General features: G+C 41.0%; 1 protein-coding gene across 1 annotated transcript; it reads right to left on the bottom strand.

The window, feature by feature from the left end:
- Window positions 1-26,867: 26,867 nt before the first annotated feature.
- On the bottom strand, window positions 26,868-99,815 carry LOC110535809 (GDNF family receptor alpha-2). Its single transcript, XM_021621109.3, has 8 exons — window positions 99,113-99,815; window positions 96,748-97,056; window positions 80,886-80,972; window positions 66,475-66,838; window positions 49,240-49,352; window positions 48,034-48,174; window positions 44,167-44,330; window positions 26,868-28,476 (listed from the first exon to the last, which is right to left on the bottom strand). Exons 1-8 carry the CDS (start codon window positions 99,150-99,152, stop codon window positions 28,336-28,338), a joined length of 1,359 nt encoding a protein of 452 aa, XP_021476784.2. The 5' UTR covers window positions 99,153-99,815; the 3' UTR covers window positions 26,868-28,335.
- Window positions 99,816-109,448: the final 9,633 nt, after the last annotated feature.

The raw sequence follows: 109,448 nt of genomic DNA, 5'->3' as shown, positions 1-109,448 counted from the left end.
TCTATAGGCTGGGAGCAACAAAATGGAGTCGTGGTCAGCTTTTCCGAAAGGAGGGCGGGGGAGGGCCTTGTATGCGTCACGGAAGTTAGAATAACAATGATCCAGGGTTTTGCCAGCCCGGGTTGCGCAATTGATATTCTGATAGAATTTAGGGAGCCTTGTTTTAAGATTAGCCTTGTTAAAATCCCCAGCTACAATAAATGCAGCCTCAGGATATGTGGATTCCAGTTTACATAGAGTCAAATAAAAAATGTTCAGGGCCGTCGATATGTCTGCTTGGGGGGAATATACACGACTGTGATTAGGATCGAAGAGAATTCTCTTGGTAGATAATGTGGTCGGCATTTGATTGTGAGGAATTCTAAGTCAGGTGAACAAAAGGACTTGAGTTCCTGTATGTTGTTATGATCGCACCACGACTCGTTAATCGTAAGGCATACACCCCCGCCTTTAATCTTACTAAAGAGATGCTTGTCTCTGCCTGCGCGATGCGTGAAGAAACCAGGCGGCTGTACCGACTCCGATAGCGTGTCTCGAGTGAGCCATGTTTCCGTGAAACAAAGAACGTTACAGTCTTTGATGTCTCTCTGGAAGGCAACCCTTGCTCGGATTTCGTCTACCTTGTTGTCAAGAGACTGGACGTTGGCGAGTAGTATGCTCGGGAGCGGTGCGCGATGTGCCCGTCTACGGAGCCTGACCAGAAGACCGCTCCATCTGCCCCTTCTACGGGATCCGATCCATTGTCCTGGGTGGTGGGACAAACAGAGGATCCGCTTCGGGAAAGTCACATTCCTGGTCGTTATGTTGGTGAGTTGACGTTGCTCTTTTATCCAATAGTTCCTCCCGACTGTATGTAATAAAACCTAAGATTTCCTGGGGTAACATTTTAAGAAATAATACATAAAAAAACAAAATACTGCATAGTTTCCTAGGAACGCGAAGCGAGGCGGCCATCTCTGTCGGCGCCGGAAGTACATAGTACATAGTAGAAAAGTAGTGAAGACATCACATCTCTTAAATAACACATATGGAATCATGTCATAACCAAAAAAGTGTTAAACAAATCAAAATATTTGAGATTCTCTAAAGTAGCCACCCTTTGCCTTGATGACAGCTTTGCACACTCTTGGCATTCTCTCAACCAGCTTCACCTGGAATGCTTTTCCAACACTCTTGAAGAATTTCCCACATCTGCGGAGCGCTAGTTGGCTGCTTTTCATTCACCCTGCGGTCCGACTCATCCCTAACCATCTTAATTGGGTTGAGGTTCGGTGATTGTGGAGGCCAGGTAATCTGATGCAGCACTCCATCACTCTTCTTCTTGGTCAAATAGCCCTTACACAGCCTGGAGGTGTGTTGCGTCTTTGTCCTGTTGAAAACAAATGATAGCCCCACTAAGCGCAAACCAGATAGGATGGCGTATCGCTGCAGAATGCTGTGGTAGCCATGCTGGTTAAAAGTGTGCCTTGAATTCTAAATGAATCACAGACAGTGTCACCAGCAAAGCACCCCCACACCATCACACCTCCTCCTCCATGCTTCAGGGTGGGAACTACACATGCAGAGACCATCCGTTCACCTACAGTACTCTGCGTCTCACAAAGACGCTGCGGTCGGAACCAAGTATTGCACATTTAGATTCATCAGACCAAAAGACAGATTTCCACTGGTCTAATGTTCATTGCTCGTGTTTCTTGACCCAAGCAAGTCTCTTCTTATTATGGGTGTCCTTTAGTAGTGGTTTCTGTGCAGCAATTCGACCACAAAGGCTTGATTCACCCAGCCTCCTCTGAACAGTTGATGTTGAGATGTGTCTATGTGTCTATGTGTCTAGATGTGTCTATTACTTGAACTTATCTTGGTTGCTATTTATGAGGCTGGTAACTCTAATGTCCTCTGCAACAGAAGTAACTCTGGGTCTTCCTTTCCTGTGACGGTCCTCATGAGAGCCAGTTTCAACATAGAGCTTGATGGTTTTTGCAACCCCACTTGAAGAAACTTTCAAAGTTCTTGAAATGTTCCAGATTGACTGACTTTCATGTCTTAAAGTAATGATGGACTCCCTTTTCTCTTTGCTTATTTGAGCAGTTTTTTCCCATAATATGGACTTGGTCTTTTACCAAATAGGGTTGTCTTCTGTATGCCACCCCTACCTTGTCGAAGCACAATTCATTGGCTCAAACATATTAAGAAGGAAAGATATTCCGCCATTAAACTTTTAACAAGGCACACCTGTTCATTGAAATGCATTCCAGGTGACTACCTCATGAAGCTGGTTGAGAGAATGCCAAGAGTGTGCAAAGCTGTCATCAAGGCAAAGGGTGGCTACTTTGAAGAATCTCAAATATAAAACATTTTTTTGGTTACTACATGATTCCATGTGTTATTTCATAGTTTTGATGTCTTCACTATTATTCTACAATGTAGTAAATTGTACAAATAAAGAAAAACCCTTGAATGAGTAGGTGCTCTAAAACTTTTGACCGGTATTGTACATAAAAACAATATTTTTGGGGGTGGGCGGGTTGATGAAATATTACTATTTGTCCATAGAAACACGTTATTAACAGATCGTCAAAACATTTATCAAAACAAAGTTTGTTTTAAAGTGTCTGTCCTATATCTGAGCGATAAGAAAGATCAGGAAAATCATTTATATAAATTTTTACACAAATAAAACAAGAAAATTGGCACTAAACTACATTCATATACTTCCATAATTGATTTAAACTGGACCCGGGGTACCTTCAGATGAGGCTTATGTGTGTCCCCGAGCAAAACATGTATATTAGCATGTAGCCAAAACTGTTCGGACGCTACAGACATAAAGTGGCAGATCGGCGGTACCGACTTCAGAAGTGTTCCGTGACACGGGGGTCCCAGAGAGAAACTGAGAATACCATCTTGTTCGTGGGAGTCTCATCTTTCCACAGAGCAGTCATATTAGCTAGTACGCCTTTCGTGACGCTACAGACGTTTTCGGGATAAGACCGACTTTCGGGATGTCTTATGGTCTGACAAACACCTCTATCTCAGCCACCTTCCACTGCAGATGCGGAAGGCCGCCATTGGTGGAGGCGGTGGATTGAGACGCAGTGAATGCAAAAAAAAACCCTGATATCTACCGTTTAAACAGATGGTTTTGATGGGGAATTGTTGTATTATCCTACCTAGAATTCCGCGGGGTGCAGACATCAACTGTAGAATATTTTTAGCAAAAAAAATAAATAACATTTTGACTGTCTGAGCAAGTTCGGAAATTACTGTTCCAGAGTCCAACACACCTAGTGTGCTAATTTGTCTTCAAATTATATTCTGTGTTTTCTTCTAGATGATTATCTGTAATCAAAATCCAGGAAAAAAGCCAATAACAGCCAATAACAGCATGTGCTCAGTGGTGTAAAAGTAAATATTGTTTCCTGTCTGTGCCAGATGTAGGGCAGCTCTCAATTCTCTCTGGTGAGACCAACATGAAGTGGTGATCTCATTATATGATACGCTGTGGAGGGATTGTGATAGGGATGGGGGAATAGCTTTTTGTTTCCTCAATGTCACTGTAGTTAGTAGTGTCATGTGGACTGTGTTGTCTGTGATCACACCGTGCCACCTGGCTCTGAGGTCTCAGGAAGCATTAAATCAGAACATATGCTCAGTGTAAGGTGACACGGGTGTGTGTGTCTGTGCGCGATTGTTCTCTCAGACAAAGTCAGGCTTTGATATTCCCCCACCAATTGTATTATTCTGCTCTCTGTGGTTATAAAAGTGTGTTTAGAAGTGTCAGTTTTTGAACTTTAGCTCAAAGACGTCCTTTAAGGGTCCCTGAGTGTTAAAGAAATTGAAGACTTTGTTATTCCTGACATGTTCCAGTTTGCTCCTGTAGTAGGATTGATGTTGTTGGAGGGGGGGGGGGGGGGGGGGGGGGTGTATCTAAAGGAGATATACTAGCATTGAATGTGTAAAAGTCACTGACATATTAGCAAAGCAGTTGTAGCCTGGTGTCTTTTGTTGCCCCATTGTTCAATATTACTTTCCCTGATGTTTATGACCACATTAAACACACACCCGCACATACACACACACACGCCCACCCGCACGCACACACACACACACACACACACACACACACACACACACACACACACACACACACCCCAACACACACACACACACAGAGAGAGAGAGATCAATACTCTTTGTGATTTGCAGAGAAAGCCCCGGCATATTGTGCTTAACCCTGCTGGCAGACACCCTGACCCCAGGGAGGAGCCTTATGGTGGGGTTTTTGTGAGGGTTGTGGTCCAGGCCTGGCCAGTCACAGCTGACCAGTCAACCAGAGAGGCCGGAGCTCAGATCTTACATCTGGACGCCTGTAGAGTCCCGCAATCCAATTTCATATATAGGACTGCTATCTGTCTGTCTGCACATATGCCCTTTGGCAGACTGCAGGAAAGCAGCTTTAGATGCTTCTATCTGCAAATCCAAGACAAAGAAATTCCCTCCATCAGTATAGTATGAAGTGTTTGCTCATAATAATTCCCTTAATCAAGTAGTGATTGAATAAGTGTTTACATAATATTAACACGTTATGGGATAACTTCACATTGATATAATCTTGACTTCAAATGTGCAATTACATTATTGAAATGAATGCAGTACTCTGTGCTCCACAGGAAATTGCTCTGTTGGAAGGTAAACAGGTATGATGACATTGAAACCCCAGTTTAAAGTGAACTGCTCCCTGGTGTTCCCTCTTATCTTTACCATAGTCATTTACATGGAGACTAAAGGGGTTTGTGTGTAGTGCCCAAAGGCTCTATATCATGTAAACAGTCTCTTTGGAAAACAGCCTCTCCTAGTGCTAGACTAGAATATCCAGACATCTGATGTAGATGCTGTGTCTCCTGACCCCTCCTGTCTCAGCCTCCAGTATTTATGCTGCAGTAGTTTTATGTGTCGGGGGTCTAGGGTCAGTTTGTTATATCTGGAGTACTTCTCCTGTCTTATCTGGTGTCCTGTGTGAATTTAAGTATGCTCTCTCTAATTCTCTCTTCTTCTCTTTCTTTCTCTCTCTCGGAGGACCTGAGCCCTAGGACCATGTCTCAGGACTACCTGGCATGATGACTCCTTGCTGTCCCCAGTCCAGCTGGCCGTGCTGCTGCTCCAGTTTCAACTGTTCTGCCTGTGATTATTATTATTTGACCATGCTGGTCATTTATGAACATTTGAACATCTTGGCCATGTTCTGTTATAATCTCCACCCGGCACAGCCAGAAGAGGACTGGCCACCCCACATAGCCTGGTTCCTCTCTATGTTTCTTCCTAGGTTTTGGCCTTTCTAGGGAGCTTTTCCTAGCCACCGTGCTTCTACACCTGCATTGCTTGCTGTTTGGGGTTTTATGCTGGGTTTCTGTATAGCACTTTGAGATATCAGCTGATGTACGAAGTGCTATATAAATAACTTTGATTTGATTTGATGATGTGTGACAGCAAATGGGCCTTCAATAGCCAGCCGACCTGGGTATTAATTAACTATTCTCTTCTCTGCAACCAAGGCTGAATCCTCCTCTGTGTAACAGCTTGTACACCTGGGGCAGCAGGAAGGGTTAGAGGAGATAATATTGACAGAAGTTGTCTTTAGACAAAGACACAGCCTGAGGAAGAGAGCAATAGAAGAAAAAGTGGGGACAAGAAAATCTCAGAGGTTAGTAATGTGTGTAGAAGTAGGACTTGGGCCCGGGCTTTATTGATTCACACGACTTTGTCTCTCTAAGCCCGGAGTACACAGCTGTAGGATGATGTATGGCCACTCCCTTTTCAACCGCTACAGGAAGGGACAATAGTCAGGTTTAGAGACTACAGGGACCTTGTGACTCACCCCACTACTACACCATGACCCAAGAGAAGAGAACAGGGACATGCCATGATTTGTTTTCAAGTTTTAAAATTAGCTCTGAAACACGGCAAAGAAAGACAGCTACACTCTGGTTTTTCATTTGTCTTGGCTGTTGACCTACATGTGAACAGCTCTCAGTGGTGACAAATTGACAAATCCCCTAACACTTACTTCCAGACAAGGACGACATAAAAAAAAATATAGAGTGTGTCACCTGGATTGAGTCAAGTTGTGCTAGATGCCAAGACTGAGTGCATGCAGTATACTGACACATCAAAGCAGTGTGACTGACGCCCCTCTCTATGCGAAGGGATTTTGCTCTCCTTCCTCTGGCAGCAGAGAAATAAGGCTAGCATCAGCAATCCCAGGCAGAGAGAAACTGCCTGGGTTGGCTGAGGACAATTTAATCGTTTCCCTTCTTCTATACAACTGAGATGGAGTGATGGGGAGACAGTCACAGTCAACCCAATAAACTGCACCATGGGAGGTAGCACCATGTACTCTGTTAATCTCAATGCCTGATCTCATGCAGAGGGCCAGGAGTTTTTCCTGGTCAGGTTGCATGGTGGTCAGGAAAAAGCTCTATGCACTATAAATCACTCATGCCAATGTAAGTCTTACCCCCGTATCCCAAAAAATGTCTGAGACAGGTTGATATTTGATAGGATATAATAACTGTTGCACATCCCATCGACCATTATGCTTTATTCTGATGATGATTCACTCCTAGAGTGAATAGAACCATAGAATCCTAGTTGACCTACCCCAATCAACCCCAATAAGATATCTTTATTAGTTTGGCACACCTCTACTGGAGGAACACCTCTGTTCTCTCTGTTCTCTCTGTGTCCATGTCAGAGGCGGGCTCTACGACACATAAATGCAAACATCAGCATTTATGTAGTTACAGAGACTATGGGGTGGTTTCCTGGACACAGAATAAGCCTAGTCCTGGACTAAAAAGCATGCTCAAAGGAAATATCCAGGACTAGGGTTATCCTGTGTCCGGGAAACCGACCCATAAAGTCTCTATAACTGCAAAGGCTCATGCTTGTGCTGGATTGTAGTATAGCCCTCCTCAGATAATGCACGGCATGGCTCTGGGTATTTGTATGACACCGCCCCCCGCTGGTGATGACTGGTTCTGTATATTTGTTTTGAACCCTGCTGTGCCATATCGACATGGGTGCTCTGAGAAATACAGCTCTTGAAAGAGCCACTTTGGCTCCTCTGACTATCACAACTAAAGCCATCTTTCATTTCTCGTTGTTAATACTTAAATAGTTAATGACAGTTAATTACATGGAGGAGACTTAAGCAGCTGTTAATGGCTATGGATATAAATATAGAGTGAAATGGAGCTATGAATGCATGGTCTGCATGTTAATTTAGCGTGAAAGAAATACAACCATGGCATTCATTACGACTGGCTTCAGTATTTAGCTGTAAACTAGCTAACAATGGGTCGTTTGCGAATGAACAGCTTTTTTTGAATGTCTCTTTTGGGTGAACGTCGTGAACGGAATCAAATCTTTGAAAAAGACGTTCATTTGGCCTCCTGATTTGCTGACTGTTACTACTGCTTTTTAGTTCCAGAAAATGATTATCTGCAGATAAATATTCTCTGAAGATTGTAATTCCTTACAACAGGAACAATAGAGAGTGAGGAGAGAGCCTTTTCTGGTCCTCACACATTTTTGCTAATAATAATGCTCTAATAATTTGGTCCAACCTGTTCTCCGAGCATTTCATATTTTTCTGTTTGTAAATCTGTGAAACTCCATTCAGTATGATATGTGATGTTTCGTATGGTACAGTATGCATTAATCTGTGTTCCGAATTACAATTTGTATTATATGTTTTGCAAAATGTACAGTACGTTACAATTTTGCAAAAGTTATATATGTTACATCTTTGCTAAATGTATGGTATGTTATGACTTCTAGCTAGGTGGCTAACATTAGCTAGCTGGTTAATACTAGCTAGACTAGGGGTTAGGGTTAAGGTTTGGGTTCAGTTTAGGTGTTAGGTTAAAGGGTTAAGGTTAGGGTTAGGGGAAGGGTTAGCTAACATGCTAAGTACTTGTGAAGTAGCAAGTAGTTGAAAAGTTGCTAATTAGCTCAAATGCTAAAGTTGTCCGTGATGACATTCAAACTTGCAACCTTTGGGTTGCTAGATGTTCGTGTTATACGCCACCCTTCCACCCCGGCCAACCACCCCCAGATTTACAATTTTTATGGTTTTAGGTACATTTTTAAGCGCTACTGAATGAAGAGCAGTTTGGGAGCCAAGTGAACGGCTTTTTGAGCTGAACGGAGCCAAAAGAGCCAGCTCACTGAAAAGATGAATCACTCTGTTAACTGGTTGAGGAGACGCTTTAGTCCACACGGGGGCACTGTTGTCCTTTGCTCCTCAAGCTGACATCTTTTGCTACATTTTCATTATTCTCTTCCCCAGATAATAATGGACACCAAATGACAATATGTTATTTATGTAGGGAGAACATTTGCTAAAGCAATTCTTTGTCTTCCTTGGTTGAATTTAGCACCATGGTATGGGTGGTAGTTTCTCTGTTGTCGTTGTGTGTGTTTTAGCACATAAGGGTCTATGCTAATTTCATAGCTTGGTGGTAAGGCATTCATTATCTGAGAATGTGCATCGACAATGGATAATTATCCAGGGAAGGATTTCAAATAGAGGAGAAAATACCCCTGTTGGCAGGGGCAAAATGCACAAAAACACAAAACAGCAGTTGGTCGTTGCTATTACATGTTCTGTCATCTTTCCAAAACAGAAGTGGTGATTTTGTTTTAACTCACAAACAGTTCAAAATCATCTTGATCGTTTTTTGGGGTTTGCCATCCTGGTTTAAAACATTGCTGCGAATAAAATAGAAAATCCTTTATGATGCAATGAGAATGTCTGACTGCAGTCAGAGTGAGATGGCTGGTACTCACAATGAATTATTGTCAGTAATTACTACTTTGGTTTCAAAGCAGCATATGGCAAAGTAGCCTGTATTGTCTCATTATAGTGTGAAGATAGTCATCTGCAACATCAAAGGAAGACAGTAAGGGAATTTATCAGTGCAGGAAATGTGACATTCTAGTGATGAGGAATATTAGGTTACTGAACCCCATGGTGATTAAGATCGTCATCCACTGCCAATCATTGACTCATAGAAGCACAGAGAAACTGTGACTGAAATATTGTATGTCAACGTCTCTCTGTGATGTTCAGAAGGCTCATATCCCATCTGCCCTTCACTCAAAACCATCCCTCTACTCCAGTATGACCCAGGTCTAAGGCAGCGACCTGACGGCATGGTGCTGTAGAGAGCTAGACCATTGGAGGATGAACTGGTGGCAATGCGGCGTTGCTGTAGCCATATAATTGGCTATACTGTCTGGAAATACAGATGATTTAAAGATAAGTAGATCTGCCTGGTGCCTGGTCCACGCTAATGCTTATGAACTCACGTCAGCAATTGGCCTCCCCTTTGCATGAACTCATTAAACCTGAGTGGAGAAGGTGCAGCAGTACCACACATCAGTCTCTCAAAGCTGCTCCTCAGGAACTGCTGATTATGCTAAACCCCCTCTAGCTGTGCATTTATGTAGTAACTAATTCACCATAACAATCTCTTTAATATAATTTTGTCATTTAGATTAGTAAAAAAATGGAGTTGTGGTTCAGAATGTAAATGGTACTTAGACATTCATCTGTCTATCAGAGTAGAAAATATACACTGAGTGTACAAAACAGTACAGGCATTACAAAACAAAACAAGCTCTTTCCATGTCATAGACTGACCAGGTGAATCCAGGTGAAAGCTATGATCCCTTATTGATGCCACGGGTTAAATCCACTTCAGTCAGTGTAGATGAAGGGAAGGAGACGGGTTACAGAAAGATTTTAAGCCTTGAGACAATTGAGACATGGATTGTGAATGTGTGCCATTCGAAGGGTGAATGGGCAAGACAAAATATTTAAGTGCCTTTGAACAAGGTATGGTAGTAGGTATCCAGGTGCATCGGTTTGAGTGTGTCAAGAACTGCAAAGCTGCTGGGTTTTTCATGCTCAACAATTTCTCGTTTGTGTCAAGAATGGTCCACCGCACAAAGGACATCCAGTCATCCATCCACACAACTGTGGGAAGCATTGGAGTCAACCAGTGGCGTGTATTCATGAATGCCAAGAGAAGCCAAGCTTCCCCCAAAAATAAAAATAAAAAATAAATAAATAATAATAATTGATCTTTAGTCTCTGTGTTTCATCATTTTTCTTCAATTCGCTAGAGGCTGAACGTATCTCACAGGAGAAAGCATTAGAGCGAGCGAAACAGCGCCCCTCTGTGTCTCTACGTGTAGGCTATTTATTTGATGCTGTCTTGTCCAAACGAGTATGACATTGCTGCCACCCGTAGCATTGAAGGCAAGAGAAGCAAGCGAACATTTGAAAAAATATACCAATAACCAAAACTGAGTGAGCTCAAAGGTGAATTGTCCTGCGCACCTAAAAAAAACTGTAAAGGGAAGCCAGCTTGAGTCTTGGCGTCACTCATCATTACATCATTACATCATTGACAGACAAACTTGAATTGTTGCATATCGTTGTGTTGTTGTCCTCCATTGGCTAGCTAGCTAGCCCAAATTGTCCCTTTCCTAAATTAGCGATGGATGGAGATAGGGATTTGGACGTGTGGCTTTACTTAATTCTCCGTACTGGCCAGTGATTGTAACAACGATTCTGATCCAACCATTGATGAACACATTGTTGTGACCCTGGCCTGAGAGGATGGAAGTTCAATATGTAGCTAGATGTAGGAGGCTAATGTTAACTAGCTTAACGTTGAATGGAAGTATTTGGATTCATTATGGATCCCCAAGACAGCAGCTACTCTACCTGGGGTGCAGCAAAATTAAGGCAGTTATACCTTTACAAAAATGACAATACATTCCATTGTATGAAGGTAGATTTGTTCCATAAGGTGTATTTGTATCTGTTTTTTTTAAATCTAGTTACTTGATGTGGAATAGAGTTCCATGTCATCGAAGTTAGGCTAGCGAGCAAGTATTTAAGCCAGGTAGCCTGGGACAACAACAAATAAAAACGTGTACTGTATGAAAGAGCCATAGACTATTTCAACAACATGAAAGAGAGGAGGATGTCATTGGCCGTTTCTCTACAAGTAGGGTCAGTCAACATGTTTTTCTACTTGCACGCACACACACACACACACACACACACACATAAATAAGAACCATGGACAGCAACATACTATTTAGCTAATGTGTTGACTAAATTGTTTTTGGTATATTTTTTTGTCACTGTATTAGACCAAGCAGAGGTGATTTGATGATGTTTAAGTTGAAGTGGTGCTGGAATAGTGGAGGCAGCACCTGTTTTCTGTGCGACTTACGGTAACTCTCTGTGGTTCTAAATCAATAGTTGTTTAGCGGCCCGAAAATGCTTTAGAAACCTAGTAGAGTCCATGCCCTGATGAACTGAGGGCAAAGGGGGGTGCAACTCAATATTAGGAAGGTGTTCCTAATGTTTTGTATAGTCAGTATATTTTCAAACAGGAAAAACTGCCAGGAAACAGTTGGAGGAGGCAATTCAATAAATACAAATGCCTTCTACAAGCTTTTTGTTTGACCATTATTGCCTCTGACATTTACTAAAGGCATAATTTCTCTCAGTGATGCACACTTGACTGTGTCAATCCATTTTCTCTCCTTCTCTCTCCTGGTACAGTAGTACATTATCCACCTACATCTCTCTCCTCATTGTTTCTAGCATCATCTCAAAAGTACGGCGCTATCATAAGTATGTGGGAAAAAGCTTTTGACTGACATTAGTATTCATTATGATAACTCATGCAAATGGGTGTGGTACACGGTGAATCAATCCATCTTGTTATGAATAGCTTCCCTGCAGCCTCATCTTGGGTTACCAATGTGAAGTCATACAGTTAAATAATGTCATGACATTTGCAATTTGAGTACTGAGTACTGTACGTGAACAGCGCTTTTCATAAAATGGGACATTGATTGGTTAAACTTGATCTCAATCCAATCAGCAATGATCTACAGCAAAAGAGAGGCAGGAGAAAATGAATTATTGAGACATATCCCCAGGATCCTATTTTGCTAATAGTGTCCATACACAGTCATAATGTAGGCTATAGGTATGGGTATCAGTATTCAATCTGATGCCACTGAACAGAAAGAGGAGAAAACGCAGTTGGTAAAAAACATCTTCAGGGTCTATTTCCAACTCATTCTAACAAACCCTTGGCTGAGTTAGAAAAGGGGGGAGTTGGTTTGACCTGACATTTTGTTTGTCGGGCACGTCCACATCTGTGCTGGAGACCTCCTCTGGGGTTGGAGTAGTTGTTAGTGGAGCTGTGCTCTCCTGACAATACTCTGCCTTTGAATACAAACCTGAAGTTCACCTTTAAAAGGGCCTGCCCCCAGTCTGCCGCTCCGCTCTCCCTCTGTATGCCTGAGTGCATATATGGGCTAAGGGGACAGCGAGTGCCCAGGGTAAGACCTAAAAATACAAGCTACTCGCTCACGGCAACATCACACAGAGATTCTCTGAGATGCCGCTTCCTAGTACTGTCCAACACTCATCTCATGAGACTGGGCTTCTTCTGCACTTTAGATTTTTAAAAATGGCGTGTACTCCAATATTGGCATAAAGCAATTGTTTAAAAATCAAGGCAGTTGTATATATGGCTTGTCACTTTGAGTGGTTAGCACAGTATATCACCTGCTGTATCAATAAAAATAATTTTCATAATGATAATAAAGTGTTATCGATATCATGTCTCATAACAGCCTCCCTCACCTGCTCATATGAGTCAGTCAGTGGTCACGTCAGTTCTGGATGGCATTTACATTTTTTGCCCGGTTTTGGGTTTTGCTGACCACTTCAATTTGATATTTTCACATAATTAATAAGTATTATTTGCAGCCATGGTTATGATCTGACTGTTTACAGCGGGACATAAATAACAACTCCTGCCAGCGCAGGTTTGCTGGAGCAGCAAAATACTTCATTTTACAGTAATTGATGAAGCACACCAGTGAACAGTATTTCATATCCTGGGTCATTTTCTAATTGGTCGAGAGGTATTCAAGTTATGGCCCCGCAGCATGTTCAGAAGGAAAAACGTACTTGTCACTGCATTTGTCTTAATTTAATTTAAAAACAGAACAAATATTTAATATACTGTTTAAATCTCTTTCATTCAAAGGTTACTTTATCTTTGAATTTATTATGAAAAGGTTTTTGATCGCTTTAAAAAATATATTTGCCAGACTCCTTGCTTGCATGAATGAGTGATGCAGTTTATTGAGGTTGGCCTTCAAAGTCTTATCAGTCATTACTCCAATGCTGGAGTCCTCCTGGGATATGTACAGGCATGCAAATATGATTTGATATTTCTGAAGCGTCTCTGATGCAGGAGGTTATGTACATTATGTACACATCCACAGAGAGAATATAGGATTACTCTTTAACTGTACACCCCCCCCCCCCCCCCCCCAGTTAAACCCATAGGCCTATTCATCCAAAACAAATGCTTGCAGCATTGCTGAAGGGTATAGATTTAAGAAACATCTAAGTATACTTTTATTTATTTCTTATTCCAAAGCATAACCATACTGCAGCATACTGCACATTTGTGATAAGAAAGATTGGCAAGATATTATCACAGGCAAATAGGTGATGGCAATTATAACATTATCATTGATAAAGAAACTATAATTAATCTAGCGATTGTTTAGAATTTGTTTTTTGTTGATCTGTTTCATTATATGTAGAAGGCCTAGGTTTATACATTCATACATGATATTTTTCACGTATCCTTATAACCCAAATCCCACTGTCGATACCACACTGACAATTGACATAATGAATGTTTAACTATGGTTGCATCATGAGCAGCACTAGATCTGGGAAAGAGCTTCGAAATGAGTGTCCACACATTCTGTCATCATCTAAACGATAAGAGTGGATCTTTGTCTGGTCTCTCAAAGTATGTTGGGAGCATTATAGCATGTGATCCTTAAATTATCAATAAAGAGCAAATGTGTCATTTTTGAAAACACATGGCAAGCATTTGCATTCAAGATAACTAGGCCTGTCGTTTAGATGATCTCCACTGTCTCCTTGTGTTCACCTTCCTGCTCTCTCTTTCTCTCTCCAATAACCGAGATGAAAGCTATTTTCATGGCTATGGCACATTGAATTCCAATCGGTATTGTTCATACATATTGACTTCCAATTTCTTGAACTGAATTTTTCACCTAGAGTATTTACTATTTTACGCACGTTATAAAAAAACAGTTTAGGACCCATAACGGCCTCCGACGGCCTTTCTTTAAATTACTGTAGCGGCTTCAAACGGTCTTGTTTTTCTAACAATAATATCGGTGTCAATATCGCAAAATTGACCTGCTAACAAGGTGTTGTCGTATTCGTGTGGCTGTTGTCATCAAACAGAAACAGGGTATGCTGTCAAAAGATACAGTACCTGTCAAACGTTTGGACACACCTACTAATTCAAGGTTTTTTATTTATTTTATACTATTTTCTACAATGTAGAATAATAGTGAAGACATGGAATCATGTAGTAACCCAAAAAATTGTTAAACAAATCTAAATATATTTTAGATTCTTCAAAGTAGCCACCCCTTGCCTTGATGACAGCTTTGCACGCTTCTTCTCTCAACCAGCTGGATCTGGAATGCTTGTCCAACAGAGATCATCCGTTCACCTACTCTGCGTCTCGCAAAGACACGGCGGCTGGAAACAAAAATCTCAAATTTGGACTCATCAGACCAAAGGACAGATTTCCACCGGTCTGATGTCCATTGCTCGTGTTTCTTGGCCCAAGCAAGTCTCTTCTTCTTATTGTCCTTTAGTAGTGGGTTCTCTGCAGCAATTCGACCATGAAGGCCTGACTCACGCAGTCTCCTCTGAACAGTTGATGTTGAGATGTGGCTGTTACTTGAACTCTGTGAAGCATTTATTTGGGCTGCTATTTCTGAGGCTAGTAACTCTAATGAACTTATCCTCTGGGTCTTCCTTTCCTATGGCAGTCCAGTTTCATTCTTAGTGCTTGATGGTTTGCAACTGCACTCGAAGAAACTTTCAAAGTTCTTGAAATGTTCTGCATTGACTGACCTTCATCTCTTAAAGTAATGATGGACTGTCATTTCTCTTTGCTTATTTGAGTTGTTCTTGCCATAATATGGACTTGGTCTTTTACCAAATAGGGCTATATTCTGCATACCACCCCTACCTTGTCACAACACAACTGATTGGCTCAAACGTATTAAAAAGGAAATAAATTCCAAAATTAACCTTTAACCAGGCATACCTGTTAATTGAAATGCATTCCAGGTGACTTCCTCATGAAGCTGGTTGAGAGCATTTGCCAAGCATGTTCAAAGCTGTCATCAAGGCAAAGGGTGGCTACTTTGAAGAATCTCAAATATAAAATATATTTTGATTTAACCATTTCTTGGTTACTACATGATTCCGTATGTGTTATTTCATAGTTCTATTTCATAGTTTTCAAAATAATTTTTAAAAAATAAAGAAAAACCCTGGAATGAGTAGGTGTGTCCAAACTTTTGACTGGTACTGTATATACTGTACTTCATTACTCAAAATGACGGTGTCGAATCGGACACGACTTTTCACCTTGAAAGAGGCTGTATCTACAATATGTTGGTTGGTGATACGGATTCGGAGACGTCCTTGTACTTTGAAAAGCGATGATGTTGTGAGTGAAATAAGTAAAACATCAGATGTTTGGTGTAGTCGATGCTTGATGCTCTGAAACTTGGGGAATAGCTCTCAGATTAGCAAATCATGTTATGATAACTTGGTTAGTACAAGCGAGAACATCAGCGGTGGAGCTTGATTGATTGCTTTTTTTCTCATGGAAACCGTTGCAGTGTTTGGCTGTATAGTCAGTTAACTAGTTGGTTGTTTTATCTTGTTTCTACGAACGTAATTAGTATGGAAGCGGCTCAAGCTGCTTGCTGTAGCTAGCTAGCTAACTAGTTAGTCTGTCAGGCAAGAACAGTTGTGTGCAGTGGTAAATTAGGGCTGCGCTCACGAAGCGACAACCCGAGTTGCCACTTTCACAGCCTATTCACACAGACAACCAGCTAACTAGCCACCAAAATGAGAGTAATTTAGAGTAATTTACTGTTGTCATCTTTTGGGTTTAGTTTATGGTTTGTCATGTTTGATAGGTGCAGAAATTCATAGGCTATACATTGCCTCATTTTCCTATTATTTGACAGCTTAGCTGTTATGTTAGGGTAGTAGATTCCCGCACATTGGAACTCATATGTCATTTGTCACTACTTCACAGGAAAGGCAATTGAGAGTAAAAAAAAAATGTGTTGCCATAAATGCCTTCTGGAACATGTGAACTCTCATGTGCGTTAATAACAAACTGGTATGCCGTCTGTAAATACGAATACAATTGTTCAATTACAAGCCTTGTTGGTTTAGCCACAGGAATAAGACAGGAACTTTCCCGTTTAGCCATGATTGGCTGAGATAACGGATGGGTTGAACATAACATGCTTCTGTCTATAACATGAGCTGCTCAGTATGTGTCCTTTCTAACACTGCTTTTTAAAAATAGATTTTAATGGCTTGTAAGTAAGTAAGTAAGTAAGCAAGCATTAAAAACAGAAATTCAAATGTTGCTACATAAGCCCGAATCCAGGTGGTGAGTCACATGTTGTGTCATGCCTGATCTGTGCTAAATCTTATTGAGTGAGGTTACCTACATTTTGGAATAGTCTCTGAATAGTTGTTTGCATTTTTACATTGCTACAGACGTAAAACGCGTTGTCAGTCAAACAGCTTACTTTGAGTGGGTTTTGAAATGTTTTCTGAATATTTTGTCCTCTGGTCACATTTTGGATAATTGTAGTTCTGTGTAAATATATGTGTCATATATTATACTTTTTGAATCAGTAATTTTCATCAAATTTACTACAATTTAAATATTCTAGTTTTTTTTGTTCTGTTGAGTATTAATTATGTTTCGATAGTGAGTGTTTTTACACAATGGAAGACAAAATGTGTGTTATTGTAACAAGTGCGCTGAGAGTCGGGAAGCAAGTACAGGGAGTGAGTGTTTTAATAAATAAACGGAATATAATACAAAACAAGAAACACGAACAACGCACAGACATGAAACAGAAACAATGACGCCTGGGGAAGGAACCAAAGGGAGTGACATACATAGAGCAGGTAATCAAGGAGGTGATAGAGTCCAGGTGAGTGTCATAATGCGCTGATGCGCATAACGATGTTGACAGGTGTGCGCCATAATGAGCAGCCTGGTGACCTAGAAGCCGGAGAGGGAACACACATGACAGTACACCCTCCCCGACGCACGGCTCCAGCAGCAGGACACCGACCAAGATGACGATCCCGGGGTTCAGGAGCGGACCGGTCCACTCTGCTAAGGCGCAGGAACCTGTCAATCCAGCTGAGGTGCGGGAGCATGGTGACCTAGAGCGCCGGAGAGAGAGCATAGGTGACAGTACCCCCTCCCCAGCGTGTTCGGCTCCAGCCGCAGGACACCAACCACAGGGACGATCCCGGGGATCAGGAGCGGACCGGTTGCCTCAGCTGATGTGCTTAAACCTAACGAACCAGCTGAGGCATGAGAGCCTGATGAGCCAGCTGAGACCTCCCCAGTTGCCTTGGTCGAGAGGGAGCACTGGTGACCTAAAGGCCGGAGATGGAACACACATGGCAGTTATTACTATTGACATGTGGTGTCATATTAAAGAAGAGGTTGTGCTCTTTAAAAGGAAGTTAACTTGTAATTGTCATTTGAATTGTTTCTTATTTGTTTTAAACTATATGTTTGTTTAAAATGTGAGAAAATTTGCTTTATCTTGAAAACTCTCAGTCATCTACAGCAGCATTCTAGAATTCTATTTGAGTCTAAAGGGTTAAATGAGAGTCTACTGTCTTAAATTCTCTTCCCTTTAGTCATTACTAAATACTAAATCAAATCTGTGCTCTCAATGTATTCTATCTCAATGCTATTGAGTAAAGGTCATACGCTGCCTGCCTTCTCGAAGCGTCCTGCCCTAACTAACATCTACTCTGCCCTGTGCCCGGTCCGTGCCTCTGTCGTCCTGGTTTGGCTTTTGGGAAGTTGATACACAGATTGTGTATCAACTTCAAATTTATTTTGTAAAGAGCACCATTTAGTTTGATGTGATTAATTGGGAATGTTCTCTGGAAAAGAATAATCTAATAAGGCTGCAAGCAGCAATAATTGGGGTTCACAGGATGACAGAAAGTACACAAGATCAGTTGGATAACAAATCAAGCACTCATCATGTAGGAACTATCTTTCTTTATGTGCAATCAGTGAAAGCATTACCATATTTATCTCTCAATACCACAATGATGACTTAAGTTGAGTTTAGTCTAGTGCTGTAGGTTGGTTATCTTTGAATTCAGCAGGTAATCATTCTCAAATTAATTAGAGGCTAATTCATGGATTCTACAGTGAATTAGGTATTCAGACCCCTTTACTTTGTCTACATTTTGTTACATTACAGCCTTATTCTAAAATGGATTCAATAGTTTTTTTCCCTCAAGGAAAGGGGTCTGAATACTTTCTAGATGCACCTTACATGCCAACTCTGGATTCAATCTGACTTATGGATCACACAATCGCGCCAACAGAGAGGGCTGCCTCGCTTCTAGTCCTTAGGAAACTTTGCAGTATTTTGTATTTTTATGTATTATTTCTTACATTGTTAGCCAATAAAAGGTTATGTCTTATTACATACAGCCAGGAAGAACTAGTCGCAATTCAACGGCATACACGAGACATATGTGGCAACGAATACAGACAATCACGGACTACAAAAGGAAAACCAGCCACGTCACGGACACTAACGTCTTGCTTCTGGACAAGCTAAACATGTTATTTTCCCACTTTGAGGAAAACACAGTGTCACCGACGTGGCCAGCTACCAGTGGCCGACATGAGTTAAGATATTTAAACGTGTTAACCCTCACAAGGCTGCCGGCCCAGACGGCATCCCTATTCACGTCCTCAGAGCATGGGCAGACCAGCTGGCTGGTGTGTTTACGGACATATTCAATATCTCCCTATCTCAGTCTACTGTCCATTGTTCCTGTACCCAATAATACAAATGTAACTGAAATAAATGACTATCGCCCCATAGCACTCACTTCTGTCATCATGAAGATCTTTGAGAGACTAGTCAAGGATCATATCACCTCCACCTTACCTGTCACCCTAGACCCACTTCAATTTGCTTACCGCCCCAATAGGTCCACAGACGATGCAATCGCCACCACTGCACACTGCCCTATCCCATCTGGACAAGAGGATTACCAATGTAAGAATGCTGTTCATTGACTAAAGCTCAGCATTCAACACCATAGTCCCCTAAAGCTCAATATTAAGCTTGAGGCCCTAGGTCTAAATCCTGCCCTGTACAATTGGGTCCTGGACTTCCTGTCGGGCCGCCCCCAGGTGGTGAAGGTAGGAAACAACCCCTCTACTTCACTGATTCTCAACACTGGGAGCCCACATGGGTGCGTGCTCAGCCCCGTCCTGTAGTCCCTGTTCACCCATGACTGCGTGGCCATGCACGCTTCCAACTCAATCATCAAGTTTGCAGATGACACAACAGTAGCAAGCTTTTTTGCCAACAACGATGAGACACCCTACAGGGAGGAGGTGAGCGTTCTAGGAGGGTGGTGTCAGGAAAATAACCTCTTACTCAACATCAACAAAACAATGGAGATGATCGTGGACTTCAAGAAACAGCAGAGGGAGCACCCCCCTATCCACATCGACGGGACAGCAGTGGAAAAGGTGGAAAGTTTTAAATTCCTCATGTGCGTATGTGACTCACCACCTGGATACGGTTTTATGTAGCAACATTTGAACTTCTGTTTTTTAAAATTGGATAAAAGAAGAGACCCAGAGCTACAAAATGGTATATCATAAAGTGCATTTGAGGAAGCAATGGCAAAGTAATTCTGCTATGAAATTTGATCAACTTGTAAACTCACTTTTGAGGAAATCGTCTTTCAATATTTTGGTGTTACTATTGAAGAGCCCCTCTTTGTCTACACCCATTCAGCATTGTTCACACCCTCTTAAGTCTTAGCCCCATCCATCTCTTTAAGGGTTGATCCGTGCGTTCTGTACTAACTTGCCAGCTACTTCCAGACATCTAATAGAGAGAGAACAGCTCACTGAACATTACTTGCCCTATAGCTGTGGTTTTGTGTTCAGAGCGCACACTGGATGCTCTGACCAGTAAGTAATGTTGTTCCATAAGCTCTGACCTTACAACTACAGTCAAGCACCCAAGCTAACTGGCAAATATTGGCCAGCTACTTCCAGACACATAATGAGAGAACATCCTACTCTAACCATTTTACTTGCCCTAGCAGAGCTGGTTAAGCTTATTTCACGTTATCCAGAGCGTTGGTGACTGTACCTGTGCTACTGGCAACAAATTAATTACGCTTTGTTGCCAAAGTTTACTGACAACGGACATATTCAATGGGTATTGAGGATTAAAAAATGCATCAGTTATTATGCGCTCTGGTTCACTAAGACGAGAGTCTTTTGTTAAGAAATGTAGCTAGATAGCTAGCTAGGTAAACAATGAATCCCAACGCATGACGTAACGTTAGTTTAGCGATCCAGCCAGCTAAAGTTAGCTAGCTAGCTAACAGTACACTTTAACTTGAAATTAAAACACTTTGTCAAAATTAGAGTGGAGTCTTTTGTTAAGACATGTAGCTAGCTAGATAGCTAGTTAAACAATGGACCATCATCACAACTCATGATGTTACTACCCTGCATGAATCTGCAGGTAGCTAACCACCAGGTTCTACGGCTAAAACTAGTCAAGCAAATGTGTCTGAGATACGAAGAATACGATCATACACATAACGTTAGCTAGTAACACAGCCAGCTAACGTTAGCTAGCTAACCGTACACTTGAAATGAAACCATTTTCTGTCCAAATTAGAAACGTGTAATATCTGAAAATCTTACCAGTATACTTCATGGTTGGACACGTCTCCTGTCTGATGCCATACATGGTTGCCTTAGTTTGACAATGTTTTCCAGACTGGTGTTTTCTACATCTCCTTAGCTATCATACTGAATTCCACTGATTTCAAAACTCGGTCCTTCAGAAAGTGAAGAGCATGCACATAACATTAGCTAGCTAGCGAGCCAGCTAATATTAGCTACCTAAGAGTACACTTTAACTTGACATTAGGTTTATGCAATTTTACTACGCACTACATTTAAAGAAAAAAGCCGCGTTCGACACGATTACCTAAACATACTGACCAGCTCCAATAGACAGACGCGTGCTATTTGGTAGAAAAGTATAGCGCACGTCAGCCCACTCATTATCGCAGCCAAACATAGATAAGTGGAAGGTTGCTCCCTTTTTCTGTGGCTAAACCAACTAGGCTTGTAATTTAACATTTTATTCGTATTTACAGATGTTATACGAGTTTGATATTAAGGCACATGAAAGTTCACATGCTCGAGAAGGAATTTCTGCCAAAAAACACATTTTGATTTAAAAAAAAACATTTTTTTTACGTTCAAACAGCTCACCTGTGAAGTCGTGACTTGCGACATACTCCTATATTCCTAAAACGGTTCCATATCCCTGACAAACTGAAATGGTCCACCCACACAGACAGTGTGGTGAAGAAGGCGCCACAGAGACTCTTCAAACTCAGGAGGGTGAAGAAATTTGGCTTGTTACCTAAAACCCTCACAAACCTTTACAGATGCACAATTGAGAGCATCCTATCGGGCTGTATCACCGCCTGGTACGGCAACTGCACTGCCCACAACCGCAGGACTCTCCAGAGGGTGGTGCAGTCTGCACAACGCATCACCGGGGGCAAACTATCTGCCCTCCAGGACAGCTACAGCACCCAACGTCACAGGAGGGCCAAAAAGATCATCAAGGACAACCACCCGAGCCACTGCCTGTTCACCCCGTTATCATCCAGAAGGCGTGGTCAGGACAGGTGCATTAAAGCTGGGACTAAGCGACTGAAAAACAGCTTCTCTCTCAAGGCCATCAGACTGTTAAATAGCCATCACTAGCATAGAGAGGCTGCTGCCAACATACACATACTTGAAATCATTGGCCACTTGAATAAATGGAACACTATTCACTTTTTATAATGTCACTTTAATAATGTTTATACATCTTGCATTACTCATCTCATATGTATATACTGTATTCTATACTACCTGCTGTATCTTAATCTATGCCACTGACATTGCTCGTCCATATATTTATATATTCCTAATTCCATTCCTTTACATTGAATTTTGTGTATTAGGTATTTGTAGTGAACTTGTTAGATATTACTTGTTATATATTGCTGCACTGTCAGAACTAGAAGTACAAGCTGTCCACTACACCCGCCATAACCTTTGCTAAACACGTGTATGTGCAGAATAAAATTTGATTTGATGAGAAGATTTTTAAAGTATTTCTAGCATTAGCATATGTACTAACCTGCATCTATAGGTACAGTGCAGCCATATTTGAATGTAGCAACAATTTATTCTCAAAACAATTATGTAATGTAATGTAATGTAACGAGTCTAAATAAAAAATCTGGAGTGAATCTGGGGAAAACGATAGCAGGTGATTTTGATCGTTAACATTACATATGTTATACCAAATTCAGTGTGTAGCGATGGCAAGTTTCAAGTTGATAAACCACTGTGGAGTGGATTTACCGTGGATTAAATGGACATGTCAGATCTGATTGACCGATCACTTTGGACCAAACTATGTAATGACGTGTACCATGGGCAAACGTTACACATTTGGTGTCATTTGTTCTTATGGTTCATGAGAAGATTTTTTTAGGATTTTTTAACTAATTTCATAATTTAAGCATAAGTGCTAATATTCTAATATGGCCATTTTTGAATGCATCAACATTCTTTTCTCACTTTTTAGGGTCCAAAGACCAAATTTGGAGTGAACCTGACTAAAGATTTTTTATGATTATTTTAAGCCTTACGTAGACATATATTATTATATCAATAACAAACTTAACATGATTTATCATGGTAAATTCATTGATGACCCTAAAAGTTGATAGACCATAGTGATGAATAACTTATCCATCTTTTAACCAATCCCTTTGCTTTTCTCAAACTAAGTTTAGAGATGTACCATGTGCCTACAAACCATAAAACTTGATGCTATTTGGACTTGTGGTTCATGAGAATATGTTATTCCAAAATGTCCAAGAGGAAAACCTTCAATGAGTGAAATTTGTTCAGCATGAAGAAACACATACAATACGAGTCAAAAGTTTGGACACACCTACTCATTCAATGGTTTTTCTTTATTTTTACTATTTTCTACATTGTAGAATAATAGTGAGGACATACAAATTATGAAATAACACATATGGAATCATGTAGTAACCAGAAAATTGTTAAGCAAATCAAAATATATTTTATATTTGAGATTCTTCAAAGTAACCACCCTTTGCCTTGATGACAGCTTTGCACACTCTTGGCATTCTCTCAACCAGCTTCATAAGGAATTCACCTGGAATGAATTTCAATTAACAGGTGTGCCTTGTTAAAAGTTCATTTGTGGAATTTATTTCCTTCTTACTGCGTTTGAGACAGAATATAGCCCTTTTTGATAAAAAAAAACCAAGGCCATATTATGTCAAGAACAGCTCAAATAAGCAAAGAGAAACAACAGGCCAACAATACTTTAAGAGATGAAGGTCAGTCAATACAGAACATTTCAAGAACTTTGAATGTTTCTTCAAGTGCAGTCGCAAAAACCATCAAGCACTATAATGAAATTGGCTCTCATGAGGACCGCCACAGGAAAGGAACACCCAGAGATACCTCTGCTGCAGAGGATAAGTTAATTAGAGTTACCAGCCTCAGAAATTGCAGCACAAATATATGCGTCATAGAGTTCAAGTAACAGCCACATCTCAACATCAACTGTTCAGAGGAGACTGAGTGAATTAAGCCTTCATGGTCAAATTGCTGCAAAGAAACAAATACTAAAGGACACCAATAAGAAGAAGAGACTTGCTTGGGCCAAGAAATATGAGCAATGGACATTAGACTGGTGGAAATCTGTCCTTTTGTCTGATGAGTCTAAATTTGAGATTTCTGTTTCCAACTGCTGTGTCTTTGTGAGATGGTGAACGTAGTAGGTGAACGGATGGTCTCTGCATGTGTGGTTCCCACCATGAAGCATGGAGGAGGATATGTGATGGTTTGGGAGTGCTTTGTTGGTGACACTGTCAGTGATTTATTTAGAATTCAAGGCAGACTTAACCAGCATGGCTACCACAGCATTCTGCAGCGATACGCAATCCCATCTGGTTTGTGCTTAGTGGGACTATCATTGTTTTCAACAGGACAATGACTCAACACAACTCCAGGCATTGTAAGAGCTATTTGACCAAGAAGGAGAGTGATGGAGTGCTGCATCAGATGACCTGGCCTCCACAATCACCCGACCTCAAACCAATTGAGATGGTTTGGGATGAGTTGGACCGCAGAGTGAAGGAAAAGCAGCCAACAAGTGCTCAGCATATGTGGAAACTCCATCAAGACTGTTTTGAAAAGCATTCCAGGTGAAGCTGGTTGAGAGAATACCAAGAGTGTGCAAAGCTGCCATCAAGGCAAAGGGTGGCTACTTTGAGGAATCTAAAATCAATAATATATTTACATTTGTTGATAATTTTTTTGATTACTACATGATTCCATGTCTTCACTATTATTCTACATTGTAGAAAATAGTAAAAAGAAAGAAAAGCCCTTGAATTAGTAGGTGTGTCCAAACTTTTGACTGGTACTGTACATTTAACATTTCAAGTCTCTAGGTCAAACGGGGTAGCGGATATGAGAGTTTAAGTGAGACTGCTTATAACAGAGCCACCGAAAGGCCAAGCGGTTTCAATCTTTTTGAGCAAGTTACTCATATGCTTTAGTTTCTTTGTGCCAAATTAGAAGAAAAAAATACATTTGCAATCTATTTTTGAGTTATTTGACCATGTCAAGATATTTTTATTTCTAACAATAACAATAGGCTTCACCGTGAACCCCTAAATATTAGGAAGCACTGTGTTTACAGATGAGATGTCATGAGGATCCCTAGCAGTCAGCACTATAGTGGAAGCCTCCCACTGGTGACAGAGACTGTGTAATAAAGCCACAACAGCTGTTAGAGACCAAGATCCCATCACCAAACCCAATAAAAAGAGTAACATTTCATTACAGATGTTCAGCTTTGGAAATGATGGCTCAATCAATAATCATCCCACATCTGAAAGACGGGGAGTGGGGATGACGCAGTCAAACTCACATTGGCATAGCAGAAACTATGTGATTGTTTTAGAGGTTCTCCTCTTTCCAATAGAAGTGTCCAGACTTTCTTCAACGGAGCAGGGAATTACATCTCGAGTGGCGTGGTTCAATAGCTCTGTCCACTCCCTTGACAACACAGTTGCTTGCTTAAGAAAAGGCTCAGAGGGTTTTTGATTTTCTATTACCTTTTTTTTCTTACCCAACCATGCTCATTTTACATCCAACCCGTTGAAAAAAAAAGCCAGACAGTTCTTGACTTATGAGGCAGGCAGTTAAAAATGAAATTAAAGAAAGATCAAGGGGAAAATTATGAAAATGAAATGAAAACTTTTAATGAATGTGCATGCAGCCGAGGATCTCAATGTGTGCAATATACAGTACAGTGTCAACAGTGCCTTTGGGAAAACGTACTTCATTTCCTCCTTTCCAATAACTTGCCTTGCATTTCCACTACAGCTAGGCTCTCCTATTCTTGCAAGGAGACTGTGGACTCCTCATATGTATCCAAATTGTGAGCGCAGCAATCGAATGTGCCTATTATAAAAGCTGTTATTCTACACTGTAGCACAGACTGAGATTCCAGCTCGTGAACAAATGTGTAAACATAAACGCTCCAGTTACTCTAGCTTATCAAGTGTATCATGAACTGAAAACCCCTGCTCTATGCTAGGCTACACTTTAATTTGCTAACTGAACCCTGAAGTATGATGTTCAGTGTTTCACAAAATGACCCCCTCATGGTGTATAACATATTACACCAACCAAGCCAAAGAGAAAAGAGCCACACAGGCAGGTGTGACTGAAAAAGTGGAATGATGGGAAGGAAGTGGGCGCTGTCTCTGATTGGAGGATCCCAGTCTTGTAAACCTTAGCCCTCTCTCCAACATGTGCAGAGCATTGATAAGAAACATCATCCCACTGGCTCATTAATCAAGCGAGCGCACAGTAACCCGACGCTTTCATATTACGGTGCCCCTAGACCCCACCACAAAACTAACCCCCACCCCCAATTTTTATATGGAAAGGAAACAAACTGGACTCCAGCAGCATCTTTAAAACTGCACCTCCAGAACACAGGCACATGAACACATGTGTGCACACACACACACACATACACACACACACACACACACACACACACACACACACACACACACACACACACACACACACACACACACACACACACACACACACACACACACACACACACACACTCTTCTCACTTTTTCAATCACTTATACACTTATGAAATCCCATCTTTGAGTACTCTCTGCCCCTCACCTTATATAAGCTGCGACATGTCATTTATTTATTGTCAGGATTTATTTGTGTGCAATCTTTGTTTTCAGTGCTGTCTTGACTTCCATTGAGTCATGTCTGCAGTAATATTTTTCCTAATGGCTCACTTTTGTATGAAACAATCAACATGAATTAACTTAACTGTGTAAGAAATGCTGAAACCCCATTTTCCTCATATACCTGGACCAATTCTTTGTGAGGGGGAATATTTATCAGTTTATTTATTTACATTACTACATGTCAAAACTCTTAATTTACCTCATGCATTTGATTGGCTTATAGGAGGCCAGAGCCAGTATTGTAATCATTCATCGGCAGTACGTCATGATGTCATCTGCAAGACTCAGCTACAACCTGACCAATCAAAAATAATATTAATCGGGGGGGAAACTCAACACAACAGAATGTGCAGCAGCTATAAACTGTGAGTATTTCTTTGCTCTAGACACCTCTGTTGGAACAGTCCAATGGAAACAGAAGGGTTCAATCCCAGGCATTTATGTAGTCAAATGTTGATCTGATGGCTTGTGGTGTTTTGACATGAACCCATGTGAATGATTCATTTTGTAAAGCGTTACTACGAGTTGCGATGTCCCATGAGCAGGATAATGTGGTACGAGCAATAGGTAAGGCCACGTGTATTTGTACTGTACAAAGAACGACTATAATACACACAGGTAATTACTTTCCAAGCAAATGTAGCTAATTCAATTTCATCCCTATATACATTCTTATTTGACTTTTTCGTCATAGACATTGCCAACTTTGCCTTCTAAATTTGTTCTTCACACTTAACAATACAGTGCCATCAGATCACCTTGACCATTTAAGGTAGGTTATATTGGTAAATTGAAAGAAAACAGTTGGTTTATATTGGCTCATTGAAAGAAAACAGTTTGTTATATACACTGACAAAGTATGCACATGTGTGGGTGGATATTTATTCTCACCCACTATCAATGACAACAACATCTCAAATGAGAACAAGTTAACATTATATTTGAGTATTTTTTTTTGTCTGCTGAAAAAATATAGCACTGAAATAAAAGAGCTGTACTGAACATACTGTTCACTGTTACTATACCAACACGGATACACTGAGTTAAGATTTACACTTTTGAGAAGACACAAAAGTGATAAGTCTTCTGTCTGCAAGTAATGGAAACACAAAGCTTGAGGTCTGTCCAGAAAATCAAGTCGAGCACTGTTTCTAGACGAAAACGTGTGACGTGTTCAGCAGTTCTCTCTCCTCTCTTTCTCCATTTCTCTCTCACACACGTTCTCTCTCTCTCTTTCTCTCTCTCTCTCTATCTTTCTCTTCTCTTTGTCATGGCAGGAGTGCAGAAGTCTTTGACATGATACTTTGGGTTCTTTGTCAGTGTTACTGATGGAAAGACAGTCACAGCCAATGGCCACTGAGGCTTCACCACATGAGGGGTCCATGTAAAGCCATTTTCTTGATCATAGTGGTCCTCAAAAGCCAAAATGTTACATCAAATAAATAATATTTAGATTATCTCCGATTGTGTGCTCTCCGCCTCTCCTTTTTGAAATTGCATGATGCCTGGGCTTGAAAAATAAAACATCCTCAAACAAGCCCCTTGACAACACCTCTGCGTTTAGGATCAGCTTGATGGTCGGAGACAGCCCACAGGGAGTTTTATAGGGTGTGGTTGGCCATGGCGGAGGTCAGGCTGAGCAGCAGAACCCAGACACTGGTACAGACACAGGGTGCCCCATCACCAGGAGGGCTCTTGGGTCTAGTCAGGCCATCGTAACCACTGCTGGGCTCCAGTATAGGCTGAGAGGAGGACAACAATGGAAAAGGTTAGGAATGACTCAGTGAGTCTGAGTGTTGCGTTTTACAGAGAAATGGTTAAACACGGATCCACAGCCATTCCACTGGAATAAAAACATGAATATATTTGAGGCACATATGAAGTATGTTGAAAGCGACTGCTAGTGCAGTCTTTTGGGTGTACTCTCTGCTTTGAAACGTTTTGGCACAGTTCAGAGCTAGCTAAGACATTTCTTAGCTGTCCTCTTAAACATTTTAAGCATTACTTCCAAGGAAAGCACAAATTATAGAACATGCAGAGCACATATAGGGTTATCATAAAACTACAATTAAACGCTGAGTCTCAAATAGCTTTTTCTTGGACAAATATTTTTGTTGGCACAAAACTACCTCAATATTTCCATTTGTTTGTATGGGTTACCATCAGACGAGTCCCGTGACACTTGTGGGGGTCATAGAGCAGAACGGAGCAAAAGCAGTGTGCATCAAGGAAATAGACCCCTGGCTCAAATAGAATCCTGTCTTTAATAAGTGCCTGGTGTTTAGTGATTTAAGCAAATAAACACCCAGGCTATTAATTGAAGTTTTACAGCACTAATCGGCTTCCTAGACATTTGGATACATTTTTATTTCTGTACAATATCAGTCAAAACATTGTACTTGTACACATATAGATATAGAACATATAGAACATTTTACCATAGACAAAATCAGTCAATTTGAAAGGCAACTATGTTGTACAGTACATTAGGAGAAAGAGTAGAAGGGACATACAGATGAAGGATCCCACAGCAGGAAAATAATCTTGCAGCAATAGGAAATGGGAATTAGTGTGTGGATTATATAAAACATTTGTAGCTTTTGAAACATGGAAATTATGAACTTTAGAAGCCTTTTTACACATATAATATAATACAAATGTACATTTCCTGCTACAACATGGTGATCAAATTCAGACACTACATCTACATCTCTATTGTTCTAGATATGGTACATCCCAGAGTTGCTCTGTTATGCCCACTCTAGTATGGTCTTATTATGTGCTTTTCCATAACATTGTAAGCATTTTGAACATTTTCAATTTGCTCTGATTCCTGTAACACCTAGCAAACAATTTGCCTCCAAGTAACTGCAGCTTTCTCAATTTGTGGAGGCACCATTTCCCCCGCAAAGCAATACAGCATATCAACAGAAACATGAAGCATTCCCTCCTCCACTCCTTTCCTCATCTCCACAAATGTAGCCTTTTGAGAGATTGCACTTTGGTCCATTTCCCTGTACAGAGAGAAAACATAGAGTCAGATATGATCTTCTAATAGCAGTGTCTCCAGCACAACATATGGCCAATTTTTTTTGTAGAAAAATACACATTGAAAAAAATAGTAAATGGTAGTTATATAAGCACTGGGATTTGTTTTTGTTTGGGTTTTAGGTGAAAGGAAAGGCTGCATTGATTATGGAAGAGCTTGGTTTCCAATGTGTGATTGTACAGAGAAATGGTTAAATGACAGTTGCCAAAAAAAGCAATCGGTTGCTTGACAATGCAGCAAACACATCCGCAACTAAAAGCCAATTAATTAGCAGGTGCAGTGATGTGTGACAGCAGCCTGTTGACATTGGTCCAGATCTCTGTCTGCAGCCAATATGTATACCGGTACACACACACGCACACACACACATATGAACAGGTAGCCTAGTGGTTAAGAGTGTTGGGCCAATAACCGAAAGGTGACAAATCTGTCGATGTGCCCTTGAGCACGGCACTTAACCCTAATTGCTCGTGGAGGTCGCTTTGGATAAGTGCGTCTGCTAAATGACAACAACAAAGAAACACACAGAGAGACATGCACACACACATTCAGAAACGCGCCCACACACAAAAATTGTTTGGGATTACAGGATATCATTAGTTTAGTTTTGTGAAGGTAGCTTAACATGTAGATAGATGGTGAGTACTTTTTAGAAGTGATCAGAGCTTCGTTGAACAGTAATGTTCAGATGCTTTTCCCAGGGCTGGTTATTGAGTAACCCAGGGTTTGTCCACAATCAATTACATTTAATTGAGCTGAGAATCAACACAGTGTACTGTAAAGTCAGGGGCCCTCAAGCAAACATTGACTTCTGAAGAGGTGGTTCATTCTCTCTTATACAATGGTGCCATTAAATAATGCATGACTCTCCAAAAAGACTATGAAATGAAGGAATTATTTCCCTGATTAAAAGCTTGTTAAGATGGGCCATTTTGGGATTTTGGCAATGAGGCCCTTTATCTACTTACCCAGAGTCAGATGAACTTGTGGATACCATTTTTATGTCTATGTGTCCAGTGCGAAGGAATTTACAGGTAGTTCCGCGAGCCAATGCTAACTAGCGTTAGTTAGCAACTTCCTTCAAACTGCACGCAGAGACATACATGTGGTAAGCAGCTGAACTTTACTGTTTGACGAAGCTCTGATCAATTCTGAAAAGTACTCACCATCTATCAAATGTACATGTCAAGCTACCTTCAAAAAACACAATGAAGAATATTGTCTTATCCCAAAAAATATCCAGGAACATAAATACTGAAAACAATATGTTGAACTCCCATACTGGGACTGCTATAAAGACATCATAGTGAGTTTGTAATTTTCTTAGTCACTTGTAGATACCATACCAGTAGGCATTTATTTTTTCAATGTACAGTGAGGAAAAAAGTATTTGATCCACTGCTGATTTTGTACATTTGCCCACTGACAAAGAAATGATCAGTCTATAATTTTAATGGTAGGGTTATTTGAACAGTGAGAGACATAATAACAACAAATAAATCCAGAGAAACGCATGTCAAAAATGTTATAAATTGATTTGCATTTTAAAGAGGGAAATAAGTATTTGACCCCCTCTCAATCAGAAAGATTTCTGGCTCCCAGGTGTCTTTTATACAGGAAACGAGCTGAGATTAGGAGCACACTCTTACAGGGAGTGCGCCTAATCTCAGTTTGTTACCTGTATAAAAGACACCTGTCCACAGAAGCAGTCAATCAATCAGATTCCACACTCCAATCCACCATGGCCAAGACCAAAGAGCTCTCCAAGGATGTCAGGGACAAGATTGTAGACCTACACAAGGCTGGAATGGGCTACAAGACCATCGCCAAGCAGCTTGGTGAGAAGGTGACAACAGGTGACAAAACTATTATTTTTTGTTGTATTATGATTTTACATAAAACAATCTGATATTGACAAGATCAGAGATGTACTGTATGTAAAACATCACACTGCTTTACTAAAACTGCACTGGCCAGTACAGTACTGTGATACCGTAATATATGCCATTTACGTAACAGACACTTTTATCCAAAGTGACAACAGTCCACACATTTTGGTACGTGACCTCAGTGGGAATTAAGTTAAGATGGCACCGACTGACATGGCAGCTCTACTTCTAGCTCCTAAGCAACTTTGCAGTGTTTTTGTGTTATTTCTTACATTATTAGCCTAGAACATTTTTTGTGTTATTACATACAGCCGGAAAGAACTTTTGGATATCAGAGCGGCTGTAACTCACCAGTATTACGACCAGGACATTCCCGAATTGGATCCTTTGTTCGTACCCCCAGGGCAATTGAACTTATCTCAGAGGCTGCTCCAAGACGCCGCCGGCAGAGAAGATGGATTCGGAGTGGACATCTAGTCCGACTCAGGAGGCGTGCACACCATCCACCACTTCCGAGTATATTACTCGCAGTCTCTGGACAATAAAGTAGACGAGCTCAGAGCGAGGATCTCCTTCCAGAGAGAAATCAGGGACTGTAACATACTCTGTTTCATGGAATCATGGCTCTCTCGGGATATACTGTCCCCGTACATACAGCCAGCCGGGTTCTCAGTTCATCGCGCAGACAGGAATAAAGAACTCTCGGGAAGAAGAAAGGCGGTGGTGTATGTTTCATGGTATGATTGTGATAACATACAGAAACTCAAGTCCTTTAGTTCACCCGACCTAGAATACCTCACAATTAAATGCCAATTATATTACCTCCTAAGATAATTATCTTTGGTTGTAGTCAAAGCCGTGTATATTCCCCTCAAGCCAATACCACGACGGCCCTCAAGGAACTACACTGGACTATGCCTACAAGGCCCTCCCCCGCCCTCCCTTCAGAAAATCAGATCACGACTCCATTGTTTTCCTCCCTTCCTATAGGCAGAAACTCAAACAGGAAGTACCCTTGCTAAGGTCTATTCAATGCTGGTCTGACCATTCGGAATAAATACTTCAAGATTGTTTTGATCACACTGACTGGGATATGTTCCGGGTAGCCTCTGAGAATAACATTTAAGTATACACGGACGCAGTGACTGAGTTCATCAGGAAGTGTATACGGGATGCTGTTATCACGGTGACTCCTAAAATTTACTCAAACCAGAAACCGTGGATAGATGGCAGCATTTGAGCAAAACTGAAAGCACAAATCACCCCATTTAACCATGCCAAGGTGACTGGGAATATTGTCAAATACAAACAGTGTAGTTATTCCCTCCTTAAGGCAATCAAACAGGCAAAACGCCATTACAGAAACAAAGTGGAGTTGCAATTCAATGGCTCAGATATGAGACCTATGTGGCAGAGTCTACAGACAATCACGGATTACAAAGGGAATACCGACCACGTTGCGGACCCTGACGTATTGCTACCAGATAAGTTAAACAGCTTCTTTGCCCGCTTTGAGGATAACACAGTGCCACCGACGCAGCCCGCTCCCAAGGACTGTGAGCGCTCATTCTCCGTGGCCGGCGTGACTAAGACATTTAAGCGTGTTAACCCTCGCAAGGCTGCCGGCCCAGACAGCATCCCTAGCCGCGTCCTCAGAGCATGTGCAGACCAGCTGGCTGGAGATTATGGACATATTCAATCTCTCCCTATCCTAGCCTGCTTGTTTCAAGATGTCCACCATTGTTCCTGTATCCAAGAAAGCAAAGGTAACTGAACTAAATTACTATCACCCCGTAGCACTCACTTCTGTCATCACAAAGTGGTTTGAGCGGCTAGTTAAGGATCATATAACCTCTACCATACCCACCTCAATTTGCTTACCGCCCCAATAGGTCCACAGACGATACAATCGTCATCGCACAGCACACTGCCCTATCCCATCTGGACAAGAGGAATAGCTACATCATAATGCTATTCATTGATTATAGCTCAGCCTTCAACACCATAGTACCCTCCAAGCTCATCATTAAGCTCGGGGCCCTGGATCTGAACCCCACCCTGTGCAATTGGGTCCTGGACTTCCTGTCGGGCCACCCCCAGGTGGTGAAGGTAGGAAACAACACCTCCACTTAGCTGATCCTCAACACTGGGGCCCCACAAGGGTGCGTGCTCAGCCCCCTCCTGTACTCCCTGTTCACCCATGACTGCATGGCCATGCATGCCTCCAACTCAATCATCAAGAGTAGTAGGTCTGATTATCAAAAATTACATGACAGCCTACAGGGAGGAAGTGAGGGCCCTGGGGGAGTGGTGGCTGGGAAAAAAACGAAGAAGCTGATAGAGGATTCAGGAAACAGCAGAGGTAGCACACCCCTATCCACATCGATGGGACCGCAGTGGAGAAGGTGGAAAGCTTCAAGTTCCTCGGCGTACACAACACTGACAATCTGGAATGGCCCACCCACACAGACAGTGTGGTGAAGAAGGCGCAACACCTCAAGAAAAGTGGCTTGGCCACTGTAAACTTTTACAGATGCACAAATGAGAGCATTCTGTCGGGCTGTATCACCGCCTGGTTTTGCAACTGCACTGCCCGCAACCCCAGGGCTCTACAGTGGGTGGAGCGGTACAAGTCTCTGCTAGGTAAAGCCCCGCCCTATCTCAGCTCGCTGGTCACAATAGCAGCACCCACTCGTAGCACACGCTCCAGCAGGTATATCTCACTGATCACCCCCAAAGCCAATTCCTCCTTTGGTTGCCTTTCCTTCCAGTTCTCTGCTGCCACTGACTGGAATGAACTGCAAAAGTTACTGAAGCTGGAGATTCCCATCTCCCTCACTAGCTTTAATAACCAGCTGTCAGAGCAGCTCACAGATCACTGCACCTGTTCATAGCCCATCTGTATACAGCCCATATATCTACCTCATTCCCATACTGTATTTATTTATTTTGCCCCTTTTGCACCACAGTATCTCTACTTACACATCCATCTTTTGCACATCTACCATTCCAGTGTTTAATTGCCATATTGTAATTACTTCCTTACCTTACATATTGTAGTTACTAGCTTACCTGGTTAAATAAAGGTGAAATAAAAAAATAGATAAAAATGCCCAACACATCACCAGGGTCACACTGCCTGCCCCACAGGACACCTACAGCACTAAATGTCACAGGAAGGCCAAAAAGATAATCAAGGACATCAACCACTCGAGCCATGGCCTGTTCACCCCGCTATCATCCAGAAGGCGAGGTCAATACAGGTGCATCAAAGCTGGGAAAGAGAGACTGAAAAACAGCTTATATCTCAAGGCCATCAGACTGTTAAATAGCCATCACTAGCCGGCTACCACCCAGTTACTCAACCCTGCACCTTAGAGGCTGCTGCCCTATATACATCATGGAATACATGGTATGTATTGTTGTTTTTATTTTATTTTTTATTTCACCTTTATTTAACCAGGTAGGCTAAATAATTGCGACCTGGCCAAGAGGAAGCAAAGCAGTTCGACACATACAACAACACAGAGTTACACATGGAGTAAAACAAACATACAGTCAATAATACAGTAGAAAAATAAGTCTATATACGATGTGAGCAAATGAGTTGAGATAACGGCTGAGACGGCTTGGACATCCGGGTTGGCAGAGTGTGCTAAAGCAGTGAATAAAACAAACTTAGGGAGGCTTCTAATGCATGAAACCAAGGCTATTACGGTTACAGAAGTCATCAAAAGAGAGCGCCTGGGGAATAGGAGGGGAGCTAGGCACTGCAGGGCCTGGATTCACCTCTACATCACCAGAGGAACAGATGAGGAGTAGGATAAGGGTACGGCTAAAAGCTATGAGAATTGGTCGTCTAGGACGTCCGGAACAGAGAGCAAAAGGATGTTTCTGGGGGCGATAAAATAGCTTCAAGGTATAATGTACAGACAACAGTATGGTAGGATGTGAATACAGTGGAGGTAAACCTAGGCATTGAGTGATGATGAACGAGATATTGTCTCTAGAAACATGAAACCAGGTGATGTCATCGCATGTGTGGGTGGTGGTAATGAAGGGTTGGATAAGGTATAATGAGCATGGCTAGAGGCTCTACAGTGAAATAAGACAATAAACACTAACCAGAACAGCAGTGGACAAGACATATTGACATTAAGGAGAGGCATGCTTAGCCGAGTGATCATAAGGGTCCAGAGAGTAGTGAGGTTGGTTGGAGTCACGGCGATTCAGACAGCTAGCCGGGCCTTTGGTAGCAAGCTGGCAGAGGATGGAGGTCTGTTTTGAGCCATCTTGTGTGTTTTCGTTGGTAGATTAGTGGGGTTCCGTGTGGTAGAGGGGACCAATCCAATTGGCAAAATAGATAGTTATAGTGACCCAAGAGTATTGTCCGATAAACCTATTCAGATAGCAGCCGATAAGACAGCTAACGATAAGTGGGCCACAGATGGGCGTTCAGGTAACGTCGCGACGGAGGGGCCAGTTGGATAATTCCCTCGGGCAAATAAAGTCAGTAGTCCAGTCAGTAGTTCTATTGTGGATTTCAGATTTGAGGTGAATAATAATATTTTTTTTAAATTGGTGAGGTGGGTTGCAGGAGAGTGTTTTGAAGTTGAGATTTTTAGAAAAAAAAAATATATATAAAAAGATATGCGAAGAAAAGATGACTGCTATGCCATCTTGGGGAAGAAAAAAAAGAAAAAAAAAGAAAAAAAAGAAAAAAAAGAAGAAAAAAATGTGAATTGTTAGATATTACTGCACTGTTGGAACTAGTAACACAAGCATTTTGCTACACCCGCAATAACATCTGCTAAATATGTGTACATGACCAATACAATTTGACTTGATTTGATTCAAATTGAACCTACAACTCTGATGTTGCTCGTGCCATGCTCTTATGAACTGAGCCATGTACAGGATCACTACAGTACATAAGTACAATACAATACACAATTACAATACAGGTGGAAGATGTTTGATTGTCATTAACTTGAGCATACCTCCCTCCTTCAGGCCAGGGATATTTTTTAAATACATTTTTTATTTAACCTTTATTTAACTAGGCAAGTCAGTTAAAAACAAATTCTTATTTACAATGACAGCCTATTCGGATGAGGCATGCTATGAGGCATGCAATGATTTCAATCCAGATTTCAATCAGGCTTGGATTCGCCATGCAAAAAACGTTTTCACCCAGGTGCATGAACAAGGGGGATATTTACTGCGATGCTGATAAGAACCTATGGCTAAATGCTCAAGACAGGCTTGATGCAAATTAGTGCCGGCTAAACATTGTTTCTTTCATTTCTTTTGATTGCATTTTGAAAGATCTCTTCAATGATCACACCTTTGATCACACATGGGATAGAAATGATGGAAATGTGATGTTCAGTCAATTTTAATGAGTAGTGCATTGTGCTATGTGAAAACATTGTAATGTACTGACATTTACAGTCCTGTAGCATACTACATTCAAAGGGCACTTTTTTTCCGAGCAGAGAACGATACTGTTTCATTTGACATGTCTCATAGAAAAGGTGATCTTGTAACTTGCTGCATGGGGCAGAAATGGCATCCAACAACGTGCTACGTTTTTACAGTAGCCAACTGCTTTCCAATGACTTATTTCTGATGATTTGTCCTACGTATGTACTGTATAAGGACAATACAACTGTCAGCATGACATATTTCTCAGCATACTCACAACCTGCCATTGTGTACAACTTATACAAAGATTTTGTCAAATAGTGCATGGAAAATTATATTGACCAGGTACTATTCTTTCTAAACAGCACTTACCATTTTTTTGTATTGGATTAGAAGTCAGTTAAAATGTTAATTAACATGACTAAATGGTGAGCCTAACCTGATGTTTTGGTGACTAAACAAAATGTTCTCATGGTATTTCACAGAAAATGTTGATTTTGAATCACTCAGGCATAAAAGATGCGTGAAACCTCAAATGATTGCACAATCAAAGGTTCTGAACATAAGATAGGGGGGCATTACAAGTTTTATCAGTTTAGAGTTTTGTACCTAGAGTTTTGAAAATATACCACATACATCTGAAAAATTTGCCGAAGTGATTGAAAAAAATGGTAAAACCCTTTTTAATCTCCATTTCCAAACAGCAGAAATGGTTGTAAGATTAGGTTCTCTGTTCTACAGACACAGCACAGAAAGGCAGTGAGCCATGACTTGGGCAATGGCAGAGTTGGTATTTTTGGGTCACATTAAATCCGTGGAGGCTGGTGGGAGGAGCTATAGGAGGATGGGCTCATTCTAATAGCTGGAATGGAATTCAAACATCAAACATATGGCTCTGTTCCATTAATTCCATTCCATTACAATGAGCCCATCTTCCTTTAGCTCTTCCCACCAGCCTCCACTGGTTAAAGTGTTTGCACATACTGTATCTATGCAAAGACTGCGCCAATGTAGCTTCTACAAGCATTGTCCCGCACATTTGACCCAATAGTTGTGGCACAATAGATTCTTATGTGAATCGGAACGCACCGAAACACTAACAAAACTGTTGTGGCAAAAATAGAGAAGTAGATAGGCCTAACGTTAGTAGAATCATTATAATAATATAACAATTTATATAATATACATGTACAATTCAAAATACGAAAGCTCTCCATTATTAAATGTTGGCAGCATTCTGAAAGGCTTTCCACTAAATTAATTGAAATCCTGATTGGTAAGGAAAATTGCATTTTTCATATCTTTATCCATTCAACAGTCTTCCACAGTTTCACTTCCTGAAACTTTCCATAGGGTTGAAAATACAGAAGTTGCAAACAGCAATGAGATAAAATAAAATGTCACCTAGATATCTCTTCTCTTTCAGTCTCTTCAGAACACAACTTGAGCACAGTTACTGAATGAATAAGGCATAATACCCTGGACATGAGGACATAGCTGACATATATTAAAGCTGCAACATGTAACGTTTTGGGTGACCTGACCAAATTCACATAGAAATGTTAGTTATAGAGCTGTCATTCTCATTGAAAGCAAGTCTAATAAGCGATATATCTGTTCTAAGTTATTAAGTTTAGTTTTTTTTACCAGCTTCAAACAGCTGAAAATACAATAATCTTTGCTTATGGAAAATATATTTCACAGGGGTTTAGATGGTGCAATGATTCTCTACACTCACCTCGCTTGTTTTGTCACATAATCTGAAATTAGGGGAACTATTAGAATTTTAGCAAACAGGAAATGGTGGAGGGATTTCTGCATAATACATATTTACATGTAAACTAAATCACATAGCTCAATTGTCCTGTTAATGGTGATACTGAATACAGGGAAATTGACTTGAGAGGGAATTAAGTTTGAGCAGCACAGCCAATCCTGGCCTAATGCTCCACAGGGCTCATTTATCAAACAACACTTCAGATTACTTATCGCGTGTCAGGGGGAGCCTGTCCAGCCATCAAACACACAGCGGACTATGCCACTTCATTTAGCATAACATTTCCACTAACTGGACAACAGCATGCATGTGGTCCTGAGCAGTCATGAGATTTACGAGGCTTGAAAGCTTGTCTTTTGCCAAGAGGAGTCATATAAGCATTCTACCAATTAATCTACGATGGAAGTTTGACACATTTTAATTGCCAAGCATATATGCTGTAGAATGAGGGGCCGCCCAAAAAGTCCCCACCGGCTCCCTCTCTAATTATAAACGTCCTGCTTGAGTAATCACATGTCTTATTGTTTCCTAATTACCATTTTTACTATAAATTAAGCATTGCACTGCAGCGAGAGTGGCACAGAGCGGTGCATCAATACTGACATACACACAGAACCTTTCGAGAAAGCAATTCAACAGCTCCCCTCCTCTACCTCCCACTGTTATTGTGTGGCTTATTCATTCATTCTCACCCTCACACAATTTTTAAGGTATTAATTTGCTGTCTTCATCACAATGAGGGTCGTGTAAAGCACACTATTGGAGCAGTGTGAGAGATGACTATTTAATGGATGTGAAAGCCTGAAATTGCTCAGCATTCAACATCATTATAGGAGTCTTTTCACACATAATAATGATGCCAGAACAGTATTGTTTTCAGCCATGCATGAAACATGGAATTATAAATATCCCTATAATAGTCATGAAATGAAAACAATGACTTCTCTTGTTTAAAGCTGCAATCCTTAATTGAAACAACAACAAAGTGTTCGCACAGACCTCTGTTTTAGTAAAAAGCTGAAGGATGGGCCAAGAGAAATGTGACCACTCTCAAATGCTTAAACAGAACTACAGATTCAAGGACTGACCAAGGACTGACCATCCATGATACTGAAAATGTTTTGAGGCGAAACAATGTTTGCTTACATTTACTTTGTTTACAAACATTTGAGTATTACAAGACAGTGGAACTAAGGCATTGAGAAGTTAAGTTCTTTAAGAATCGATGGGTACAGCGCTTTCGGAAAGTATTCAGACCCCTTACCTTTTTCCAAATGTTGTTACATTACAGCCTTATTCTAAAATTGATGAAATAAAAACCATCAATACTTTATTTACAAATGTCACACCCTGATCTGTTTCACCTGTCTTGTGTCACACCCTTCCTTGACCTGTCATTTGCCTGCCCCCTGTTTTGTAAATACATTTCTGTGATCTGAACTGTCTGCATCTTGAGTTCTGATAATAACAGAAGTGTTCAGACCCTTTGTTATGAGACTCGAAATTGAGCTCAGATGCGTCCTGTTTCCATTGATCATCCTTGATATTTTTCTTCAACTTGATTTGAGTCCACCTGTGGTAAATTCAATTGATGGGACATGATTTGGAAAGGCACACACCTGTCTATATAAGGTCCCACAGTTGACAGTGCATGTCAAAGCAAAAACCAAGCCATGAGGTTGAAGAAATTGTCCGTAGAGCTCCGAGACATGATTTGGTCAAGGCACAGATCTGGAGAAAGGCACCAAAACATTTCTGCAGCATTGAAGGTCACCAAGAACACATTTGTCTCCATCATTCTTAAATGGCAGAAGTTTGGAACCACCAAGACTTTTCCTAGAGCTGGCCGCCTGGTCAAACTGAACAATCGAGGGAGAAGGGCATTGGTCAGGGAGGTGACGAAGAATCACGATGATCACTCTGATAGAGCTCCAGAGTGACTCTGTGGAGATGGGAGAACCTTCCAGAAGGACAAACATCTCTGCACCACTCAACCAATCATACCTTTATGGTATTGTGGCCAGACTGAAGCCACTCCTCAGTAAAAGGCACATGATAGCCGGCTTGGAGTTCTCTGGACTGATCAAACCAAGATTGAACTCCTTGGCCTGAATGCCAAGTGTCACGTCTGAAGGAAACCTTGTACCATCCCTACGGCGAAGCACGGTGGTGCCAGCATCATGCTGTGGGGATTCAGCGGCAGGGACTGGGAGACTAGTTAGTATCGATGGAAAGACGAACGGAGCAAAGTACAGAGAGATCCTTGATTAAAACCTGAGCCCTGACTTGAACCCGATCGAACATCTCTGGAGAGACCTGGAAATAGCTGTGCAGCTACGCTCTCCATCCAACCTGACAGAGCTTGAGAGGATCTGCAGAGAAGAATGGCAGGTGTGCCAAGCTTGTAGTGCCATCCTCAAGAAGAGTCAAGGCTGCAATCGCTGCCAAAGGTGCTTCAACAAAGAAATTAACAAATGGTCTGAATACTTATGGAAATGTGTTATTTCAGTTTCTTTTCATAAATTTGTTTTGCTTTGTCATTATGGGGTATTGTGTGTAGATTGCTGAGGAAGAAACACAATTCAATACATTTTAGAACAAGGCTGTAATGTAACAAAATGTGGAAAAAGTCAAGGGTCTGAAGGTCTGAATACTTTCTGAAGGCACTGTATGTTTCAAATTTGGTCAGAAAGTCGTTTACATTGCAAGTTAAAGCGTACTGTTAGCTAGCTAGCTCACACCGACAGTGTCACAAGCAAAGCATCCCAACACCATCACACCTCCTCCATGCTTCATGGTGGGAACCACACATGCGGAGATCATCCGTTCAGCCAACTCCGTGTCTCACAAAGAAATTCCATTATTTGTTATTTTGATCTCTTGTTTTTGGGGGGCATTTTCTTAAAACTACATTGTTGGTTAAGGGCTTGTTAGTAAATATTTCACTGTGAGGTCTACACCTGTTGTGTTCGGCGCATGTGACAAATAAAATTAGATTAGATTTGACAAAGACGCGCTGGTTGGAACCAAACATCTCAAAATGTCCATCAGCCTAATGTCCATTAGTAGTGTTTCTTGGCTCAAGCAAGTCTCTTCTTCTTATTGGTGTCCTTTAGTCATGGTTTCTTTGCCGCAATTCGACCATGAAGGCCTGATTTATGCAGTCTCCTCTGAACAGCTGATGTTGAGATGGGTCTGTTACTTGCACTCTGAAGAATTTATTTGGGCTGCAATTTCTGAGGCCGGTTAACTCTAATGCACATCCTCTGCAGCAGAGGTAACTCTGTGTCTTCCTTTCCTGTGGCAGTCCTCATGAGAGCCAGTTCCATTCTTAGTGCTTGATGTTTTTTGCGACTGCACTTGAATAATTTTTTTTAATTCTTGACATTTTCCTGATTGACTGACCTTCATGTCTTAAAGTAATGACGGGCTGTCGTTTCTCTTTGCTTATTTGAGCTGTTCTTGCCATAATATGGCCTTGGTATTTTACCAAATAGGCTATCTTCTGTATACCATCCCTACCTTGTCACAACACAACTGATTGACTCAAATGCAAGGAAATAAATTCCACAAATGAACTTTTAACCATACAGACCTATTAATTGAAATGCATTCCAGATGACTACCTTATTAAGCTGGTTGAGAGAACGCCAAGTCAAAGGGTGGCTACTTTGAATAATCTAAAATCAAAAATATATTTAGATTTGTTGAACACTCTTTTGGATACTACATGATTCCCTATTTGTTATTTCATAGTTTTGATGTACAATGAACAATGTAGGAAATAGTAAAAATAAAGGAAAATGCTTGAATGAGTAGGTGTATCCAAACTTTTGACTGGTACCTTAGGTCAAAAGCCTCTTCATACCTTTTGTGTTGAAAAGATGCATATTTGTATTTATATACTCAACATAAATTATTTTTACGGTGTGAAAACAAAACAGATAAACAAACATGTTTTCCCACTGCACAGCAACAGTTTTTTTCTACCTATCCCAGAAAATAAACCTGGGGTTATTAGCATTGCAGACAGGGTTGGGGAGTAACGGATTACATGTAATTCGACACATGTAAGGGATTACAAAAAAACACTGTAATCCGTTACATTACCAGCAGAAATATTGTAATAAGATTACAGGTACTTTTGAAAACTAGATGATTACTTAGAGGATAACTTTTAAATTCAGAAAGGATGTTTGTGAAAAAAATCTTTGAGACTTCTGTTTTCTCACTGACTATACGGATATCATTTATTATTGGTATCTATATAGCGCATTGATGTGAATCACACTGCTGCTCTCTCAATTAGCTATTTGCGCCTTATGGATTGTGGTTGTTGTGGACGGCTGTTCACAAAACTAAATGTGTATTTGAACCCAATAATGGTTGAATTTAAGAAGTTTAAGCTGCCTATCAATCATTGTTTTTGAAACCAGTGGACAGCCAGTGAAAAATGCGCTCTTGCAACAGTTGCATAGTGCGGATCCCAGCATGAGGAATAAAATAAAAATCAAATTCATGCTGATAAAAAAATTATCCTTAGGCCCAATGCTCAAACTCGCACACTTTTGATGGGGAAATCTGTAGTTGCTACATTCATTTTTTTTTTTTTTTAAATAAATCATATATATTAATGTAAAGATAGAATTTAATCGTATTATTATATGTAGTAGAAAGTGATTGGTTAGAAGAAGCCTACATAACCAACTCATAAAGTAAATCCATATATGGCCAGCCATGTAAACTTTAACATTGATTTATCATGCAATAGATGTCGTTCAATCATTTTTGTCTTCTTCAAAGGCCTCTTAAGGGGAAACTAAACTAAAAGTAACTGGACGTAATCATATTACGTTACTGAGTTTGAGTAATCCAAAAGTTATGTTACTGATTACAATTTTGGACAGGTAACTAGTAACTGTAACGGATTACATTTAGAAAGTAACCTACCCAAACCTTATTACAGAACATTCACACAGAAATGGTGTAGAACTGACATAATTCTGTTTCATGTAGAATAGTGATTCTTGTCAGCTATGCATCATCTGCAACATTCAAAATGTTTCAAAAATGTTAACCAATTTTAAATAAATATAGCTATTAATGGGTCATGTTCATTTGGCACCTAAAGGACTAACATGTACTGAAACAGGTCTTGTCCAATAAAAAAACATGAATTTGTTTACAGTTACAAAGTGCTTTAAAACGTTTTCCGTTCTGTGCCCTAATGAACACGACCCTGGTTATTTGAACTTGGCACCCGGTGCTAGCTGGTGATATGCCTGCATACCTTCCCGTGGGCTTCATCTTCAGGCTGGACGTCATTGGGGTTGTATGGCTCTGAGGTGCTGACTGAGGCCTCTAATCCAGGCTTCATGGAAGGGGTTGGTGGGACAGACTCAGCTTTGTGGAAGAGACTGTCTGTTCCATAACCGAATGCTTGAATGGAATTTCCTGTGGGGGCAAATGATAAAGTCATTTGTCTAGACTGTCTTCCCAGTGTTGGGGCAGCTGACAGTCAGTCCTAAGTCAACTTTTTGGTCCTCTGCCCAATTTTAGGGTGTGGGTGTTGATCTTCCCTTTGCTTCACTACCATTTGCACTGTTCAGTTTGAGACTGCTAAACTCAGTCACCTGCCTGCATGTTTTATTGTACTTTACCTACTACACACTACAATGATATACTGTACATCATATGATTATCACCTTATCATTTTGGACAACAAAAATGTGCTATAATATTCCTCTTTATCTTAGAGAGTAGAGAAAACATCAGCCACATACAGGATTTTCATCCACAGACACCATGGCCAAAGCCTTTGACTCATAAGAACACTCACTCAAACCTTTTATGTTGCAAAAAGGTTTTTGGTCAATTTACGACAACAACACGGCCAAATAGCCCTGTAATGTCTGCACTCGAGTTGATGAGCCCTATTTGTTTGCCAGTAAGTATCCAGCAACATCTCACTGTGAGATGGAATCTTTTAAAAGCAAATAAATGAGCCTGTAAAGTGAACACAAAATACTCTGCAGGGGGAGGGGGACAAATACATCTCCAGTCAGCTTTGCTGATGGGTGGGGGTAAACCAGGACAAAGTACCTTTTCACTCTGCTTGTCCATTTTAACAGAACACATGTTTCTTTCTGTTCAGGCAGAAGGAAGGCAAACCGTGTAATTGCTTGGCAACCACCTCCATTATAAGGTCACCATGCAGAGATGACTTTGAGTAGATTTATGTGACTGATCAGATTCAGAACATTCTCAAACAAAGGAAACATTTCCCCCTTTCGGAGAGAACAGAGAGCAGTGACACATGCAAAGAGAGCTTGCATGCACCGCGAGCACACCCACCCCCACACACACATGCACGCGTACTGTACACACACATAGCATAGTAAAGACATAATGGACTTCAGATTTCTTATGTAAAGACATTCCATGTGGTGCTTGGATATCTCAGCCTTGGCTAGGTAACAAATCTAGGACGTATGACAAAACTATGAAGAACATAATCCTTGTGATTTCAAAAAGTATTGTAAATTATCTTAATATGCTGGTCAAGTTAAGACAAGTCTTGTTTTTATTATGACACAAGTCTTGTTTCTGTTGAGACAAGAGTCTTGTTTTTATGCATATCTTTGCTGGGGTGGAAAGATCATCCAGAGAAGTGCTAGGGGAATAAACTAATAAATCACCAAAGTTGGCTAGAGGGCTCCTTCAGCGGATGCTTTTATGCATCCAAATGTTCTACCGAGTGATTAAGCTCATTGCCGACAGCAATTCAATTTTTTTATGACTTCAGATAAGTTTTTTTTTAACCCTATTGCTGTTACCTGCAGGGACGAGGCTGAATACGATTAGCCTGTTATCTAATTTTACATAACATGTACCATCTCTGTGGATTTATGTCCCCCAACTTAGTGTATAAGAGCAAAGCTCCATCTATTTCAGTTTATCTTATCCAGTTCCCCTTGACTGCAAAGAGGAGATGCTGCATTTTTGTATTATTTTCCAAGAAGCCTCCTCAGCTACAAGCCTCATCCCTCATCTTGCAGACTCAGCTAAAAGTGCACCACGGCAATCTATTGAAATGGTCTGAAAGCATTATCCACACAATGGAACATGTTAAAAGCACTGGTATTGTGTACTTCTGATGATATTGCATGGTAGAGCACAATGGTGTGGTGGTAGCCTTGATATTTGACTGCTAAATGGTGCCATTAGGATGCTTTCTCTATCCTTTCACATTCCCATGTCAAGTTATTTCCATTGGATGATCTCTTTTCTCATACACTAATAATTAAGGTTAAATTTTCACACACTGTATATAGACTTTCTTTAAAAAAAAAAAATCTCTATTGTGTTATTGACTGTATGTTTGTTTATTCCATGTGCAACTCTGTGTTGTTGTCTGTGTCGCACTGCTTTGCTTTATCTTTGCCAGGTCGCAGTTGTAAATGAGAACTTGTTCTCAACTAGCCTACCTGGTTAAATAAAGGTGAAATAAAATAAAATAAAATAATTAATCTGGAAATTACATGCAAATAATTGCTCTATCCCATAATCTGAACAATGATGGAATATTGAGATGTAATTACTTGACAAGAAATGGCTCACAATGCATCTTGTCTAGGTATGTCAAATTCCGGGAATTTTGTTACGTTACAACCTTATTTTAAAATTGATTAAATAGGTTTTATCCCCTCATCAATCTACACAATACCCCATAATGACAAAGCAAAAACAGTTTCTCTCAAGCTCTGTCAGGTTGGATGGGGAGCGTCTTTGCACAGCTATTTTCACGTCTCTCCAGAGATGTTAGATAGGGTTCAAGTCCAGGCTGTGGTTGGGCCAATCAAGAACATTTAGAGACTTGTTCCAAAGCCACTCCTGCGTTGTCTTGGCTGTGTGCTTAGGGTCGTTGTCCTGTTGGAAGATTAACCTTCACCCCAGTCTGAAGTCCTGAGTGCCCTGGAGCAGGTTTTCATCAAGGATCTCTCTGTACTTTGCTCTGTTCATCTTTCACTCGATCCTGATTAGTCTCCCAGTCCTTGCCGCTGAAAAACATCCTCACTGTCACGTTCGTTTAGAGATGGATTGGACCAAGGTGCAGTGTGGTAGGCGAACATATTACTTTATTTAAAATGAACACCGAAAAACAACAAAATACAAAAACAAACGTAAAGTTCTGCAGGCTACACAGCACCTATACAAAATCAAGATCCCACAAACTAAAAGTGGAAAAAAGGCTGCCTAAGTATGATCCCCAATCAGAGACAACGATAGACAGCTGCCTCTGATTGGGAACCATACCAGGCCAAACAAAGAAATAGGAAAACTAGAATGCCCACCCAAATCACACCCCGACCTAACCAAATAGAGAAATAAAAAGGCTCTCTAAGGTCAGGGCGTGACACCCACAGCATGATGCTGCCACCTCAATGATTCACCGTAGGGATAGTGCCAGGTTTCCTCCAGACGTGACGCTTGGCATTAAAGCCTGATTGGTGGAGTGCTGTAAAGATGGTTGTCCTTCTGGAAGGTTCTCCCATCTCCACAGAGGAACTCTGGAGCTCTTTCAGAGTGACCATCGTGTTCTTTGTCACCTTCCTGACTAAGGCCCTTCTCCCCCGATTGTTCATTTTAGCCATGCAGCCTGCTCTTGGAAGAGTCTTGGGGGTTCCAAACTTCTTCCATTTAAGAATGATGTCCAATCAATGAAATTTACCACAGAAGGACTCCAAGTATGGCATCCAGTCAAGTTGTAGAAGCATCTCAATGATGATCAATGGAAACAGGATGCACCTGAGCTCAATTTCGAGACTAAGGTATTTATGTTTTAGTTTTCACTTTGTCATTATGGGGTATTGTGTGTAAATTAATGAGGAACACTTTTTATTTAATCCATTTTAGAACAAGGCTGTAATGTAACAAAAAGTGGAAAAAGGGAAGGGGTCTGATTACTTTCCAAATGCATTGTTTATAAACAGACCCCAAATCTACCTAAAAACAGCTCAAATATGTTAGATGTGCCAGTTCCCTTTCAGTTTAGAGGGAAAAACACTACAGATTTGAATGCCGGTGCCTTTAAAATCATATCAGAAGTTGTCTTGTATGTGTTACAAAATGCATTTTGAAGGCAAGCTGGACTCACTCAAGCAGGTGTTCTCTGTGAAGTCCCTCAGAAAGCTCTCACACTCCTCTTCCTGGTTCCCACTTCCTTTACAGGTGCACCATGGGGAGACAGTCCAGTTGTTGTAGCTGCCATCCACATAATTTGGAGTCATATCTGTCCCTATGGAGGTGAAAATAAAGCTGCAGTTACAGATAATTCACAGGTCACTAATGGATAATAATGGACTACATTTACTATAAACAGCATACCTACCTACACAGGCTTACAGTATGTTACTAATGGCGATGGTGCCTACACTGTACCATGGAGCTAGAGGGGGGTGGGGGGGGGGGGGGGGTGAATTAACAGTAGTATGCTGATTGATGCTTGTATCAGATGTGGAGTGTCAATACGGAAAGAGCTAGCTGGTCATATTAGTTTACACAGATATTACCAAAAACAGATGTTCTGTTGGATCCTGCTTTCAGGAGAGGAATGCTTTATTTGTGGAAAACACACCGTACTGTGTAATCCAGAACAACTAACAAGAGTAAGTTTACACTAGAGATGTCTGACACATTTATAGTAACTATGAACAATTAAATTACAGATAGGTGGCAGTGGGAAAGCTATTACTATGCCACCCCTAAAGAGTATTTTAAGGTCAATTAAAGTGGTAAAAAAAATAACTCCCATCATTTACCGCCTTCATTGTACTGAATAGTGCTAACACATTACTAAGGTGCTTTAAAATGTCTACTGATATGGAAGGATGTCTTTGCGGCGCACATATTCATTTTTCGATTTGAAGAACATTTCCTATTCAAGAAAACAGATGGCACTAAAATGTTTTAATCTAAGTAATACTCTCACTCTCCCATCATCACCACCACAGCCACGGATGTCAAATGTGTTTAGGGGAAGAAACAGAGGAGTGGTACGGATATCACTTAATCTAAAGTCTGCAGGTATTGTGCATTATAATGAATTATAACACTTGTCATAGGCATTTACTAACACCCTAAAATGTCTAATTATCATCTCCAATGATCATGACAAAATAACAGACATATTGAGCCAGTAATAAAAAATGTTCTGTCATAGGGAGATATGACATTATATAAGCCTTAAAATAAGCTATTATAAAAGCTCATAAATACAGTATAACAACTAATAAAGCATTATACTTGCAGGCTTTAAGTCAAGTTTTACCAGGGTAGGTAGCCCAAAATCCCCTGCACTCACCAATGAGGCCAGCGTAGGAGGCCAGACAGGCCTGGTAGTTGTCCTCATTTGGGCAGCTGCTGACCGTGTGCTGAGTCACCATGCAGTTCATGTGGAAATCAGCCAGTCTAGACCTGCACACAAACAAACACAGTGAACTACATCATCAACACACACCCTGGAAGTGCACTTTTTTGCTGTGATCGGATTGCTCATAGTTAAACAGAAGCTCACTACGTGTACATTTGAGCATGTTAGCTAAATGAATACCTAATTATCTAAATAAAAATGTCTAATAAATGTTGTCTTGTTTTCACTCACCGCTGCATGAGGATGGATCATCTACATTGTTGGCACACATAATCAGACCTGGGTTCAAATACTATTTAAGGTATTTAAATTACTTTCAAAGACTTTTGGAAGTCAGTATTTTGATATTCGCTAGTTGAAAACACATGTCGTTGGATATTGGAATGTATTTGGAAATACATTTGGAAAGTGTTGGCATGTATTTTGAAATACAAATACAAACCCCTATGCATTTGAACTGATGTCTGTTTGGTATTTTAATTTTCTTTTGGGTAAATAAGTCGTAGGCATTTTATAGGAAATTATTTGAAAATACTTCCACCCATCTACACACAATACCCCATAATGATGAAGTGAAAACATGATTTTAGAAATGTTAGCAAATGTATTGAAAATTCAATACAGAAATATCTCACTTAGATAAGTATTCACACAACTGAGTCAATACATGTTCGAATGACCTTAAGCCAGTGATTACAGCTGTGAGTATTTGTGGGTAAGTTTCTAAGAGCTTTGCACACCTGAATTGTACAATATTTGTTCATTACTCTTTCAAAATTCTTCAAGCTCTGTCAAATTGGTTGTTGATCATTGCTAGGCAACCATTTTCAAGTCTTGTCACAGATTTTCAAACAGATTTAAGTCAAAACTGTAACTGGGCCACTCAGGAACATACACTGTCTTCTTGATAAGCAAGTCATGTGTAGATTTGGCCTTGTGTTTTAGGTTATGTCCTGCTGAAAGGTGAATTCATTTCCCAGTGTCTGGTGGAAAGCAGACTGAACCAGGCTCTCCTCTAGGATTTTGCCTGTGCTTAGCGCCATTCCACTCATTTTTTTTATCCTAAAAAACTCCCCAGTCCTTAACGATTAAAAGCATAGCCATAACATGATGCAGACACCACTATGCGTGAAAAATAACGAGAGTGGTACTCAGTAGCACTTTATATTCAGGACAAAAAGGGAATTGTTTTGCCACATTTTTTTCAATATTTATTTAGTTCCTTGATGCAAACAGGATGCATGTTTTAGAATTTTTGTTTCTGTAAAGGCTTCCTTCATTTCACTCTGTCAATTTGATTAGAATCACAGCCATTAAACTCTGTAACTGTTTTAAAGCCACCATTGGCCTCATGGTGAAATCCCTGAGCGGTTTGCTTCCTCTCAGGCAACTGAGTTAGGGGAGGACTTTGTATCTTTGTAGTGACTGGTTGAGTTGATACACCATCCAAAGTGTAATTAATAACTTCACCATGCTCAAAGGGATATTAAATGTCTGCTTTTAATTTTTTTTACCGATCTACCAATAGTTGCCCTTCTTTGTGAGGCATTGGAAACTTCCCTGGTCTTTGTGGTTTAATCAGTGTTTGAAATTCACTGTTCGACTGAAGGATCTTACAGAAAAACTATTATTGCACACAGAGTGAATACATGAAAGTTATTATGTGACTTGTTAAGCTAATTCTTATTTAGGCTTGCCCTAACAAAGGGGTTGAATACTTATTGACTCAAGACATTTCTGATGTTCATGTTTTATTCACTTGTAAACATTCGAAATACATTATTCTACTTTGATATTATTGGGTACTTTGTATAAGCCAGTGACCCCAAGAAACATCAATTTAATCTATTTTAAATTCTGTCAGTAACACAACAAAATGTGGAAAAAGTCAAGGTGTGTGACTACTTTCTGAAGGCACTGTATATAACAAATAATCAAATACAGTATTTGAACCCAGGTCTGCACATAATACAACAAGGCCGTGATTCAATCTGATTGTGCATTGTCGACAATGCAGCTTTTAAAGGTAATTTCCAATTCAGCTCACATGTCCTGTGTTTACCGTGAATGCGCTTTCAACGAACATGGGAATATTGCCTTTAAAACCTGTATTGTCGACAACACTAGATCGGATTGAATCTCGGCCTTAGTTCAGAATCAGATAGCATTGAACATTGAAGAATTGGTCAACTGTCAATAATTGACAGTTGACCGATTCTATGGGAAGCTTAGATGAATTATTAATCAGTTGAGGGACGGCTCGGGTTTTGGCAACACTTTTCTCAAAACAGCTCTACCCCCGTAGAGGTAGACTGCTTTCATAAAAATGGAGGACAAATTCAGTTCTGGTTTACGCCAACATGTATCATGCATAGCAACCAATGTGATAACGTTAGAATATTGGTGAGATTTGGGGGGGGGGGGGGGGGGTGTCATGCATCATAATAACATTTGAGAAAGATATTCGCAGTGTCAAATCATGTGTAACCATGTTACACCGGCCCCACATATGCATCCATGTGCGCCATCATGCACATGATCATTTTGTCTATCCCCACCAAGCATGGTCATGACACACAGGTTAAAATACCGAAACAACTGTGAATCAATTATATTAATTTTGGGGCTGGTCGAAACACACATTCATGGACATTTAGCTAGATAGCTGTTGACAGCAGTTTGTCCTGGGAGATGATCAGTGGGTTGTTATTTTACCTTACATGCATACATGGTTCTCATTTAGCCTGGTCTTTGCAGAATTTGCAGTCATACAAAACTGTTTGTTTCGCTACTCCAACATTTAATCCACTGATAAAAAGGGAAACCTAGTTAGTTTTTAATCAGTTATCTTTGATTATGCTCTCCTCATTCATCTTTCAAGTACCCACATGGGTTTGTATCTTTGTGAAAATCAATAACGAGATGGAAGAGGTGGGACTTGCAGCGTGTCGAGCGTCTCAACTAGAACCTAGCTCTATTTTAGTGTTCGGCAATGCAGGCGCTCATTGACATGCGCAACAGTGTGGATGAAAGGGTTGAATAACATGGATGTGTACATCTATTTTTCAACTATACTTTTCTGCCAGCTACATGCTTATCATGGCCATCTCAAGTGTAACCCAACTTGGTTCTATACTGAAAAAAGTTGATCAAAATAATGGTTTTGTTTTTATGTTTATGGTAAAAGTTTAAATGTGTTTATGCCTGGAGGGTGGTATCTCTAATCCAGTTAAGTAGGTTTATTGGAGTAGTGTGTGCACAGTTGTTCTCTCTTTCCACATCACTGATGCTCACTAAGATGGAGTGATTCACTCGCACTCGTGCCCTCCCTTTTCAACCATGACTTATTAATTCTGCCCAACGCTTTTCTGCCTGAAGATTAAAGGTAATGCCTCTGGTTATGTAGCCCTAAGTGAACATGCCTTGCTGCATACAGTCTTGCAGCTTACTAAAGCTGTTTCAGCATACTGTCGACTGGTAGATGTGAAATCTTAGGCAGAAGTTGAGGTGCTTTTAGGAATTGAGATACCGAAAAATTCATTTAAACGCCAAGTCTCAAATAGTCACCTGTCCCTTTCAATAGCCAGGCAACTTGAATATTTCAGGAAATAAACACCTGTTTCAAATAAACGCTGGGTCTAAATGAATTGTTTACGAGGTTACCATGAATTGTTTATGAGGTTTAATGTTTCATTTGTTACATTAAATAATTCAGTAATGATTCAGAATAATCATGGCAATCTTCCGCCAATAAGAAACTGCTAGCCATTGGCTGCTAACAGTTGAGAACTGATTGCCAACTGGCAAGCACAAAAACAGTCAACAACTTCGGGAGTACAGACCTCCAGAAATCGGATGATTGCCCTCTAGTGGCGAAAACTGCACAGAACTGCCGGGAAATATAGTCAATGAGGAGAATATTTTTTGTTTTGTTCATACTGACACAAAATAAATGTGTCACCTTATGTATAGGATAGCACATTAGTGCAAGATATGAAGGAATTGATAAAAAAGCTGGAAGTGAATGCTGGAATTAAACAATGAACTATGCAAATGAGCAAAAGCTGGATGAAGCCTGGCTCAAATAGAAGCCTGTCTCAAATAAGTTTGTGTTGTGTTCGGTGATTTCAGCAAATAAACTCCTGGGCTATTCATTTTGTGTTATGGTAGTTGAGGTGTATTGGAATGCATCACATATCCCTGTTAAAGTATTATGAAAGAATATAGTATAACAACAGTCCTATGCTAATTATCCTCTATCCTCCGTATCACTGAGAATTGAGATGCTGAGGATTTGCCTGGAGAAAATGATGACCTAACTCTCGCTGTAGCCTGGATGCACAGAATAGGCCGCGAGTAAACCCACTCTCCCTTACTTCATTACTCTGGCTCCATCTCGTTCCGCCCCCCATCAAATCACCCTGAGAGGCTCTCAATGTGACATGTTGGGAACATCACATCTAAGCCTTGTTTCAGGGAGAAGGGCTTCTTGCACCTCTTTCCACCTTGCCTCTACAGAAACCCTCTATTCTTCTTCCTCTCCGAGTGGAACAAATGACTTGTTCCCTAAAACATCCCATCACAGGATTTGATAGAGAGAAACAGACGTGTGCAGAGAAAGAGAAATCCCAGCCAGGTCACAACGCGTCCTCTCTGTTATACATCTGTAGAAACTAAAAGGAATCACTAACACTTTCCATGTTGGTGTTTCCGTGGACAACCTGTTCATTTTTTCACAAGTACTTTGGTCAACAATATGTGTCTGCACTAGGTGTTGAAGCTATGGAAAGGGACTGCACATTTTTAGAGAAAGGCCTCTCAGACAATGACAGTTTAAACACAGTCATTTCAAGTTTAGAAAGGTGTCCTGAGTTTTCTGGACAATAGTGTTCCAACATCAAGACGCAGCACATTTCATGGCTTCCACATCTTTTCCCATTATACCTTTGGCGGAGTACTCGCTGCTGAAATTACAGGCTGTCTGCCTCTCAGAGTTGTATCGCCATTTCAGACACTCAGCCCTGGGAAGTGGCAAAGGGAGCCCCCGTAGAGGTAGACTGCTTTCAAATATTTGATGCTTCAAACACAGTAATTTGGTCAGTGTTGAGTGCCTATCCATCTTGCTCCAACGTAATAGAAAACTAATGGCTTTTAACATGGAATCATATCCCTTATCGCCAACAATGACAAACATTGAGTCAAATCAGATGAATGTCGAAGAAACCTTTCCTCATGATGGAAGCGAAAATGTATCACAGTTATCAACTGCTAAGATATGGTGGCTGTAATAGCCTCTCAACAGCGAATGTCTTGGGGAAATGATATCTTTGTGAAACATCCTCTCTGCAGTTACTGACATTTTTTTTTACCATTTCAGTAATATTGGACATCATTTTAGATTTCCTGGATAAGCGCTGCGATTATAATTTTACACCCATTAATGTAACTCTCATTTGAAGTGTATTGGTCATAGATGACTCTCACACTAGCCTTCATGTATCTCTAGTGACAATAAAACAAACAATTATACATTGAATGGGGACATGATTGCAAATGGGTCTCTGCTTAGTCATAGATACATGGGGATAAGCTTGCGCTGTGTCTCTGTGCAAACTCACAGTTAAGAAATTTGACCTCGACATTGTCAATGGCAACGGTCATTGGTCTTTTGTCAATTCATCAGTGTTAAACGCTGATTCGAAAAATAGGAGCGGACAATAGAGGGGTTGTTCTCCATCCCGTTTGTTCTTCAATTGATATACTGCATATGGACTATTCAACCTACAAAAGGATGAACTTTGCATATCCACAATGATGGAAAAGGCAAAAATAAAGGACTTAAACCATATGATAATTGTTCATTTTCTTCTCAGTAAAATAAACTTCTCCACTATCTTGACAACAAATATGTGTACTTCTCCCAGAGTTACAGGTCATTCTAGCATTTCCTTTTAGCTGGTTGCTGTTGTCTCTGACCTTCTCTATTTAATCAGGGTCAGTAGACAGTCTCACAGCAGCTTCAGGCAATTGTCCTTTGAAGGAATATCAAGAAGGCCCATTCATTTGGAAACACAAGGCTTTTTGATTACACACTCATTGGGACACATACTCAAGACGAAGAGGGCATATGGGCATATGGCTTTCAGTCAAACACACTGCTGTGCTGCAGTTCACTAAAGCTGCCTGCCTAGAAAACCGGGAACATTCCCAGAACATTAGCTAAGATTCCCATGAAATTCTACGTTGAGTTTTATCTAACAATTAGGATGATAACATCCCCAAAACATTCAAAGAATGATTTTGATAACAAAATATATATTTTTGCAAAAAAAAAACTTAAATATGAAACATCCTTGGAATGTAATCCTAACATTCACTAAAATGTTGTGCACAACATCTGAAGCAACCACCACAGAACATTGTCCAGTTGTGCAGATGATTTTACAATTCTTTTAGGGTGCAAAAAAAAAACATTCACCCGATTTTACAAGAACATTCCCACAACGCATTTTTTAAATGTTCTTTAAAAGTTCCTAAAACATTTAGTTAGGTTGTGGGAACATAGTGGGGATGTGACAGGAGATAGGTTCCCAAAACACGTTCCAGTAAAACGTTCCAGTTGTGCTGACATTCAGATAATGTTTGTATCAGGGTGCACAAAATATGTCTTTGTGTTGCAAGAATGTTGACAGAACATCCCTTCTGATTTCTTTAAAGGTTCCCGGAACATTTAATTAGGTTGTTGGAACAGTGTGGGTACAATACAAGAGATAAGTTCCCAAAACACAGAATATGCTCAGTTGCGATGACATTCATACAATGTGTAAGTTAGGTCGCACAGGACATTTCCTTAACCTAAATCAGGGTCACAGAGTGTTTTGTGGTCGTCTTTGAAACAAAAGTATACAACTCACCCACATAGTTATGGACTTTAAAAAAACAATACACCTGTACCATGTCAGATATAGAGCTGAAATGTATTCAATTTTGAGTTTGCCTCCCAATATTACACTTTATATACATCACAGAAGACTGAAATATAACAAAACCGTTTGACATAGAAACACCAGATATTCCGTTTTTTGTAATTGAAATAAAATGTATTATTTATGAAATTATGACAAATATTAATAACATTCCACCCATGGATGCACTAGGTCATTTGACTGCGGGAAAGGACTACTGTTGTAAGAACGTTGACAGAACACCTGGTCTTAGTTCTTAAATTAAAGGTTCCCAGAACATTTAATTACATTATGGGAGTTGTCTGGGATGCTGCAATAAACATTTTCTGATACAATTTCCAAATAAGTCTGTTTTTATTACGTTCAAAACACATTTCTTTTTTTAAGTTTAACCTAATATTCCATTGCTGTTCACACAATATACATTTCACCTTGTCTTAGAGATGCTCAGAACATTTCAAGAACATTTCGAAAATGATATATTTAAGTTTTACCTGATATTACCACAACATTCTCAGCATGCACATGTGCAGCTCCTTAAAGCATAAGAAAGAAGATTGGAATACATCCCCATTATGTTTTTTCCCCAGATTTGATTTATCTTCTGGGCCACCAGGGAAGCTCTCAAACAGCTTATTCTTTCAGAATATAGCCATGGCAGTATGGCCAATCAGGAATTCCATGCTTTCTTTTCAGCCTTCTTAGACGTAACTAACCCAGGCAAATACTGTTAACTGGGTTATTCAGCATCACTTCACCCATCCTCTTTATATGATGGGTACTTCTGGGCCCATATTTACAAGGTATCCAAGAGAAGGAGTGCTGATCTAGGATCACTTTTGCTTTTCAGATCGTGAAAAATAAGCGTCTTACAGTAGGAATTATATTTGGTGCGTTTCTTAAAAGTTGAACAGTCCATTTTTTTAGTCTGAATTCTGCATTTCAGATTGAATTTATACATCTGGGAAACGATCCTCAGTTTCACAGTTGTTTTGAAAAGAAACATGGTTCACAAGTACGTGGGATTCAACCTGCAAACGTCTGCTTTGCAGTCAGATCATTAACCCTCTGCACCACCAGGGAATATCTGTGGTCCTGTGTGGGTTTTTCAGTCGACTTATGGTTAATCAGGACACAGAACACAATTTATGAGTTATTCAAATATTCCCTTTTTCATCATATGCTGTGTACTTGTAACACTATTTGTTTATGTTCTTTCAAACTAAATAAGACAAATGTACTTTTCTGAATTGCTATCAAAAAGCAATACAAACGCACACAATACCCATTCTACAGTTGAAGTCGGAAGTTTACATACACTTAGGTTGGAGTCATTAAAACTCGTTTTTCAACCACTCCACAAATGTCTTGTTCACAAACGATAGTTTTAGCAAGTCGGTTAGGACATCAACTTTGTGCATGACACAATTAATTTTTCCAACAATTGCTTACATACAGATTATTTCACTTATAATTCACTGAATCACAATTCCAGTGGGTCAGAAGTTTACCAACACTAAGTTGACTGTGCCTTTAAACAGCGTGGAAAATTCCAGAAAATGAAGTCATGGCTTTAGATGCTTCTGATAGGCTCAATAACATTATTTGAGTCAATTGGAGGTGTACCTTAGGATGTATTTCAAGGCCTACCTTCAAAACCCAGTGCCTCTTTGCTTGACATCATGGGAAAATCAAAAGAAATTAGCCAAGACCTCACAAAAAAAGTGTAGACCTCAACAAGTCTGCTTCATCCTTGAGAGCAATTTACAAATGCCTGAAGGTACCAAGTTCATCGGTACAAACAATAGTACGCAAGTATAAACACCATGGGACCACACAGCCGTCATACCGCTCAGGAAGGAGACGCGTTCTGTCTCCTGGAGATGAATGGACTTTGGTGTGAAAAGTGCATATCAATCCCACAACAACAGCAAAGGACCTTGTGAAGAGGTTGGAGGAAACAGGTACAAAAGTATCTATATCCACAGTAAAACGAGTCCTATATCGACATAACCTGAAAGGCCGCTCAGCAAGGAAGAAGCCACTGCTCCAAAACCGCCATAAAAAAAGCCAGACTACGGTTTGCTACTGTACATGGGGACAAAGATCGTACTTTCTGGAGAAATGTCCTCTGGTCTGATGAAACAAAAATAGAACTGTTTGGCTGTAATGACCATGTTTGGAGGAAAAAGGGGGAGGCTTACAAGCCGAAGAACACCATCCCAACCGTGATGCACGAGGGTGGCAGCATCATGTTGTGTGGGTGCTTTGCTGCAGGAGGGACTGGTGCACTACACAAAATAGAAGGCATCATGAGGACGGAAAATTATTTGGATATATTGAAGCAACATCTGAAGACATCAGTCAGGAAGTTACATCTTGGTCGCAAATGGGTCTTCCAAATGGACAATGACCCCAAGCATACTTCCAAAGTTGTGGCAAAATGGCTTAAGGACAAGAAAGTCAAGGTATTGGAGTGGCCATCACAAAGCCCTGACCTCAATCCTATAGAACATTTGTGGGCAGAACTGAAAAAGCGTGTTCGAGCAAGGAGGCCTACAAACCTGACTCAGTTACACCAGCTTTGTCAGGAGGAATGGGCCAAAATTCACCCAACTTATTGTAGGAAGCTTGTGGAAGGATACCCGAAATGTTTGACCCAAGTTAAACAATTTAAAGGCAATGCTACCAAATACTAATTGAGTGTATGTAAACTTCTGACCCACTGGGAATGTGATGAAGGAAATAAAAGCTGAAATAAATCATTCTCTCTACTATTATTCTGACATTTCACATTCTTAAAATAAAGTGGTGATCCTAACTGACCTAAGACAGGGAATTTTTACTGGGATTAAATGTCAGGAATTGTGAAAAACTGAGTTTAAATGTATTTGGATAAGGTGTATGTAAACTTCCGACTTCAACTGTATATCAAAATAAATTCTGGCTCAAGGCAATAATTTTTTATTGATTTAAAGGTCCAATGCAGCTGTTTATCTCAATATCAAATCATTTCTGGGTAACAATAAAGGACCTTACTGAGATTGTTTAAATTAAAATGCACAAAAGCAAAAATACACAGTACACAGTACACAGCATAAGAATAGGATGCCAACATTTGAATAAGTCATACATTTTTTTCTGTGTCTTGATTAACTATATAAGATCATTAAAAAAATAAAAATAAATACATTTTTACTAAATATTAAGTGGCCCCAGTTATCCCCTGGTGGCACAGAGTGTTAATGATCTGGTTGTTAATCTGAAAATGGCAGGTTCAATCCCACTAATTCTTCAACCATGTTGCTTTTGAAAACAACTGTGAAACTGAGGTTTGTTTGTCCAGATTTATAAATTCAGAGAATAGGTTTTTATTTCATCCAGATTTATAAATCCAGAGAAGAGGTCTTTATTTCATCCAGATTTATAAATTCAGAGAAGAGGTTTTTATTTCATCCAAATTTATAAATTCAGAGAAGAGGTTTTTATTTCATCCAGATTTATAAATCCAGAGAAGAGGTCTTTATTTCATCCAGATTTATACATTTACAGAAGAGGTCTTTATTTCATCCAGATTTATAAATTCAGAGAAGAGGTTTTTATTTCATCCAGATTTATAAATCCAGAGAAGAGGTTTTTATTTCATCCAGATTTATAAATTCAGAGAAGAGGTCTTTATTTCATACAGATTTATAAATCCAGTCAGAAATGCAGAAATTAGACTGTAAATATTATTTTAAATCTACAAATTTCCTGCTTTTTGTTGTTGCCACACCTGATATAATTCCTACTTTGAGACGCTTAATATGTTCCACCCTGTCTTCTTCTTCATGATCGCAAAAGTGATCCTAGATCAGCACTCAGTCTTGGAGAACTTCTAAATATGGGCCCAGAAGTCCACAGCGTATAAAGAGGATGGGTAAAGTGATGCTAAATAACCCAGTTAACAGTTTTACCCCTGGGTTAGTTTCGTCTAAGAAGGTAAAGAAAAATAAGCTTGGCATTAACTGCCACGGCCATATACTGAAAAAATAAGCTGTAAGCAAGCTTCCCTGTTGGTGCAGAGAATAAAGACGTTGTTTGGTTAGGAAACCGAACATTGCAGGTTCAAATCCCACATGTGCAGATTGACAATGTATAGTGTACAAAATATGGTTGTGTTTGTGTGACTCAATCCTGTTCAAGTGTCTTGTGATGTGATGTGCATATCTTAAACATATTGGGTTGTGTTTGTATGAGTAAATGCTGTTCAATGAATTAAATTAAAATCTCTAAATTAAATTAGTCTCTAATATCGCCTACAACACAGTCCTCAAATGTGAATTGCCATTAAATCTGAAGAGAAACATAATTGGGATGAGAGATTGCTTTAGAGAGCTGAGAATGTTGTGGTAAAACTGAAATATAACATTTTCCAACTGTTCTTAAAATGTTCCGAGATCCTCCAAGACAAGGTCAAATGTATATGGCGTGAACATCAATGGAATATTACTTTGAACAGAAAACAAATATGCTATCCAATGTCATAAAAACAGAAACATTTTGAAACATTGTGCAACATTGTAGGAATGTTCTGTGCAAGCTATGTGAAGATCACAAGCATATTCTTGCAACATCCCAGACAACTCCCATAACTTAATTAAATGTTATTGGAACCGTTAAAGAACTTAGACCAGGTGTTCTGTCAACATTCTTACAACATTATAAGGAATGTCCTATGCAACCTAACTTAAACATTGCATGAATGTCATCACAGCTGAGCATATTTTCTGTTTTGGGAAACTATCTTTTGTAATGTACCCACATTTTTCACACAACCAAACTAAATGTTCCCGGAACCTTTAAAATATTAAAAAGGCTGTTCTGACAACATTCTTGCAACATAAAAGGAATATTTTGTGCAACCTGATACAAACATTATCTGAATGTCAGCCCAACTGGATGGTTTTATTATTTTGGGAAGACATATTTTGTGATGTCCCCACAATTTTCTCTCCTTGTTTGGGCGGTGTTCCGGCAGTTGATATCACCGGTCTTCTAGCCATCGCCGATCCATTTTTCATTTTACATTTGTTTTGTCTTGTTATCCCACACACCTGGTTTTCATTCCCTCATTACGTGTTGTGTATTTAACCCTCTGTTCCCCCCATGTCTTTGTGTGGTATTGTTTGTTGTAAGTGCTTGTGCACATGTTGACTGGTGCGCGCCGGGTTTTGTACCCATGTTGTTATTTTCTTGATCCCGTTTGTTTTGGAATTAAACTGCTCCGCCAATTACCTTGTTCTGCTCTCCTGCGTCTGACTTCCCTGCCACCAGTTACGCGCCCCTTACATCTGGGAATGTTCTTGTAACATCAAGACATTGTTTTTTGCACTATAAAATAAACATTGCTGAATTTTCCGCACAACTGGACAGTTTTTGCTTTTTTGGGAACATATATTTTGTGAAACTTGAGTAAACAAATCTATGTATATATTAAAGACGTGCTTTGGCGACTAGTAAGTATTTTTTAAATCTCCCGCTTTGGGCTGGATATGTCAATTTGTAGTTCATACATGCATAATCTATGGGCAGAATTACTGCTCTAGGTTGAAAGCAACTGTTTACTGGAAGCTGTGCAGCACCATTTTCCTTAAATTTTCCCCCACGTGTGCCAGCCCCCTAGCAATTCAAGTTCCAGCCAATGACCTTTAGCCCCTCGCCAATTGAGTGACAGCTAGCAAGAAGCACAAACAGCAGATCGACAGAGAGAGAGAGAGAGAGAGAGAGAGAGAGAGAGAGAGAGCAATGACAAGGTGCACATATCTTCACATATGGGACGTAGTACACACTTTTGGGAGACCACTTTTGGCTTGTGAATGCTACTTTCATAGCTGCTGGCTAAAAAGTATTAAAAAGTACCGGAGAATATCTTTAACTGCCCCTGAAATACAAAAGGGAGCTACACAGAATAATATATGTGACTAATGAAATAACTCAGTCACCTAAACGACATTCCTTAATAATAGAATAATGGAAGGTACTATGTTATGCCTTCCATTTGAGATTCCTGACATATTTTAAGTCCGGCTTAATCACCTTAAAAACCATGTGTACTTTTCACATGCCTTATCTAAGCCTTATCTGTTTTGGAAGCATGACTATTACAAAACATTTCTACCATGAGGATGAGACTACGGGGTGGATGGGCTTGGCCTGTATTAATTGCATCTTCCTCTATCCGTTCTCTCAGAGATTACAGTACGCTAGCTGGGAATACGGTAATCCATGTATTGAAATGATCTGCACAGCTCTTTCATGCCCTCTCTCCAACTTTTGCTCTTATGTACAGCCAACAAGCAGAACACGTCCTACTCTTTGCAGAAATCTGATTAAAGCGGGGTACTGCTGTATATGAGTACAGTCTAAGGTCATTTGCTCGGTGTGCTTGTGTAGGCCAGCATTTACAGTATTTAATGTACTGTAGGTATACTTTGATGCTTTCCTCGTTTAAGGTAAGGCAGCGATAGTCGTCCAAGTAATACCCTAAGAAACAGGCTTTTAAGGCTAATGGAGAGATGACTGCTTGAGGCGTGAGTGATGAAAGATGCTGCCTGTGTCTTGAACAGAGTCTTTTGATTCTCCCTCAGTGGAAACTTATGTTGTCTTATAAAGCAGAGCTGGCTTTTGTAGTTGGTGGTGGTGGTGGGCTGCTTTATTGTAAGAATAATCCCATGTGGCTCAGTTGGTAGAGCCTGGCACTAGGGTTGTGGGTTTGATTCCCAAGGGGGACCAGTATGAAAATGTATGACTCACCACCAAAGTTGCTCTGGATAAGTGTCTGCTAAGTAATTAAAATGAGATATGAAGTATTTGGGTCAGCATACCTGTGCAGTGACCCTGTTCGTAAACCTAGTGGCCAAAGAACTCAACCAAAGAGCGCAAAAGGAACAGAGGAAATAAATCACAGATAGAAGTGTTGCATTGATTCTTCGGGCCAATCAATAGTGTACATATGAGACTTGCTGTTCTGGACCTCATGTACACAGTGCACGTCCACATATAACTCTGTCGTCGCTCAGCAATCTCTACAACGTAAACACTGGATCCATCAGCAAGGCATATGCAACACGGGAGGAATGCTTTATTTGTGCTGGCTGATGAAAAAACATTTGCAATGGAAGTTAAGCCAGGTGTAAGAACAGGAAGCAGCCAATGTCTAGTGCTTGTTCTCAGCTCTACTTAACTACCTCTCTGATCCGACTCTGCTGGTACTGGATATCCGTTGGCCACTGAAACCATGCCTGGAGATTCATACCACTGTGACCAAACCACTGGCCTCTCCTGCAGTAGCTACAGCAGGATCAATTCTCCATCCCAACCCGTCAACACTCAGATGAAATGGTGCTGCCGGAGTATTGGCCTGTTTGGAGTCAGGCGGCAATGATAGTTCAATGATTACACTCCTTCCTTTCTGTATCCACCCGTCCTTGGTAGGAGGATGTTCGGGAGGGTCTGAGATATTCAATCATTCAGAGTGTAGGACGAGTGTGAAGGCTGCTTTACAATGGTCTCGCACTTGCGGATAATAATGCATATTATCATGTGAAAATTTGATGGATCCAAACGCTGGCATAGTATAGATGTCGGTAGAGGAATTGAGATGGGAGGTGACAGGTCTGCCACTACAAGAACACCTTACTGTGTGGTCAACTAGTCTGGACACCTCAGGCTGAAATAAACAAGGACAATATTCAGTAGGACTGACCAATTGAATTAACATTTTAGTGACATGCCCTTGCATACCACACATGTTTTTCTTAGTAGGTGCATTGCACCCTCCTCCAGTAGCTTATTATCGCCACATTGACCTCCCTCCCAGTTTAGATCCACACATTGCACTTTTGACCTCCACAGGGCGTTCAACAGGGGAAGATAATACACTCTAACCAACCATTTCATACGTCTCAATAAGGAAGTGCACAGCAGACACATGGGGGGGCGAAAAGGTCACCCAAAGCAACTTCACCTGACCGTAGATTACACAAAGCAGACCGCAAAGCAATTATGAAGACAATCATAAATCGGAGAAGAGACAATGGACTTTTCACACACTAATAACAAACCGCAGAGATTTACTGTAAGATAAGTTATTGGGAGTTTTTATTCTATTACGACTGAGCATGGGAGGCCGGGAACCTCTATTCAAGTAAAATGAATGTGAACTGCTATTCTAAAATTGGACATTGCAGGAATTGTTCCTAACAGTAGTTTCGATCTAAACACGGAGGCATCATGCGAACTAACACTAAAGAGTAAAAAAGTGAATGTGAACTGCTATTCTAAAATTGGACACTGCAGGAATTGTTCCTAACAGTAGTTTCAATCTAAACAAAGAGGCATCATGCAAACTAACACTAAAGAGTAAAAAAGTATGCCAATCTATGCATCTAAGTCTCAATCTACGCTGAACAAAAATACAAACGCAAGATGTAAAGTGTTGGTCCCATGTTTCATGAGCTGAAATAAAAGATCACAGAAATGTTCCATACGCGCAAAAAGCGTATTTCTCTAAAATATGGTGCGCAAATTAGTTTAGTGAGCATTTCCCCTTTGCCAAGATAATCCATCCAACTGACAGGTGTGGCATATCAAGAAGCTGATTAAACAGCATGATCATTACAAAGGTGCACCTTGTGCTGGGATCAATAAAAAGCCACTCTAAAATGTGCAGTTTTGTCACACAACACGACGCCACAGATGTCTCATGTTTTGAGGGAATGTGCAATTTGAATGCTGAGGATTGTCCACCAGAGCTGTTGCCAGAGAATTGAATGTTAATTTCTCTACCATAAGCCACATCCAACGTTGTTTTAGAGAATTTGGCAGTATGTCCAACCGGCCTGTGTGGTTTAATGTGTTAAGATATGAGGAAAAGAGTCAAGCCAAAATGTGAAGAAAACAATTTGCCACGAAGAGTCTATAGTGAATCTAATTTCACTACAGTGTGGTGTCCAGGTGGATTGAAGTTGTTTAATAGAATTCATTCTGCCTACTCAGTTATCCTGAGGGTGATCCTAGGCTACAGTATGAGCAGAGAGAGTAGATTGTTGTTTAGTGCAGCACATAACTGCAGCCAACTCAGGGAATTAAATCCACAAACTGTACACACACAGCCTACCTGCCCCTCATTTGTACAGGATTGTATTACCTGCTTAACCATCCATTAAGAAAGTGATATACTGTGTGTATACTATATTTTTAACAGTATTTTTATACTGTTGCGGGGCGGGTAATCACAGGGTTGCCGGTTCAAATACCAAGGCTGATGACTGCACCCTTGAGCAAGTCACCTAACCCCTAACCAGCTCCAGGTGCGCTGCTCTTTGGCTGCCCCTGTGCTTCTTTCAGCCAGTGTGTGTGTCTGTGTGTGTGGTGTGGTGTGTAGTGTGTGATGTGAGTCTGTCATGTCTGGAGGGTTGGGATTGAAAGAACAGACAAACAAAAATAAAAATGTCTGTTTTGATGGACAATAAAGTTGTACCAGTATGTTAACATATGCTGATGTTAACATTAAGATACATCTAGCCTTTGATGGAACTCCATTGAGCTTATTGGTCTGGATGCAAATTCTATTCAAATGTTTCAATCCATAGTTATTGATGTTATTGGTGTACAGAATGTATATTTCCATTTATTTTGGACAACCTATTGATTCACATAGCTTTGGAGGGTAAAATGGTCTCGAGGTCTCTGTGTTCCTTATTCCTGGGCTCTATGGCAGGGAAACAAGTCACGGCTGGGCAGGTGTGAATTAAATAGGCCCCATTGAATCCAATAGAAACACAGTCAAAGTGATTCACTAATGTTTCATTCAGCCAAATTGAACGCTGCCCCTTCAGTTTAGCCTCATGTCTTCATCCTGCCTCTAATAGCAAGGCTTCCCTGAGTGGCCATAATTACTTTCATGGCTAAGTTACACCACTGAAATCTAGGATGTCACAGGAGGAGGAGATTGCAGTCGATCAGTCTCTAGCTGATCTTTTCTCATTTACCATATATAAGTCAATATCAGAGCATGTTAATAGTTTTCACTAATACCTGCATTTGTTCAACAGCTCTCTCCGTGACGCACTCATGCACGTAAGCACATATGGACGTATGGACGCATTCACGCACCCACACACACATACAGACAATCCCCAACTCCTAAATCTCTTACCTGCAGAGGGGGTCTTGGCGGCAGTTCTTTCTGAGCTCCAGGCAGTAGGGTTTGACTTTGTCCTCAAAGGAGCAGAAGGGCACGATGGTCTGCCTCCTCCGTTCAGCACAGCCCAGGTCCTGGCAGGGGCAGAAGAGCAGCTGGTGGCTGTACTCGCTGGGCACCCGATCCAGGAACTGCCTCAGGGCCTTGTGGCAGCGCTTACGGTTACAGGGTTCCCCTTTGTTGCAGGTGGCAATGTAGGTGGAGCGCTGTTTCTTACAGGTGTTGTTGAGGTTGCAGGCCTTGGCTGCATCCAGACATGGGTTACAAGTCTTGCCTGGGTCAGAGCAAGTGTTGGCTTTAGGGGTGACAGTGTGCATCCCTGCAAGGAAAGGAGAAGAGGAGCACTGAAAAATAATATGCACGTAACTGCCTATTGCAAGGCCATGTTGTTATCATAGATATGACCTATAGCATTTGTCAACTGGCTCATGACAACACACTTTCACACAATAATGATGATGATGACACATAAGTTGATGTGCTCTGACTACTTGACCATGTTGGATGTCATGTTTGTGTGTGCTGAAACTGGGCTTCATGTGTTAGATCTCTCCCTATGCTGGGGGATATTCAATATCATCTTTTTCTCCAAGCCAACCCCAAGCCATCTGAGACTTGTATAGCTCGCCCATATCCATTCTTACTGAATTATTTATTTTTAGAGGCCTTGAGTGAAATGTGAATGAATAAAGTATGGATTGAGATAGTAAGTATATTCATCTTCTTTCACATTCAGTTTTGACTTCATGAGTGTGTCAAGTTGATTCTGCTCATCTGATTGCTTCCAGCACATGATGTACTACAGCAGCTACTGTAAACACCGCGACACAGACCTTGATGCCGTTTACAACACGTGAATTAGATTTCCTGTTGCTTTTTGACATGTGTAATTGGTTTGTCAGTATGGACATTAAACACAGGTGCTCAAGGACATGGTAAAGACTCACTCTGTGCTGTTGAATTGTGGCCTTTTGAACACAGATGAACAATTTCTTATTGTCATCACACACTGCCACCTAGCAATTGTACTGTAGCAAACAGACGGAGTCATTAAGTGTGCATATTCTGAGAGCACTCTGAACTGGTGGTACACGCCCACCTGCTATTGAGATGTCATAAAACAAAACCAAAAAAACGGTATCACATTCACTCATATTCCACCTCCCTTGTATTCAGGGTGTATTAGAAAAGTTAACCTCCCTCCCCATGTAGATAATGATATTTCAGAGGCAGCGCTGGCTCAGTGACATCCAAGGAGATTCATCTCTTATTCAACAGAACCAATCTCATTCTGTGTCTATCACGCAGTATCGAGGAAAAGCCTTTCCTATGGACTGGATGAGCAGCTGTATTGTCTGTAAGTGGTGCATCACAAAAGATCAATCCTAGAAATGTCATACACAGAATGGACACAACACACCCAGAGCCAAATAAAACAGTATTTACCTTATTCAACCACATGGCAACATAGAGGCAACTTCCTGTCGATGGGAAGAAAAGTGAAAAGGTGGATTCTATTTTGTGAAGACAGGAAAAGATTGTTGCCTTTCCAGATCTTTGTGAGCTTTGTCTTTATCCCTCCAGCAACAAGGCTATCCCGAGGAGGAGATCATGCTAGGTCAGAGGGCTGTGGGATGATCTGTGATTGGACTTCAAAGACAGCTGACATTAGCAGCAGGGATTGAGGCCAAACTGGGCAAAACCTGGCCAAATCGGTACAGAACCAGGCCAGCCCAGCTGGAGGGGTGGTTTGGGGTTCTATCCAAAGGCCCTACACATAACAATGATGGATTGCAGCTCCTAAATCTCCTCTGGCCATCTGCAGCCTTTAATGCGGTGCACAGGGGGTCCAGGATAAAAACAAAATAGAAGAGGGACGAGGTACAAAGATTTATCTGACCAAGCAGTGCAGTGGTTTGAGGTTTTACTACTTCTAATTGGAGAGAAGAGATTGAATTCGGTACTGAAAGCAGAAAGATGTCCTGAGGCTCACAAAGACACAAAGGCCCTCAAAGGCTCGGTATACATATACAAACGGGAATGGAGTAGATGAATGGAAAATATATAGTGTTACAGGAAAATAATAGATTTTTCAAAGTGCATTATGAAAGGTTTTGCCTATACACCTTTCGGTAATACAGCAAGGGTGACATGCTACTCGCAAAAACGGAAAGCTTTTGAAATCAGAGGCAGAATAGAGTCTTGCTGATTACAGCAGGCCATCACTGATAGAGGAAACAATGTGTCGTGTACTGCCAAGAGATTGGACCACCACTTATGTATACGTGCTCAAGTGTCTTCAATTAACCTGGCCAATCATCATCACAATCAGCCTTTCACATGGGCTGTAATGATCAAACATTCCTCAAATCTCTCTAGGTGTCATTCCATTGCTGCATACACCAGCTACAGCCAGTCTTGGGGAAGCCTCACCATCCCACCTCACCATCCCAATACCCTGATTCCGAGCCTTCTGCTGTATTAGGAAATCATGGAAATAGAGGGCTGTGTCCTGATTATTCCAGTGTACTGGTGTCTAAGGTGTTCACTGTGGGACAACAACTGATTAAGTGCATGTTGCTGCATATATATATTTTTTAGACTCTGTGACTATGTTGCCATGAGGCTCTGTTGACACATCTTTGCATGACAATCAGAGTCGTGCTTCTCATGCAATGAACGCTAGGTAGCAACGCGTGTGATTTTAATTGGTTTTTGGCACGCACACAAAAATACCAAATTCCCTTCACAAGAAAAAAAGGTTTACCAATGTTACTTCACGCTTCCATATAGGAAAGAAAAATCTCCCGGGGAATTGTAAACAAGCGCTTTTTATCGTAAAGTAAAGAGTAAAGTCATCATTTAACCTAACCAGTTAAATGTAATGTTATAAAATGTAGATTTCCGCCTAAATAGACATACCCAAAAGTAATTATTTATCATGAGATGGCCATAAATAATCCATAGTAATGTTTATACTGCCAGAAAAAGTAACTGCCAGTAGAAAAAGTTATCCACTACCGTTCAAAAGTTTGGGGTCACTTAGAAATGTCCTTATTTTTGAAAGAAAAGCACATTCTTTGTCCATTAAAATAACATAACATTGATCAGAAATACAGTGTAGACATTGTTAATGTTGTAAATTAACTTTGTAGCTGGATTTTTTTAAATGACCTTTAATGGAATATCTATATAGGCGTACAGAGGCTCATTATCAGCAACCATCACTCCTGTGTTCTAATGGCACGTTGTGTTAGCTAATCCAAGTTGATCATTTTAAAAGGCTAATTGATCGTTAGAAAACCCTTTTGCAATTATGTTAGCACAGCTGAAAACTGTTGTCCCTGATTAAAGAAGCAATAAAACTGGCCTTCTTTAGACTGGTTGAGTATCTGGAGAATCAGCATTTGTGGGTTCGATTACAGGCTCAAAATGGCCAGAAACAAAGACCTTTCTTCTGAAACTCGTCAATCTATTCCTGTTCTGAGAAATAAAGGCTATTCCATGCGAGAAATTGCCTAGAAACTGAAGATCTCGTACAATGCTGTGTACTACTCCCTCCGCAGAACAGCGTAAACTGGCTCTAACCAGAATAGAAAGAGGAGTGGGAGGCCCCGGTGCACAACTGAGCAAGAGGACAAGTACATTAGAGTGTGTAGTTTGAGAAACAGACACCTCAAGTTCTCAACTGGCAGCTTCATTAAATAGTACCTGCAAAACTCCGGTCTCAATGTCAACAGTGAAGAAGCGATCCCGTGATGCTGGCCTTCTAGGCAGAGTTCCTCTGTCTAGTGTCTGTGAACTTTTGCCTATCTTTTTCCTTTTTATTGGCCAGTCTGAGATATGGCTTTTTCTTTGCAACTCTGCCAGATAATACTGCTTTTGCTGCAAGGGCTAGGCTCTCCCGTTTCATAATTTGTACTGTAAGCGGCGATTGTGAGGTTCACAGCCAGAGGAAATCAATCCTTTGTCTTGATAGGCCAGAAAATGTGACATGTCTCTCCCTATGCAAATGAGATGTCAGGTTTCACATACTGCATCTCAGATGAGAGCGGAGAGTGACATGTGAAGCGGGACAACCAGAGCTTTCACAGAGGGCACACCACTTGATGTTGCACCATTCACAGAGTACTCTGTGCACAAAAATGTTGGTCGGATCCGGTCCAGAACAGCTCAAAGTCCCATAAATAGGGGACTTAACGTTTAAGAGTTAAATGTTAATAGGGGGCTCGTCCACAGCGTTCATTAGTGTAAAGTACGTGATGGCCATCTACTGAAAAGCACAATGTAGTCATTACAGGCCAGGCAAGAGATCAGGATTTAGCCATTTTCAAGAGAAGGGATCTTCCTTCCACAGTAATTGCTCTCTCCCTTATTTGAATCCTGTATTTCAGACATCATCCTAGACTCTGGGGACCAGGAGTTCAGTCGAGGTTAGAGAGGGGCTCTTGGCTCCGGGTATGCTCACTGTAATTAGGATGGGTGCCAAAGTGTGGATTTAATATGGCCCTTAGTGAGTGTGAAGGAGCTTGTTATAAAGTATTTAGTCTATACCCCTGGGAGCCTTGTCAAGCATTTCTCTGTCAAAGAGTTCATCAGTTATTAGCTCAGGCTTGTGTCAGAGCAGGGTTTTCAGGGGTTAGGTAATGCCACGGGTCCACGCTACGACATTTCCCAACAGTAAAACTGACTGTGCATGTTTGGGATCTGTAATGATATCGGTAGGACCGCTATTTTACAAGCTGTTTATATGTGCTCTAATAAGATAGCGGCTGCTTTAACAGTTCAGAAGTGTTTTCCAAATACGAGACCGATAAAACTAGCACTTCAGTTCTATGATCTAACACACAGAGTGAAAGTGAGGGCAGCCACTGATTTTAAAAGCATGCCAGCTCTACGGTACGTAAACATGTTTCCAAATTCTTGAGTTGCTTGTGAACAGCAGCTGACACTGGGCTTCAAAACACTTCCTGCTATGTTGCAGTATTGCTTTATGTTCAGTATTCAGATTGCAATTGATGGTTTCCTCCGTCGTGCAGTATAATTCCTTCAATAGTCCATCATGTTTGGCAATCATGCATATCAAACCTGGGACAAAATATCATTGGAGCAGAAATGTGCAAGCGAGTCGATTCACATCTCTATCAAGACGCTGGCGTTGCTTCACATATTCCCCTAAACATCAGTGCAAACGTCTAGTTCTGCTAACAAAACGAACTAATGAGCATTGCCATGTCCATGTTTGGAGGATTATTCAATATTCTGTTTAATTCCAACTTGTTAGAATAGCGCCGACTGCACTAACAACTCGTACGTTACCCTTACACCCAACACTCATTATGAGTCCATGGAGAAAACGAAGAGGCAACTCCTAGTTGTACATGTAAACCTATTGTAAGTACACATAGTACAGCAGCTATTCAACAGCAGTACACTGGCATAAAGCACGGCAACATTGTCTTTGAGAACGGGATGGTAATTGTTACGAGGGCAAGGTGAGAATGTCCAGTGTTGGGCTGCATGCTGAGCACGACTGTTGCGCCGGTCCCCCCCCCCCTGCTGTATAGAAATAGGTTTCTCCATTTAATTGGATGGTGGGCATGTGGAGCAGAGAGGTGAGAGGCTTAGTAGGAAGTGTTAGAAGGTCTAACTAAGAGGTGTCAAAGTCAATTCCTGGAGGACACGTGCTGCTTTTTTTAAATCCTGGCCTCTGCTCTTAATAAGTGAATTAGCTCAACATTGGGTCACAAGGATGGAACAATTTGTGTAAAATAAAATAGAAATTACAGTCAAGTATATATTTGTATGCTATGGGAAAATTTGTTATATAAAATTCAGAATCATCTGGTGTTAGATGAGGGGGCAACCTATGGAGGTAGAAAAATTATATGAGTGCTAACCAATATCTCTCACAATGCTCAAGAGTAAGACTATTGACTTGTACACATTGAAGTAAGAAAATGGTGGACTTGGGCAATGCGTACTCTCACATTCCTCTCAGTCATTTGCTTTATTACCGCTGTGTGAATTTAGAGATACTGTGGAGTATGTTTTTTCCCCATCAATGGTCTCCTTATCTCTCTCACTATAAACTCTTAAGTTGTGGAGATAATTTTTCAATTTTCAGCCTTCCTCCTAGAGAGTGTATTTCCCCATCCACATCAACACAGCAAGATATCACATTCCCTGAGCTTTGGTTCAGATTACCATTTTAAAAGTGATTAAGCACACTTTTGTGCAGTTGAAATCGGCGGGGAAAAGTATTTCAGAGAACAACTGTAATTACTTATCTGTTTGCCTGTGGGCTTTTCTCACCACCACAATCAATTATTCTGTCCTCTGAAATAATAAATGACTAAGGCTAAATGGATTTAGGAGAGCAAATCAGATATTTCACCTTTGAAAGAAACATTGTTGGAAACAGTTCTAGCAAAAAATGAACACATTAATGAGCCCCAGCTGCTGTTTCAAAAGGTGCTGAAAAATGACCAGGATGTAGGACACACAACCATTTGAGCCTCCTTCATATGGACCATAGGTTAAAACGCCAAGGTATTCAAAGCCACTTCCAATTTTGTATTTTGTCTGGTGTTCTCCTTTTTGATAGATCAAAACAGTATATTTTCAAACAGCCTATGTCGTTTACTGACTTCAAGCTAAAGGGATTACGCAGAAAGCGTGTCTTTCTTGTACCTCCAAGATATAAAACAAAGCATGAGGCATCAGCCAGGAAAAGCAAATGTGGCATCTCTGCTGTATACTGCTTTTAGCAAATGAGGCTCGATCATCCTCCGGCAATTTCTGCAGGATCTGGAGAACGGAAGTGTTTGAACGTTCACATGACTGTAGCCTATATTTCCTACAGTTGTGGCAATGGCCCTGCGGTCCTCATATTTCATCTTTTTTTAATATATATATTTTTTTGCGATAGTCTCTCTCAGGGCTCTATTTCCGACTGGCGTTAAGGCGGCGCTAGATTCAACTTGTAAAAGCTAGGGTACTGCTAGTTAAGACTGGCCAAAAGCTTGTCATAGATGTAAAACGATTTGTTACGGCATTTTCTTTTGTCAGAGGAGGCGCACAGTAGCCTAATCAGTAACCTATAACCAATGTTTTATTAAAATATCATAAGCAGCAAAACAGTCAACAGACTTTCTTTACATTTCTGTTGGATCTAACCGTCAAATCGCATGAATTCTGATCGCTGCCCTTGGTGCTGAATCCCCTTGGAGCCTAAGCCATTTGCCTGTGACAAAGTCATTACCAGGCCATATCAACAGATATGGTAGGCTAATCTTCTTAACTTTTGTCCAATTGTCCATGGCTCAAAAATGTATAGCATGCGAGTGTAATTTGTGTAGACTAGTATTTCCATGTTGAAGCCAGATTAGCTAAATTTTTGTTATAAGTAGGCCTATTGTAAGATTAGTGTATACTATTTAATAATCTATATTCAATGGATAGGACAAACATCCATGCCTCCTACCGAAGGATTCCTAGAAGGCTAGCATCCCAGAGTCACCTCTTCACTGTAGACGTTGAGACTGGTGTTTTGCAGGAACTATTTAATTAAGCTGCCAGTTGAGGACTTGTGAGGCGTCTGTTTCTCAAACTAGACACTCTAATGTACTTGTCCTCTTGCTCATCTGAGATGCAGTATGTGAAAGCTAACATCTAATTTGCATAGGGAGAGACAAGTCACATTTTCTGGCCTATCAAGACAAAGGATTAATTTCCTCTGGCTGTGAACCTCGCATCTCCGCTTACAATACAGATTATGAAACGGGAGAGCCTAGCCATTGCAGCAAAGGCAGTATTATCTGGCAGCTTCATCAAATAGTACCCGCAAAACACCAGTCTCAACGTCAACAGTGAAGAGGCGACTCTGGGATGCTGGCTTTCTAGGCAGGGTTGCAAAGAAATAGCCAAATCTGAGACTGGCCAATAAAAATAAAATATGGGTAAAAGAACACAGACACTGGACAGAGGAACTCTGCCTAGAAGGCCAGCATCCCGGGAACGCCTCTTCACTGTTGTGCACCGGGGCCTCCCACTCCTTTTTCTATTCTGGTTAGCGCCACTTTGCGCTGTTCTATGAAGGGAGTATTACACAGCATTGTACAAGATCTTCAGTTTCTAGTCAATTTCTTGCATGGAATAGCCTTCATTTCTCAGAACAGGAATAGATTGACGAGTTTCAGAAGAAAGGTCTTTGTTTCTGGCCATTTTGAGCCAGTAATCAAACCCACAAATGCTGATTCTCCAGATACTCAACTAGTCTAAAGAAGGCCGGTTTTATTGCTTCTTTAATCAGGGAAAACAGTTTTCAGCGATGCTAACATAATTGCAAAAGGATTTTCTAATGCTCAATTAGCCTTTTAAAATTATAAACTTGGATTAGCTAACACAACATGCCATTGTAACACAGGAGTGATGGTTGCTGATAATGGGCCTCTGTTCGCCCATGTAGATATTCCATAAATAATCTGACGTTTCCAGCTACAATAGTCATTTACAACATTAACAATGTCTACAATGTATTTCTGATAAATGTGATGTTATTTTAATGGGCCAAAAATGTGCTTTTCTTTCAAAAACAAGGACATTTCTAAGTGGCCCCAAACTTTTGAACGGTAGTGTATGTTTAACAATGTACTTCCATATTGAAGGAATGCACTCGGAGCTCCCGAGTGGCGCAGTGGTCTAAGGAACTGCATCTCAGTGCTTGAGGCATCACTACAGACACCCTGGGTTGAATCCAGGTTGGATCACAACCGGCTGTGATTGGGAGTCCCATAAGGTGGCACACATTTGGCCCAGCATCAACTGGGTTTGCCTTGTGTAGGCCGTCATTGTAAATAAGAATTTGTTCTTAACTGACATGCCTAGTTAATAAAAGTTTTAAAAAAAACTTTTTTTAAAGAACAATGTGGACTGCAAACATGTTCAACATATTTATCAAATATGGGGCAGGCCATTTAACAAACTAGGCTATAACGGACTACAATCGAATTGGAGATGATGACGAGGCAATACATAAACACTGTAAAGACAACTTGAAGCAACCACATATTCAGCCATGGAGCAAGTTCTGATTGGCCAGTGAGGTGTCAAGCCTCGACATACCCACAACTTGTTAATTCATCAAAACCCAGAACTTTTGTGCCACCTCCAGCTACTCTGCACATATTCTGGAAGTAAAATAGCACAACAACAAAAATCTGTCAGCAGCACTAAGATTTGCCATTGTATTAGGTTTGTTGAAATAGAGCCCTTAGTGTAATAGCCATTGTAGCTGTGTCTTATAATAAGATCTGCATTGATTTGTATTGCCCTTTCAGTAATAACCAGTAAACGAAATGTGAGCAATAGTTCCCTTGATGAATACTTGCTGTTTAATTAGTAAACAGAACTCAAACTGAATGGAAAATCAATAGATGGGAAATATATGGGTTTATGTAATCAAGACCCCTTGGTGAACTAAGGAATCTAAAGAGGAATCCATCATATTTACTGAAAGTGTCAATCTCCTTTCCACCTAATTTAACACCTGAATTACAGTGCCTTGCGAAAGTATTCGGCCCCCTTGAACTTTGCGACCTTTTGCCACATTTCAGGCTTCAAACATAAAGATATAAAACTGTATTTTTTTGTGAAGAATCAACAACAAGTGGGACACAATCATGAAGTGGAACGACATTTATTGGATATTTCAAACTTTTTTAACAAATCAAAAACTGAAAAATTGGGCGTGCAAAATTATTCAGCCCCTTTACTTTCAGTGCAGCAAACTCTCTCCAGAAGTTCATTGAGGATCTCTGAATGATCCAATGTTGACCTAAATGACTAATGATGATAAATACAATCCACCTGTGTGTAATCAAGTCTCCGTATAAATGCACCTGCACTGTGATAGTCTCAGAGGTCCGTTAAAAGCGCAGGGAGCATCATGAAGAACAAGGAACACACCAGGCAGGTCCGAGATACTGTTGTGAAGAAGTTTAAAGCTGGATTTGGATACAAAAAGATTTCCCAAGCTAAACATCCCAAGGAGCACTGTGCAAGCGATAATATTGAAATGGAAGGAGTATCAGACCACTGCAAATCTACCAAGACCTGGCCGTCCCTCTAAACTTTCAGCTCATACAAGGAGAAGACTGATCAGAGATGCAGCCAAGAGGCCCATGATCACTCTGGATGAACTGCAGAGATCTACAGCTGAGGTGGGAGACTCTGTCCATAGGACAACAATCAGTCGTATATTGCACAAATCTGGCCTTTATGGAAGAGTGGCAAGAAGAAAGCCATTTCTTAAAGATATCCATAAAAAGTGTTGTTTAAAGTTTGCCACAAGCCACCTGGGAGACACACCAAACATGTGGAAGAAGGTGCTCTGGTCAGATGAAACCAAAATTGAACTTTTTGGCAACAATGCAAAACGTTATGTTTGGCGTAAAAGCAACACAGCTGAACACACCATCCCCACTGTCAAACATGGTGGTGGCAGCATCATGGTTTGGGCCTGCTTTTCTTCAGCAGGGACAGGGAAGATGGTTCAAATTGATGGGAAGATGGATGGAGCCAAATACAGGACCATTCTGGAAGAAAACCTGATGGAGTCTGCAAAAGACCTGAGACTGGGACGGAGATTTGTCTTCCAACAAGACAATGATCCAAAACATAAAGCAAAATCTACAATGGAATGGTTCAAAAATAAACATATCCAGGTGTTAGAATGGCCAAGTCAAAGTCCAGACCTGAATCCAATCGAGAATCTGTGGAAAGAACTGAAAACTGCTGTTCACAAATGCTCTCCATCCAACCTCACTGAGCTCGAGCTGTTTTGCAAGGAGGAACGGGAAAAAATTTCAGTCTCTCGATGTGCAAAACTGATAGAGACATACCCCAAGCGACTTACAGCTGTAATCACAGCAAAAGGTGGCGCTACAAAGTATTAACTTAAGGGGGCTGAATAATTTTGCACGCCCAATTTTTCAGTTTTTGATTTGTTAAAAAAGTTTGAAATATCCAATAAATGTCGTTCCACTTCATGATTGTGTCCCACTTGTTGTTGATTCTTCACAAAAAAATACAGTTTTATATCTTTATGTTTGAAGCCTGAAATGTGGCAAAAGGTCGTAAAGTTCAAGGGGGCCGAATACTTTCGCAAGGCACTGTACTTAACAGGCACTTCTCAGTAGGCGGTCCCTTTGACTTTTCCCACATTTTGTTACATTACAGCCAGTAGAGGCTCCTCAGTGAATTTCTCCTCAGTGAATTTCATAAAAATAAAACATTTAAAATGTTCAATTTTTTTGTTGAAATTTTACTAAATATAATCATCAAATAATTGATTAAAACACACTATTTTGCAAAGAAGGTCTAGAGTAGCCTCAACAGCACTCAGTAGGGTAGCACCATTGTGTAGCCGGAGGACAGCTACCTTCCGTCCTCCTCTGGGTGCATTGACTTCAATACAAAACCTAGGAGGCTCATTGTTCTTTACCCCCTTACATAGACTTACACAGTAATTATGACAACTTCCGGAGGATGTCCTCAAACCTATCAGAGCTCTTGCAGCATGAACTGACATGTTGTCCACCCAATCAAAGGATCAGAGAATGAATCTAGTACTGAAAGTATTAGTTACAGCTAGCTAGCACTGCAGTGCATAAAATGTGGTGAGTAGTTGACTCAAAGAGAGAGAGAAAGACATTAGTCGAACAGTTTAACAAATTCATTTCTTCCAAAATGAAGGAGAAGCAAGAGAGAAATATATATATAGAGAGTGATTTGATAATTGTTTTAAACTTTCAGTTTCACTTACTTAGCTAGAAAATGCAGCTAGCTAGTTTAGTCTACTAAAACACCCTGCTCAAACAAACGGATGTTATTTTAGCTATCTGGCTATGACTTTCCAACAAAACATTGGAACTCTTCCAAGTCAAGGTAAGCTTTTGGTTTTACAAATGTATTGCCACCGGGGTCCACCGGTGTAACTGCTTACTGACTGTACACTAACGTTACTGCATGATTGTAGTGGGTTTACTAACACATTAGTTCTATTAGCTATGCTGACTATGACGTTACTTCTTTAGCTAATATTGTGACAACGATGTAGGCTGTGTGTAGTGGTTTGGCTTGGAAAGGTTTTTTCGCATGGTCACATACAGCTGATGTGTTGGGCATTGAAGTCCACAAGCGAAGGGACAAGGTGAGAGGACGAGAGTGTATTCATTCCGCTGATTCTGTTGAAAAACATTTCTTAAATGGAAGCAAATGGAACAAATCGGGGATAACATGCCTGAATTTGTCACATTTTTGGACGAATAATTACACCCTATATCAGCTAGATGCAGGCAAGAGTGTGCAAGGCGGTGTTGAATGTCAAATGTGTCTCTCGACACACCTCAAATGTGTCTCTCAACCTGTGTGCACCTACGTTGTAAACCGTCAGTCATAGGCTAGCCCAGTGGTACCCAATCCTGGGGACCCAAAGTGTTTTGCATTTTTGATTTTGCCCTAGCACTACACAGTATGATTAAATTATCAAATGATCAACTCATCAAAAGGCTTTGATGATTTCAATCAGGTGTGTAGTGCTAGGGCAAAAACAAAAATGTGCACCCCTTTGGGTCCCCAGGACCAGGATTGAGAACCACTGGGCTAGGTTGTAGCAACCTTATAATGGGGGAAGGGAAATCTGAGTATCAAATATTAGCCTAAACCTATCGCTGTTACATTTAACTGGGTGAATGGAATATGAATGAAAATAGTCCTCCCTCACCTTAAACAGCACTGACCGCCACTGATTACAGACTTATTCTAAAATGGATTCATAGTTTTTTTTATCAATCTACACACAATACCCCATAATAACAAAGGAAAGTGGTTTTTAGAAATTTTTGCAAATGTATAAAAAAAAAAATGAAATATCACATTTACATAAGTTTTCAGACTCTTCACTCAGTACTTTGTTGAAACACCTTTGGCAGCGATTACAGCTTCGAGTCTTCTTCGGTATGACACTACCAGTTTGTTACACCTGTATTTGGGGAGTTTCTCCTATTCTTCTTTGCAGATCCTCTCAAGATCTGTCAGGTTGGATGGGGAGCATCGCTGCAGAGCTATTTTCAGGTTTCTCCAGAGATGTTAGATAGGGTTCAAGTCCAGACTCTGGCTGGGCAACTCAAGGACATTCAGAGACTTGTCCCGAAGTAACTCCTGCTTTGTCTTGGCTGTGTGCTTAGGGTCGCTGTCCTGTTGTAAGGTGAACCTTAGCCCCCAGACTGAGGTCCTGAGCGCTCTGGGGCAGGTTTTCATCAAGGATCTCTCTGCACTTTGCTCCGTTCGTCTTTCCTTCGATCCTGACTAGTCTCCCAGTCCCAGACGCTTGGCTTTTCAGGCCAAAGAGTTCAATCTTGGATTCATCAGACCAGAAAATCTTGTTTCTCATGGCCCGAGAGTCTTTAGGTGCCTTTTGGCAAACTCTAAGCGGGCTATCATGTGCCTTTTACTGAGGAGTGGCTTCCGTTTGGCCAATACCATAAAGGGCTGATTGGTTGAGTGCTGCAGAGATGGTTTTCCTTCTGGAAGGTTCTCCCATTACCAAAGAGACACTCTAGAGCACACTCTAGACACTCTGTCAGAGTGACCATCGGGTTCTTGGTCACATCACTGACCAAGGCCTTTCTCCCTCGATTTCTCAGTTTGGCCAGCTCTAGGAAGAGTCTTGGTGGTTCCAACCTTCTTCCATTTAAGAATGATGGAGGACACAGTGTTCTTGGGGACCTTCAATGCTGCAGAAGTATTTTGGTACTCTTCCCCAGATCGGTGGCTCGACACAATGCTGACTCGGAGCTCTACGGACAATTTATTCAACCTCATGGCTTGGTTTTTGCTCTGACATGCACTGTCAACTGTGGGACCTTACATATACAGGTATGTGCCTTCCCAAATCATGTCCAATCAATTGTATGTACCATTGTATGTACCACAGGTCAAGTATTAGAAACATCTCAAGGATGATCAATGGAAACAGGATTCACCTGAGCTCAATTTTGAATCTCATAGCAAAGGGTCTGAAGGTATTTTAGTTTTTTTATTTGTAATAAATGTGGATTTTTTAAAAGTTTTTTTTAACTGTTTTTGCTTTGTCATTATGGAATATTGTGTATAGATTGCTGAGGATCTTTTTATTATTTAATCAATTTTAGAATAAGGCTGTAATGTAACAAAATGTGGATAAAGTCAAGGGGTCTGAATACTTTTCGATGGCACTGTATACAGTGTATCTTCACAGTCTTTTAACATGGAATAGTTATTGTGGAAGCAAAAAAATTATAACACTAAACATTTGTTCTTACCTGAGATAATGGAAGCGAGACGGAATGCATCAGGGTAGCGAACAGGCATCACAGGTTCATAAGGGGATGTTTCATAAAGCTCTCCACCTGGGAAAACAGTACATGATGAAATTGTTTTGATAAAAAGGAAAATGATAGTGTGTTCACACCCACATACTGTAGTTCATGGTACATTAATTATTGGGTATGTGTTGTGGTACATTTAATAAAGGAGTATGATCTCAAAATGTATACAAAGTTGTTGACCTTCATGTGTCAAAGGCAAGGAGTCATGGTTTTAGAAACATTGCACAGGATAAAACATTTTTTTTGTGCTAAAACAATAAGCAAATATCTATATTGTTTCTGTTGATAACAGAAACCAGTGAAGTTGGAATTCTACAAAATTTGTCAACTTGAGTTTTTGGCTCTTAATCGGTCTGTCTGACCAATAACCCATTTTACACCCTGAAGATTTCAATGGTGTGAACATTTGGCTAATTTTGTGATATGCAAAGCAGATCGTTCACCACGGTCAGATAATTTGATTTTGGAAAGAACATTTGGTCCTGGTGCTCTGTGATTTAGGTGAAGCAGCCTCCAAACGCTGAATTGCTGTGGCTGTTTGTAAAAAAAATGAATCAAATTAGCACTCAACTGACTGTGCTGCTCCCCTGTGCCTCTCTCTCAGAAGCCTCTAATCCTGTGTTTAAAATTCACAGCCATTCGGTGTGATCTAGACAAAACCCTCCAGTGTGTAGCATTGCATTTTGATGCTAACAGAAACACAGCAAGGCTGGTGTGGGACAGGCAGGGAGCCCACCGCAGCAAATGAGAAAATCCAAAACCTGTGGGGAGAGGTGAAGCTCAGTGGATAACCATCCAATCAATAAATATCACCATTTGTTTATCACAATTCTCCGTGCGTTTGAAAAGAGTTACCTCATAAAGTGTTCTTCCAGCTGTTCAGAGAATGGAGACTTCAACGGAAGGTAGTGTGTGATTCACATATGTGTTGATCATGTTGTACAGTATAGTGCATATTTCATTACCAGGCTGCTGATCAGGTGGAATAAAAAGAATACCCTTGAAGATGTCACTTTAGTAACACAGTGTGACGTGGGTTCACAGAACACTTGTTGAAAACAAAACATTATATTATGATATGTTATCTTAGTTCCATCGTGAACAGGGGGATACAAAAAGCCTCAGTAAAACAACTATTGACATACACCAAACTAAAGATGATCAACTATAACGCCAAATGGCTAAAAAACATGTCATTCAACAGGAGTGAAAGTTGCGCCTACCAGCATTATAAACTGCAGAGGGACGACATTGAACTCTTCCCTTGCCAACTCCTGAGCAAAAGTCCTAGGAGGGCCACACTAAGGCTGATATAATGTCTTGTTCCCTTCCGCGAGGGGGAGAAAAAAATCACAACCAGTTTCCCCATCTGATAATGAGGAAACATCTCTAATAATTACGATTTTGACCATGGACCCTGACCAGGACTCCAGACACACTCCATAGATTCCTAGACATAATACATTACTAGAAGAAAGTAAGCAACCCGTTGTAAGACATTGCAGAGAGACTGTCAGCAGCCACACCACCCTACATCCCACTGACTGCTTGCCTCTGAAACTAAGCAGGGCAGGGCCTGGTCAATTCTTGGATGGGAGAATAGAATATGCCGAATGTGGTGTTGGAGGGCCATAAGACAGCACTATTCCATCTGGTAAGGGAGTGATGGGGGGAGGGGGCAACTAAACTGCATAAGGTGCCATCATTCAAATGAGACATTAAACAGATGTCCATAATCTCTGTGGTCATTAAAGTAGCCATGGCACTTGTTGCAAGAGTTAAAGGTTAACCCCACTGTCAAAGCTAAAATCCTAATCCGGCTTCTCATACTCCCTTGGCCACCTACAGTAATTTTCTCCAGCTTCCAACTGACTCATTCAACCCCTGCAACTCTTCTCCAGGTAGAAGATGATGTGGTAAAATGAGGGTCAAATAAAAGTTGGTGTGTTTGGCCTTATCATTGTGCTTGTTCATACTGCTGCTTCATAATCAAAACGATTGATTGAACTACAAATCAAATTGTACTTGTCACATGTGCCGAATACAACGGGTGCAATGAAATGCTGACTTACAAGCCCTTAACCAACAATGCAGTTTTAAGAAAATACCTAATAAAAGTAACAGATAAGAATAACAAATAATTCAAGAGCAGCAGTAAATAACAATAACAGGGCTATATACAGGGGGTACCGGTACAGAGTCAGTGTGCGGGGGCACCGGTGTCGAGGTAATTTAGGTAATATGTACATGTAGGTATAGTTATGTTAGTGACTATGCACAGATAATAACAGAGAGTAGCAGCAGCGTAAATTAGCTGTTTGATTAGCTTTTCAGGAGTCTTATGGCTTGGGGGTAGAAGCTTTTTAGAAGCCTCTTGGACCTAGACTTGGCGCTCCGGTACCACTTGCCGTGCAGTAGCAGAGAGAACAGTCTATGACTAGGCTGGCTGGAGTCTTTGACAATTTTTAGGGCCTTCCTCTGACACCGCCTGGTATAGAGGTCCTGGATGGCAGGAAGCTTGGCCGTGGTGATGTACTGGGCCGTACACACTACGCTCTGTAGTGCCTTGCGGTCGGAGGCCGAGCAGTTGCCATACCAGGCAGTGATGCAACCATGCTCTTGATGGTGCACCTGTAAAGCCTTTTGAGGATCTGAAGACCCATGCCAAATATTTTCAGTCTCCTGAGGGGGAATAGGTTTTGTCGTGCCCTTTTCACGACTGTCTTGGTGTGCTTGGACCATGTTGGTTTGTTGGTGTTGTGGACGCCAAGGAACTTGAAGCTCTCAATCTGCTCCGTCAATGAGAGTGGGAGCATGCTCGATCCTCCTTTTCCTGTAGTCCACAATCCTCTCCTTTGTCTTCATCACGTTGAGGGAGAGGTTGTTGTCCTTGCACTACATGGTCAGGTCCCTGACCTCCTCCCTATAGGCTGTCTCATCGTTGTCGGTGATCAGGCCTACCACTGTTGTTTCATTGGCAAACTTAATGATGGTGTTGGAGTCGTGCCTCGCTGTGCAGTCATGGGTGAACAGGGAGTACAGGACGGGACTGAGCACGCACCCCTGATGAGCCCCCGTGTTGAGGATCAGCGCGAGGATGTGTTGTAATGTACCCCTACCACCTGGGGGTGGCCCGTCAGGAAGTCCAGGATCCATTTGCAGAGGGAGGTGTTTAGTCCCAGGGTCCTTAGTTTAGTGATGAGCTTTGAGGGCACTATGGTGTTGACTGCAGAGCTGTAGCATTCTCACATAGGTGTTCCTTTTGTCCAGGTGTGAAAGGGCAGTGTGGAGTACAATACAGATTGCATCATCTGTGGATCTTTGGTATGCAAATTGGAGTGGGTCTAGGGTTTCTGGGATAATGGTGTTGATGTGAGCCATGACCAGCCTTTCAAAGCCTTTCATGGCTACAGACGTGAGTGCTATGGGTTGGTAATCATTTAGGCAGGTTACCTTAGTGATCTTGGGCACAGAGACTATGGTGGTCTGCTTGAAACATGTTGGTATTACAGACTCAGACAGGGAGAGGTTGAAAATATCAGTGAAGACACTTGCCAGTTGTTTAGTGCATGCTTGGAATACACATCTTGGTATTCCGTCTGGCCCTGTGGCATTGTGAATGTTGACCTATTTAAAGGTCTTACACACAGTCGGCCGGAACAGCTGATGCTCTCATGCATGTTTCAGTGTTACTTGCCTCGAAGCGAGCATAGTAGTTATTTAGCCCGTCTGGTAGGCTCATGTCACTTGGAAGTTCTTCGCTGTGCTTCCGTTTGTAGTCTGTAATAGTTTGCAAGCCCTGCCACATCCGACATGCATCAGAGCCGGTGTAGGACGATTCGATCTTAGTCCTGTATTGCCGCTTTGCCTGTTTGATGGTTTGTTGGAGGGCATAGCGGGATTTCTTATAAGCTTCCAGGTTAGAGTCCCACTCCTTGAAAGAGGCAGCTCTACCATTTAGCTCAGTGCGAATGTTGCCTGTAATCCATGGCTTCTGGTTGGGGTATGTACGTACAGTCACTGTGGGGATGACGTCATCGATGCACTTATTGATGAAGCCAATGACTGATGTGGTGTACTTCTCAATGCCATCAGAGGAATTCCGGAACATATTCCAGTCTGTGCCAGCAAAACAGTCCTGTAGCTTAGCATCTGCTTCATCTGACCACTTTTTTATTGATTTAGTCACTGGTGCTTTCTGCTTTAATTTTTGCTTGTAAGCAGGAATCAGGAGGATAGAATTCTGGTCAGATTTGCCAAATGGAGGGCGAGGGAGAGCTTTGTATGTGTGTGGAGTAAAGGTGGTCCAGAGTTTTTACCCTCTGGTTGCACATTTAACATGCTGATAGAAATTTGGTAAAAAGGATTTAAGTTTCCCTACATTAAAGTCCCTGGCTACGAGGAGCTTGTTTGCTTATGGCGGAATAGAGCTCATTCAATGCTGTCTTAGTGCCAGGCTCTGACTGTGGTGGTATGTAAACAGCTACGTAAAATACAGATGAAAACTCTCTAGGTAGATGGTGTGGTCTACAGCTTATCGTGAGATGCTCTTCCTCAGGCGAGCAAAACCTAGAGACTTCCTTAGATATTGTGTACCAGCTGTTGTTTACAAATATGCATAGTCCCCCGCCCCGTGTCTTACCAGAGGTTGCTGTTCTATCCTGCCAATAGAGTGTATAACCCACCAGCTGTATGTTATTAATGTTGTCGTTCAGCCACGACTCGGTTAAACATAAGATATTACAGTTTTTAATGTCCCGTTGGTAGGATATACGTGCTTTCAGTTCGTCCCATTTATTTTCCAGCGATTGAACGTTAGCTAACAGTACGGATGGCAAAGGCAGATAAGCCACTCGTCGCCTGATCCTCAAAAGGCTTTTGTTTGATTATGAAGTAGTCTAGATCAGTTGCTTATTGAGTGGTGGAAACAATGCTGAAACCTTTGTGTTGTGCCCCCTAAGGACAAAGAAATCCCATTTCTACCACTTCCCTAGCTTCCCTTCACTACTTCAGTCAGCATTGACGATCATCACAACGTGTAACATCACCACAGGCAGTTCTCTAAGAGTAGCTATTGCAGAAACCATGGGGGAGGGTTGTGAGATAAGGGGCTATTATCCCTATTTCCCCCTGTCCACATTTTTCCGTATCATCCTACACATCTCTGTAGTGAGAAAGCAAAGGAAGCCAGACAAACATTCTTACTTCTCTCCCTTAGCATGCCTAAGTACAACAATTGCCAATTTTTACGAGTGCTTGGAACTCTTAGGGAACCCACAGTTACCACTGAGATAGGTCCTTTTTCCCAGAGACTTCCCATAAAGTCTGTTTACCCATCCTAAATGGCCATTGTACAATAGCAAAATCTTCAAACAAAGCCAAATGCTCTAGCTTTGAAAGTGCTGTGGCCAGCCTCGGGGCCAGCTTATAGAGGATCATGGATGATGAAGCTCTATTCTTCTCCGGAGGGACTGAGGGGAAGTTTAGGGAAACAAACTATTTCAGTTTCACCCAAGTGGCCAAGAAGAAACTTCCCTGCATATCATACAAGTATATTATAATTTAGCCTCATCCACATACACTGAGTATACAAAACATTAAGAACTCTTTCTGTGACATAGACTGAGCAGGTGAATCCAGGTGAAAGCTATGATCCCTTGTTGATGTCACTTGTTAAATCCACATCAATCAGTGAGGATCAGTGGTCTCCAACCTTTTCTAGCATGAGAGCTACTTAAAAAAAAGGAAACATGTCACGAGCTACTCATTTTTTTATTTATTTCAAATAGGCTAATTCTGCTCTTCTCCTCCCCACTGCAACTCTTCCCCGGGTCCTTAGTGTAAGAGAAAGTAATGCTTTCTGTCAACATATCTGGTAAAATAAAGGTTAATAAAATCTGTTGTATATTTCCAAAATTACTTTCCTTCAAAATTACAATTGTTCATAGAGAAACAACGAAATTGGATGTTCTGATGTCAATGGTTAAATCATATCAGAAGAAAAACATTTTTAGGCCTGGAAGATTTTTTAAACGTAATTCCCCTTTAATTGCGCATCTAGAAATTGAGGAATGTGCCATCTAACATGCTGACCCCAACGTTCGCGTTACGTGCGCTTACGTTGCAAAATAAATGTACGCATACATGTTATTCAATCATTTTATCCAAACTGCTTGTGCGCATCAATGAGCGTCTGTGTAGCAAGGCTTTAAAATAGAACATGGTTTTTAGGAGCATACAGTGAATTTGGAAATAATTCAGATCCCTTGACTTTTTCCACATTTTGTTATGTTACAGCCTTAATCTACATTTTTTAAAATTTATTTAAAAAAAACAACTGAAAAATCACATTTACATAACTATTCAGACTCTTACTCAGTACTTTATACAAGAAACTTTGGCAAAAATTACAGCCTTGAGTTTCCTTGGGTATGACCCTACAAGCTTGCCACACCTGTATTTGGAAAGTTTCTTCCATTCTTCTCTGCAGATCCTGCACAGCTATTTTCAGGTCTCTCCAGAGATGTTCGATCGGGTTGAAGTCTGATTCTGGCTGGGCCACTCAAGGACATTCAGAGACTTGTCCCGAAGCCACTCCTGCGTTGTCTTGGCTGTGTGCTTAGGGTCGTTGTCCTGTTGGAAGGTGAACCGTCGACCCAGTCTGAGGTCCTGAGCGCTCTGGAGCAGGTTTTCATCAAGGATCTCTCTGTACTTTGCTTTGTTCGTATTTCCCTCGATCATGACTAGTCTCCCAGTCCCTGCCGCTGAAAAACATCCCCACAGCATGATGCTGCCACCAACATGCTTTATCGTATGGATGGTGCCAGGTTTCCTCCAGACGTGATGCTTGGCATTCAGGCCAAAGAGAATCTTGTTTCTCATACTCCAAGTGGGCGGTCATGTGCCTTTTACTGAGGAGTGGCTTCAGTCTGGCCACTCTACCATAAAGGGCTGATTTGTGGAGTGCTGCAGAGATGGTTGTCCTTCTGGAAAATTCTCCCATCTACACAGAGGAACTCTGTGTATCATCTACTGCATCTTTATGTAATACATGTATCACTAGCCACTTTAACTATGCCACTTTGTTTACATGCTCATCTCATATGTATATACTGTACTCAATACCATCTACTGTATCTTGCCTATGCCGCTCTGTACCACCACTTATTCATATATCTTTATGTACATATTCTTTATCCCCTTACACTTGTGTGTATAAGACAGTCGTTTTGGAATTGTTAGTTAGATTACTTGTTGGTTATTACTGCATTGTCGGAACTAGAAGCACAAGCATTTCGCTACACTCGCATTAACATCTGCTAACCACGTGTATGTGACAAATAACATTTGATTTGATTTGAGCTCTGTCAGGTTCTTGGTCACCTCCCCCGATTTCTCAGTTAGGCCAGGTGGCCAGCTCTAGGAAGAGTCTTGGTGGTTCCAACCTTCTTCCATTTAAGAATGATGTAGGACAGTGTTCTTGGGGACCTTCAATGCTGCAAAAATGTTTTGGTACCCTTCCCCAGATCTGTGCCTCGACACAATCCGGACAGTTCCTTCGACCTCATGGCTTGGTTTTTGCTCTTATATGTACCGTCAACTGTAGGACCTTATATAGACAGGTGTGTGCCTTTCCAAATCATGTCAAAAATCTATTAAATTTACCACAGGTGGACTCCAATCAAGTTATAGAAACATCTCAAGGATGATCAATGGAAACAGGATGCACCTGAGCTCAATTTCAAATCTCATAGCAAAGGGTCTGAATACTTTTGTAAATATGGTATTTCTGTTTGTATTTCTAATAATTTAGCAAAAAATGTAAAAACAACGGTTTCGCTTTGTCATTATGGGGTATTGTGTGTAGATTGATGAGCAACATTTGTTATATAATAGATTTTAGAATAAGTCTGTAGCGTAACAAAATGTGGAAAAAGGGAAGGTGGTGTGAAAACTTTCCGAATGCACTGTATACCCACATGGGTGATTGAAAGTATAACTGAGGTCCACACTCCAGTCCAATTTGTGGTGGTAATGCACCTTAAAGTTGGTTGCCAACCGCCATTTAAAGTCAGAATAAGATGAATGAAGGAGTAGAGATTACTAGAAACAAACTAGGTTTACCCTTTTAGCTGTGGATTAATTGTCGTAGTGGAGAACCTTGTGCATTTCAGGTAAGATAACAACCCAGTGTTTATATCCCAGGACAAATTAGCTAGCAACAGCAAGCTAGCTAAATGGCCATGAGTCTTTCATGCGTTTCGACCTGTCACCAAATTAATATAGTTGGTTCAGAGTTCATTGTGATATTTCAACATGCGTGTCCTGATCACATCTGGTGTGGATGGACAAAATCAACAGACGCACGTGCGTGCCCGGTCTAGTCAGCATGTAATGGGCCAGTCTAGCGATGGTTCTGTAGGCATACTGCTGCTCATTTCATGGCAAATTTAGCAAATAACAAATAATAGATACAAATTATATACTTACTCATGATATACTTCTGCCAGGTAAGCCTACTTTGCAGTTAACACTTAATTTAGTATTTCTGTCAACCCACAAAATGGTAACCACATCACTGGCTACACACAGAGTGATAAACAAACAATCGCACGCACCACAGACAGACAGGGGCAATATTACTGGAAATTCATTGGCAGATACTGTTTTAGGTTATTAGCTTATTAAGCCAATAATGGCTAACCAAATGTGAGATAACGTCAATGTCATGATGTCTGATACGTGTGAGATTGGTTTATGACAGTTTGCGGTGGAACACGTGAAAATTGCATGTACTTTCAGAATTGTTTGGCGAGCTACTCATAAGTGGGCTCCGAGTTACTGGTAGCTCGCGATCTACCTGTTGGAGACCCCTGGTGTAGATGAAGGGGAGGAGACAGGCTAAAGAAGGATTTTAAACCTTGAGACAATTGGGACATGGATTGTGTATATGTGCTATACAGAGGGTGAATGGGCAAGACAAAAGATTGAAGTGCCTTTGAACAAAGTATGGTAGTAGGTGCCAGGTGCACTGGTTTGTGTCAAGGACTGCAACACTGCTGGGGTTTTCATGCTCAACAGTTTCCTGTTTGTCTCAAGAAGGGTCTACCAGAGACTCCCGGGTGGTGCAGTGGTCTAAGGTCACCAGAGATTCTGGGTTTGAGCCCAGGCTCTGTCACAGCCGGCCGCGACTGGGAGGCCCATGGGGCGGCGCACAATTGGCCCAGCGTTGTCCGGATTAGGAAGGGTTTGGCCGGCAGGGATATCCTTGTCTCATCGCGCACTACCGACTCCTGTGGCGGGCCGGACGCAGTGCACGCTGACCAGGTCGCCAGGTGCACAGTGTTTCCTCCGACACATTGGTGCGGCTGGCTTCCGGGTTGGATGTGCCCTGTGTCAAGAAGCAGTGCTTGGTTGGATTGTGTTTCGGAGGACGCATTTCTCTCGACCTTCGCCTCTCCCAAGTCTGTACGGGAGTTGCAGCGATGAGACAACACTGTAACTACAACCAATTGGATACCACGAAATTGGGGAGTAAAAGGAGTTTAAAAAATACATTTTACATTTTAAAATCTTTAAAAATATATATTTTTTAAAGAATGGTCTACCACCTAAAGGACATCCAGCCAACTTGACAGAACTGTGTGAAGCATCAAGAGTCAACATGGGCCAGCATCCCTGTGTCCATGCCCTGACAAATTGAGTCTCTTCTGAGACTCAATATTAGGACTGTGTTCCTAATGCCTAATGTTTGGTATTCTCAGTGTATAATAACAATTCATTTGATTGTAAGTCAAAGAAGTAATAATTCATTAATAACATTGTCAAACATAAAATGATAGCATGAATGAAGGTAGTGAATGGATTTTGAAAGTGTTTTCTAATGTTATCACGCGCCATGCAAAATTAGAACTGCACAAGTACAGCATTGCTCTCTCGTTTGGGGTTTGACAGATTCACATTCACAGCAGGGGGCCATGGCACTCTGTTCTTGAACAACTGTGCTATTTGACAGTCACCCAACCAATAATGTATTCCTCAGGTAATACAAAACATTATTCCCAGCTGTTTAGTGTATGATGGTTTGCCGTAGGGCAACAACTTATTGTGGTAATTAAGACTCAGGTTGACTTAATTTGCTCTGACAGTGTTGCACATGGCCAGAGTGAAACAGACACTCATTAGTCCATTGTAGGTGGATATTGCTCTTAACCCTATCAGTCCCAAGATCCCAGCAAAGATCGGTTTTTCATTTATCTGACTTTCATTTATCTGCATGTCCAGCCCTTATATTTAGCCTCACAACAAAGTGTTTGACCATTTTATTTTCAGGACAACCAGGGCCACAAGTAGAAAACAAAACAATTTGACATAAACAGTTGCATTCATGAGTTTTATTGACAATAATGAGTTCTGCCAAAGCAAATATCTGATCAAAATGAATTTATACGAATGCTGTACGTTCAGAAATTCTTTGCTCAGTGAGAAATGAATATCCAACTAGTCAGCGACAACTGCGTGGAGTTTGTGACAGGGAACATGTGAGCTTATTACAGTATTATAGACACTATGTCCTGAGATTTCCGATGATCTTCTATGTAGAAGAACCTTTTACCTTCTAACAGTTCTTGTGTAGCTTGTGGGCGTCATAGAGCAAAATGGGTACGTGTTTGTGAGAGTTTCAGCTTTTTATAGATAGCTTTTAATAGTTTTCAGCGCAAACCATTCGGACTCCACAGACGTTGTTGTAAAAATACCCAACTCCAGGCCCCATCAGGATATCATAACCACCGATGGTACAACCCAGAAATCTGTAGCTTAAACACCCCATTTTTTAAAAGGGGTTAGAAGGCCGAAACATGCTGCCGTTATGGTGGGACTCATTGGGTTAAGTTGATTCAGTGGATGACTGCCTAAGAGTTTAAGCTGTAGAGAATCTAAAATCCATCACATATTCATTATCAATAGGAGTACATTCCTGAGGTGATGGAAGTGTCCTATGGATTTTTCCGGTCTTGGCAAACAGCTTATAGCTTGAAGCAAAGTACATTTTAATAGCTGTCATTCACCTTATTTGTTTAAAGTTGACCTGGTCTATTTGCATAAATGAAGAATATTGATTACATATTTCTCAATGGTTGAAGACCATCTGTGTAGAAGAAAATGGCAACGGCTCTGATAGCTAATCCATTCGCACGATTCCTATGATCCGCATTCAATCATCCACAAACCGTTATGGCGGAACAAATCCAAATCCCCACTTGCCCGTATTCAGAAGGCAAAATAGTCTGTCTCTTCCTGCCAGGGTAAGAGGGGCGAATTTCCCAACTATAGCAGCCACTCTGGGTGTCATTTCAGTCAAATTGAAATCTGCTCGATGGAGCTTCAGTTACAGTAAAGGAATCATTAGAGGGATTTGCAAGAACATAGAATGCCATCCCTGTCATCATATTTCATTGATCCTTTTCACAGGTTTTGGGGGGCCTGAAAATCTCTTATTGATTTGTTCCAGAAAAATATTGACAGGTCTCTTCCTCTGATGATGAAGCACCCACCTAGCGAGCGTGGCAAGATGAGTAAAAACAGAGGACACATTCAGCATGCAGAAGCAAACTCCCATTGCCTCACTGGAGAAATGTGCTCCTTATGACAGAGGATGGCTAAGGTAATGGCTGGTGACTGCTACCATTGCTCATGGTAATGATGGTTTCACTGAGGAATACTGTGTACCTCTGTAACCTTATGCGTTTCTCCCTTGACTCTGCCTGGGTCCTAGGAATAACGTACTCAAGCTGGCATAGGGTTCCTATTTCCCCGCTCTAAATTAGCTGTGTAGTGATATTAGCATGGAATACTGACAGATTCTTCTCCTGACCTTTAGAATACCAGTGGGAAAATCATTATTTTTAAGTGCTTACTTTGTTATTTCATGTAAGATCTCACAATGGCCTGAGACAGACTCACGTATGCTCCCTGCTGTAGAAATATATTCTACTAATTAAACTGCAAGGAAACCGCCCACATAAAGGCCTTCAATTCTCTTAGCTATCTGCTCAATTCACTTTCATTTGAAAGAACAAAACGGTGATATGTGAAGAATGGGACTTCTTAACTGACTGTCCGGAACTGCCTCAAACCCTTGTGCTCTCTCCATGAGGCTTAATCGAAAGAGAAATGCAGCTACCTTTATGTTATTAAAGAGTATGCTTCCCACATAGTAATTACGCCTTTTATAGATTCAGACTCCAAACCCCTGTTGTCCGGCAGTGAGAAGGACCTATTCAAAAGGCCAACCATTATCTGTCACTGACACATTGCATTCAGCTGGCATTTCTTTTAAAACCTCAATTAACAGTTCACGTGTACAATATTAACGAGGGCCAATGAATGCTGGTCCTTTTCATAGCAGCAACGCCCTCCGGTTTGCTGCCTACATGCACAGTGTAACAAAGTCTAAGCAGTCACTAATCTTGGAATACAGCAAAGTAGCCTTCTTTATCACACAAATAAGGGCAAATTTAGTAAACAGAAATGTAAAGGCCGCTAACGTGTGAGATTTGTGGTTATCATTGCACTAGGAGTGTAAGTCCTTATCCCTGCATTATGCTCAGAGCATTTCATGAATATAAATATTGGAAATCCACGAATCAAAAGAATAGAAGACGAATATTATAAAAGGACAATCAATTTATAGGAAACTTGCAGATGGCGTGCCTTTGCTCATTTTATCTTTGTTAATGTTTTAACATTCGCCCCTCTTAATGTCTAGGCAGGTAGCCTGGCGGTTAAGATTGTTGAGCTAATAACCGAAATGTAGCTGGTTTGAATCCCCGAGCCGACTAGGTGAAAAATCTGCCGATGGGCCCTTGAGCAAGGCACTTAACCCCTAATTGCTCCTGTAAGTCGCTCTGGATAACAGCTTCTGATAAATGACTAAAATGTAATTTAGCAGACGCTACCTACAATTCATTAACACTATCTACAATTCTTTATGAAAAAATGCAGAGAACGCAACATTTTTGCTGCAATTTAGCACACACAAACCTTTAATAAATATGCCCCAAAATTACCTAAATAACTTTATATTTTAGTCAACAGCAACACAGGCTGGCTCTTAGGAATTATCTACATGGCCTGTAGACATTTCCGTATCTGCTGAGAAAACCTTTCAAGCTGGTGCTCTTCCTACAATATCCTAACTTTTTCTGGGTTTTGTCCACAACCATTTTTTAAGTGGCTTGCAGCGTTTTTGAGGGTCTGTGGGGAATTGGCCCTCGTGTTTGTTTCGATGGAGAACAATATTATATACTGATTGTTTCCAGTTAACAAAAGCCTGGTTGACTGCACAATGGATCATGATTAGATTAAAGCTGCACTGTAAGAGCCCTGTCCTCCATTAAAGCCTGTTTTATCTCCCTGGACAGTGCCAAAATGGGACACTTGCATTGTTCGGTCAAGTATCCTCAGTGAAAGACACAGGGGAGGTCTGTATTTGTCAAAACAGCTTACTGTATGTAGCCTACTGTAAGTCCAATTGTAACTCCGTTCAGATAGGCCTGCTTTCTTGTCCTAACATTTCACTTGAACCCTCTATTCTAGAGCACAGGCATAGAGTTAGCTCCTGGTAAAAGTGACTTCGCCACAGTTGATATGTAGTAGCATATGGTGTTTCAAAGCTTTTGACTACATTAGAGCTTGTGATTTGATTTGACATCAGCTGCAGTGATGTCTTGAAACATGCATCATGCCACGCTTCTGACAATGTGAAGTAGGCTTTTGAAGGACTAAGGTCTAAGTGAAATATTACCTCCTGGATTGTGCAAGTGGCTGGCTCCAGGCCATTGAACGGTGGGTTTGTAACCTAATAATACGATAATATGGAACACTTTAGGTGAAAACTAATCGCGCACCCCTAACAGGTCTTGCTGCTGTAATTGCATTATTGCTCCATTATTTCACAGAGAATATAAAGCAAATATTTTTCATCAGGGGTATCAATATACAGTGCATTTGGAAAGTTTTCAGTCCCCTTGACTTTTTACACCTTTTGTTATGTTACAGCATTATTCTAAAATTGATTAAATATTTTTTTCCGCTCATCAATCTACACACAATACGCCATAATGACACAGCAAAAACTGTTTTTTAAAAATGTTTAAAAATGTATTAAATACTAAAAATGGAAATATGACATTTACATAAGTATTCAGACCCTTCACTCAGTACTTTGTTGTAGCACCTTTGGCAGTGATTAAAGCTTTGAGTCTTCTTGGGTATGACGCTACAAGATTGGCCCACCTGTATTTGGGGAGTGTCTGCCATTCTTCTCTGCAGATCCTCTCAAGCTCTGTCAAGCTGGATGAGGAACATCGCTGCAGAGCTATTTTCAGGTTTCTCCAGAGATGTTAGATAGGGTTCAAGTCCAGACTCTGGCTGGGCAACTCAAGGACCTTCAGGGACTTGTCCCAAAGCCACTACAGCTTTGTCTTGGGTTGTGCTTAGGGTCATTGTCATGTTGGAAGGTGAACCTTCACCCCAGTCTGAGGTCTTGAGCGTTCTGGAGCACTTTTTCATTGTGGATCTCTCTGTACTTTGCTTTGTTCATCTTTCCCTCAATCCTGACTAGTTTCCCAGTCCCTGCCACTGAAAAACATCCCCACAGCATGATGCTGCCACCACCGTGCCAAATTCTTGTTTAGTTGCCTTTATGGCTAACTCAAAGCGGGCTGTCATGTGCATTTTACTGAGGAGTGGCTTCCATCTGGCCACTCTACCATAAAGGCATGATTGGTGGAGTGCTGCAGAGATGGTTGTCCTTCTGGAAGGTTCTCCCATCTCCACAGAGGAACTCTGGAGCTCTGTCAGAGTGACCATCTGGATCTTGGTCACATCCCTGACCAAGGCTCTTCTCCCCCGATTGCTCAGTTTGACCAGTCGGCCAGCTCTAGGAAGTCTTGGTGGTTCCAAACTTCTTCCATTTAAGAATGATGGAGGACACTGTGTTCTTGGGGACCTTCAATGCTGCAGAAATGTTTTGGTACCCTTCCCCAGATCTGTGACTCGACATAATCCTGTCTCGGAGCTCTACGGACAATTCCTTCGACCACATGGCTTGGTTTTTGCTCTGACATGCACTGTCAATTGTGGGACCTTATATAGACAGGTGTGGGCATTTCCAAATCATGTCCAATCAATTGAATTTCCCCAAGGTGGACTCCAATCAGCTCAAGGATGATCAATGGAAACAGAATGCACCTGAGCTCAATTTTGAGTCTCATAGCAAAGGGCTGAAATGCAAACACTGCTAAAAACCTGTTTTCGCTTTGTCATAATGGGGTATTGTGCGTAGATTGATGAGGGAAACAATTCATTTAATCCATTTTAGAATAAGGCTGTAACCTAACAAGAATATGGAAAAAGTGAAAGGGTCTGAATACTTTCCGAATGCACTCTATCCTGTAGCAGGTGCAGCATACAATCCATGAGACTTTCCTTATTCTCTGCATTTTTTAAAGAGACCTAGATGATCATGTAGCCACTGTATCTAATTAGATCTAATTTGCTGATTACGTGACATATACAATTCATAATAGCAGAGTTATTCTGTCTGTATATGTTTATCGTCTATATATTCTGTGTTTTGATTCAGTTTACTGCTGCAACACCATTTCACCAAATCAAATTCCGTTTCTAATTCTTACCTATGCACATACATGCAGATCTCATTATGCAAGTATCTATGTATATGGTACAAGACAATTTTTTAAAACAATTTATTCATTGATATCAGTCTCACCTTCGGTCAGGCCCATGTGGATGCTCCAATAGCTCTGCAGACACTGAAGCTCTTTCTTCATGCCCCTTTTACATCGACAGTCATACAGCGGGCTGACCAGCAGCACCTCCAGGGCAGCCTGGCACTCCCTGTTGGCCAGCATGGTGTCCCTCTCTTTGCCCACCAGGCACTGACGCATCACCCGGTAGCGGGAGCTGCACTGGGGGTTCTGGTTGCATATGTCACTGGCCCTCACGCAATCCAACCAGCCATGGGCACCCGTCCCAACCAGGGCCGATGAGGAACCACCCCAGGAGGACACAACCCCGTCTGAGGGAGGGAACAGGAGGCTGTTTCCATTGGTCTGACATATGGAGTTACACATGCATGGGAATATTTGATGGATTTACTGTGTCACTGGTGCAGTATGAGCATTTCATAAGGTAAGGCAGTGTTTGCTAAACCTCTTCTTGAGTACCTCCAGGCGTTCCATGTGTTTGATATATTCCAGAACTAGCACATCTCACAAAATTTACTCAAGAGTACTAGTAGTGGAACACATGAAATAAGTGTAATAGCTGTGGGGTACTAATTGAGGTTTAGGAAACACTGGTGTAAGGGATTTCTGATCACTGGATATGTTGTTTACGAATATGAAACATGCAAAGAATACATACACATACGGTATAAGGAAATGCAATTAAATAACCGTGTCATCACCCAGCGGACAAAAATGGTTGCAATGACGCCATTCTGATGGTTCTTCTGATGCCTTGTTTTGGTTGAAATATTTGTATATGGTTTTCTGACCAGATATGGCATATTATATTTCATGTCTCAATGTTGTCATGAAAAATACATCTTTGGTCGTAATGTATTAGCTACAAAAACAAACAAAATATCAACCAGAAAATGACATCATTATGACATCCCATGCCAAATGTTGTCCACTAGGAACTATATATTGGTCCTAAACCGTCTTGAGAATGTAATAGTATTACTCTTCTCTCAAGAGCAGAATCTGATAGACCTATTATAAATGCAGGCTACTGTGCAATTGGAAACTCAAACTCCTTACAATGCTGCAATCTCAGCAGGCAGAATTTGGCATGGGACGTAACAATCACATATTCTGGTTGTAAACTACATTTCTGGCTGTAGAAACGTCAGATTACCAGATTACAACGGCATCAAGTAGTCTGAGGACAGACTTCCTATTTTGGTTGTTATCTGGTCAGATCACCAGATTAGAATCAGTTACATGTGTTTTGTCTGGTCACTAAAGAGATGTATTAAAAACGTAATGTTGAAATCAGTATAAAACGCAAACATGACGTCATTGCAACCGGTTTTGCCAACTGGGATGAAACAGGTGCAAGATTTTCTTTGACAAATAGACCCAGGAACAGATCGAAATATATGATAGTTGTTTGACAAGTCATTTGTTGTTTGACATGTTAATTTGTATGTAGGCTATGATTAGCACACACGCATTTGATGCATCAATTAGTTACATGATATATTTCAGTCTATTATCTGTTATGCTTCATGATATTTTGCCCATTTATTGGCAAGATATCAGATCTGATTGGTCAAGACCAATAATTTGGCAAAATATCAGAATTGGGCTGCCTGTGCATTGATCCCAATGCACTTACCTTCAGAATATTAAAGTGTTCCATATTGTTGTTGTGTATGGCAGTCAAATCAATAACAAACATAGGGAGAGCAAAACAGAGGCTTATCTATTGAATGGCATAGACAAGGAAAGATACAAACACTGACTCCTATTTAGATTGAAAGACTGACATGAGAGATACCTTCAGGTAAACCTACAAACTGCTAAGGGAGATATTGCTATAGACTTTGCAATTGGTTTAAAGTACAGGGAGTATGCAGTACAACTAAATGATGCATATAATCACTATCAGTAACTGATTAATTGAGCAGCTTCTACCAACAAGACAGATCACCACCATCATCATCATCATCATCATGTTTAGGCTATGCATTAACTTTATATGAGTTATTTCACTATCTCAACCTTAATCAAATAGGCAGACGACATGCGAAAAGACAATACAACAAGCACTAACAACAAGTTGGGAGTATAGGTCAAATGTTGCACCTAATAAGTTCAAACGTGCATTCTATGGGTAATTAAGGAAACTATTTAAATGTAATGATCTGACAGTAAAATTTAAGATTCATTTCACAATAAGTAGGTTAAAGGCGAAACAACCTCAAATGAAAGAGTCCTACTGAATGTATAATATTCATAATATTCACAACAATTACAAAACTATCCCCATGCATGTCGTGCAATTGAATAAATTGTTTTGTCTGCATTTAAAACTTAAGAACCATCAGAATATAAATGTCTCACCTAATAGAAAAAGAACGAGATAGAAATAAATCCACATCATGAAGAATTGGTAGCCTAATTAGATTCAAGGTCAAGAACCTGTGAAAATGAGGATCCGATTTAATTTCTTCCTTTTGTAAACGTGTTGTAATTCCCTTTCCAAATAGTTGGTTCCGTCGTAACTACAACTGGGAGAATTTAAATATTCGCGCAAAAAAAAAATACAATTTAGGCTACGAAACACGCCTTCACAATTTCCACTCTCATTAATCCAGATTCCAGATTCGAAAATACACAAAAATGACTATCTCAAAATCGTCTTGGTAAAGGAATTAAATCCCAGTCTGTGAGCAGCTATTTCATAGGTCGTAGCCTATATATACACTGTACATATCGAATGAACTGTGGCATCTCTGCATCAAGAGCTCTGATGATCCAATTCGCAGCTCCCACACTTGAAACGATATGCAAACAAAAAAAGATTTGGCAACGATAATGATGTCAGATAACTTTTTACAATGACATTTCTATGGAGGAATACGGAAACTACAACTACTGTAGCCTACGCAGGAGGGATATCGCCGAGTGAAGTCTTGACTCTCCAAAAGCCGCGCGCCTCTGACTTTCTGAGTATCTGCGCTTCTTTTTGAGTGTTCTGGCATCACATGAGTTAATTTCACGAGCTTCGGGAAACCAGCAGAGGGCGATGCTGACTCACTCGTTTACTGGAAAAACTATGAACAACGCTATTTATGCAAGAATATGGCTTCTGTCAAATTATTATGAGAGGAGTCCATCTTCTGGTTGACTGCTCGATTACTGGCCTACGGCAATTATCTTCAGTAGATTGTGACATTTCGGAAATTGGCTGTATCATGTATGTCATCAAATTAATTGTTGTTTTAATGCTTCCACAATTCCCTCATGCACCATGAAACGAGCATCCTCTTTAAAAAGTTAAGGCAGGACATTTGCCTGTTCCTGCACTTCACAAAATGTTTTATATATGTTATGTATTTGTCAGGTATAATCATGGGATCACATAAACGCTACTTTTACCATGTCAATGCCAGGTCATAACATATAGGCCTACATGTCTAACAGAGTTATCAAATGCAGACCTCTCAGATGGCAGAGATAACAACAACAGGCAAATTCATTTCCACTATATCCCATCATTACACTTCATGGGACGTTATATTCATGGTCTCAAACCAGGAAGTAAATGTTGAGGCAAAAAAAACTACATTTTTCAAAATGTCTTTCACTAATGACTGTTCTTCATTGCTTAAATAGGTTCTGGCCATCATACATCTTTACAAATCTTGAAAACAAAGTCTATTTAGAGACAGGCACATTGAAAAACTGCATGGCCAGTGCATAATAATGATGATAAACTGTCAGATGGTCATGTGTTACAGGGGCAGCACTGAGCTAGCCTGCCACGTCACTTCCTGGACTAGCTCAAACTGCGCATTTTATGTCTTGAAAATCTCCCCCATGAGATGCCATTTTGGTCGTTAAAATCGACTTCCTTGACTTCAAGTGTGCCATTGAGTATTCACATAGAATTGAATGGTGTGATGTCATTGATGGGTTTATCAATTTATATATAACATCCACAATCTTAGAAAAAAACACACGCTATCTGGATTCTAGAACGTAATTGGGCTCTTCGGTTGTCCCTAGAGTTGAACATTTTGGGGAATATTCAGAGGTGGAAACTTTCCGTGGAATTAACGGGAATATATGCAAATTAATATTAACCATTTAAATGTAGATGTTTTTCACATTGAATATATTTACTATATCATAAGTAGATGTAATTGCACATGATTAAATCCCTCCAACAGAAAAAAAGTATAATTTAGTTAGGAATTTTACTTTAATTAAATGAGTTGACTCTTCACATGGGATGATTTCACTGAACAAAAAAATGGAATAATGAATGATCCCCAATGATCCATTGCATCTGTAAAGCTTTGGTTGTCTTCCTCTCAGGCTTCCATGTCTTCTCCCTGGACCTCCTCAATGTACACCTCTTGAACATCAGACTCTGAGGCCTCATCTTCACTGTCACTTTCCAAACTTCTTAAGGATGGCTCGTTGTCAGGCTCAAAAAGCCTCAAATTTGCCTGGATGGACACCAATTTTCAACCCTTGTATTGGTCAGCCTGTTGTGTGTTTTGATGTGTGTGTTCCCAAAGAAGGACCAAATGCGCTCTGAGGCAGCTGATGTTGGTGGAATTTGGAGGATAATGGAGGCAACAGGGGAAAGAGCCTCAGATCCACAAAGTCCCTTCCACCAGGTGGCTGATGAGATATGTTGGCACGACTGCCATATTGCATCTCCATCCCAATGCCCTTGCTTGAAAGTGTACCTCGCCAGACTGCCAAGAACTGTCCTCATCCAGGCCATGGTGGCGAGACACGGTCGTGATGACACCATAGGCCTTGTTGATCTCTGCACCAGACAGGATGCTCTTGCCAGCATACTTGGGGTCCAACATGTACGCTGTGTATGGGCTTCAGGCAGAAGTCTTCAAGCTTTTTGATGTATTTCAGAACTGCAGTTTCCTCTGCTTGGAGCAACAGTGAAGTGGGCAGGGCAGTACGGATTTCTTCTCTTACATCTGCAAGCAGAGTCTGAACATCAGACAGGATGGCATTGTCTCCCTTAATCCGTGCAATGGCTACTGCTATAGGTTTCAAGAGTTTCAGGCTGCTTACCACTCTCTCCCAAATACATCATCCTGGAGGATCCTCTTGAGGGGGCTGTCTATATCAGCAGACTGTGATATGGCCATTTCTTGGAGAGACTCCTTCCCCTCCAGGAGACTGTCAAATATGATGACAACACCACCCCGACGGGTGTTGCTGGGCAGCTTCAATGTGGTGCTCTTATTCTTCTCACTTTGCTTGGTGAGGTAGATTGCTGCTATAACTTGATGACCTTTCACATACCTAACCATTTTCTTGGCTCTCTTGTACAGTGTATCCGTGGTTTTCAGTGCCATGATGTCCCTGAGGAGCAGATTCAATGCATGAGCAGTACAGCCAATGGGTGTGATGTGAGTGTAAGACTCCTCCACTTTAGACCAAGTTGCCTTCATGTTCGCAGCATTATCTGTCATTGTCTGTCATTGTCTGTCATCCAAGGTCATTAACTGCCTTCAGCTCATCTGCAATGTAGAGACCGGTGTGTCTGTTGTCCCTTGTGTCTGTGCTCTTGTAGAATACTGGTTGAGGGGTGGAGATGATGTAATGAATTATTCCTTGCCCACGATCAGTCGACCGCCCATCAGAGATGATTGCAACACAGTCTGCTTTCTCTATGATTTGCTTGACCTTCTCTTGAACTCTGTTGAACTCTGCATCCAGCAAATGAGTAGATAAAACATGTCTATTTGGAGGGGTGTATGCTGGGCTTAGAACATTCCGAAATCTCTCCCAATACACATTGCCTGTGAGCATCAGAGGTGAACCAGTTGCATACACAGCTCGAGCAAGACATTCATCAGCATTTCTCTGACTACGTTCCTCCATTGAGTCAAAAAACCTTCTGATTACAGGAGGACCATGAGCTGTTACTATTGATAAGGTGTCATCATTTTCACCTTGAATAGAAGTAGAGGAACTTTTGTCAGATGTTGCTTGTTGTGAGCGCTGAGGGAAATTTATGAACTTGGCCAGACTATTCTGCATCCTTGTGGCCTTCTTCACATATAATTTGGCAGTATTTGCAAATGTACACAGCTTTTCCATCTACATTAGCTGCAGTGAAATGTCTCCCCAAATCAGATAGTGCCCGTTGCATTTTCCTGTAAAGATGAGAGAAAAATGAGTAAAAAACAAACAAATACAATTCCATGTACAAATAAATAGTTAAGCAGTTAGATTAAACAACTCCTTTGTATGATAAATGTTTAAAAATGAAACATGTATGGAAACAGGTGAATTAACACTCCTCAGTTAGCAGCCTCAAACAAGCTAAACCCCACATATCAGCAAAAACTAACTGGCAGAGATTGTTAACAAGGTATACATGATTTAAACACACTTTGCTGTAGGCTACTATTTACAAGTTAACAAAAAATGATGTATGTTATATTAAATATATTCACCCCACCCAGTATTGTAATCAAAACTTAGCAGAAAGCATGTAGTCCTTTGCTCAGACAATGTGGTTGGTTGGGCTCAATAGCATCTCATTAGTGTGAAAGATCTTGAGAATCAGCTGTACATGTGATGGAAGAGAGCACTGCACACATGATGGAAGAATACACTGTGTATGCAGAGGGTTGCAATTCCATTGAATTGGGGAATGTTTAACCAAAATATGCCACAAGACCTAGAATTGCCTTGTGTATCCCACAAAAAAAGGTTAACTGTTATCAGCTAACCTTTTTGATGAATTATAAGAAAATTTCCCAAAATTCACAGGCTTAACTTCCCATGGAAAATTTCCAGGAAAGTTTCCGACCCTTTGCAACCGTGGTTGTCCCCATAGGAGAACTCTTTGCATAACCGTTTTGTTTTTGTTTTTGTTTTTTGCCTAACCTATTCCCCAGAGGGTTCTACATGGAATCCAAAAGGGTTTTACCTGAAACCAAAAAGGGACAGCTGAGGATCATTTTTGGAACCCTTTTTACTGAGAGTGTATGGTATTAGCCCTAAATTGCAAGTCAGTGATTTAGCCAACAATTGTGAGTTCTCCTTTTCACCATTAATAATCAATTTATATGATAATCCTGCACACATACATCCTTTTCATGCAGTGCTCTGTCAGGTTATCTGCCTCCTTAGTGGGAGTTTGAGGTTGACATGGTCTACCAAGGCTCTCTCCATGGGTACCGCATTTAATGGCTCCAATGTAGCATTGCAAAGTATCTGCAGTGTTAGGCATGTCAAATTTGAGAGAAAGCAGAACTGGGATGTTGCCTCATACACCAGACTCATAGGCTAGCTTTCCCACAATAAGACTAGGATCGGCACTACACAGACCATAAATCAGGGGAGTCAATCTCAATTCCTGGAGGGCAGAGTGTCTGTTGGTTTTCACTCCTCCCTTTTTTCTTGATTTATTAATTAAGCCTATGAGACCCAAGCATAGATCCAAATGAAGAAAATATGTTGTTATCCTTCAGAAATACTTGTAATAGGCTGGTTATGAAAATAGTCTGTTTTGTAAATTTCTAGTTTGCAGAACAATTCACTGGGAATGTTGCAATGTGATTTATTAATGAAAGCGGTGAAATTGTTCATGTTCATTGTTCATTGTACATGTGATGGAAAATAGTGTCTTATGGTACAAACATTAAACAGAAATAACGAAAACCAGCAGACACTTGGCCCTCCAGGAATTGAGTTTGACACGCCTGCCATAAATGAATCTGAGTACGAGAATGAGTTGTTTTTCTCAAACGTTTCTCCACCACGAAGTGTGAGTGATTTAAAGTGAACATGGAGATGATGTATTAACTTTGAAACTTGGCCCCTTAAACATTCCTTTAAACATGTGATCTGAAAAAGGCAATCAAATGTATTATTGTTTACAAAATTCAACCATTTTGCTATACACAAATTAATGCCAAATTTATTCAAGGTCGATATAGGTCCCTGACGGCCCCTCACACCAATGTTCCTGCCCTTTGGATAGACTACTAATTAATTCGAATTTTGGAGTACACAGAGAAGTTATGCATGACTGATTAGATCAGGTATTATAGGGTAATTAATAAGCAACCAAGCCAGGCTTGAATGGAAAATATGATTGAATAGATCACCATTTGATACTTGGACGGCTCTTTAAGGCTTCCAACTCTCACTAATACATGTGCAACCTGGTGGACTACATTCCCTCCAGTGACCAGCTAAATTATGACATTGACAATGAGAATGACAAAGTATTGAGAATAGAATATAGTTATGTTATATATATATATATATATATATATATATATATATATATATAGTCCGAGTCGGTATTAACAACACAGGGGATTTCTCATAGACCGTGTTTATGAGTGCCTTTCACACTACTTTTGGATTATAATTGGATTGTAAGCCTCGTATGAATGTCCTGCTTAATATAATGTTTGTGTCATCATCGCCAGTCAAGTGCATTATACTTCAACCAATAAAAATGCCTTTTAGCGAACTTTGCTAGAGTCTATGTCAATGAGCGTTAGCATTCTAGTTAACAACTACTGCATCCAAAAAGGGTATTTTGCAAAGATCTTAACCAAATGTAATCTTAACGACTGTTCAAGCAATAATCAAAACAACATTGTAAGGGTATGAGAACCCCAAATTGGTTATTGTTTAGAATCAATAACTATGTAAATCTAGGCTGTGTGAAATGGGCGCAGATGGCGGACGGCAATTGTTTTCCCCATGGTGGCCAGGGGACTGCTTGTTTATGACGTGAATAATGACTCAGAGTATAAATCAATTTGACCCTTCCCCTAGCCCTGCCCCAGAACTTTGGGCAACCAATCGCAGCGCTCCAATGAATAGCAACTATCTTTGTGTCCGTCACCTCGGACAAGCTCACGTATTAAACCCATGAGAGCCAGTGAGGGCATGGCAAAACTAAGTTTTCTTTAAAAAATACATAGTTTAAATGGCTAAATAATTGAACAGGGTAAATGCTACCTACTGTGACTCCGGAAATGCAGAGCCTGTTGGAGTATTTAGTTACGTTGTTTGCAACCTCAGCTGGTTAGCTAGCTATCAGTCTCATTGATGTTGCTCAGTCTCACCCAATGTAGCTATTGCTATCTAGCCACTTAATATGACTTGTTTTATCAAAATGTATGTTAGCTAGCTAAGTTACCCATGTTATGAATACAACTCTCTCCTGCTGTCGACATCAGGATAAGATTTGAGAGCACTAGTTAGCTCTAAAAGTGGTTAGTAGTTTCGACTGCATGCTGACAGCTACACTAGAAACATAATTTTACCAGGTTCCCGTGACAGTCCACCGCAGCATACCCCAGAGTTTCCTGATTAGCAAGGGGTAGTCGTGTTTAATGTCATTAGGTATCAAAAACACAGTTTGAGATGTTTGTGACGGGATTTCGCCAGTGGTTGAATGAGGAATTGTGGTTCCCAGGAAAATGTTGTCCGAGGTTGAACAGTAACCAAGGAGTGTGGGGCTTAGCGAAGGTTCAATTGCAATGTATTCTTAATCTGTTTCAGTCTATGAGAAAACAGATTACCTCAGTCGAACAGGGCCAGACTTAGCCACTAAGCGACATAAGCAACCGTTTAGAGCCCCACGTCCTCTAGGTGGCCCCCAACCTCAGTCGGGGTCTCAACTTACTATTGATAGTTCGAGCTCTATTCAATAGCGCTTGCTAACAATAGCGCTTACTGCTAACCTACAAAACATTACATGGACTTGCTCCTCCCTATCTCTCCGATTTGGTTCTGCCGTATATACCTACAAGTACGCTACGGTCACAAGGCGCAGGCCTCCTTATTGTCCCTAGAATATCTAAGCAAACAGCTAGAAGCAGGGCTTCCTCCTATAGAGCTATATTTTATGGAATGGTCTGACTATCCATGTGAGAGATGCAGACTCGGTCTCAACCTTTAAGTCTTTACTGAAGACTCATCTCATCAGTAGGTCCTATGATTGAGTGTAGTCTGGCCCAGGGGTTGCGAAGGCGAATGGCAAGGCACTGGAGGGACGAACCACCCCTGTCATGGTCAAAACATATTGATGCAACAGTATTTAAGATGGGGAGTCTGTCCGTAATAAAGCGCTTGTCTGCTGTCTTGACTTTTCTATCAACAAAACACGTCCTACAGGCCCTAGTTTTGTTGCACTTGGACTAATGTCTAGTCATATTGTCAAGTGCCACAAATATGGACATAGGCAAATTACAGTTGGCTCAGAACAGGGCAGCACGTCTGGCCCTTAAATGTACACAGCGAGCCAACATCAATGACATGCATGTCAATCTCTCCTGGCTCAAAGTGGAGGAGAGATTGACTGCATCACTACTTGTCATTGTGAGAGGTATTGACTCTGGAAATTGCACAGTGCTACACAGAGCCATGACTACATAGAACTCTATTCCACATCAAGTAACTCATGCAAGCAGTAAAATCAGATAAAAAAAACAGAATACAACTACACCTTATTGAACAATGTGGACTGTGAGGAGACACACACTCACAGGCTTACACTAGCATATGCACACACAAGCACACACACTCTACACACACATACTGTCACAAATTCCACCGAAGGTGGCTCCTCTCCCTGTTTGGGCGGACCTCGACGGTCGTCGTCGCCGGTCTACTAGCTGCCACCGATCCCTTTTCTTTTTCGTTTGGTTTTGTCTGTCTTGTGTTCATCTGTGTTTGGTTTCGGTTAATCAGTGGGGTATTTAATCTCGCCCTACCCACTAGGTTTTGTGCGGGATTATTTGTGTATCTGTTTGGTTTGCGTTTTTGTTTGTTCAGTTTAATAACAGGTGTTTTTACGGGACTGTTTTCCCTCACGTTAGTTGAGTCAGAGGAGTGTTGTCCTCCGTGTTCGACTGGACTGCGTTCCTGGGTTTTAGTGGCTGCTGTTTTGGTCCTGTGCTTGTTTTGTTGAAGGACTTAAAACGCCCTTCTTGCAACTCTTACTCTCCTGCGCCTGACTCCACACCCACCTCTCCTAGGGAGAATCTGACAGAATCCCGCACCAACAATCATGGAGCCAGCAGGAGTGGACGCGCCCTTCCCGTCTATGGAGGAGTGTGTCCTCCAGTATACAGACGTTCTACACCGTCTGGGGACGGCCATGGATCAAGTGATGGCGAGAATGGAGAGATGGGAGAGGAGAGGCCACCCTACTCCGTCTTCAGCAACTCTCCAGCCTGCACCACCACCTTCTCCGGCGGCGTCCAGCCCCAGCGTGTCAACGTCCTCTTCTCCTGCCTTTCAGGCAATGCCCTGGAGTGGGCCAACGCGGTCTGGGAGGGTCCAGACTCGGCGAGGGACCATTACCCAGAGTTCACCCGCCACTTCCGGGCTGTGTTCGACCACCCACCGGAGGGCAGAGCGGCGGGTGAACGTCTGTTTCATCTGAGGCAGGAGACGAGGAGCGCACAGGATTTCGCGCTGGAGTTCCAGACCCTGGCCGCCTGCACGGGGTGGAATGACAGGGCCCTGATGGACCACTATAGGTGTAGTCTGCGAGAGGACGTCCGCAGGGAGCTAGCTTGTCGAGACACCACCCTCACTCTGGACCAACTGATGAACATGTCCATCAGGCTGGACAACTTGCTGGCTGCTCGCGGGCTCGCGGGTTCTGTTCATTCCACCCCCCAGCTCTCCCGCTCCGACACCCATAGAGTTAGGGGGTGCTGCAGCTAGGGCGACCGGAGGAGGAGCATTCTCCTGCACCAATTGTGGTCGGAGATGGCGCACAGCTGACTGGTGCTGGAGGAGCTCGTCTGGGTGTCGAAAGGGCACCAGGCTCACCCAGAGCTCCCTGTTGGCCATATGTATGTGTAGATTTCCTTTCCTGAGTTTTCCCTTCATTCCCAGCATAAGGCGCTAGTAGATTCAGGTGCAGCATGGAGTTTTATGGACCGTGAGTTCGCGCTTAAATTAGGGATTCCCTTGGTTCAGATGGACCAACCCTTCCCCGTGCACGCCCTAGATAGTCGACCATTAGGGTCAGGTTTGCAGTAATTAACATTGTTACTTCGACATAGTCTGCATCTGGGTCTTACCTTGTCCTGATGTAAGGATAGCGTAGCTAACAAATTGTCAGCCAACATAATGTGTCACTTATATGAAAATTCCTTACTTTATTACATTGTTCAACATTTTCTTAAAATCTTTCATAATTAGTTAAAGCAATGAATTTGTATCCTCTTTCGTTGCACTTCGGCTGCATATTTTCCACCATTTTCCTCAAATCTGAAAAGGTTGTGAAGCCACGCCCATTTTGGAAAGAATTGCATGAAAATAGTGTCTACTGCATGAACACTTCATATTTTGGCGAATTTAGTACGACACCCGGGAACTTTAGGCATACTAACTGTATCCATACTATGACCAAGCATACTATAACCAAGCATACTATAATCTATAACCAAGCATACTATAAACTCAATTCACATCACAAATATTACGGTTAGTGCGGTTAGTCTGAGTATTCGAAGACAGCTCTTGACTTTTTCTCCATTTTGTTACGTTAAAGCCTTAGTCTAAAATGGCTTTTTTTTTATCCCTCATAAATCTACACACAATACCCCATAATGACAAGCAAAAACAGGTTTTTAGAAATATCACATTTACATAAGTATTCAGACCCTTTACTCAATTCTTTGTTGAAGCACCTTTG

The sequence above is a fragment of the Oncorhynchus mykiss genome, chromosome 11 (assembly GCF_057628025.1).
Source record: "Oncorhynchus mykiss isolate SJ-2025 chromosome 11, ASM5762802v1, whole genome shotgun sequence".
Lineage (NCBI taxonomy): Eukaryota > Metazoa > Chordata > Actinopteri > Salmoniformes > Salmonidae > Oncorhynchus > Oncorhynchus mykiss.
Note: the sequence above shows the minus strand (reverse complement) of the source record. Positions and strands in the feature narration are given on the sequence as shown.

Bases quoted from the DNA above. Each gene is read 5' to 3' on its own strand.
- LOC110535809 (XM_021621109.3), bottom strand. From the start codon at position 99,152: ATGATGTGGATTTATTTCTATCTCGTTCTTTTTCTATTAG. The intron at 80,973-96,747 runs GTGAGACTGATA...CTGTTTTCCCAG, and splicing joins CCACATGGGCCTGACCGAAG to GTGGAGAGCTTTATGAAACA. The intron at 48,175-49,239 runs GTGAGTGCAGGG...TCACCTCCATAG, and splicing joins CTCCTACGCTGGCCTCATTG to GGACAGATATGACTCCAAAT.